Source organism: Gopherus evgoodei, chromosome 2, assembly GCF_007399415.2.
Source record: "Gopherus evgoodei ecotype Sinaloan lineage chromosome 2, rGopEvg1_v1.p, whole genome shotgun sequence".
Taxonomy (NCBI): domain Eukaryota; kingdom Metazoa; phylum Chordata; order Testudines; family Testudinidae; genus Gopherus; species Gopherus evgoodei.
This window is the reverse complement of record NC_044323.1, coordinates 81180660-81324838: the sequence shown is the minus strand read 5'-3', so window position 1 is coordinate 81324838 and position 144179 is coordinate 81180660. Positions and strand designations below refer to the sequence as shown.

The following is a 144179-nucleotide window of genomic DNA, read 5'->3' as shown; positions in this document are numbered from 1 at the left end:
CACCCACAGGCACTTGTGCCAAAAAGTCAATGGTTGGCTGCTGCTGCTGCAGGCCCAAATGGTGGAAGTGGGCGTGGTGAGCCAGGCGAGCAGCTCAGTCCCAGAGGCAGGAGTCCAAAGCAGAAGGAAAACAGCCAGCGGGGGTGGTGGAGGGGGCAACGATGGTGGTGGGGGCGAAGGGGGACACGGATGGACTGGGGACAGGCTCCACGCCACACCCCCGGTGCCCCAGCGGACACAGTCCAAACCCCCACCACAAGAGCACAGTTTGAAAAAGACTCAGTCCAGAAAAGCCCCCTCCACAGTGGTCTTCATACTGTCTCCAGCAGCGGGTGGTCCTCTTCTCCTTCCTCTCCTCCTCCGGGCACCAACAGCTCCCCAGCAACAGCCACAGTAGGCCCAGCAGCTCCAGGTGGTGGTGGTCTGGCGTCCAGGCAGGAGGGACCCCGCTCAGAGGGTGGTGGTCTCAGCAACAAGAGCTGGGGTCCCTTACTCCCCTCTTCTCTGGGAAGCAGGCCAGCAGCCCCCCCCCAAGGGGCTGTAGGTGGAATAACAGCAGTAACTGAGGTGGGGGGGGGAACCACCAGCCAGCCAGCAAACAGACAGCAGAGAGAGGGGTAGGTGGTGGTGTCTAGCCCAGCCAGGGAAGCAGCAGGAGCAGGAACAGCAGCAGAAACAGCAGCAGCGAGGGCCCAGCGTCCAGCAGGAACAGCAGCAGCAGCAGCAGCCCTCTCCCTCCTTCCTCTACAGCAGAGTGGTAGAAGAGAGATTTCTGGCCTATTGGCATCCAGTGGGGTGGGCGGGCAAAGCCCGCCCACTTCTAAAGGGCCTCCCCCTAGCCTAAGGGGAGGACCCACAGGTCTGGGACACCAAATAATTACGGGGGACAACTAATGAAAAAAACAGGATCGGGAGTGAGGTCATAGGGCTAAACGAAGGGAACCCGATGGGGACACCGAGCAGAGAACCCCGGACAACGCCCACTGCTCCTCGAAGGCGTCAAGGGAGCCAGTGGACGCCGCCCAGAGGAACTCTGCCCGGATGCGTGAGCAGACGGAGGAACGGAAATACGCCCCACAGTCGCAGGAAATCCCGTCGGCCAACCTCCTCTCCCTGGTGTTGTAAATGGCCAGTTTGGCCAGGGCCAAGAGGAGGTTGAGAAGGAGATCCCGCGACTTCGTGGGGCCACGGATGGGGAGCGTGTAGATAAAAAGGTGAGGGGAAAAGTGCAACCAAAAACGCAGGAAAATATTCAGGAGGAGCCGGAACAGGGGCTGCAACCTGGCGCACTCCAAATAAACGTGCGCCAAGGTCTCCTTCTCACCACAGAAAGGGCAGGTGCTAGGGACAGATGTGAACCGCGCCAGGTACACGCCCGTGCTCACGGCTCCGTGAAGGAGCCTCCAACTGATATCCCCGGCGGGCCTCGGGACCAGGGCAGAGTACAAGCTGGCCCACCGGGGCTCCTCACCCTCGAGAGGCGGCAGGAGGTCCCGCCATTTGGTATCGGGGCGGGATGCGAGGGTGAGGTAGTGAAGGGTATGGAGCACGAGCGAGTACAGATGTTTCCGTGGCGCGGTCTGGAACAAAACCGGCTGCAGATCATGCAGCCGGCTGGCAGTGAAAGGGTGAGGGGGCCGATCGGGTCCACGGGGCAGGGGCCCGATAAAAATGTCCACGGGGCCTGGGGTGGAGGGTGGGCGGGGCGTGCCCTCTCGCAGGACCCGGTCGAGGTAAGCCCGAGCAGCGGGCAGTAAAGCGGCCTTCACCTCCTGAAGTACGCGCTGGGGAGTACGAGGTCTGGAGAGCCCCATGCGCTGAGCGAGCGTCAGGGGATCCAGCCAGTCTCCCCGGTCGTAGTCCAGGAGGTCTCCGACCCTGGTGACTCCCGCCGAGACCAACCTCTGGCACACCGTGGGGGACTCCGCCACCTGCACACGAAGCTGGGGATTGTGTAGCAGGGGCTCCGCGAGGAGGTCGACCCCCACGGTGGCCGCCACGGACCTGGTCGTTGAAAAGAGCTTCCAGGTCCGGAGGAGGTCTTGGTAGAAGACCGGCAGCCCGGAGAGGTCTCGCGGAAGACCTCTCGGATGGAGGTAAAAGAGCTGCCGGTCGTATCGGAGCCCTCGAAAGCGGCGGAGGAAGGCGTGCGCCAATACGCTCCACGCCGGACTACCCGCACCAAACAGGAGCCGCTGCAGGGCCTGGAGGCGGAAGACGTGGACCTGAGCGCGTAAGCACTTCAGGCCCTGCCCCCCCTCCTCCAGGGGCAGGTGGAGGACCCCTGCAGAGACCCAGTGCGTCCCTGGCCAAAAGAACTCCAGAATCACAGTCCGGAGGTTGGCCAGGAAACCCGGGGCCGGGACCAGGGTGTTGAGTCGGTACCAGAGCATGGACAGGACCAGTTGATTAAGCACCAGTGCCCTCCCCCGAAGGGAGAGGCACCGGAGTAGTCCTGTCCATTTCCGGAGCCGCTCCGTCACCCTGCCCTGCAAATCCTGCCAGTTCTCCGGCGGAGACGGATGCGTGGCAGAAAGGTAAACGCCGAGATAGAGCAGCGGACCCGCGCTCCACCTGATGGCCTGAAGCGCAGGTGGGAGGGAGCTCGCCTGCCACCCGTCCCCGACCACCAGGCCAGAGCTCTTGACCCAGTTGACCCGGGCAGAGGAGGCCGCCGAGTACACAGCCTGGCAAGCCTCCACCCGCGCCAAGTCGCCCGGGTCCTGGACCACGAGGAGCACATCGTCGGCGTATGCCGACAGGACCAGCCGCAGCCCCAGCTCCCGAAGCACCAACCCCGTCAACCTCTTGCGGAGGAGACAGAGGAAGGGCTCGATCGCCAGAGCGTACAGCTGGCCCGAGAGGGGGCACCCCTGCCGCACTCCCCGCCCGAAGCTGACCGGCTCGGTCAGGGTCCAGTTGAGCCTGACCAGACACTCCGCGGAAGCGTACAGCACCTGCAGAAAACCCACAAACAGGGGTCCGAAGCCGAACGCTCGCAGAGTGCCCAGGAGATACCCGTGATCCATCCGGTCGAACGCCTTCTCCTGATCCAGGGACAGGAGGGCGAACGACAGACCATCCCTACACCCCAATTCCAGAAGGTCCCGGATTAGATACAAGTTATCAAAGATGGTGCGGCCCGGGACGGTGTAGGTCTGGTCTGGATGGACCACGTCCGCCAGCACGGACCCTAGCCGCATCGAGATGGCCTTCGCAACAATTTTGTAGTCCGTGCTGAGGAGCGAGACGGGACGCCAATTCCGTAAGTCGCGGAGGTCTCCCCTCTTCGGCAATAAGGCCAGCACGGCTCGCCTGCACGAGAGAGGGAGGACCCCGCTCTGCAAAGCCTCGGCCCAGACAGTGACCAGATCTGGGCCGAGGACGTCCCAGAACACGCGGTAGAACTCCACGGTCAGCCCGTCCAAGCCCGGAGATTTATTGGTGGGCATGCGACGGAGGGCCTCCGAGAACTCGGCCAGAGTGAGAGGCAGCTCTAGCCGGTCCCGGTCGCCCGTGCTGACCGTCGGGAGCCCGTCCCAGAGCACTCTGCAAGCGTTAGGATCGGTCGGATCCGGGGAGAAAAGAGTGGCGTAGAAGGCCCTGGCCCTCTGGCACATCTCCGCCGGATCCGTGAGGGGGGTGCCGTCCTCCGCCAGGAGGCAGGTGACGTGCTTCTCGGCCCCCCTCCTTTTCTCCAGGGCGTAGAAGAAGCGGGAGCCGCGATCCATCTTCCGAAGGAGGTGGATGCGGGATCGAACAAAAGCACCCCGGGCCCGATGGTCTTCGAGAGCCCGGAGCTCCTCCCGCTTCTCCCGGCACGCTCCGCAGAGGGATGGATCCTCGGGGCTGGCGGCCAGACGCCTCTCCAGCTCCAAGACCTCCCGCTCCAACTGCCCTATCGCCGCATCCCTCCGTCGGCTGGCACCCCGAGTGTAGTCACGGCAGAAGAGCCGGGCGCGCACCTTCCCCAGATCCCACCACCGCCGCGCCGAGGAAAAGGCGCGCCTCTGCCCTCGCCAGGCCAGCCAGAACTCCCGGAAGGACGCCACAAAGCCCACATCCTCCAGCAAACTATTATTAAAGTGCCAATAGGCCGGCCCCGGCCTCTCCGCGCAGAGAGAGGCCGTCACGGTGGCAAGATGGTGATCCGAAAAGGGGGCCGGCCGAACGCTGGAGGAGTGGGCCCGTGAAAGGTGGAAACGTGACAGGTAAATACGGTCCAGCCGGGAGTGGCACGACCGATGGGCCTCCACCCGGACGAAGGTGAACGTCGAGACGTCGTCTGGGTGGTGGTCGCGCCAGACGTCCACCAGGGAGTGGCGGTCGACAATCTCCCGGAGGACGTCCGCAGCTGCCGGGCACTGCTCGGTCCCCGAGCGGTCCCGTTCCTCGAGGGTGGTGTTAAAATCCCCTCCCAGGACCAGGCACTCACGAGGGTCCAGGGAGCCAAGGAAGGCGGATGCCTGCTGATAAAAACGTAGTCTCTCTGGGCCCGATGTCGGGGCGTAAACGTTGACGAGATGAACCACAAGCCCCTCCATGCGGACCCGGAGGTGCAGCAGGCGACCCGGCACAGCCTCGGCGACCCCTAGCACCTCGTGCCGTAGGTCGGGGGAGAACAGGGTCGCCACTCCAGCCGCGCAGACTGAGAAATGGCTAAAGTAGGCCCCATCCCCCCACTCCAGCCGCCAGCGAGCTTCAGCGGCCGGATCCGTATGGGTCTCCTGCAGGAAAACCACAGAGTACCCCCCCTCCCGGAGGAAGGAGAGCACCTGGCTCCTGCGGAGACCCATCCTACAGCCTCGGGTGTTCAAGGTGGCAAGGACGATCGGCGCCATGAGGAGGGCTGGGGGGGATCCTCGCTGGCAGACACGCCCACGGCTTCCGGCAGGCCGCGCAGCAATCCGTGACCAACCCCGAAGGTAAGCAAGGAGTCACGGAAGGCACGGACCCGCCGGTAGACCACGGCGGCCTGCTTCCCGGTCCTCCTACCCTCCCCCATGAGGGCCCTTGCGGCCCGGAGGACCTGATGGAAATCCCCCCACCGCTGGAGCGCAAGATGGACTTTGTTCCGGGAGCCACGGACGTCCTCAAGGAACTCCCGCAGCTCCTCCCTCAGCACATGGGGGGGTGGGGTCACTGATCGAGGACTGGCCCCCAGTGGGGCCCCCGTCACAGCCCCGTGGCCCACCAAGGCGGGCAGGCAGGGGGCAGATCCCCAACGTGGCAGCAGATGGACCGACGCCACACGACCCGCCCCGCTCTCAGAGTCAAGAAGGGGTGGTGGAAGGAGAACAGCAGCCCCTGGGGGGTCGGGACAGGAAAGAGCTAGTGAACCCGCTCCCTGGGAGGTACTGCCAGGGGCGGCACTGGCATCACAGGAAGCGGGGGGGACAAGGACAGGGCCGACAGGAGTAGGGCGGGGATCAGGGAGAGAATCCGGGAAGGAGGTAGAGGCAGGATCCGGAGCCTCCACAGGTGAGACGCCAGAAGGTGGCTCCTCCTGGCCAGGGTCAAGGATCTGGGAAGCTGGCAGGGGACCCCTAACGATGCCGGGCTCAGCCACTGTGGCACGTGCGGCAGCCTCGGCACCCAGAGAGAGATGGTGGTCAATGGGGTCCCCGCTGGGGAAGGAGGGCGGGTCCTCCACACCAAAGAGGGACACCGCCTGGGAAGCAGGTCTCGGCAGCGGGGCACTGGCCGTCGCCCCGAGGGGCTCGGCAGCTGCCAACAGAGTGCCACCCACAGCCGAGTCGAGGGAAGAGTCCAGGGGACCCTCAGAGGTGGGAGCAGAAACAGCGGGTAGGGGAAGGGAACCCAGGGACAGGGGGGATGTAGTGAGGTCACCCAGATCGAGGCCCGCCGGCAGAGGGTCGTCCTCCCCCTGCGTGACCGGGGTCAAACCCAGGGCCTCGATTTCTGCGTAGATGGGAGGGAGATCACAGTCCACCACCCCAGGGCCCTCCCTGCCAGCACCCGAGGCGATACCCACCGCGGCACTCTCAGAGGCGTCAAGTGAGAAGGGGGCGAGAGAGGCTCCCTCGGGGGCTTCCACGGGAAGGGACCCCGGAGGAGGGGCGGTGTCACCTTCCGGTGCTGCCACGGCATCCCCAGCCGGCACCACAAACTGGGAGTCATCAGGGGACAAGGCGGAAGACTCGACATCGGCGCCCCCCTTCCTGCTCTTCCGGGGGGCCTCCGAATCCGAAGCATGGAAAGAAACTCGAGCCTTCCGCTTGCCCCGCTTCCCCTCCACTAAGGACCAGCCCTCCATGGCATCATCCGGGGGCTGGCTAACAGGGGTCGGCTCGGGGGGCAAGGGCAATGGCTCGGGGACTCGAGGAGGCAGTGGTGGGACAGCAGAAACCGGGGAGGATTCCCCCTGGGACGAGCCCTCTCCCACGGCCGGCGATAGCCCCGCCACACCCTCCTCCACAGAGGTGGACCGAGAAGAAGGAGGAGGGGCAGCTTCGGGTGCTAGGCAGCCAGGGGCACCGGCGATGACAGGGCCGGCGCCTTGCCGGGGCTCGGGGGTCCCGGACGCTCCTCCGTGCTGGGCCAAGGGACAGTCCCTCCGGACGTGCCCCATCGCCCGGCAGAGGTAGCACCGGGCCTCCCCCGTCGAGTAATGCACCCGGTAGTGGGCTCCCTGGTAAGGGACCAGAAAGGACCCCTCGAGCGCCTCTCCGCCACGCGCCGCCGGCGGCAGTTGAAGCTGCACTTGCCGGCGGAACGAGAGAACATGACGGAGGGCGGGGTCCTTGCAGCCCAAGGGGAGAGGGCTGATGACAGAGATGGGGCGTCCCAGGGCAGAAAGGGCGGGCAGCAGGGCGGCATTGGGCAGGAAGGGAGGGACGGAGGTCAAGATCAAGCGGACCCCCAGGTCTTCTAACGGCTCCAGGGGGACGAACACGCCCCCCACCGCCAGGCCCGTCTCTACCGCCTCCTGGGCGGCAGCCTCCGATGCCAGGAAGAAGACCACCTTTCCGTACATTTTGGAGGCCGCCACGATGGCCGTGGGCCCCACTACCCTGGCCAACGCCCGCACGTAGGTCTCCACGTGGGGCGAGGCGGGCACCAGGAGGCAACGGACGCCGTGCTTCCTGGTCAAAGTGGGAAAGGGGCCCCGGCCGCTGTAGATGGTGGCAGAAGCAGCGGGCGGAGGAGCAGCGGCAGGCGGGGGGGCCGCCGCCACCTGGGCGTAAGCCCTGGGGGCCGGGGGAGGGACACCTGCAGAGCTGGTGGAGGGAACAGCGGGGAGGGACGCCGCAGCCGGTAGTGGGGCTGCGGCAACGGGGGCAGTCTCCGCCATGGAGGGCCTGGCCTTTCTAGCGGGGCCCTTACCCTTCTTCCCACCCCGACCCTTCCCACCGGCTGGGGGGGCTCCCCCCGAATCAGAAGGGGCGAGAGACGTGGCAGCAACGGAGGTCTCCCCAGTACTCGCCGCCGCCGGTGCCCCAGCAGGGGCGGTGGTAGGTGGATCGGCAGCGGCGGTCGAGGTAGAGGCTTGGGCAGTGGACACGGGGGCAGGTGGAGGAGGGGTAGTGGGAGCATCGCGAGGGGTCTCCCCCGCCGCGTCCCCCGCCATAACGAGAGCGGGGAGGGGGACAAACAGCGAGGGGAGGGGAAGGAGAGGAGGCGGCCACCCCTCCCCGCTAGGCTACAGGCAGGGGAGGAGGGCGCCAGAAGAGGAAGGCTAAAGGGGCGTAGGGAGCAAGCAAGGACTACGGGTGGGATTGGTGCAGGGCACCAACGCAGAGGGGGGTTTCTGGCTCCTCCAGTTGCACTAGGGGAGTGGGGGGGCAATGGCAGATGGGGGAGTGCAGTCAACAAGGGGAAACCAAATGGGGAAGGGCACAAGCGCCTGAGAGGGGGCGTGGGCGCATTGGGGGGAACCGATCAGGGCTGGGGGAGCACAGGGTGAGGGGAAAGGGCGAGCTGAGATTGGGGTAGAGGGAACACGGGGACAGCTACAGGGTCGGGGCAGAACTATCAGGCAGCAGAGGGAAATAGGTGGGGTGGACAAACGTGGCAGAGGGGAGGGGGTCAGTCAAGTATGAGGGGGGAGGTGGTACACCCACAGGCACTTGTGCCAAAAAGTCAATGGTTGGCTGCTGCTGCTGCAGGCCCAAATGGTGGAAGTGGGCGTGGTGAGCCAGGCGAGCAGCTCAGACCCAGAGGCAGGAGTCCAAAGCAGAAGGAAAACAGCCAGCGGGGGTGGTGGAGGGGGCAACGATGGTGGTGGGGGCGAAAGGGGATACGGATGGACCAGGGGCAGGCTCCACGCCACACCCCCAGTGCCCCAGCAGACACAGTCCAAACCCCCACCACAAGAGCACAGTTTGAAAAAGACTCAGTCCAGAAAAGCCCCCTCCACAGTGGTCTTCATACTGTCTCCAGCAGCGGGTGGTCCTCTTCTCCTTCCTCTCCTCCTCCGGGCACCAACAGCTCCCCAGCAACAGCCACAGTAGGCCCAGCAGCTCCAGGTGGTGGTGGTCTGGCGTCCAGGCAGGAGGGACCCCGCTCAGAGGGTGGTGGTCTCAGCAACAAGAGCTGGGGTCCCTTACTCCCCTCTTCTCTGGGAAGCAGGCCAGCAGCCCCCCCCCCCCAAGGGGCTGTAGGTGGAATAACAGCAGTAACTGAGGTGGGGGGGGAACCACCAGCCAGCCAGCAAACAGACAGCAGAGAGAGGGGTAGGTGGTGGTGTCTAGCCCAGCCAGGGAAGCAGCAGGAGCAGGAACAGCAGCAGAAACAGCAGCAGCGAGGGCCCAGCGCCCAGCAGGAACAGCAGCAGCAGCAGCAGCAGCCCTCTCTCTCCTTCCTCTACAGCAGAGTGGCAGAAGAGAGATTTCTGGCCTATTGGCATCCAGTGGGGTGGGCGGGCAAAGCCCGCCCACTTCTAAAGGGCCTCCCCCTAGCCTAAGGGGAGGACCCACAGGTCTGGGACACCAAATAATTACGGGGGACAACTAATGAAAAAAACAGGATCGGGAGTGAGGTCATAGGGCTAAACGAAGGGAACCCGATGGGGACACCGAGCAGAGAACCCCGGACAACGCCCACTGCTCCTCGAAGGCGTCAAGGGAGCCAGTGGACGCTGCCCAGAGGAACTCTGCCCGGATGCGTGAGCAGACGGAGGAACGGAAATACGCCCCACAGTCGCAGGAAATCCCGTCGGCCAACCTCCTCTCCCTGGTGTTGTAAATGGCTAGTTTGGCCAGGGCCAAGAGGAGGTTGAGAAGGAGATCCCGCGACTTCGTGGGGCCACGGATGGGGAGCGTGTAGATAAAAAGGTGAGGGGAAAAGTGCAACCAAAAACGCAGGAAAATATTCAGGAGGAGCCGGAACAGGGGCTGCAACCTGGCGCACTCCAAATAAACGTGCGCCAAGGTCTCCTTCTCACCACAGAAAGGGCAGGTGCTAGGGACAGATGTGAACCGCGCCAGGTACACGCCCGTGCTCACGGCTCCGTGAAGGAGCCTCCAACTGATATCCCCGGCGGGCCTCGGGACCAGGGCAGAGTACAAACTGGCCCACCGGGGCTCCTCACCCTCGAGAGGCGGCAGGAGGTTCCGCCATTTGGTATCGGGGCGGGATGCGAGGGTGAGGTAGTGAAGGGTATGGAGCACGAGCGAGTACAGATGTTTCCGTGGCGCGGTCTGGAACAAAACCGGCTGCAGATCATGCAGCCGGCTGGCAGTGAAAGGGTGAGGGGGCCGATTGGGTCCACGGGGCAGGGGCCCGATAAAAATGTCCACGGGGCCTGGGGTGGAGGGTGGGCGGGGCGTGCCCTCTCGCAGGACCCGGTCGAGGTAAGCCCGAGCAGCGGGCAGTAAAGCGGCCTTCACCTCCTGAAGTACGCGCTGGGGAGTACGAGGTCTGGAGAGCCCCATACGCTGAGCGAGCGTCAGGGGATCCAGCCAGTCTCCCCGGTCGTAGTCCAGGAGGTCTCCGACCCTGGTGACTCCCGCCGAGACCAACCTCTGGCACACCGTGGGGGACTCCGCCACCTGCACACGAAGCTGGGGATTGTGTAGCAGGGGCTCCGCGAGGAGGTCGACCCCCACGGTGGCCGCCACGGACCTGGTCGTTGAAAAGAGCTTCCAGGTCCGGAGGAGGTCTTGGTAGAAGACCGGCAGCCCGGAGAGGTCTCGCGGAAGACCTCTCGGATGGAGGTAAAAGAGCTGCCGGTCGTATCGGAGCCCTCGAAAGCGGCGGAGGAAGGCGTGCGCCAATACGCTCCACGCCGGACTACCCGCACCAAACAGGAGCCGCTGCAGGGCCTGGAGGCGGAAGACATGGACCTGAGCGCGTAAGCACTTCAGGCCCTGCCCCCCCTCCTCCAGGGGCAGGTGGAGGACCCCTGCAGAGACCCAGTGCGTCCCTGGCCAAAAGAACTCCAGAATCACAGTCCGGAGGTTGGCCAGGAAACCCGGGGCCGGGACCAGGGTGTTGAGTCGGTACCAGAGCATGGACAGGACCAGTTGATTAAGCACCAGTGCCCTCCCCCGAAGGGAGAGGCACCGGAGTAGTCCTGTCCATTTCCGGAGCCGCTCCGTCACCCTGCCCTGCAAATCCTGCCAGTTCTCCGGCGGAGACGGATGCGTGGCAGAAAGGTAAACGCCGAGATAGAGCAGCGGACCCGCGCTCCACCTGATGGCCTGAAGCGCAGGTGGGAGGGAGCTCGCCTGCCACCCGTCCCCGACCACCAGGCCAGAGCTCTTGACCCAGTTGACCCGGGCAGAGGAGGCCGCCGAGTACACAGCCTGGCAAGCCTCCACCCGCGCCAAGTCGCCCGGGTCCTGGACCACGAGGAGCACATCGTCGGCGTATGCCGACAGGACCAGCCGCAGCCCCAGCTCCCGAAGCACCAACCCCGTCAACCTCTTGCGGAGGAGACAGAGGAAGGGCTCGATCGCCAGAGCGTACAGCTGGCCCGAGAGGGGGCACCCCTGCCGCACTCCTCGCCCGAAGCTGACCGGCTCGGTCAGGGTCCAGTTGAGCCTGACCAGACACTCCGCGGAAGCGTACAGCACCTGCAGAAAACCCACAAACAGGGGTCCGAAGCCGAACGCTCGCAGAGTGCCCAGGAGATACCCGTGATCCATCCGGTCGAACGCCTTCTCCTGATCCAGGGACAGGAGGGCGAACGACAGACCATCCCTACACCCCAATTCCAGAAGGTCCCGGATTAGATACAAGTTATCAAAGATGGTGCGGCCCGGGACGGTGTAGGTCTGGTCTGGATGGACCACGTCCGCCAGCACGGACCCTAGCCGCATCGAGATGGCCTTCGCAACAATTTTGTAGTCCGTGCTGAGGAGCGAGACGGGACGCCAATTCCGTAAGTCGCGGAGGTCTCCCCTCTTCGGCAATAAGGCCAGCACGGCTCGCCTGCACGAGAGAGGGAGGACCCCGCTCTGCAAAGCCTCGGCCCAGACAGTGACCAGATCTGGGCCGAGGACGTCCCAGAACACGCGGTAGAACTCCACGGTCAGCCCGTCCAAGCCCGGAGATTTATTGGTGGGCATGCGACGGAGGGCCTCCGAGAACTCGGCCAGAGTGAGAGGCAGCTCTAGCCGGTCCCGGTCGCCCGTGCTGACCGTCGGGAGCCCGTCCCAGAGCACTCTGCAAGCGTTAGGATCGGTCGGATCCGGGGAGAAAAGAGTGGCGTAGAAGGCCCTGGCCCTCTGGCACATCTCCGCCGGATCCGTGAGGGGGGTGCCGTCCTCCGCCAGGAGGCAGGTGACGTGCTTCTCGGCCCCCCTCCTTTTCTCCAGGGCGTAGAAGAAGCGGGAGCCGCGATCCATCTTCCGAAGGAGGTGGATGCGGGATCGAACAAAAGCACCCCGGGCCCGATGGTCTTCGAGAGCCCGGAGCTCCTCCCGCTTCTCCCGGCACGCTCCGCAGAGGGATGGATCCTCGGGGCTGGCGGCCAGACGCCTCTCCAGCTCCAAGACCTCCCGCTCCAACTGCCCTATCGCCGCATCCCTCCGTCGGCTGGCACCCCGAGTGTAGTCACGGCAGAAGAGCCGGGCGCGCACCTTCCCCAGATCCCACCACCGCCGCGCCGAGGAAAAGGCGCGCCTCTGCCCTCGCCAGGCCAGCCAGAACTCCCGGAAGGACGCCACAAAGCCCACATCCTCCAGCAAACTATTATTAAAGTGCCAATAGGCCGGCCCCGGCCTTTCCGCGCAGAGAGAGGCCGTCACGGTGGCAAGATGGTGATCTGAAAAGGGGGCCGGCCGAACGCTGGAGGAGTGGGCCCGTGAAAGGTGGAAACGTGACAGGTAAATACGGTCCAGCCGGGAGTGGCACGACCGATGGGCCTCCACCCGGACGAAGGTGAACGTCGAGACGTCGTCTGGGTGGTGGTCGCGCCAGACGTCCACCAGGGAGTGGCGGTCGACAATCTCCCGGAGGACGTCCGCAGCTGCCGGGCACTGCTCGGTCCCCGAGCGGTCCCGTTCCTCGAGGGTGGTGTTAAAATCCCCTCCCAGGACCAGGCACTCACGAGGGTCCAGGGAGCCAAGGAAGGCGGATGCCTGCTGATAAAAACGTAGTCTCTCCGGGCCCGATGTCGGGGCGTAAACGTTGACGAGATGAACCACAAGCCCCTCCATGCGGACCCGGAGGTGCAGCAGGCGACCCGGCACAGCCTCGGCGACCCCTAGCACCTCGTGCCGTAGGTCGGGGGAGAACAGGGTCGCCACTCCAGCCGCGCAGACAGAGAAATGGCTAAAGTAGGCCCCATCCCCCCACTCCAGCCGCCAGCTAGCTTCAGCGGCCGGATCCGTATGGGTCTCCTGCAGGAAAACCACAGAGTACCCCCCCTCCCGGAGGAAGGAGAGCACCTGGCTCCTGCGGAGACCCATCCTACAGCCTCGGGTGTTCAAGGTGGCAAGGACGATCGGCGCCATGAGGAGGGCTGGGGGGGATCCTCGCTGGCAGACACGCCCACGGCTTCCGGCAGGCCGCGCAGCAATCCGTGACCAACCCCGAAGGTAAGCAAGGAGTCACGGAAGGCACGGACCCGCCGGTAGACCACGGCGGCCTGCTTCCCGGTCCTCCTACCCTCCCCCATGAGGGCCCTTGCGGCCCGGAGGACCTGATGGAAATCCCCCCACCGCTGGAGCGCAAGATGGACTTTGTTCCGGGAGCCACGGACGTCCTCAAGGAACTCCCGCAGCTCCTCCCTCAGCACATGGGGGGGTGGGGTCACTGATCGAGGACTGGCCCCCAGTGGGGCCCCCGTCACAGCCCCGTGGCCCACCAAGGCGGGCAGGCAGGGGGCAGATCCCCAACGTGGCAGCAGATGGACCGACGCCACATGACCCGCCCCGCTCTCAGAGTCAAGAAGGGGTGGTGGAAGGAGAACAGCAGCCCCTGGGGGGTCGGGACAGAAAAGAGCTAGTGAACCCGCTCCCTGGGAGGTACTGCCAGGGGCGGCACTGGCATCACAGGAAGCGGGGGGGACAAGGACAGGGCCGACAGGAGTAGGGCGGGGATCAGGGAGAGAATCCGGGAAGGAGGTAGAGGCAGGATCCGGAGCCTCCACAGGTGAGACGCCAGAAGGTGGCTCCTCCTGGCCAGGGTCAAGGATCTGGGAAGCTGGCAGGGGACCCCTAACGATGCCGGGCTCAGCCACTGTGGCACGCGCGGCAGCCTCGGCACCCAGAGAGAGATGGTGGTCAATGGGGTCCCCGCTGGGGAAGGAGGGCGGGTCCTCCACACCAAAGAGGGACACCCCCTGGGAAGCAGGTCTTGGCAGCGGGGCACTGGCCGTCGCCCCGAGGGGCTCGGCAGCTGCCAACAGAGTGCCACCCACAGCCGAGTCGAGGGAAGAGTCCAGGGGACCCTCAGAGGTGGGAGCAGAAACAGCGGGTAGGGGAAGGGAACCCAGGGACAGGGGGGATGTAGTGAGGTCACCCAGATCGAGGCCCGCCGGCAGAGGGTCGTCCTCCCCCTGCGTGACCGGGGTCAAACCCAGGGCCTCGATTTCTGCGTAGATGGGAGGGAGATCACAGTCCACCACCCCAGGGCCCTCCCTGCCAGCACCCGAGGCGATACCCACCGCGGCGCTCGCAGAGGCGCCAAGTGAGAAGGGGGCAAGAGAGGCTCCCTCGGGGGCTTCCACGGGAAGGGACCCCGGAGGAGGGGCGGTGTCACCTTCCGGTGCTGCCACGGCATCCCCAGCCGGCACCACAAACTGGGAGTCATCAGGGGACAAGGCGGAAGACTCGACATCGGCGCCCCCCTTCCTGCTCTTCCGGGGGGCCTCCGAATCCGAAGCATGGAAAGAAACTCGAGCCTTCCGCTTGCCCCGCTTCCCCTCCACTAAGGACCAGCCCTCCATGGCATCATCCGGGGGCTGGCTAACAGGGGTCGGCTCGGGGGGCAAGGGCAATGGCTCGGGGACTCGAGGAGGCAGTGGTGGGACAGCAGAAACCGGGGAGGATTCCCCCTGGGACGAGCCCTCTCCCACGGCCGGCGATAGCCCCGCCACACCCTCCTCCACAGAGGTGGACCGAGAAGAAGGAGGAGGGGCAGCTTCGGGTGCTAGGCAGCCAGGGGCACCGGCGATGACAGGGCCGGCGCCTCGCCGGGGCTCGGGGGTCCCGGACGCTCCTCCGTGCTGGGCCAAGGGACAGTCCCTCCGGACGTGCCCCATCGCCCGGCAGAGGTAGCACCGGGCCTCCCCCGTCGAGTAATGCACCCGGTAGTGGGCTCCCTGGTAAGGGACCAGAAAGGACCCCTCGAGCGCCTCTCCGCCACGCGCCGCCGGCGGCAGTTGAAGCTGCACTTGCCGGCGGAACGAGAGAACATGACGGAGGGCGGGGTCCTTGCAGCCCAAGGGGAGAGGGCTAATGACAGAGATGGGGCGTCCCAGGGCAGAAAGGGCGGGCAGCAGGGCGGCATTGGGCAGGAAGGGAGGGACGGAGGTCAAGATCAAGCGGACCCCCAGGTCTTCTAACGGCTCCAGGGGGACGAACACGCCCCCCACCGCCAGGCCCGTCTCTACCGCCTCCTGGGCGGCAGCCTCCGATGCCAGGAAGAAGACCACCTTCCCGTACATTTTGGAGGCCGCCACGATGGCCGTGGGCCCCACTACCCTGGCCAACGCCCGCACGTAGGTCTCCACGTGGGGCGAGGCGGGCACCAGGAGGCAACGGACGCCGTGCGTCCTGGTCAAAGTGGGAAAGGGGCCCCGGCCGCTGTAGATGGTGGCAGAAGCAGCGGGCAGAGGAGCAGCGGCAGGCGGGGGGGCCGCCGCCACCTGGGCGTAAGCCCTGGGGGCCGGGGGAGGGACACCTGCAGAGCTGGTGGAGGGAACAGCGGGGAGGGACGCCGCAGCCGGTAGTGGGGCTGCGGCAACGGGGGCAGTCTCCGCCATGGAGGGCCTGGCCTTTCTAGCGGGGCCCTTACCCTTCTTCCCACCCCGACCCTTCCCACCGGCTGGGGGGGCTCCCCCCGAATCAGAAGGGGCGAGAGACGTGGCAGCAACGGAGGTCTCCCCAGTACTCGCCGCCGCCGGTGCCCCAGCAGGGGCGGTGGTAGGTGGATCGGCAGCGGCGGTCGAGGTAGAGGCTTGGGCAGTGGACACGGGGGCAGGTGGAGGAGGGGTAGTGGGAGCATCACGAGGGGTCTCCCCCGCCGCGTCCCCCGCCATAACGAGAGCGGGGAGGGGGACAAACAGCGAGGGGAGGGGAAGGAGAGGAGGCGGCCACCCCTCCCCGCTAGGCTACAGGCAGGGGAGGAGGGCGCCAGAAGGGGAAGGCTAAAGGGGCGTAGGGAGCAAGCAAGGACTACGGGTGGGATCGGTGCAGGCACCAACGCAGAGGGGGGTTCCGGCTCCTCCAGTTGTACTAGGGGAGCGGGGGGGCAACGGCAGAGGGGGGAGTGCAGTCAACAAGGGGAAACCAAATGGGGAAGGGCACAAGCGCCTGAGGGGGGGCGTGGGCGCATTGGGGGGAACCGATCAGGGCTGGGGGAGCACAGGGTGAGGGGAAAGGGCGAGCTGAGATTGGGGTAGAGGGAACACGGGGACAGCTACAGGGCCGGGGCAGAACTATCAGGCAGCAGAGGGAAATAGGTGGGGTGGACAAACGTGGCAGAGGGGAGGGGGTCAGTCAAGTATGAGGGGGGAGGTGGTGCACCCACAGGCACTTGTGCCAAAAAGTCAATGGTTGGCTGCTGCTGCTGCAGGCCCAAATGGTGGAAGTGGGCGTGGTGAGCCAGGCGAGCAGCTCAGACCCAGAGGCAGGAGTCCAAAGCAGAAGGAAAACAGCCAGCGGGGGTTGTGGAGGGGGCAACGATGGTGGTGGGGGCGAAAGGGGACACGGATGGACCAGGGGCAGGCTCCACGCCACACCCCCAGTGCCCCAGCAGACACAGTCCAAACCCCCACCACAAGAGCACAGTTTGAAAAAGACTCAGTCCAGAAAAGCCCCCTCCACAGTGGTCTGCATACTGTCTCCAGCAGCGGGTGGTCCTCTTCTCCTTCCTCTCCTCCTCCGGGCACCAACAGCTCCCCAGCAACAGCCACAGTAGGCCCAGCAGCTCCAGGTGGTGGTGGTCTGGCGTCCAGGCAGGAGGGACCCCGCTCAGAGGGTGGTGGTCTCAGCAACAAGAGCTGGGGTCCCTTACTCCCCTCTTCTCTGGGAAGCAGGCCAGCAGCCCCCCCCCCCAAGGGGCTGTAGGTGGAATAACAGCAGTAACTGAGGTGGGGGGGGGGAACCACTAGCCAGCCAGCAAACAGACAGCAGAGAGAGGGGTAGGTGGTGGTGTCTAGCCCAGCCAGGGAAGCAGCAGGAGCAGGAACAGCAGCAGAAACAGCAGCAGCAAGGGCCCAGCGCCCAGCAGGAACAGCAGCAGCAGCCCTCTCTCTCCGTCCTCTACAGCAGAGTGGCAGAAGAGAGATTTCTGGCCACAGGAGAAGCAGGCTTCTGTTCTCTGAGGGACCAGAGCAGGGGCTGCACTAGAGTAATCGGGAACCTGCTAGAACCAATTAAGCAGACAGGCTGATTAGAACACCTGCAGCCAATCAAGGCAGGCTAATCAGGGCACCTGGGTTTAAAAAGGAGCTCACTTCAGTTTGTGTGTGTGTGTGTGAGAGAGAGAGGGAGGGAGGGAGAGACGGACGGACGGACGGACGGACGGACGGACGGACGGACTGACTGACTGACTGACTGACTGGGAGTAAGAAGCTGAGAGTGTGCTGATGGAAGACTGAGGAGTACAAGCATTATCAAACATCAGGAGGAAGGTCCTGTGGTAAGGATACAGAAGGTTTTTGGAGGAGGCTATGGGGAAGTAGCCCAGGGAGTTGCAGCTGTCATGCAGCTGTTACAGGAGGCACTATAGACAGCTGCTATCCACAGGGCCCTGGGCTGGAATCCGGAGTAGAGGGCAGGCCCAGGTTCACCCCAAACCTCCCAACTCCTGATCAGACACAGGAGCAGTTGACCCAGACTGTGAGTTCCACCAGAAGGGAAGATCTCTGAGGCAGGCAAATCCACCAATAAGCGCAGGACCCACCAAGGTAGGAGAGGAGCTTTGTCACACCTGTTACATCACTCTTACAAGATTCCTTTCAGGAAGTGGGAAAATCTCTAAGGAGCACCCCAGTTGTTTTCCATCCCATGTGTGGTCCTTCAATGATGCACTGCTATCTGTGGTGATGTTGTTCCTTCTCACCCACTTGAACAGAGACTTGTGCCATGCAAATTGATGTCCCCCCGCATCCCACGTACCATAGTCATCCCCTCCATTATTTCATTGTAGGATAAAGCCAAAATTTTCAAATGTGTGTGCCTAAAGTTAGGTTTCTACTTCCATATATGGGCATCTTCAGTGGAAGCTCCTGGTTGCTCAGCACTTTTTAAAATCAAGCCACTTAATATCGGTGCTAAAATGTGCATTTCTAGGTACATCTACAGAGCCACCAGCAGTGAGCCTCTAAGCCTGGGCCAACAGATCTGGGATCACCCTACAAATACTTGTGTAGCAGCACTTCGAAGTTGTGGCCTTCAGAATCAGTTGCAGACCAAACTGCCATGTTTACATAGCTATTGTTAGCAGAGTGGCATGAGCCCTGCAAGCACAAGTCTGTTGACCCAGGCACGGGCCAAATTCTGACCTCAATTACACCTAGGTGTTTTCCATTGACTCAGTTTGTCCAGGTGTCGATGAATACTGATCATGGCCCAGGGGCATTTAGTCTTCTCCTTGATATAACAAAGAACAGACCTCGCCCCCCATAACAATTTGCTCACTACAAATTTGACTTCTGGGTCCTTACTATATATACTCTGAATTAAATGCAACTCATTATGGGTTAAATTCACCTCTGTGCAAAGAACCAGCACAAAGTCTATGCACCATGTAAGCATTTGCAGAGGTGTGAAGTTCATCAGGTTACTTTATTGGCATGATACAAGCAAGCCTCAAGATTCTTCTTCAATTTTTTCTTGGTTAAAACCTCACTTGCGCCATATTTCAATTTCTCATCTTCAAGACAAAGCTATATATGTGAGCTAAAAAAACAAGGATGCTCACTCTAAATGATACATAATTTTATTTATTGAATTCCTGAGTAAAAATAAAAAGCATCAAGAAAGCCGTCTACATCCCCATAAATGTACAGACCTCAATATTCAAAAAAGCTTTATTCCTCTGTGAAAGTTAAGTTGAACTTGGTGCAAACCCATTGTGCAATTCTTTGGCAGTTATGACCAAAAGATATTTCTGAAGAAGTTACAGTAAATTTCACTGAGCAGTATTAAAATTATAGTGCAATTTCAATTTTAAAACAAAACCAAGGAAAGTCACGTATTGCACTTTTACAATTTCAGCATTTTACAAAGCTGTAAACTCTTTTTATGCAATACATGTCAGTAAGTTTTCATGAACCAATTTTCAGTAACACTTATAGAAATGTAAAGGAACACTGTCAAGCAATGAAAAAACAAAAAGAGAAAAAACAAGTAAATTCTACCCTATGCAGAGAAAACTCTAGTGGGAGAGAATCATTAGCCACATCCTCAGACTCCCAGGAAAAAACACCTGGCTGCACATTACTGTTACTGCTACTTAAATATGTGTAAATCCTTGAGCCCAGTAATGAGCATTGTGTTGTTGGGTAACTGGCTTCTGCTGTGCTATAATCTGTACTGTCTGTGTAACAAAAGTACCACTCACTTTTCATTTCATTTCATTACAGATTAAATTGTGTCTTTTGTCTTATTTCCATTGCTGCTGGTCACCAGTTCTTAAAAGACTAATTTCAGCAAAGCACATGAGCATGTGCTTTACTTTAAGTACACGAGCCATCCCCACAACTACAAAGTTAAGCATGTGCGTAAGTATTTTGTTGAATTGCGGCTTATGACCCTTGACTGATGGCTGTTTTTGTAACATTCTTCTGGACTATTTGTTTTCTGTTTGTTGTATAGTCCATTAGGGGCTGCTTTGCCTCCATTTATTAATGGACGAATGGAAAACCAGGTAGGTTAACAGGTTGTCACTATCCTCTTCACACAGCACCTTGGCCTGATATGTAGCAACACTCCAGACTTTTGGATTGCATGGTTGGATTCCGGTTCAGTTTAAACAGCACCATAAACTTTAATTAAGAATGTTTCATTGAACATTAACAGTATAAATCTCCTGTTTCCAAATATATTATTTGTAAAAACCCTCGTATTGGCTTGAAAATAGCATTTTTTTTTTTTGCCTCTGCAGAGCTCCAGAGATCAAAGGGCCTCCAAAGCCACCCTAGTGGAGCAGTTGGGGATTGCCCAGGTGGCTGTTGTGGAGCTGCCACCCCCTCCTAGCCACATCTCCATTTGATGTGTGGGGTGTGGCCAGAGCACAGGCCATACTCTGTTGCTCCCCAGTCAGCATAACAGCCCACTAGGATGAAGCTCTGGGATATTGGTGTTTTTCAACTTTTTCAATTGGAAAATGCTTGTTAAAAAAATACACTCCTGCATTTCAGATGATGTACAACTGCTACATTTCTTATCTCGTCTGTGTCTCAGCTTTGTTGATCATAACTGACAATCTTAGCACAGCTCTGATAAGAGAATTCTGTTAATAAACGTGTGCTTTTGATGCTGGATGGCTGTTTCTCAGTGTTGCCAACACTCACAGTTTTTAGTATTGTTCACTAAGCCCCAGCTGCTGAAGCCATGGTGTTGCAGGAGTATCTCAACGTTCCTTTTTCAATAAGTGAGTTTCTACCCCTGATGCTTGCAGAGAAAAGTGTGAAAATTTGATGCAAATGCACCCTAAAGACTCAAAAGCAAAAAAATAAATAAAAAGCCCAATATTAAAATAGCATGATCATCTTATAAATCTCTAGATTTTGGGGTGGCGGGGCAGATTCATGGTTTTGATATTTGAGGTTGTGATATTGTTTTTTGCAGAAGCAGAGCAACTCTGGGCCCTACATAAACAGCACATTTTAAAAAAATCTTTGCAACAGAGTGATAGATTTAAAAAAAAGACAGAAAAAGTAAATCCAGAGGCCACCCTTCACCAGATTATTTATAATATATATTAGATCACAGTTTGGCCTACCACTTGACAGTGTCCCTTTAACTTATGTTTGGCATTTTAAGAAAAATATCTTAGTGAAATTGGTATTCTAGCAAAACAGTAGCAAAATGTTTTTAAAATCACACCTAAAAGTTTAAGGAAAATTGCAGTAGACTTCAGTTAAACAGCCATTATATTGCATAGTGTATGGTACATAGTATTCCACTTTTAAACATTAAATAAACTCTCATTGTCTAAATAAGAATAAAACATAACCTCAGCACTAAAATAATATGCTAGTAAATAATGAAACTGCCAGTGCATAATTTGTTTATTGCTTATGTGTTATTCACTTTAATCTCATTTCCATCTTGACTAGAATCTTTTAAATTTAATCGTATTTTCAACAGTATAGAGCTCAGTTGTGATGGTCTCTGACCTCTCTGTTCCTACAAAGAAAAGGACCCTGCATCTTTCTTTGACACATCTTCCCATGGCAGTTTACATGTAGTATTGATATAATCAGAAAGACGAACTGGGTTGTCAACTCAATGGAATGTCTCGAGATGAGTCAGAATCCTGGCAGGTTAACATAGGGCCCAATCCAAAGTCTGTTGAAATCAATGAGAGGATTTACATTTATTTCAGTGGGCTTTGGATTGGGGGCATAGCGAGGGCATTTGTGGTCTAAAAATATGCTATACTGACCAATTAAAAAGTGCATCACCCATAAACAACATCCACCCCCTTTCACTGTCGTTTACAACAGCAATAATGACCTCAGCAACAGGGATTACTGGCCTTCAGATGTACCTTGGGACATGGATTCCTCTCCTTTCAGATGATCATTAATCCCCAGGAAATGTCTTGGGCTTTTATCATTAGTGGTTAAGTGACCAGAACCTTGGTGCTCACAATCAGCATGAACAATCTGTGCCATCACAGTAACAGTTCTATCCCCATCAAAGAGAATCCATTGGGGCTGAGTAACGGCACCAGAAAAATATACACACCCATTTGAACCTCAATCCTTCTCCTGAACTGAACCTTTGATAAAGAGCCCTCACATCCCCATCCAATGCTCTTTTGTACCCAAATTTGTCTCCCATTTCCAAGTTCTCTACAGTCAACCAGCCAGATCCTTCAGCCTAGACTTGGGCATCCACCAATTGCTGCATTGAAATCTCTGATGGTCACACAATCCCATGCTCCTTGGGTGAGGGATATCCAGTCCATTCTGAGATATCTCTCACCCACGAGGAGATCTGGTTGGAAAATGTCCATCCCCTGCTCAAAAAAAAAAAAAAAAAAAAGTTCAACTTTCTATTGATAAACTGAGAACTTTTCAACTGAAGCCCCAAAATCTTTTGTTTTTCTAGTTTTTATTAAAAACCCTCAAAAAAAGAAAGAACCCCTCAAATTTTGTGCAGAAAGCAGACACTTTCTATGGAGATTTTTGTTTAAAATAAAAAAAACAATTTTCCACCAGAACCAGTTTTGTTTGAAAACTTTGAACCAGCCTGGCCCACAAGTCCATAAGATTTGAATACAGGAGCCACCCTTGGCCCAGCAGAGACTGCAGATCACTGGTTTGTACTAGGGAGATAAATATGGGGGAGAGGATATGGAGAAAGTGAAGCATGAGGGCTGGGTGGACAATGGAGAATGGTAATAGGAGTCACCCGATTTAGCCAGAAAATGTGGAGGAAATCATTTGTACTTGGAAGGAAGAAACAGAGGAGCAGGTAGGCTGAGGTAGAGGAAGCAGGAATAAGGGGAAGGACAAAGGAAAGTGACCTGACTGAACTGGTAAGCAGGAGAGAGAAGGATAGGAGGACAGGGGAGAAGGACGAGGACCCTCGCTAGGTTTGGATATGCATCCAGTTTTGGGTGGATTTATCTAGATTGGATCAAACCCAATGAGGCTCACCGATTGCTACCTTCCACTCAATCTATAGAAAGGAATCATTCACGTCATCTATATCCTTAGAGGTTTTTATTTTTGTGTGATCACTGTGGTTTAAAAGAGCCAAAGCAGAAAAAAGAAACATGCCCCTTTCCCTTTCTTTAATGTCTCACACGAGAACTGCTGGTTTTTTCTGCCAATTATATACCAGATTCTGCCACTGTAAATTACTTAGAGAGATACATGACTCTGCAAGAGCTTCCATTGATTTCAGTGGATCTACTTATAGAGAAGAGCGATCAAGAGTGGAAGAAATAATCTTAATTTTAGAACTGTTGCAGCATTTTTTTTTGTCATAGACATTAAATGTCAGTGTTTTTTAAAACCCAGTTAGACATTTTAAACCAAAACTGAATATCTAAAAAGTATATTTCTTGCTTATATGTCTAAAAAAAGATAAGAATGATCCTTTAATAATACATAGCTGTAATGTCTAGAGTATTGCATAGTTGCGTTTTTTTATAATTATGAGCTGGTCAGAAAATGTTTTTTCCCCAACAGAAAACTTCAATTTTTTTACTTTTATTTTAATCAAAATTTTCCAATAAAAAATATAGGCTTTTCAAGAAAATAATGTTTTTCAGCCAACTATTTTTTTTGATAAAAACATCCAAAATTTTAATTTTGTCAAAAACCAAATTTTCATTGAAAAAAGGTTGAAGAACATTTTTTTGACCAATTCTACTGAACAACATGGCTTTTGAGCAATCTCTACACAGTAGTGAGCCATTAGTGTTCCTGTGAAGGGCTTTTCTTTTGTGTAAATACACTGTAAGTGCTTTATTTTGTAACTACTGCATAGCTTAAGGAGGTGTTCAAACAATGATATTTTTAGAGCTTACATACACATAAATAATAGTGTTTCTTAAAAATATAATTAAAAAAGGACACCATATATTCAAGGCTATGGAAAATCACTTCCATCATAGATCACAGGTTGTTCAACAGTCAAGTGATAAAATACTTTTTTCGAGATAAACCTGTACAAAACAAACAGAAGATTATGTTAGTCTAACTCAAGTAAAAGTAAGATCATAATAGCTGGTCAAACCCTGCAGTCTTTACTCAGGCAAATCATCCATTCGACTTCAAGAAGGTTTGCGTGAGTTAGGACTGCAGGACTGGATGCAGTAGGTGCACAAACTACAAGAAGACAATCCTGATTCTGAACTGGCTGAAAATAATCATGTGGTAAGTTCCTGTTATTTATTGTCTCAGCAATCAAGAGTATCAAAGGATGGAACAATGTTACAGAATCACAGGAAACTATTTTTAATAAAATCTGAAACTCAGGCCACTGAACCAATTTTTGACCTCTTTTTCTTAATCATTCTATTAAAGTCTACAAGTGATGAAACACTGCTTATTTCAATCTCTACATTGACTCAACCTACCTAGAGAAGGTGTTGTCAAATATTAGTATGTAGATACCACAGTTTCTCACTTTCACCTGCCCTCTGATAGTTTCCTTATGAGAGTTGCAGCGGGTCATAGGAATGAGTATCTGGAATTGAAAAATGAAAACAGAACTTGGTTTCAAATCTCCACCTTGACTCTAGGTTTGGAAGAGATATTTGGATTTATACCTTCTTAGGGGGCAACAAGAGGGCCTCCTTATGTGTATGTATTTCTCTTGGTTTGCATTATCTATTGTTGTGAGTGAATGTCAGGTCATATTTCAACTGTCTCCCTGTGACAACCTTCTTCTGACATCTACACGTGGAGGAATGCACACCAGTGACGGTGGTGGTGCGTAAGGTACATGTAGCTACACATTGTGGTGAAAAGCAGGCTGTCCACGCTGAAATGTACATACAGCAGTGAAAGAATCTGGGAATGGGGAGGCAGTGGGACATCTCACGGCTAAAAATAGTGTGTGTGCAGTGTAGACATACCCTGGGTGATAAGCTTTCACTGAATATTTAATATTTATAAAACATTTCAAAGATACATATGTGCTACTCATTAATATTTCTATCATTAAAAACAAAACACCTAAAAAGAACAGTCAAGCCACATAAACAGCTTTGGCCTGAGTCTCCTCTCCTATAGAACAGGTTTACACCAGTCTAGTCCCTTGACTTTCATGCTTCCAATCTGCACTGATTAGAGAGGAGAAACAGGTCCATTACATGTGTGGAGAGGGGTTAGACACTTATTCCCATTAAGCAAGACACAGCTAGGCCTGATCTGACCTGACGTCCCTCTACTCAATTCAAAGCTCCCATGTGTGGATTTGTGAAACCAACATTGTGCGGGTACTAAATTAGTTCCAATGGTGTCTAGTTTAATTTGGCCTTTTAAATTACTGCACATTTAATACAGCATCAAATGAATGTTTTATTCATATTTTATCCAAAAAATGCTCACTGTTTTTGCTCAGTGGAACACACGGAATTAAAAAAAAAAAAGGGCAAAAATCCCCCATCAAAATATTTTTAAAATGGAAGGTTTTCCTAAGAAAAGTTGGCATTTCTGAGCCTTTTGCTGGCAGTTGCCATGCTACTGAAAAGGGAGACCATTTCTGTAGGTGATACTATGGGAAGCCTAATATCTCAAACTAGTTACTGTCGTACTTCAATCAATCATCAGGAGAAATTTAACTCTTCAAGCAGGAAACTGCTGAGATATTCCATTTATCCCTCTCACCATGTAAAGGAAGATGGACTTGTACATATAACTGAATTGAAAAAATTCTGGTAACTTGGTGTGGAGGGAGCTCTCTCCCATCAGCATAGAGTGTCTTCACCAGATGTGCTGCAGCGGCACAGCTATATTGGTGCAGCTGCACTCCTGCAGTGCTGTACATATAGACATGGCCTTAATCAGTGTTAGCTGGTCATGGGAAACATTAGGTCTCCCCAGCATCATGGGTTAAAATTACAACTGCTTTGTTTTCACTACAATTTCCACACAGGTTAGTTAACATAAGTTAGCTTAACAAAGATTAACACCACCCTTTTTTTCCTATAAAAGTCACACGCAGTGTGAATCAGGAATGTAGTGTGGGGCTTTCTACACTGATTCTAAAAAAGGTTGAGCTCTTTGGGTACTATCCAGCAAAGCACTGAAATCTGTGAGTAGTCCCACTGACTACTTCATCTTTCAAGGGATGGCCTGTGTTTAAGAGTCCTGCCGGATCGAGCCCTATGCTATTTACAAATAATATTTATCTTTTGCATTAAATGTAAGAAAAAAACCTAAACACTACACAGATTTTTCAGGTGGAAGCTGAAGGAGCCGATTGTTTAGCTTAGTGATAGTGATTTAACTTTAAATACAAACACTGAATGCTCAAGTGCCAGTCAGTGCAATGTCACCCTATTTCCCCAGGCAACACTAAATAATGAAAGGGGTACTTCTTCCCACCGCAACAGTGCGATGGACTTTGGACAAGGAACACTTCTCCTGATGAGACATTTTGACACTTTCATATTTGTTACTACAGCGATGCAACTTCCAGTGACATTTGTTGGGGTCATGATAAGTAAGTTTGCTAGTTCCGCCAGACAAACTCATTCACCTCATGTGGTGAAATGCAATTCCTGAGGTAGCTCAGTGAGGAAAAAATCCCACTCTGAAATAACTGCCTTACTTTGCACTGATCCAGTGTTGCTTCTTCTGATTCTTGGTAGACAACGCTGAATGCTATGCTCTTTGGGTCTGATGAAAACACCCAGCTGATTGTAAGGCCAGTCTCTGTCACGGTGATAGGGATGATGCTGTAGGTGCTGGACTTAATGAACAGCTCCCTGTTGTCTTCCCCAAAATTTAAAATTTCTTCAACTGTAAGGGGTAATTTTATCCTGAAAGACAAACAACCATCAGAGAGGATCAAATTAGATTGTGAAGACATCTGAACAGTGGGCACTGATATTTTATTTTCCTTTGCCTGACCTACTTCCTGCAGGCTCCTCAGTGACTTTGGGGCATGTCTAGAAGATGCATCTATACAGCTTTGGATGAAAGCAAGGACCAGTTGATCACAGCCTAGTGCTTTCTATTGCTGCTGGCATTCAGCAACTTCACCCATTCAAGTATCAGAGGGGTAGCCACGTTAGTCTGGATCTGTAAAAGCAGCAGAGAGTCCTGTGGCACCTTGTAGACTAAGAGACGTATTGGAGCATGAGCTTTCGTGGGTGAATACCCACTTCGTCAGATGCACTCATTCATTTATTCCAGTGTAGTTAAAAAGAAGTAATATTGAGTGTGGTACAGATACGCGATTTCAGTCTCACTTAACACTGTTGTTTCTCTTGATCAGCAAGTATATGACTTAATGTTTGTAATAAAAGACGTCACGAAAAAGACTGCTGCCCTCTGCTGTCTCCGTTATATGTAAGCCAACGTCACTTACCATACTAACGTTGTTCATACCGAGAAATGGATGTTTAGGGAGATTTACAGAGCAAGTGAACATGAGCAGCCATTCTACTAAATGTCACATTGTGCTCTGTCCTGGGGCTTTTGGGGTAATTAACCCTGGAGCTCACACTGTCAGTGAACAAGCAAACTACCTAAGTACCAACTTTAGGAACCTAAGATTAAAACTGAATTCTCTTCAGGACCTTGGGAGGTTCAGCCCTTTAACGTTTTGTCAGACTGCCTCTCTATACTGATATATTTCACATCTATATAATTAGATCCTCAGCTCATGGTCTTCAATGACGCTTCACCAATTAACCAGCTGAGGAGGATCAAGCCCACAGTATCTCCATTGGAGCTGGTTTGATATATCATTATTTAGAATCAAGAGAAATCATCTAAGCAAAGAGCTAACCGTGATCTCTGGTATTATGACAATATATCACTGTAATACATTCATTGTCTGCCATCAAAAATCAGCACGTGCCAGCAGATACCCATAGTTATTTCCAACTCCAAGTATGGGGATCATTGTGGTATCTCAGCCATCCATTGGCAAATGCTGAGTTTTAATGATAACTACTGTTCCCAGGCCAAGGAGAAATGTTTAGCTTTATTCATAATGTTAGTTTTTACCTAAGGTGAAACAACTACTAAACTTAAGGGTTGCCTGACAGAGTTTAAGTAGCTCATGACATTTCTTTCCTCCACCCCTCAATTTGTTGCTTGAGTGTGTATTTTGTTACAGCTGCCATTGCTTGGGCTCTCAGAAAGACCACAACAAAATCCCAGCACAGACCAAATCACCTTTTGTAGTCAAAGTATAAACCTTTCTCACAGCTGAGCCAAATTTTCAAAAAGGGGCATCCACAGGCAGGGATAAGAATGTTGGGGTTTGTGCACTTCAATTCTATTAGCTATTGTGCAAGTGACACACTCTATTGCCTCTGCGCAGGGCCAGTGCAAGGAAGTTTTACGCCCTAGGCGAAACTTCCACCTTGCACCCCCCACCAGCTAACCCCGTCCCCCCCATGGCAGCTAACTCAGCCCCCCAGGTGGGGAGCCCCCCTCCCTCGCAGCAGCTACCGCCCCCCCCGCGACAGCTAACCCCTCTCCCTCCCGTCCCCCCATGGCAACTAACCCTACCTGGGGAGACTTCCCACCCCCCTCCCCCGACAGCTAACCCTGCCTCGGGAGACTTCCCCCCTTCCCCGGCAGCTAACCCTGCCTGGGGAGACCTCCTACGGAAACTAAGCCTGCCTGAGTAGCCCGCTCCAGCTCACCTCGGCTCCGCCTCCTCCACTGAGCACGTCAGCGCTGCTCTAATTCTCCTCCCTGCCCAGGCTTGCGGCGCTGATTGGAGGAGACTTAGAGCTGGGCTGTGTGCTCAGCGGAGGAGGCAGAGTGAAGGTAAGCTGGGGCGGGGAGCCCTCCCCGCGTGCCGCCCTCCCCGCGTGCCCTCCCACTCAGCTCACCTCCACTCCACCTCCTCGCCTGAGGGGCTTTTAGGCGCCCCCAACCACTAGGTGCCCTAGGCGGTCGCCTAGTTTGCCTAAATGGTTGCACTGGCCCTGCCTCTGCATGGAAATGTTAGCACTCGAGTCGTGGTGTGCAGGGGGTTGTGGGCACACAAGTGCAGGCTGGGTTGGGGCTCTTTTGAAGATTTACTCCTATTGCGGCATATACGTATTCATCAGGACAGAAGCCATAGACAGCAGTAGCTATGCCAGAATCATTTTGGGTAGAGATGGCTTATGGGAAATAAGCCACTCCCCCAAAGGCTACGAAACACAGAAGATTAATTGAGCATTGAGCAATGTCTTCCTCCAGGTATCGAAGTGCTAAAAGCCTCTCTCCAATTTCTGTTTACAGGTCTCAGTCCCCCCGAAGATTTTCCTGGCCCCAAACGGATGGGCAGGCAGGAGGGCAAGCTGATTCTCTCCTTATCACCCCCACACCCACTATTTAACTGACGTATATCCCCATGGTGCTGTTCTTAGGGCCAAGTCCTGCCCTCAGATGCATACGGACTGCTCCCACTGAGGTCAATGAGAGTTGACCAAGATGACATCCAAGATGCCGATTTGGCAGTTATTCTTTAAACCGGGCAGTAATGAAGCTGTTCTGCTTACATCAGTTCTCCTGACTTCAGCAAACATATCTCAGCATCTTGGGGCACTTGCAATTCTTCGGAGTCATCCAAGGTTGAAGAATTACACGTGCTGTTTCTGTGGCAAGAAGGAAAAAAACGTATTAAATATTCTCTGAAACAGCCCAACACAGAGACAAGTAATCACTGTAGTACCCCTTGCACACTTGCCTCCAGCAGTGGGCTCATTTCATTTACTGTGGGCCAAACTTGATTATCTTTGCTACTTTAACACAGCACCAAGACTGCAGCCCCATTGTGCTAGCTACTGTACATACATACAGTAAGGCACCGTTTCCTGCCTAAAGAGTAAATAGAGAAGATAGCAATTATTCCTTTCTCCTACCCTTTGCCTAGCTCCATTTTTAGGAATGGGAAACTGAGGCACAGACAGATTGAAGTGATTTGCCAGGAAGTCTGGACAAATCCAGGAGTTAAGATCAATCCTTGTCCCAAAACTATCCTTTATTTCCAAGGCCTGCTTCCCCTCAGTAAGAATGAGAAAATCCAGAATGAGGGGTAAAATGATGAACTATACTGAACAGGCCAGATTCTTCTCTCACTTATGGTAATGTGAACCAAGATATGATTTCACTGAAATCAATCAAGTTACAGTTGGGTGACAGTAGAATCCAGCCCATATTCTGCATATCTCTAAACAAGACTGAGCACAACAACAAAGCAGACAAGATCTCCAAGATACTTAGATATTTAGTGGAAGACATGGCATTTACCAGTATACACATTAGGGTGAGCAGGTGTCCGGTTTTCGACAGGAACACCCAGTTGAAAAGGGACCCTGCCAGCTCCAGTCAGCATTGCCAACTGGGCCATTAAAAGTTTGGTCAGTGGTGCTGTGGATTTCAGGAAGGCTAGTCCATACCTGTCCTGGCACTGTGCTGTGCCCCGGAAGCGACCAACAGGTACGGCTCCTAGACAGGGGGCCCACAGAGCTATGCGTGCTGCTCCTGTCCCAAGCACCAGCTCCACACTCCCATTGGCTAGTTTCCAGCCAATGGGAAATGGGGAGGCAGTGCCTGCAGGTGAGGTGCCGAACTTCCTGTCCATGCCCACCCCCCGCCTAGGACCCAGACCTGCTGTTTGCTTCCGGGGTGCAGGGTGTTGCCAGAACAGGCAGGGAGCCTGCATTAGCCCTGCTGTGCCACTAACGGGAGCCACCCAAGGTAAGCCCTTGCCCCAACCCCAAGCCCTTATCCCCCCATACCCGAAACCCCTCATCCCCGGACACAGTCCGGAGCCCGCACCCCCAGTCCAGAGCCCTCATCCCCTGCACTCCAACTCCCTGTCCCCAGCCCAGAGCCCCCTCGTGCACTCCGAATCCCTTGGCCCCAGCCTGAAGCCCCGTCCTGTACCCACAACCCCTCATCCCCAGCCCAGAACCAGCACCCCCAGCCCAGAGCCCTCACACCTCCTACACCCCAACCCCCTGCCTCAACCTACAGCTCCCTCCCACACTCCAAATCCCTCAGCCCCACCCGCCATCCTAGAGTCCCACCCTGCACCCCCAACCCCTCATCCCCAGCTCCACCCCAGAGCCCACACTCCCAGGCCAGAGCCTGTACCCCCTGCCTCAACCTACAGCCCCCTGCTTCAACCCACAGTCCCCTCTCACATTCTGAATCCCTCTGCCCCACACCCAGCCTGGAGACCCTCTCCTGCACCCCAAGTCCTTCATTCTCAACCTCACCACAGAGACTGAACCCTCAGCCGAAGCCCTCACCCCCTCCTGCACCCCAAATCCCTGCCCCCACTCGCACCCTGAAACTCTTGTTTCTGGACCCACTCCAGAGCCCCGAACCCCAGTTAAGAGCCCTCACCTGCTCCAACACCCCAACCCCCTGCCCCAGCCCAATGAAAGTGAGTAAGAGCAGGGGAGAGCGAACCACCAAGGGAGGGGGAATGTAGTGAACTGGAGCGGGGCCTCAGGGAAGGGGCAGGACTACGATGTTTGGTTTTGAGCTATTAGAAAGTTGGCAACCCTAATACACATAAGTCTAGGTGTACTGTGCTTTGAAGTGCAGGGTTAAATCCTGCTGAGGCCAGAAGTCAGCAAGTTTCCATGAAGAAAGCACGTGAGATACAAAGTTTGCAGAAGGGTGAGAACATTGTGGTGATGACAAACTCCCCAATTCAGGGGGCTGCACAACCTCAGAAGTGGTTGCCATTGTCCTGAGAGTAGGTGAGTCCAAGGCAGTCGGTGGAATACACAGATTCAATGGATTCCCTCCAGCAGCCTTTGTGCATGGGTTTCCCGCGGAGCTGCTGGCAGATTTCAGATCTGCCCTCTAATCCTGAACCCTTGATGGAGGGCAGACCACAGCAATGTGGTCTGATTCCCCTCTCCAGCACATGGGGCTAGCCTGGCACAGTGAGGTAAATTTATACTTGATCTAGCCCACAAAGTGTTCTATAAATGGTTCATTATTCTGATCATAGAATATCAGGGTTGGAAGGGACCTCAGGAGTTATCTAGTCCAACCCCCTGCTCAAAGTAGGACAAATCCCCAGACAGATTTTTGCCCCAGAGCCCTAAGTGGCCCCCCTCAAGGATTGAACTCACAACTCTGGGTTTAGCAGGCCAATGCTCAAACCACTGAGCTAGCCTGTCACTCAAAATACTGCTCCACCTTGGAATACTTTTACAGGAAATATCTTCATGATAAGAAGTTAAATCGTCTGCACCTATTGGAAATAATGGGTGAACCAGGAACAGGACTATATTGAACATCGAATTATCATAGAATCAACCCCCCATATGCTTCTCTCCATTACATGCTACAGTGAGTGGAGTGGAAGACTTCATAGTTTGTGCAAAAAGTGGTGCAGTAAGGGAAGTACAGCCTCTGCATCAATTTCACATACCAGAGTAGCCTGTGAAATACCGGGCTGGGGGCTGTAGAGAGGCAGAGGAAAAGGAGCCTGAAAGCAGCCTGTCTGCACCATGTTCCCCACTGAAAGTCATAGAACACACAGGGACAGTTCCATGTAAGTTAATGCTACTCTAAGCTGTACTAACTTTGCTTACATACTCCATTGCCCCCATCAGAGGTGTTACAGGAGCCAACAGTAACGTAATGGAGCCAGTTATGCTGCCATTTTTATGGGAAAGTCCTGCAGATTTTAATATCTAAGAAACTAACAGGGTATTATAGAAATTTCTGCAAAAACTTAAAAAATGTAATAGAGCGTGATCTCTCTTTATGGTTTTCTGAACCATCCTACAGAAGTGTATAGCAAGGATATCACTCCCTTAAACACTCTATAGGCCAGTTCCAAACAGCTACAGAAAAGTTCATTTTCTATGAAATTCTATAGTACTTTACGATAAGGGGGATGATGGGGTTAAGGCTCGCAGCAATGCAGAGAAAGCAGCTAAGTGCAACAAACCCCACCACAGGTCATCAGAGGGTATGAATGTGTCACCTTCACCAATGCACAGACATCCACCGCTGTAAAGAAGGAACTCCATTAGTGGGAAGAGGTAGTAGGCTTTTAGCTTCACTACGGATTAAACATTAGAGGGACAACACTGTCAGGAACTCATGTGACTCCTTGCACAGTCACCTAGAAACCCAATGAGCTTGGCTGGGCCCAATGAACCATCACTGAGTGACTTAACTCCCTGATTGGATAGAAGAGCCAATAGATTCCTATTTAAGCCTGATAGCAACAGCAACACAGTGTCTGCTCAATGCGTTCCATGCCTGCAGCTGTGCCAGATCTGCTTCTTGTACCAGCCCTGTCCCTGCCTTCCTCAGAACTACTGATTCCTGGAACTGATCACTGGCTTGTCCTCTGACCACACCTCTGGTTCTGCTTTCTGATTCTGCTCCAATCACTAGGCCAGACTCCTGTTCCAACCAGTAGGTCACACCGACACCCCAGTGCGTTACAAACAACATGCATTATACAAGCAAGTTACATTAACTCATAATGGCTTGTCATATGGTAGAACTATGATTCATCTTTTCCTGTAGTTCCTTGGCCTACTGCTGCTCCCTCTAAAGCTGTGGCTAAGTAAATTAGAGATGGAAAAGATCTATTAGGTCGGTTAGTCCAGCTCTCAGCCAATGTAACACTTTTCCCTACCGTATATTCTATAGTACTTTGTCCAGTCTAGTTTTAATGAGACCAAGGAATGTGGCTTCCACCACCTCTTTCTGGGCTATTTTCCATTTTACTCAGCCTAAGTTTTCCTTTACTCAGTCTCCTCCCGTTACTTCTAGTTTTACAGCAGAGACATCCTTAAACAATTTGCCACAGCAAAAATAATTCTTCTGGCTTTGCTATAAGTGGCTCAGACTCTGCTGTCAGGTTTTGTGGCATGGGATTAATGTTCCCTAATTATCCACTAATCCCACACTCTTTACTGGCCCCTTGGACTATAAATTAAACCATGGGGGCAACATGCGAAGGCATGTTCCATCACCTGACCAAACACACATTTTTTACTATTCCGTTGAGATCCTTGCTATTTGTGGCTGCTGGCCTTGTTCATTGTCTCACTTGGCCCTCTCCTCAACTTGCTATGCAATTTAACTGGTAAGTGCAACTAATTCTGCCCACCCACTGAGCATCAAGTCAGTGCCAGGTACACTATGCCATGTTTACTCATTTTCTGACAGCTTACACCTGACTTGACATCTTCCCCACTATATTTGTCACTCACTGGCCAACTTCTCACCTCATTTACTGTGATGCTACTCCACTGCAGAGAGTGGTCCAAATTCAACACTGGTAGCACTCCATTGAGAACACCAGAGTTATACCAGTGAAGAATGTGGCCTATAGAGGTCAGTGGTGTTCCATTAATTTACAGAACAGACTTCTGTATATTTATCTAACCTCACTAGGTGGCAGTCCATCGCTCATTGAGCAAGGTTGTTCCTACCGTTTTCATGATGCACATAACTCTTTCTCAGCCATATAAGAGTGTTCAGATTGTTTTGCTTTTCTTTCTTTTAAAAGCAGAATGGATCAATTAACATGGCTAATAAAAATAAAGAACTAAAGAACGGAAAATATTTTTCACAACCCCTCCTGAAATTAAACTAGAAATATTATGATAGCATTTTCAGTAAGGATTAGTGCCCCAGTTGAACAAAGTAGGAAACAACTGAGCTTTTGCTAATTTCACAAGCCAAAGTCGAATAAAACTTGCTTGTTTAATTCCCCCCCATCCATCATTTTCCATTTTCACAAGCATCTGAGCTTCCACCTGGAAGAAGAAATATTCACAGAACTCCTCACAGAATTTCTTGTCCAAAGAGAATTTATCTGACATGGTTATTATTAGTAAGGCCCTACTTGAATTGTGGTATGATCCTCAAATAACTGTGGCTGAGGTGTGGACAAGACATGGAAAATCATGGGAAACTAATAATGGACCTTTATTAATAGCGGTAATTTGGAAAAGCCAGAGTAGACCTATTTGTTTAAGAAAAAATTGCTGGCAGGGGCTGCGGAGCCATCCCAAAAGTGGGGGAGCAGGGTGTCCTGCCCCCTCCATGGCCCCTCACTTTCCTCTTCTCTTCCCCCAGAGGTCCCACCCCTGGCCAAGGCAGAAGCTGGAGCCAGGCTGGGGAGACACAAACCATCTACCTGCCCAAGGAGTGGGAGGGCCATGGCCCCCCCTTCTGGCGTCCCTGGCTGGAACAATATAAACACTCAAATATTAGGTTGTTTTTTTTTTGATAACCAGACATTTTGCTGCAACTATATTACATACATTTAAAAAACAAAACAAAACCTGACTAGTACAATATAAAATTCAGAAGACTAAATGTCTTAATACAACTGCTGTAGAAACCGAGTCCAGTCACTTAAGCTTTTTACATTTTATACGCTTTGAATGTTAGTGCAGTACTAATTGCATACTCAAAATACAGGCAAAATTGTGGCCTGTGCAAAGTAAGCTAACTAAAATCAAAATGTCAGTGGAAGCCTAATATTGTGGGATCCACAATTTTCGCAATGTCACGAACAAAGTGGGGCCTCAATTATTGATTAGTATTTGTATGTGGCAGAGCCTGGGAGCTCAAGCCTTGGACCAGGACACTACTGCGCTACGTGCTGCACAGACACAGAACCAAAAAATGGTTCCTGCCCCGAAGAGTTTACAATCAAAGTACAAGTCAAGAGACAACACATGGATACAGGCAGATGGGAAACACAAGGAAACAAAGACACAATATTAATCAGCATGATAGGCAGTAGTCTCAGCATATCAGCTCCGTAAACACTGCCAAGTTTTTTGTAGGCACTATGGCAAAGGAAAGTTTTAAGGAGGGATTTGAAGGAGGAACAAAACCTGTTCAAACTTCATTTCCAGCCAAAAACTGTGCACTGGAGGTCCAGAGAAGCAGTGAAGAGTTTCAAATAAGCAACTTTGGGGTTTTAGTCTGAACTCAGACTCTGAAATGTGCTTTGAAGGTGCAGGGTTAAATCCTGCTTAGGCCAGAAGTCAGTTTGTTCCCATGAATAAAGCTCTTGAGACAGAACGTCTGCTGTGGGAGGGCAGATTGTGCTGATGACAAACTTCCCACTTCAGGGAGACAGCACAGCCTAAAAAGCATTTGTCACAGGCCAGAGAATGGGTGAGGCCTGGGCAGCTGGTGAATACACAGATTCAGTACATCTCCTCAGCAGCCCTTGTGCGTGGGTTTCCTGCAGAGATGCTGGCAGATTTCAAAGCTGCTCTCTAACCCTGAAACCCTGATGGAGGGCAGGCAGTAGCAATGTGGGCTGAAGTCCCCCTCCAGCACATGGGGCTAGCTTGGCACAGGGAGGTGAAACTTATACTGGATCTGGCCCGGGAAGTGTTCTATAAATGCAAAGTATGGTTCCTTATTCTGATGATGGGCTGTAATGGAAAGTGGATTTTGTGGGGTAAAAGGCAGTGGTACAAAATGTAGGCTCCTAAGACAAGGGGCCTTGCAGATGGTTCAGGACATTTGTTTATTACAATCATTGTCTATGCAATGAGCAGTTAGGCCAAGGAGGACTCTTGCGTTTGATTGGGTCCACTGGAGAATGATTAGAGCTGTTAGCTTCAAGTAGCATTCAAACTTTAGCCTAGAGGTCATGAACCATTGCAGAGTGAAAAACTTGCAGGAGGGAGCAGCTGCCAGTGTGCCACTGTTGCTCAATACTGACAACATGGACAGCGGCTTAAAGCCACAATAGTTCAGTAAGTTGTTTGTTTGTTCATTGAACAAAGAGCACAGTTCCTAGCGTGAAGGTATTAATGACTGCAAGATTAAACACCCTCTGAATTGATCAATGCTACTGTAACAATACAATTAATGTTAATGTTTTTCTTACTGGGACAGCTTCATGGACACACATCTTATTTTCAATGGAGGTCTTGAGGTTCAGCAGCCATTCAGTCACACTTCAGTACCATACAGACAAACCGTACAGAGGGCAGTCACTAGAATATAGCAGATAACACTGAGCAGTCAGCAATTTCCATGCTTTATTTGCTGAGATGCTTCTTAGAATAGATGATCAAAGGTGATTTGAGGAAATGTGATTCACGAGTCAAAGGAGGAAACAGATTAGAATCGTGATTTAGCTAGAGTGGTGAATTGCCCTTTGTTCTTGATAGAACAGTAGATGTTTTGATATTGTTAATAGTGTGTTTTCCACGTGTAAAAGGATTTATCACAAGTCACACAGGAATGGGCTCCCTGAGGAATCCCAGAGGCATGGTGACTCATATATGAAATAGGGCCAACAGTGGTGTGGGTAAATATTTCCTCCCCGAGGAAGGACACCCCCACACATGCGATCTCAGGGAGCGAGATCTTTGGCTGTTAGACAGCAAGCAGGTTTCAGACATGGTTTGAACTGGGTTAATTGGCCTATTCACGTAGCTAAATTGATAAATTGGCTTGAACGATCTTTCCGCGGATGTCTCATTAAGCAGTTATTGTTTAAAAAATTTTGTTTTCTCCTTTTTTTGTTGTACCTTCAAATATATACACTGTTTTATCTAATCTGAATGAGATCTGACTGTTACACTTGGTATTAATGAAAAGAGTATTTGAGCTTCAAAATGCAACTATTTGTACCAGAAACCTGACTGTAAGATTTATGTGTATTCATCCATCTATTATTGCCCCTTTTTGTCTGAGTGTTAGTCAATATTTGGGGCCTTGTAAAACTGTTTCCATTAGGAGGAGAAATCAATGAAACAACTTGTGAAGAAGGTGAGAGATGTTGTCAGAGGTGTGTTGTCAGGTACTACCGGTGTGGTGCTCTGCTCTCTCCTTGTTGGTATCACTCGGCTACGTGCGTGTATTCCCTCTTGTGCTGCCCCAGCTCTGCGCAGATAGCTGACACAGCAGACCCAAAGAGAACCCCCAATGACCACAGAGTCTAGTAAGGTACGAAGGCACGTCAGCCAGGTTTATTGCCGTATGGACACAATGATAGTTCCCCTAGATTGTTACTCTAGTAAAAGGCATACTACTAATATGTGCCCATGGTCAATGGACTCGGCTCAGTCAGTGGCGGGACTTTCCATTGCCCCCTCGGCCGGACAAAGACACCGCCCCAGGGATGCATTCTTATACACATGTACAAACAAGTTACACATCACTCCTGACGTATTGAAGTGCAACTCCTCTACGTAGCAAAGTACAACCCCTCTACGTAGTAAGGTGCCGCCTCTCACCTTGTACATGTTGGTTCGAACAAAACAACTCTATCCATCATATTACCCTTTTGCCCCTGTCATTGGGATGGGTCAGTCTGTTCCTTGTTATCTGTGTGGAATGCGCAAGTATGTGAATGTTCTGATCTCTAGTGTTCAGTACCTTTTAGGTACGTATCTCCTTGCATTAGCCCTTTCCTTGCCAGCTTCTGTGAGCAGGGCCTGCCTCTGGCTCACAGCTTAACTTTGCTTTCTGTTAGCAAAGTCTTGACCATTACTTTAGCTCAGGCCTCAGGCCTCATACTGGGCCTTTATCAGAGGCTTCACTTACTACAAGAGATACCTGTATTATTTTTATGAATATTACATCAATCTGTTAGATGGTTAGGGTGTTGCTTGCCAAAGGTTAATGATGGGTTCAAACACTCTTAAGTGGTTTTTTCATATTTGTAGAACCAAAGTTAAGTGGTTTAGATAGCCTGATCACTGGTGCTCAACTGACAGTACAGTGGTCAAAGCCTTTGAAATCTGGTCTCTAGAAGAGCATAGCAATCTCTCAGTTTGTGAAAGGGAAAGAAAATCTTAAAGAACTTGAGAACTGTTAAAAGAGCATCCCCAGAAGCAAAGAAAGAGGGGCAGGGTCTGTACATAAGCAGATGGAACCTGAAGCAGGGGGGTATGTGGTGGGATAAGTGGGCCCTACCTACCTCGAGGGACATGCTAAGTTTTAGGAAAGAAGTTACTCACCTTGTGCAGTAATGATGGTTCATTGAGATATCTGTCCCTAAGGGTGCTCCACTATAAGTATCCCTATAGGTGCTCCACTGTAGGGGTGTGGGCGCCTCTGTTCTGTCAGAGAATTTCAATAGTAGTCCATCCCACCTGCACACGCACGGCTCCCCTCCAGCCAGGAGCCCAGCCGACATGCGCAGGCATTCCCTCCTCAGTTCCTTCTCTACGGCAGAGTCAATAATGGAACTCTGAAACAGAGGGGAGGTGGGGGGGTCATGGAGCATCCATAGGGACACACATCTTGAAGAACTATCAGTCCTGCACAGGGTGAGTAACTTCTTCAAATAGTGTCCCTGTGAGTGCTTCACTGTAGGGGTGACTCCCGAGGAGCACACACTGCTGGAGGCTGGAACTTCAGAGTTGTGTCTGATATAGATAACAGTACTGAGGCCCCGAATTGGGCATCCGAAGCCGAATCCCCCAGTATGACACAGTGATCTGCAAAGTTACGTGCAGATGCCCATGTAGCTTGGAAAAGGCAATCAACAAGGAAATGGACCTCATGGAATGCATGTGTATTGAGGATGGGGGGATTACCCCCTACAATTGATAGCAGAGTTTAATACAGCCAGAGGCCCACTGGGAGAGGCACTGAGCTGAGATCGCTGCACCCTTCGATCTATCCACAATGGAGAGGAAGTCTTGGAGATTTTCTAAAGAACTCTGTCTTGTCCAAATAAAAGGCTCTTCACACATCTAGCATTTGGAGGATGACCTCTCAATTATCCGTATGAGGTTTTGGATAAAATGTCGGGAGCTGAATAAGTTGATTCACATGAAATGTAGAAGTCATTTTTGGAGCGAACTTTGGATGTGGTCTGAGTTTGACCTTGCCAGGGAAGAACACAGTAAATGAGGGATGTGCCATCAAAGCCGCTATGTCCCCTATCCTTCTGGCAGAGGTAATGGCAATGAGCAATGCCATCTTGATGGAAAAGAGAATTAACAAACAAGTGGCCATGGGTTCAAATAGCGGTCTAGTTAGGCTCTTTAACACTAGGTTGAGGTCCCATTGCATAGTGGAAGCCCTGGGTTGTGGGAAGAGGTTTCCTTTAAGGACCCTCTTCATAGTTGGGTGGGAGAAGATTGAGTAGCCTTCCACCTGCTGGCGGAAGGTTATGACTGATGCCAAGTGAACCTTCAGCGAGCTAACAGAGATACCCAACTTCTTTAAGGATAACAGGTAGTCAAGGACCACCAGTAGGTTGGCTGAATCAGGGTGACACCCATGAGCTGGCACCATATCTGGAATCTCTTCCATTTCTGTAGTTATGTGCGATGAGTAGCATCCTTTCTACTGTGCAATAGTACTTCTTGTACCTTCTCAGAACAAGATGCTGCTATGTGCTGGAACACACGAAGAAGCCAGGCTTTGAGATGCAGAACCTGGAGACTTGGGTGGAGGTGTGATCCTCGTTCTGTGACAAGGCGTGATTGGCAGGGTCATCGGTGGACATAAAGCCATCTGTGACTGGGTACCACATCTGTCTGGGCCAAGTGGGGGCACGTCTGTCTAGGCCAGGTGGGGGCAATCAGAACAGTGCTTGCTTTTTCTCTTTTTCTCTTCAGCAGGACCTTCAGCAATAGAGAGAACAGGGAAAGGCGTAAGGAAAGCCCTTGTCCCAAGGAAGGAAGAGAACATCTCCCTTGGAGTGACGTATGATCCCTGCTCTGGAGCAGTACCGCAGACATTTCTTTTTCTGGTAAGTAACAAATAAGTCTATTACCCATGTCCTCCATTGCTGGAATATGCCATGTAGAGCCGTCGGCTCTATTTCCCATTTGTGGTTGAACGGGAATTTGTGGCTCAGACAGTCGGCCATGGTGTTGTGTACTCCTGGTAGGTAGGCTGCTGATATTAGGACATTGTGGGAGATGCACCAGTTCCATAATTTCCATGCTTTTGTGCACAGGAAATCAGATCTAGCACCTCCCTGCCAGTTTACATAGTACATGCAGGCCACATTGTCCATCATGACCTTCGTATGTGTGTCCTCGATCAGCAGGAGGAAGTGAGCGCACACATTTTCTACCACTCAGAGCTTCTTTTTATTGTCTGTTTGGTCTGTACACTGAACCAAATCACGCTTGGAAGCATCTCATGTGTAACCTGGCATAAGCAATGACTGAAGTGCCCATGGCCATGTGCCCCAGAAGTTGAAGGCAATAACTGGCCAAGATTTGAGGGCTGGATTGTACAGTCTCTATCAACAATGAGAGACTGAAAATCTGTAATATGGCAGGAGTGCCCTTGCCTGAATAGAGTTGAGGTTGGCTCCTAAGAACTCTAGCCTTTGAACCAGCGTTGAGGTCCATTTTTGTTCGTCGATCTGTAGGTTCAGACTCAAAAACAGGTGATGTGTGGCTTGAGTGTCTCGTTGGGCCTCCATGAAGGATCATTCCTTGAGAAGACAATTGTCCAGGTAAGGAAAAATCATGGTATCTTGAGAGCGTAAGTGGGCCACCACTACCAAAAGGACTTTAGCGAATACCTTGGGGGCCAATGAGATGCCAAAAGGGAGTATTCTTTACTGGTAGTAGTCCTGGCCCAGTGTGAATCTAAGGTAACACCTGTGCCTCGGTATGATGGAGATGTGAAAGCATCTTGCAGGTTGAAGGCTGAGAATCAGTCTTCTTCTTCTAAAGTCGGGATGATTGTTGATAGGGTGACCATCTTTAATTTCTGTGTCTTCACATATCTGTTGAGCTTTCTGAGATCCAGTATGGATCTCCAGTCTCCCCTTTTCTTTGGTATCAGGAAGTAACAAGAGTAAAAACCTTTGCCCCTGAACATGTATGGGCACAGGTTCTATAGCTCTTAAGAGGTGAACCATCTCCTCAGTGTAACGTAGTAGATTTTCATAAGAAGGGTTCCTGAAGAGGGATGGGGAAGTTTGTTTGGGAGGCGAAAGGGAGGAGAAGTGAATGGCATATCAACTCCGGATGATTTCCAGCACCCACTTGTTGGAGGTTATCTGTTCCCAGGTGCTGTGGAATGGAGAAAGGCAGTCTCTGAAAGGAGGAGTAGGCTTTCCCAGAATGTGGTGATGAGAAGAGTGTTCTACCGGCACCTCAACCAACCTATTAAAACTGTCACTTTGAAGCTGAGAGTTGAGATGAAAGACTGTTGTGGCACCGATTGTTTACGCTTAGCAAATTTGTATTTCTTTCTCTGCGGCTCGTATTATCTCTGCAATGGGTATTGAGATGTGTACTGTAATGACTGGGGCTTGAACTGTGGCTGAGGGCTATATTTCCTCTTGTAGGCCGGTGTGTATATCCCCAGGGACCGAAGAGTCACCCAAGAATCATTTAATGTGTGAAGAGGCACGTCTGTCTTCTCAGCGAACAACTTCATTCCCTCCAAAGGGGAGGTCCTCTACTGTAGTTTGGACCTCCTTAGGGAAGCTGGACAAATGGAGCCAAGAGGCCCTCCTACAACCCCAGCTGTGAAAACTGAGTGTGCTGCTGTGTCTAGTGTGTATTGGAGATTTTTTTGCTATCAGCTGGCCCTCATTAATTTTGGCCATGAACTGGTCCTTTTAAGAAGCTGGGAGTTGGTCAATAAAGGAATTTAACTTTGCATAGTTCTGATAGTCACATTTGGCCAACAAGGCCTGGTAATTTGCTACCTGGAACTGAAGGGTGGCTGAAGAATAGGCTTTCCTGCCAAACAGGTCCAAGCACTTCCCATCCTGGTCATAGGGGGTGGATTTAAGTTGGTACTGGTGATCCCTAGAATTAACCGTATCCACAATGATGGAATTTGGAGACAGGTGGAAAACAAAAATTCTGTGCCTTTTACTGGCACATAGTACTTTTTGTCCATCCATTTGCATGTTGGCAGGACAGAAGCAAGGGTCTATCATATGACCCGAGCAGGACCTAGGAATGCCTCGTTAACTGGGAGGGCCAATTTGATAGAGGTTGAAGAGTGGAGAATACCAACCAGTTCACAATGGGGTTCAGTTATTTCATGCAGCTGCACTTGCTGGGCTTCAGCCACTCTTTGGGCTAGGTCCTGGAATGACTTAAAGTCATCCTCCAAGGATGGCAGGGGCAGTGCGGAAGGAGCATCACCCCCTCGGTAGGTGATGAGCTAGAGAAACATCCCTTTTCTGCTTTTGTTTCCATTCCTTCCCCCAGTAGCTCAGGAGGGCCTGACACCTTTGAAGGTGCTGGTGAAGGAGGGTGCCTCCTTGCCTGCTGATATACCTCACTAGGGGGCTGTGAGGCTTGTTGCCACTGGGTTTTCCAGAGGTCCCAGTACAGCCACTGTGGGTATCGTGCTGGAAGCTGGAACTATGGCTGCCCAAACCACGGAGGTTGAGGGCCGGGCTGGTATGCTTGGTGTCCATGGTGAGATTGTGACCCGTATGGAGGGTGGAACAAGCAGTGAGAACCCAAGTCCTCTCGCTCACTGAGTCTGAAGAGGAGAGAGGCGGGGCATGACATAGGTATGCCATTGTGTCCACTACTCCCAGTGAGCTTGGTACTGGAGCCCTGGTAACGAGAAGGGGCGAGTCCGAAGCATCAGAGACTGAGAGATCTGATGCGCACCTCTAGTCTGTGGGTGCAGGTGGTACCAGTATCGGTGACGATAGCTGTCAGTGCCGAGGGGTCCACTGGTGCCAGGAACACTGAGGTTGGTGCCGGTGCCGACCACGCAGTCAATGTAGCCTTCCCTGGAGTGGAAAATCTATGTTTCTCATGCTCCCATTGTACTGGAATTCCTCGCCCATGAGCATTGGGTGTTTGGGCGGCTGACTGGCTTTGTTGGCTTGATAACATGCATGCGCTGGGTACCAACTCTCGATGGCTTTGGTGCCATCAGTACCAAAGATACTGAAGGAGCCACAGATTGTTTCTGGCTTGATCTGGGCTCGCTAGAGGACTCACAAACTTTTCTTAGAGGTCTTTAGTGAGTGGCTTATCTCTTTGGGATCACCTACTTTCAGCCCTAGGCAAAATTTCCACCTTGCGCCCCCCTCCGCCCCCCTTCCCTGACAACCTCTGAAAACTAGTAAACTTAGCATTATAAACAGCCTGTCAGAATGGGTAAGAGCTTTGTAATGTTTCTTTTTTACCTTTAATACGTTTCAATTGTTTTACAATTGTGCAAAGCTAAACAATTGAGCCTTGCATTGCATCACCAGCCAGGTTAGGCAGGGAGACAAATCCCCCTTACCCCAAAGGGCCATCATCCCCTGGCGACTAATTTCTACTCCAAGTCTATAAAGCAGACTTTTAAGGTAAATACATTATTCCTTCAATATTACCCATGCACACATCTCACAAAGGTTCTCACTTTTGACAAGTTACCAGACTTGTGCAGATCCCTTCCACATTCCTCTTTGTGGGTAAATGCCCTCTAAGAGACATGTGGGGTGCAGTGAGTTTGTCAGGCCTGCGGTGACAGCTGTTTGTGAAGATCAGGGGGCCCTTTGCCAAGGGGTGCTGGTGTCACAGTGAGCCTGGGGTAGCTGACACTATGGGGCAGGGCACTGAGGCTGGTGTGGCAGGTAACACTCACTGGGCTGGGGGGCAGGTGGTGCCGGGATGGGACAGATTCCTGTCAGTCTCCAACGCTCAGGCTGCGCCAGCAGCCTCTTCACCTCGAAGTCTCCCCCGCTTTCCCAGGGGCCACTCCTCCTCTCAAGCTCCCTGGCCGCTGCTGCCGCCCGGGAGAACGCCAGTGGGGGGCGCCACCGCGAAGGAGACGCAAGGGGCCAGGCTCAGCTGGGGCCCCGCACCTGCTGGCCGAGAGTAGCAGGAACCAGGCACCGCTTGGGGGCAGCCGGGTGGCCGGAGCCCAGGGTGGCAGCAGCCTCCGGAGCAGCAGGGGCAGGCAGGGAGCATTGTCCGCCATAGGTAGGAGAGGCCGCACTGCTGCTGCTGTTTCCCGCCTACAGCTGTCCTTCTCCTGCGCTGCGCGGCCGGGCTGGGAAACAGCAGCACGGCCTCTCCTGCTCCATGCCGGGTTATGCTCCCCGCCTGCCCCCACTGCTGCAGAGGCTGCTGCTGCCCTAGGCTTGGGCCACCCGGCTTCCCCTGAGCGGCGCCCGGTTCCTGCTGCTCTCGGCTGGCAGGTGTGGGCCCCAGCCGAGCCCGGCTCCTTGCGTCTCCTTCTCTTGAGCGGCCGTGGCCGGGGAGCCTGAGAGGAGGAGTGGCCCCTGGGCAAGTGGGGGAGACTCCAAGGTGAAGAGGCTGCTGGTGTGGCCCAAGAGCTGGAGACTGCACAATAGTGTAAAAAAAATTTGGGCACCACTTTTTGGTGCCCCCAAATCTTGGTGCCCTGGGCGGCTGCCTAGTTCGCCTAGTGGTTATACCGGCCCTGAATGTGCCCCAAGAGGCTCCACCGAGCTGCTTCCTCTCAGAGTCCTTCTCATATCTGATTCTCTCAGCCTTCTCCAAGAAAGATTGTAAACTCAAACTTCTAGTTCCTGTCTTTACAATTAGGGAAACTCCTTAGCCCACATGGCTTATGGCTGTCCTGCCACGTGCCTTGGGCAGCTCTTCCATTGTTTTCAGCTGTCTTTATTACATAAAGAAGGCTTAATGGTTCCTTTCACTGGGCCTGAAGGAGGGCTTGGCATACTCATTGACTAACAAGGTCTGTGCCTGTTTCAGGATCAAAGACTCATTTGATGTCATTAGCAACTTCCTGCATAATATTATTGTAGCATTTTCTATAGTGCCCATTAGAAATGGTCAAAAAATGGGATGAAATTATCACAGAATATTTAATTGAAAATTCTGTGTCTTCCCCTCTCCTTCCCCAGCTGAATTTTGATGAAAAATTGGAAAACATTTTTTAACCAGTTGTAGTGTACATCAACATGGTATCTAAATGTTCCAACTGAAGAACAAGAACACTCCTATGTGATCTGCATGTCCAATCAAAACTAACCAACACAGATGAAATTTGGAATATTGAGTACTTATGATTAACTGCCATGAACTATATACAGATGGTGGAAACTGGTAACTGGAAGAAATGGGAGAAACTGTCCTGCAAAAGATTAAAAAAAAATTCAATATGCAAGAATCCCTGATCTTCAGTGGAACTTGCATTTGTGACCTGGACAGTCAGATATTTTCACCATGTCTTTTTAGATGTACTGTATAGTCAACTTTAGGACATATCGTTTATCTGAGAAAGATCTACTTGGAGATAAAGATGTAATTTCAACACGAATGTCATAAACTGCTATTTTCGGTGTAAAAAAAAACAACACAAAAAAACCCAGAACACCAACAGGAAACATCACAGACGGATAAAACGAAAAATATGTAGAGTCACTGCCGTCTTCAGACTTCCTTTGAAACGTAGGTGACAACACTCTCCACCACCATACACCGTCTTCCAGTAAGTGACTATTTTCTCTTACTTCAAACTGGAAGAGGAACATATAAGAAGGGTAGAACAAAATATAGGCCATCTTAGGTCTCTTAATAACCCACTGGTTTGAAAGAGTCTATTACTTCTGGAGGCATCTCCTACCTCTAAAATGGGAATTCTATCAGAACAGGTAGGTTCTTTCAAACCTGTGTAAAATATTTCAACTTGTTATCCCTTTTAAATATATTTGAATGTTGTTTTTTTAAATAACACTTTGAATCAAACAAATGTTTTGGATACAGAAGTTTGATGGAGGCGTTTTTAATAACATCTTTCTAAACAATCTATCTTTTTCAGCTAGGGCTTGCTTAGAAACAAAAGAATGATGTAAAATAATTTCACCTTCATCTGATCATAATGACTACAGTAATAGTTCAGATCTCAAAAGTCTCTGGTAGTAAAGACTGTGCTTGAGAGAGAGATTTTAAAGCCACAGAAATAACAGGGTACTAGAAATAGCCTGTTGAGTCATTTTGGTCTTTATAATGGGGGCAAATAATCATGTTTGTTAGAAATATGTATTTAAACCTATCACATAACAGGTGGTGGATTTTTTGTTTGTTTGTATTGTTGGTTTTTTTTTCATGCTGAATGAGGCTCAATTTAGTCTCACTCTGCTGGGAACCCTGTAGTGATCAGCACATCCCAGGAAGTGGATGAGAATGACCAACCAGACTGTGTGGCCAAGGCAGCCAGAAAATATGCCGATGCAGTGATTCACCCCTCAGTTTAACGCTGCCCTGCCCTAGAATCACAGGGATGGGGGTCAGACCACAGAGGGTATATACTTTAAGGATACAGCTAATCCATCACTGGTATCAGTGGGTGAAAATTACATCCCTATATGCCAAAGGGTCAACTGAGCTCAGAGTATTCCTGACCAGAAAAATCATTGAACATTTTCTGTTTCAGGGTAAGAACTATTTAAATAGCTGGACGGTGTTATTGTTCCTGGATCCCTGCTAGCGAGGAACTGAGCAACTGGCCAGGTGTATTATGGTTCCCTCCACCCCACTTCTTTTGCTGAGGCAGGATAGCAGACTAGAAAAATAGAAGTTAGAGATCAAAAGATCTATTAGACTTCCCCATTCATGGATCTTCAGATGGTGGTGGGAAGTGGAGGTAATGGAAATGACTTACCCTGTTTTCTTGATAGGAGAGGTGAGATCCATGCACAGAAGGTCTGTTCCATGCACAGAACAGAGTGATATGATCTGGCCCTGCATTTTTGCCTCCCTTTTCCATTTCATTAATATGTTCCAGATCCCTCCATTGCTCCCAAGGACCACACTGCCACTCATCACTACATAAAGCTTACAGTATTTCAATCACTTTCAGTCCATATCATTTGTTCCTATCCAAGCCAATTTGAATTCAAGTTTTAAGTAAGCTTCCAGACTTTTAAAATCCAAATATATCACATCTGCTTCATGCAGTACTTCTATAAATCTGTCCCAAAAAACAATTGCATTCATTTATAAACCTACGGTGCTCCTCAAGATTTTCAATAACTCCCCACTGCCCCCTTAATATTTCTTTCATTATTTCACTAAGAATAGAGGTTACACTTGCCGGGATGGTTACTGCCAGGACCACAATTCTTTTTTTTTTTTTAAATTGGTACAGCTGGATCGATGGTCTGATGAAAGGTAGCAGTTCCAATATTTGAGTTTTAGTGGGTTGAATGGGCCAGATCCTCAGTTGGTATTAAACACGATAGCTTTTCTGACTTCATAGGAGCTACACCAATTTATACCAGTCGAGGATCTGGCCCAGTATTTTTCATTTCAACAACAGCAAGTCTTCATGGTTTATATATACTTCGATCACTTTTTCAACAGATAGGTTGGAAATATTTTGAAATATTTCAGGAATTGTTCTCTTCTGTAATGATAATTAAGTATTAACTTTTAAAACATCCACCTTTAATAACTTAATATTACATCACCAGCAGGTGGGAAACAGATTAGTTAAGATTATGAAGTGGGTTTCTTTTTTTCACCTCCCTTTTTCAGTAGCTCATAAGTTCCTCGGAAAAAGTGATTTGGGCCTGAAATTTTCCATGCTTGATCTCAGTCCCAAGGTGAATGTTTGGTTTTGTCCGATCAGCGTATTCTCAGGCATGTGGGCTCTTTTTTGTGGTTGCCAGAGTTACTCTGGGTTCTCTCTGGGTAAAAATAAGAAGAAAAGAGTCTTTTTTCTTTCAGAGAACAAGAACCAGAAAAGGGGTGGGCGGGGAGGGAAACTTTTGGATCTCCTTTCGACATTACAAAAGTCAAAATCACCAATTTTTAAAAAATTATTTAAAGGTCACCATTGATGACCTCAGCTAATCCTTTCTTATCTGATTGATTATGTTAATTATCCAATTTATATGCAGAATCATGACTCAAATTCCTCAGTAAAACTAACTAAGAAATGCATGAACTTATGGTCCTTCAAAGGCCAAATGCAATTCTCAGATCTTCTTAAAATCTTTTCTCCAATATTCTGTTCTCCCTACATGTGCAGATTACATATGTCAATGGGGATCCAGCACATGGAGGGAAGCAAGAATAATTTGAGCCAAGGGTATATGAGAAATTATGCCTAATTCATATTTTTATTATATTAAGACCAGATCTTGAAACACGTACGCGTGTGTGTGTGTGTGTGTGTGTGTGTGTTTTTCAAAATTTGGTGCAACTCTTCCTCCTCGGAAATCACTAGTAAAACTCTCATTGACTTAGATGGGAGCAGAACTGGGCCAGTGCTGAGCACTTGACTATCCTATCCAAAAAACACAAAGTGATCAGAAATTAGAAAAACACAGCTTAATTGCAGAAAAGAGTTTTTAGACATTAAATATTTTTAGGCTATAAAGAGGATCAACATTCTATCTTGTGGCATGTATAGAAAGAAATTCTTTAACTTAAAAATGATGCTCTGAGCCTTCAAAAGCAGAGACAGTTCAGTTGAAAAATACCTTTCAAATGAGACACTTTCCTTAGCTACATTAGGGTAATGTAATATTTTTAATGTGGCTACCTACAATATGTTATGTTGTCACATTATATCACTGAATTTGCTATTTATTATTTTGCTTCAGCTCACAGGAAAAAAAAATCTTTCTTCCCTGAGAGGGTATTGAAACATCAACCGGAACACCAATTGTGCCTGAAACAGTACGTAAAATAAGGCTTATCAGTTTGTTTCAATATATATTTGCAATGGTTTTCTTGGCTATGATTTTATTTTGCTGATTATCATCCCCCTCTCCCTTGTCCCAATATATCTGGATATGTAACAACTCTTTTATGAGGGGGGTTATTATTAAATTTTAAAAATGCATGATTTGAAAGGATAACAGAAACCATTGTATAAAAAGCCAATAACTCTTCAAGAAGTCACACAAGGATTTGCCACACTTCTCTGATGGCCGAAGGCCTTTTTGACTTTGCTTTCTGGCCTCAACACACATCCAAAGCGTATGGGTAGCACCAGTTAATCATATGCTTTGTGTGTTATTATTTAAATAATAGATGCTGCTGAACCAATCCAGAAGATCAAATCATTCCAAGATGAATTCTGCTAATCTTATGTTAACTTATATTTAGAAATACTTTGCTGCATGAGTATTCTCACTGAAATCTACCATTTGAGTTTCAAGAGGGCATCTGACAATAGCTTTACAATTGACTTGAAAAAGTTTTAGTCATCCACTCAGGAAGAAGAAACAGTGTCAAGTGACCAATCACATGGCAGGAATAATTGACCTGAACTGTTTACAAACAGCATAGGCTGCAAATTGTTTGGCCAAAACGTTCTAGTGTGAATAATGAATACGTTTGCAGAAAATCAGTCACAAATGTTTCATGAACAGAGAAGAGAGCTAAATTCACACTGAATATTACTCTCAGTGGGGGCCAGATTATTCTATTCTTTCATGTGGAGTAGGATCTCACTTTGTGAATAGTTCTACTGTTTGTGGTGTGTGATGGGTCACCAAAACTAGATGCTATTGTTTCTGCTTTCTAAATGGACGCCTAAAACTTTTGAGCAGGGGAAAAACAAATGGCAAATAATGAATAATGCAGTTCTGGGGTGAAAAAATATTCATGTTAAAACCTCTTAAACTGTCAGAATTTGCAAACATCTGAATATTCGCAAATTAATAATATCATCCCATAAAAACTGCAGCAGAGTTTATTTGGGAATCTGTTGGGAGTTATTTGTTATTATTATTTGTGTCCTGGTTGCGGCCACAGCATGCCATGTCCACACACATAGCAAGACAGGCTGCCTGCCTTGTAGAGCTCACAATCTAACCAGCTCTGGAAGAAGTGATAACCAAAGCCCTGCGCAGATACAATATTGTATCCACATCTGACCTACCATCTACAAAAATCATCTGCAGATATCCGCATCTGCGCATGCAGATACCCATTGATATAAAGTAAATATTCACGGATTTGCAGGGCTCCAGTGATACCTACAGCATGGATGTGGCTGGGATTTGATGGACAAGTGGCCATTTATGTGAAAATAGCGGATATGGTTGAAAACTACACATTAAAATCAGGATAAGGAAGAGAGGTAACCCATCAAAGCTCAAATGGTAGATGAAAGGGGTTTTCTTTCCCTGAATTCAAGAAGGTACAGTCCATTGTCACAATCAGTGTTGGAGAGGAAGGGGGATCAGAGTGACATTTCTAACAGGGGTTGACATTCTTGTGCTAAGGTATGTCATGATCAAACTCAATAGGACTCAAACCCTAATTTTAGAGAAGGGCCTACACCAGAGTCCTGATCCAAACTACTCTGAAATTTGAGGCATTTGAAATATTAAATGTCTCAGTCCCAGTCAGTGTAAATCTGTGCTAAAAATGATGCATATACTTTCAGGACATGCAGGTTCAACAGCTGTTCTGTCTGGAACAAACAGTGTTCAGATTATACCACACCACAAAGATAATGTGATTTCTATCACACAAATAAATATATGTTGGTTTTCACCACAACAATTCTTTCGCTGCTTTTAGAAAACAGCTTAGTAACATTCTGCCTGTCCTCTAGATATGTTATAATAATTGTTTTACTTGTTGAGAAAATAATTTTGGATGTGTGTGATTACAGACAGCCTTTAAAAAGAAGACTACATGGAGTTTTCAGAATGTTATTACCCAGACCTTAACCTCACCTGCAACGATTACAGTGAGAATGAACATTTTCTCAAGGCCAGCAAAATCTTTCTGCCGTGTATGTATGCATTAGCTTTTGCCTTTGGGCTGATAGGAAATTCTTTGGTCCTTATCATATACATTTTCTGTGAGAAACTGAAGACACTGACAGACGTATTTTTAGTGAGCTTGGCTTCAGCAGACTTGCTTTTCCTTTCCACCTTGCCATTCTGGGCATATTCTGCTGCACACGAGTGGATTTTTGGCTCCTTAATGTGTAAAATTATACGGGGCCTGTACACTTTGAATCTGTACACTTCAATGTTAACGCTCACTTGTATAACTATTGACAGGTTTATTGCTATTGCCCAAGCCACAAAAGCCCACATGTGTCAAGCCAAAAGAATGGTTTGGGGGAAAGTCATCTGCATTTTAGTTTGGGTGGTTTCACTAGCATTTGCAATACCACAATTTAAATACAGTACACAACTGAATTACGATAAGTCAGTCTGTCATGCAATATACCCTTCACATCTCATAGAATTGGCTTTTAAAGTATTCCAAATGACCCTTGGATTCTTTATTCCCATGATAACCATGATTATCTGCTACTCAATAATTATCAAAACTTTACTTCATGCCAGGAGTTTCCAAAAGCACAAATCCTTAAAAATCATATTTTCCATAGTAGTGGTGTTCATTCTTACTCAGTTACCCTACAATTTACTGATACTCATACGCAATATACATGTGGAATTCAACCTGGACTACAATTTCGACTCTGCAGTGGTCATAACAGAAGCAATTGCTTATCTCCATGGCTGTCTCAACCCCGTTCTGTATTTCTTTATTGGGGTGAAGTTCAGGAAGAACTTCCAGAAAATCATTAAGAACATCACATGTGTTAAGCGTCAAGGTATTGTGAAGCAATGGCAAACCACTGAAGAGGAGGGCTCGAAAACTTATACCGCCTCACCCAATGTAGAAGCAACAAGCATGTATCCATTATAAAAGCCGCATAGAGGGTCACAGCTTTGTTAAGTTTAAAAAGTACTCATAGTCATGAAAGGGCTTATGTAACAGCCACATTAGACTGATATAGTACAAGCAAGCTACGTGTAAGCTTCCCAACACATTTAATGCATCTCAGTCCTGACATTGTAGCACTCCTGCTATTCCTGAGCAAAGACTGGTAACTGGGTGAAACACTGCAGTAGTTTTATGATGGGCATACATAAAGGTTTAAGGATGAGATCATCAAACTCTTTAATGTGTGATTTAAGGCTGGGTTTGAACTCAGGGTTGCAGCGACGGAAAGCTAGTGTATCAGCCCTCTGGACAAGTTAGTCTCCCAGGAAGGATGTTTGTAAGCAGAAAAGACATTTAAGAGCTTTGTTTTAAAGAGTCTAAGAGAAAAGTTGCAGTTTGTTATGACTTTTAACTTGACTTTTTATATTAAAAATGTAGTTTGTTTAAATGCTCAATCTTCCCATTATAGTTTCATGTGATTCTTTTTTTGTTTTTGTCTGTTTTCCCTTTCTTTGATCCTTCCAAGTCTCTGTCTGCCTTCAAAGGCAGAGTGAGATTTCTGTGGTCACAGCATAAAATTAATCTGTCTTCAAACAAATATCAAGTCTCTCTAACAAAAAAACTCCGAGCATAAAACCCCTGATTCTGTCACACACAACAGTACATATCACCCCATAACAGTGCTGGTGTAGCCAGTTTGGTTGGTCTCACTTCCTACATAAAAATATTGGACTCCACAGACTGGATCAGACTTATGATCCATTTAGTTGAGTATCCTGTCTCCAACAGCGGCGGGGTTCCAGAGGATGGCCCAATAAACCCTACAGTAGGCAGATGTGGGATAATCTGTCCCTATGAAGGTCTCCTCCTAATATACACCCTGAAGCATGAGGTTTTAAACCCTTCCAGTACTCTTTTAGCATTAACTGTTGTAACTCTAGACAGTCTTGCGATCCATATAAACATCCGGTCCTTCCTCCTAATTCTCTGTGCATCACAGAATGCACTTCCCTACCATGCTACCAATGCTCTACTTTGTGCATGTACCTAAGGCGTTCTGTTCCCTATGAGACAGCTGCTCAGATTTTCCCAAACTGCAGTGAGAAAACAGCAATACAAACTAAGCTAGGGAGCGTGGAGGATGCTGATATATGGTTGTGTTTTGAATAAAGCAGCTGTGCGGGCACAAGTCAGTCATGGTTGTTGTAATCAGGTGAGGAAAAACTGTCATGAATTGGTTAAAAAAAGTTATAATGGTAGGGAAGACATGGCTTTACAATGATCGCTGTCTTAACCACAAATGCCAGTGTCAAGAAGGTGTTAACAAACAAACAGGTTTCTATGTTTCACAGTCAGTTTCTCAGCCACTTTTACAGGATGTTTGTTATTTACCTCTTCAGCCCTACCAACAACTTTTCTATACAAAAAGAAAATGTTTAAAGTAGAAAAATAAAACCATGAATAAAGATGCACGACAAATTGTTAAATTATAACATATGCCTGGAGTGCTTAAAAAAATATAATCCCTAACTTTTACTTGGCTACACACTCTCTAAACAGAACAATCAACAGTTTATCTTATTATTAATAGCTTATAATGTTTTCTCAAACAAAACAACATCTGAAGATACAGGGCCTTACTCTGTTCCCACTTATCCCAGCTTTACATTGATTTAATTTCTGATTCATACCAAGAACAAAATCAGGTCTTTCAAAAGCGTGACTACAGTTTTGTCAGCAATGAAGTCGTCTGCTCTCCTTTTTAATTGAATTACAAACAGACATTTGCTGAAGGTAATATTGGGAAAAAATGCCTACATGCCTTTGATTATGCTATGAAAATTCATAAGCAATTTTTTGCAGTGGTGTAGTTTCTCAGATGCTACCAATGTGAGATGGTGACAGAACATTTTTAACCACTACATCACCTAACCCTACCTGATCCTATCACTGCAGTACTTTACTTATTCCATATGTATGATATCTACCGTACGCTAAAGGGAAAATCAAAATTAACACAAGATGTGTACCCAGTTGACTCGGATATAGTGCTGAACCCCAGCCCAGCCTTCACTGTAGACACACTCTACAAACTGTCACATATCAAAAATTTTAAAAGTTAGAAAAGAAAACAAAGAAAAACAAATAAACAGAAAGAAAATACAAATGAACAAAACCTGAGCTGGCTAGGAGCAGATAGAACATTAAGTTTATGATGATTTCTCACTTCAGATTTCAATGGAGTTATTCCAGATTCACAAAGAGAGCAGAATATGACACCGAGAGAGTGGTCCTCATTCCTAATTACAACTAGGGAGTTGAATCCTGTTTGCATCAGGCTGTTATGGCACAACAGGTGGTTTACCCTTTGAAATAATTCTGGAAATCATTACCAAGCACCATTAGTATTAGGTGCTGAATGTGACCTGAACCAACAGGCACAGAGAGAAAGGAGGACTCTCAGTATTATGAAATGACACTGACACTCATTACACATCATTTCAAGGAAAGAGCTGCAGAGGCAGGATGAATGTGACTATGAGGGAGAGTGGAAAACAAATAGAAGGCAGGTAGGCAGGCAGAGAAAATAAAGAGGGGCAGACAAAAACAAGTAGCCACAATTCTTGCTCTGTACTGCTGCAAGAGGCAACAGGCTAGATTCGCCTCTCTGGGTACAACTTGCATGTCCAGCACTGAGCAGGGCAGTTACACCGGGGGAGGGGCGGATTCACACTCAGGGTAGGCTGTGGCAGTATCACCACCTTCCCCATCCCTAGGGTGCTCTGCTGGAGTAAGGCAGCTTTAAAATCTAGCCTGGTTTGCACACAGCATTGTCTGCAGAGAGTGCCTAGGAAAGATGCTGAATCAGCATCTCTCATAGCCAACCGGCTTCCCCTCCCCCTACAGCTGCACTGGCTAGTTCCAGGTCACTGGCAGAACAGAGGTGACGGATGGTGTGGACTGTTTCCAGGAGGAACCTAGGGCATGATTCTGACCCAATGTTGTATTTATTTGGATGTGACTATTGGACCAAAAACCCAAACATGAAGACAAATAAAAACAGTCCTTAACATTCTGCCTGTCCTTGTGGGGATTTCCTTTGTTGCAGGATGAATTCTAGTGATACTTAGCACATAATTCATCATCATCATCATAATCATGATAATAATGTATTTGTTTTGCAGTGACACCTAAAGACCTCGTTCAGAGATCAAGCCCCACTGCTCAAGGCACTATGCACACATGTAATTAAAAGACAGGCCCTGCCTGAGAATGATTACAATCTAACGGCCTGATTCTGCAACTAGATGCATGTGAGTGGACCCCTGCCCTCTGCAGAACTCCCCTGACTCTGCAAGGGTCTGTCTGCAGTTAGGATTGAGACCTGAATAACTGTCTTTCACATGACAAGGGAGATTTTCAGGCATCCATTCATTGTACAGGAGAAAGCTGTCACTCAAGTACAGACATCTTGCATAATAGCAAAAGGAAATACATAAAGCTACTGGTTGAGCAAATTATTTCTCATCTACAGGCTTTGGTATTTCCAGTGTGAAAATTCATTTCTAAAGCTACTTGCAACGCTGCCCAACTCTGTCAGGTCCAATACAGCACTACAGAAGAGGCATATACCCATCAGGCCAGTAAAATACTGAGGGTCTGTTTTTCCACTGTTACACTGGTTTTACATCACTGTGATTCTCCAGAGGAAAGTGACGTCACACCAGTGTAACACTGTGTAATGAAGTGGCGAATCAGGCCCTTATTTGTCTTTCTATTTTACACTAAATACCTTAGAAGTGAATCCAGCCCTGAGGTGGACTGTTGCTAGTTTCTCTAGGGATGAATCTGGCCTTTGTTTTCTTTGGGTGAAATAGTGTGCTCATCTTTTAGGACCTTGCAAACACTTAGGGTTTGCCTGCACTAGGGTTTTAACCTCAAGATAACTGATTGCCCATAAAGACTAGGGAGCTAAAGGCTAGTGTGGACCCTCCACAAAGAAATGCTTTTATAGCAACATAAGATCCTGTGGTCCATTTTAGGCTGAGCTCAGTTCTGGATCAAATATTTGGGGAAAGTCCACACCTGCTTTTACAAGCCAGTTAACTAAAGGTATAAACTCTGCTGAGCTGGAATTGTCTTTATTCTTTATATTGTACAGCACAGTATGAAACAAATAACAAAAGTTGCCACTAAACAAATAATAAATAAAAAATAATGGGGATTGTTCATCTTTATGCATTTGAGGAACAGAGTTTTTAAATGAAGATAAAATAATATATAGGTGATATCAGAACTAATTATTTTAGGGGACTGCAACTGAATCTCAGCATAATGAGACAGTGTTTGCAATATATGTACGTTTCCAAGACACTGTATGGGACAGTATTTCATTATCTACAGTTTCAATCCATTTTGAAATGCCATTAATGTTTGACCTCCTTGTCACAGTTCTTTTTTATGGTTACCCCAGTGATATAAAATGTTGTTAGTGGTTAAAAATGAAAATCTTTAGTATATTATTTCTGCTCTTTCCTATCTGATAGTCTGCTGACAAACAGGTTGGGCCAGATTCCCAGCTGGTATAAATCAACACAGCACTACTGAAGTCAATGAAGCAGTACAAATTTACAACAGCTAAAGATTTGGTCTTTCCTGTCTCAAAATTTATTGCTCTGTGGGTTTATGTTTGCTGAGCTGTGCTGCAAAGGCCTGACTGTGACACCTATATTTCTGGTGCACATATCTGACTCACCACAGAGGCAGCTCTGAAATCTCTAGCGCTGTAAAAGGCAGTGCTGCCTGTTTATGTTCTAATATCTTTTCAGAGCACAAAACCACAAAATAATTTAAAAATTCACATATGACCAACAGGTGGCAAAATGCATTATATCTAACTAACATTTAGTACCCATAGTTGCATGCAATACATAGGTGGAGCTGATCAGTAGATCTTATATATATATATATATATAATTCAGGGGAAGGTAACCTATGGCACACGTGCCGAAGGCGGCATGTGAGCTGATTTTCAGTGGCACTCACACTGCCTCGGTCCTGGCCACCAGTCCAAGGGGCTCTGCATTTTAACTTAATTTAATTTAAATGAAGCTTCTTAAACATTTTAACAACTTTATTTACTTTGCATACAACAATAGGTTAGTTATATATTATAGACTTATAGAAAGAGACCTTCTAAAAATGTTAAAATGTGTTACTGGCACACAAAACCTTAAATGAGAGTGAATAAATGAAGACTCAGAACACCACTTCTGAAAGGCTGCCGATCCCTGATATAATTAGAGCTAGTCCTGGGTACCTACAGAACCCACAGCCAAGAAGGACCTCCAGTTTGTAAGAGAACCTCAAATTTCACATGGGATTATGTGGTCTATAAATACCTCAATGTGCTGATCTGTGCTAAAAGCAGGTTGAAGTTCAGCTTGTTTTCTGCTGGTTTACACTGGAAGAAGGTCTATTCGCCAGGCTCTTTCTCAATACCCAAATGAAGGAAAGGGACAAAGAGGAGATCTCTGTCTCCCTCTCTATCCCAGTTATAGGTAGGAGGGGAGAGCTACCATCCTTATCTGTTGACCTCATAAGAGATGACTAAGCAGAGGTAAGGGGCTAGAGTAAACAGAGAGAGGAGAGACTGAAATAGCCCTGAGCCCAAAGGATAACCACCCTGCGGCCCTTTAAGATCATGATACTAAAGAATCAAGGGCAGTGCATCAATGGTTCTGACTAGCCTATGGAAAGTGGTAAAGAAGAAGACTATTTTCCAGTTTTCTTATCTATAGACTGTGAACGATGGGAATAGAATAACAACACTGCCACAGGGTAATGTAGAATTCTAATGATACATCCAGATGCCTTCAATAATGGTCTTACAGTTTTGGTGGCTTCCTCAGCAAGAGGCTGACAGCAAGATGACCAGCGAGCCCAGTCCTAACTTCATAGCTCATGTGCTCTCTCTCACTGTTGTGTTCCCAAGGGCTCACATTTTGCATCGCTGGCCCTCCTCGGCCAACAGGAGTGAAAGCTCCTGGGTTCCTAATTCAAGATGTCTTACAATCCTATTTTGCTGAATCATGATGAAGGTCATCATATGACTTTGGGAAAACTTGCATCACTTTTCCCATCTGTAAAACGATGACAACGCCAACATACAGGTGAATTGCAAGGCTTAATTCACACGAATCTGTAAATGCTTCAAGGTCCTTTGAGACATTGCAGGCACACAGATGCTATGGTGGTGGGTAATTAAATAGCATAGTATATTAGCAAAATACACCTCTACCCCGCTATAACGCAGTCGTAGGGAGCCAAAAAATCCCTACCACATTATAGCTGAAACCCCATTATATCGGGGTAGGGGCGGCAGGGCTCTGGCAGTGATTTTAAAAGCTCCGGGCTCCAGCTGCTTTGGGGAGCCCCAGGCCCTTTAAACTGCCGGTGAAGCCCCGCTGCCACAGCCCTGGGGTAGGGGCGGCAGGGCTCCAGCAGTGATTTAAAGGACCCTGCACTCCCCGCAGCAGCCAGAGCCCTGGGCCCTTTAAATTACCGGCAAGCCCCACTGCCGCCAGCCTCGAGGTAGAGGCAGCGGGGCTCCAGCAGTGATTTAAAGGGCTCTGGGCTCCCCGCAGCAGCCGGAGCCCCGGACCTTTTAAAACGCCGCCAGAGCCCCACTGCTACTGTGCTATATGCGAACCCGTGTTATATCGGGTTGTGTTATAGCGGGGTAGAGGTGTAGCATAGTATACTAGCTGAGAAACAAAAGTCAGAATTTAAACATATTTTGTTCCAGATAAGCAAGCATGTCTAGTCTACCTTAGACACACATAGCAAGGAAATGTGGTTTACAGAGGGACTAATCATACAATAGGGGGCAAAACAATCTAGCTCTGTTTTTTGAACCACAGACTTCTTACTTTGGGGCTGCTTTTAACCTGGCATTGAGAACATTTGTCACTACAATTTTTCTTCCCTGATACTAAGGAACAACATGTGGGTAGAGAGTTACAGTAATAAACATTTTTTTCTGTTGAAATATATAAAAATAAAAATTAGACTTCAAAATTTTGTCAGGAAGAAATATTAGCGAACATACAGCCTGTACCATTGTATACATTTATTTTGGGGTAAAATATATTTTACTTTGGATATTGTTCTTAATATTCAAATGACTGAAACAAAATGAAACTTTTAATTAATATAGAAATAGGCATAAAATATATTAATGCAACATTAAGTTTGCAAATTAAAAGAGACAGTCTATCAATTCCTCTCTACTGCTGATTTATGCAGGAGTAGACGGAACATGTGACTGAAATCTACACTATGAAGTGTGTCCTTCCACTTTCTCTTGGGGAAAAAATAAGGTGTGGGGGATTTAGCTATATAACTGTTGTTCCTTTGTTTTCTGGGTATTGTATCTTTATAACTCTACAGACCCTGCTCTCTGCAGGGACAGGCAGCCATTTTATGTTCAGTTCAATAAAGCTTGTCATAAGAGGAACACTGGACTTTGTTATGGGTTTTCCCCTGTGTTGTTCTCTTAATCTAAAATGAAGTTCAATATGACTAAGAGTGTCTGTTTTCTCTTTATGAACAGGAAAAACGTAAAATGAGGCTCCAGTTTTAAATTAAACAGTGTTTTACTCACAGATCTGTGTCACTCTGGTCCAGATACTCTACTTCAGCCTGACTTTCGTTATGGACAGAGTCAGATTCCTGCACTTGGCACAGTTCCTCATCTGTGATTATATCAAACACTGCATCATCTGGTGGTTTGGAGGTTTCATTTGTAACTGTGCCATAAAAGTACATCAAAAGAAAAGCAGTCATAACATAACAGGCAGCATTAGTGTTTTTATTTTTTAAACAGAGCTTATGTGCCCAGACTATTATTCTGCCTATACAGTAGTTTTCACATACTGCAAGTGCTAGAGGGACTCTCCAGGGTGACTCACGTGCATTAAAATATAAATGGGTATTTGTATCAATCTATCAATATAAAGATATACTAACAAGCTCCACCACTACTCTGGGACAAGTTCCGCCTCGACTTACATCCCATTAACCTCACTGGGGTTGCACAAAGTGTAAATTGAGCAAGATCTGGCCACATAAGCCCTGGCAGGAAGCCCAATAATCTCATTTATCTCACATTTGCACATGAAAAGAACTAACCTGTACCTTCCTGGGTCGGAGACACTGCTGAATTTAGCAGAGCTGGTGGTTCTTCTTGGCTCGCACGGGATCCAGAGTCATCCGTGTAATCCACGATCACCCTAGGTTTATTGAAGCAAGCTCTACAGCATCGCTCCTTCTTGCCACTGTGTTTGGTCATCATGTAGTTGTTACAGCAGTAATAGCAGAAAATGCGACCACACAGTCTAGAAATTAAAAAGAACAAATGCAAAGGTATGAGAATGTTACCCCTATGGCTTAAAAAGAGAAGTAGGTAAGGTGTGCATTGACAGTGCTTGGGGTTTTGGTCATAAAGGTCATGTACCCTGGGAAAGCATGAAGTTTTTTGTAGGTTACATGGCAAAAATCACAACCCAGACAATTCTGTCTTTTAAAGTTCAGATAAACTTACCGGATTGTGAATGTTCAGAGGGGCACATTTTTCCTTTATAGTCTCAATACAAATAAATTACACAGGAACAGAAGTTTCCAGAGGGTAAAAACAACTAAAAATACAATTTACAAACAAGACAACAAGTAAAGAACACAAATTTAGTGATTTTCGATGGGCCTGATCTTGTTCCTATTGAAGTCAATGGCAAAATACCCATTGATTTTAATGGGAGTAAAAACAGGCCACGTATCGATACTCACTCAGACCATCCCTAACCTAAATCCTTCACTGCATAAGCTGCACAGTGTCCAAAAAAAGGAAGAAGCAGCAATATAAAATATTGATTTATGTGAGTCAGAAAGAGAGCTACACAAGGATATTTGGTCATTATAAGAATCAAATAGTTTTAAAATTGATTTGTTAACAGTTTGTTGATTAAAAGACCCCAGTTCTCTTTGCTTCTATTCATTAGGTTTTAATACTAGCTGTTTTTTGTAAGTATTCAGACAGCTACTGGGTATTGGTGAAAATGTTTGCAAGTTTCACAAACATTAGTAGAAAACATTCTTCATCTGAAAAATCATACTAGAAGTAAGTTATTAGCTACCAATTAATGACCACACGATATTCACTGTCATATTAAAAATGTCATTGATTAAGTGACTAATCACACATCATGAATAAAGAGTGAACAGTCATATGCCACCCCACTGCCTGAAATTTGTTCATCCAAACTTTGTGAATATATCTGGAGAAATCACAAACATGTAACTATTAATTCACAAATAGAAAAGGGTTAAAATTTGCAGCAAGTAATTCAATCAACTGTCAGATTTTCTGAACAGGCCACATCAAAATCAAATCTTGCTATTTAGAGTCATTGTTTCTCAACGTATCTTTTAGTAGTGAAAGTTATGTCTGTATAGAACCTAATTCAATGTGGCATCAATCCTGATTGGGTCAGTACTGTAATAAAATAATAATAGTACCATCGTACTGAATAATTTTTAAAAGCATATATACCAAGTGCAGACAGCATATAATATGCATATTATAACAATGTATGTCTGGGAACAGTGTAAAATATTGAAACACTAGATATTTTACATGGAATCTATCATATTTATTTCCACGTTTTTAATAATGTGTTATGGGTCAAGAAACTGACCTGCAGTGGTGTCGGCGCATCATCCAAGTAAACTCTCGCTGACAGCTCAGGCAATGATTTACTTCCGTGTCACCAAGCCATCTTTGCTCTGCACAGAGCTTCTGCTGAAATTCCAGAGCATCTGATTTCTGCCAAAGTGCATCCTTATCCCTATGGAGACATGTGTAAAGAAGAGCAATACATTTTAGAAATATCACTCTTTGTTTTTAAGTAATCTCAGCGCTGCCCCTGGAAGAAAACTCTACAACATAAAGTGCTGTTATTTAACTCATAAGTACACAAATCTGAAATAGCCCACTCCCTGTGCTTTTAATTAAGTTACACCGTGATTTACAAATGTAAATACACTACCGAAAGGCGTGATTGGCCTTTGCAGACAGAACCTCAGAATATAAGAATTGCCATACTAGATCAGTACCATGGCCCCAGTTCAGGAAAGCACTTAAGTGTGCACTTAATTTTAAGTTGCACTCAATGAGCAACGCCTAAAGGGCTTCAGTTGAAGGCACATTATTCTCCTTACTGCAGCGAGTTCTATCAAAGATATCCCAGAAGCACATTTGGATCAGACTGTAGCTGTAAGCCATGGTTTGCTCTGTGGGAGAGTGAAGCAAGCTGCCCTGCAGCTGACCCACCCAGAATTCCACCTGGGGATCAGGTTGGGGGGGGTGGGGTGCATGTTACTTCAAGTGTTCTGTCATCCTTTGAAAGGATGTGGTCGAGATTCCCTCTCACATTAGTCCACCCTCAAAGGTCAGGGTACAATTGGGTGGAATTTAGGCTCTCTGACTTGGAGGTGCATCAACAGCAAAAAAAAGTTGTGCATCATTTGAGGTAAACTGTCAAGTGAAACCTCAAACCACAAAGGCTAATAACACAGCGCTAACCATCTCACAACACCCATCACTACCTGACATCTTAGCTCAACTTTTTGCAGCTGGGCATAAAAGCAGAATCTTACACCCTAGTTAGAAGGGAGGCTGCACTGTATATTTGCCAAAGGGAAGGACTAGGAGTTAGGAGTTATAGTCTCAGCTCTGGCACTAACTTGCTCTGAGGTCTTGGTCATGTCATTTAATCTCTGTTTCTCAGTTTACCAATCTGTAGAATAAATATGGTAATACTTAAATACCTCACAGGGTCTATGAGGATCGATTAGTTAATGGTTAGACACTCTTTGAAAATGTTAAGTGATATCAAGGGCTAAGTATGTGAGCCAAACTTTGCTCTCGATTACATCTTCTTCCGGCTCCTCAGTATATAAGTTACACCAATTTAGACTCTCTTACACACCTGTAAATAGCTGTAATGAGATCGAAGGGATTCTAAATTAGCATAAGGGAGTCTTCATTATGCATCACCTGTGAATCTGACCTCTGGAAAGAATCAAGAAGTGAGAAAGAAATGCTACCTATCTTGACCCTACTATATTTTAGTCACCAACACCATCAGATGCAGGAAAGGTAATAAAGAAAGGACTTCATTTTTTTCAGTGACTTCACAGGTTTATGTCTTCTTGCACTTTAAAAACAGATGTCAGCTGAGATCATAACTCCCTGGAAAGGCCAAGAAAACAGATATGAATAAGAAAACCCACATTCTCTTGTCTGATTGAACAATACACCAAAAGCTTCTGTGAGTCCTGATCAGAAGAATGTGGTAATGCCCTGGCTGTGTACTATGAGCTAATAAACTTTTGAAAGTTGTGACAGTATTTGGAAGAGAAATATCTGCTATAGGTTTCTCAGATTAAAAGGAGGCAAGAACTTCAGTATTAGCTCCTGCTCCTGAACCAGATTCAGGTAGATAGACTGGCTCAGGAAAGGAATAACACAGTTAAAGGAACTTCTTTGTAGAAGGAGCCTCTGATGAACAGTTAATGTCTAAAGTGGCACCAGGTTTTCACTCTTCATCTAGTAAAGGTGGAGAGGTTTCTGCAGCACGCAGAAGCTTTTGCGAGAAGACAAGAATACACAGACCAGAGGTGAGAAACCACAGTTAGTACTTGGTTTTTATTTAATACTTGGTTTGTGTTTTGTAATGGCAATTTAACACCATTAACTGAAGTAGCTGCACGTCTGCAAATTATGTCTGCACGTCTGCAGCACTTGGCTTGCTGATAGATAAAACCCTCCATTTTTTTAACATAAACCACAATCTGTATTTGTCTTGTTCAGTCCAGAATTGTTATGATAAGACATAAGGAGCCTACAGGAGTCTTCCTTCAAAAGGAAAGCTGGTCTGTAGTTAAGACACAGGACTGGGACTCAGGAAAGCTGGGTTCAGTTTACAGCTCTGCACCAGATCACGTGTGTGACCTTGGGCAAGCCACTTGGGGCCAGATTTTCAAAGATGCTAAGCTTTCCTTTAGTAGTTAAATAAGGGCTAGATTTTCATCCAGCAGCTCCTGTTGTGACACTTGTCAGCACCCATTAACTTTCCAATGAATCTGCACCAGTTTAAACCAGTGGAGCGGCTGCCTGTTGAGTTTGCTATTTAAAGGCTTATCACACTGGGCTCAGTCGTAGGCCAGGCTATGGGCCAGGACAGAGGATTAAGGAGGTGAGATGACTCCTTGCTTCCCTGCGTGGGCTACCCACATTATGGATCAGAATGTAGGTGGGATGGCAGCTGCTGCTGAGCCGCAAGTGAATGGGACATGGGGGGCATGGGTGAGCAATGGATGGAGCCTCTCTCATATTTTTTACCTTCCATTTCCCCACAATTTACCAGTCAGCATCGTTCTCTGAATAACAATTTGGTCCCAGCCCAGTCCCTTATCCAGGACAGACTGCAAGGTGCTCTCTGTAAGTGATGGATACTAGAGATAAATATTTGCTAGAAAAACATATTGAAACATTTTTGGCGAGGGAGGGGGAAGAACATATGCTATATAGAGAATAACATGGATTTTGCAAAACAGATACAAAAGAGCTAGATCACATTTTGTCTATTTTACTTCTCTTAATGTGCCCTAGCCATTGAATATCACTGCCAATGTTGTGTCACAGAATTTGGCCATTACATTTATTTTCTGTTCAGGAATAAAAGATTAATCCCTCCACACAGCACCATTTAAAATCCTCCACAATAGAACCTATTATTTTTTAAATACCAACCTGAGAAGTTCAATCAAACGTTCTTCAAGGAATTGCTTTGTTCTAGTTAGATCGTCTAGCTCTGCCAACAACTTCTGATCACTGCTGTCTCTGTCTGCTGTCGCCTTGTTGAGTTTGTCACCATACTCTTTGACTTGCTCACTCGCTTTGTCAACTTCTTTTTGGGTCCTGTTTAAATGCAAATTAATTGTTCTTAAAGAAGTCCCGTCTGCCATTTATCTTGACGAACTCTGTAGTTTTAGTGAAGTCTTTCTCAGTGTGAACACAATATTGTATAGAACAATGTGCTTTAGTTTTTTGACACTTTTGAAGCTGTCCATAGATACATTACCTGTGGGTACCTTTGACAATCAGTAACTTCTGGGGATGAGGGTCCTATTTTCTGCTCCCTTTTCATAGCTGTGTTTGTGATGGCTGTCCTCTTGGCTGCACACCAGGGATTGAATCAGGTAGCATGAACTGCTACAGCTTAAGCTAAGAGCCAAGGGTGAGTCTCTGGGTGAGTCTGTAAAGACCCATATCCCCAACAGACTGGGCACAGAGGACAATCCAGAGCACAAACATATCAGTGGTTTACATGTTCACGAAAGGTATACTAAGTATGCTATTAATTTGCTATACCACAAAACAAAAACATTTACAAAGGAGCTAAAAACCCTTTACCCCTGACTGAGTACAAGAAATACTGACAAGCTCTGCTAATATGACTTCACTTGAGAGTCTCATCCAGACAAATTTGCCTCTGATTTCAAGTGGATAGAGTGAAAGACTTAATGATTTGATTTCTAGTGTATTTAATTTCAGTCAGTAGAGCAACTTAAACTAGAGAATTACTCACAGTCTCAGTGGCAGGGGTGGCTCCAGGCACCAGCATGCCAGGCGCGTGCTTGGGGTGGCAAGCCACTGGGGGCGCTCTGCCGGTCACTGTGAGGGCGGCAGGCACGCTGCCTGCCATGCTTGGGGCGGCAAAATGCCTAGAGCCGCCCCTGCTCAGTGGTAAACTTGACAGACTACAGTCTACTTAGCTTAATCAATAGACTCCCAGTTGGCATAAGAGATGAACTCACCAGATCAGATACTCAGTTTTGAAATCAGTGGACACTGATTTATACATGGAGCTACTTCAGTTGACACCAGATGAGCATCTGGTGCACAAAAAAGAAACTAGTGTACACTTAGTTGTAAGAAACTAGAGTGGATATAAACAGAAATCTGAAAAAGGAATTAAGGGCCCCGATTCTGAAGTCCTCATTCAGGCCCATATCCCAGCTCTCTTTTACGTGGGAGCAAGATAAGCATTAGCTCCTTACTTCCAGGTAACAGCTCTGCACAAGGTCAGGCCCAGTGAAGATCTGCTCCATGACCAGAGCTGAGGGGCAGAGTCTCCATGTAAATGACGTCTCATCTATAGAGCACGCAGAAATCCAAGGCAGCACATCTCAGAGCCCAGGTCTAAAGACTCGGGTTTATGGGGCTCACACTACAGCTCTCAGAATGGCCATGTAGACATATGGGCTTTGGTTCTGAAACCCACCCCACTCCCCAGGCTTCAGAGCCCAAGCTCCAGTCCAACCCCCAAACATCTACACAACTATTTTTAGTGCCGCAGTGAGAGCCCGAGACTGCAGATCCCAGCTCTGAGACTTGCTGTTTCTATTGCCCCAATGGAATAACACTGATTGATACCAGCTGAGCATATGGCCCAATATCTGTACTTTTGTTGGGGTGTGAAGCATCCCGGGGAGTACTGTGTCCTCCCACCCCTACCTGCAGTCTCCATGGCGAGAACTGCCCTGATGGACACTGTGCACTTTCCAGCTGACAGCTCCATTCCGTAGCTGACTATCCTCTGGAGTGTTCCAGTTCTCTTTTAAACAGCAGTTAACATTGCTGTACTTTGAATGCTGCATTTAACCCATGCTACAAAGCTTAGCAGCACGTAGAATAGTTTCATAAAGGAAACAAGAAATGCGATGACTAAAGAACAACAGCTAAGTGAAAAAGGGAAGCTGTATTCTGTGTAATTTCCATGTTTTCTATTTGAAAGGTCACTCAACGCTTCCTACTCAATATTTATGTATTCTCTCCCCTGCCTCATATACTGTACACAACAATATGGTATACATACGATGGTGACTTATCTCCTGCTTGGCGTCTTACAAACAGTACAAGTGAAATAACCAAAATGCTAACCTCTCCAAGTGTTTTTTCAGCAACATCACCTCTTCATCTTTTTTTAACCTGATGGATTCATATTCAGTCAATTGCTTTGTTGCATACTCCAATCTGCTAGACAGATCCGTGTTTACAGCCTAGCAAAATAATAAAATATTTCTATTTAACGTATCAAAACATCACTGTATCAACTATAACTTAGTTATTATGTCACCTAAACAATGCTTTGATAGGGGAGTTTAAGAAGTCCAACCATTAATTAAAACATTACTATTGAATAATCAGACACTAATTAGTTGTGTACTGGGGATTGATTACTTATGTCACATTGAATAAGGGATCAATTGTAAAGTATTAAACCATGCCAGTAATTCTTATTAGCCACAGCAGAAGGGCTTTGAGTGGCTTTTGTCTCTTTATCAAAGAATAATGTCCCAAATACAATGATGAAAAAATAAACCACATCAGTATTTAAAACTATTTCACAGTCTGAAATAAGTGCTTCAATAGGAAAACAAAAAGTTTAAAAGAAACTAAATTATCATGAGGGGGAAAATGTCAAATTTATGGCTTCTTCATTAAAACAGAGTTAAATATGAAAGGAAGTGAAAAAGCACCTTGTATATCTGAACTTTAGAGATAACATTTTCAGACTTGGGTACACCTCTATATCTATATTTAGGCACCTAAGTAAAAGTCAGCTTGTTTGGGGGGTGAGAACCTCAGTATTTAACTGCTATTCGTGCCTTTGAAAATCTCCCCCTAGTTTGAGAATTTTGACCTGCATGTTTTATTATTTGTTCAAGTGCATTCTCAGGCTCCCAGCCAGCTGCCAGACAAGTCCTCTGCCTTATAAATGCTAAAACAAGTGACTATTGATGCAAATACTTTAGCACATTTCTTTATTGTAATCAGATTAAGCACCTACGTGAAGCTCTGCAATCTCTTCCTCTGCAGCACACAGCTGTCGTTTCTGCTCCTCAAGCTGCTCTTTTACTTTCTTGTATTCTTCACTGACAGCCTAGTGTAGTCAATAAAGCACAGAGTTCACATAAAAGTCATCACCCAGTTTTAAAGTTTCCTGCTGATGCAGCATGGACAATTAAAATATACTGGGCCAAATTAATCCATTAATTATAATGGAGTTAAAACAGGGATAAATTTGGCCCTCTGCGCGGCTGATGGCAGATTAATTTAAATGGGCATCCCAGGAAACTTAGGGCCTAATTCATGGGAAAAGTCCCCCGTTTTGGTAGTCAGATGATGTTTTTCCAGCAATTATTATGGGCCATAACAAAAATGGCCCAACTTGCTAAACATGTAAATGTTGTGTTGAAAGTACAAAGGGAGCACAAGTAATGCTGGGAATTAGGAGATGCTCTGTGGGCAAAGAAAGTAGAAAGTAAGCGCACACTACTTTTCGACGTTAGAAGAATCTCAGCATACACAGACTTGTGTGTACATCTGATCAACTGGCAGCTTCAGAGCTGCAGTAACAGACACACAGTTCTTTATCTTTCTGGAATTTCTCCCCACATGATCCAGAGTTCAATCGGGGTGGCTCATTACTGCTTCCTGAAACTAGACTTTTATTTCGGTGGCTGTATCTTGCACAGTAAAATTACCACTCAGGCTGGGATCTCTAACTTTGATCTCACTGAAATCAACATTGATTGCAATAGGAGCGGAGCCAGGCCCACACTCAGACTTCTGAAAATCCCACCATGGGGCTCTAGCCCTTATGTTCAAAGAGATAAACTTCCAGGTGCGAACTCAGTGTAACCTGTGCTGTGCTATATGTCAGAGTCTGCAGACTGCCTGAAACAGTGCCTCTAACAGAGGGGTGAGTTGGCCTTATTCATATCAACAGATGTTGACACTAAAGCCTAATGACAATGTAAATATTACAAATATTAACTATTTCACTGCTGATCATTGCACACAAGGATAGAGAAGAAAGGGTTCATGTGATCAGAGCTGCAAAATCTACTGGGAGCATCTTATTCTGGTTTCATGAGTGGGCGGATGTTGGGTTGTAACTGGATTTTGGGAGAGTACCAGTATGGGTGTTACTGTTATCAGGGAATCGATGGGAACTGAGAGCACTTAGCCCGGTGCAGGAGGTATGCAGCATCTTGCAGTATTGGGCCCATTGTATTACAGGTATTTTTAAATAACGGCAAATCGTAAGCTGAAATATTCATAGTGTTTTGATGAGTAATATTCATGAAAGTCGATAACCATTGGGTCTGAAAACCACCTTTTCAATATTCTGCAAAGAAAGGAGGTTCACACATCCATAGCCTTGTTCTGCTAATCCAGTGTAGTAAAGAGGATGTAACTGGTTCAGTGTTAAACATCAAGGGGAATCAAAGTTGCTTAGCATATTGCAGAGCAAGGCTCAGTGGGTGTTAGGGACTAATTCCCCCTAAATTCATATGTGCATAGATTAAAGCCAAAAGGAACTGTTGTAATTATCCGACCTCCATAACAGGCCATTTCACTTCGTAATTCCTGCAGAGGAGGGAATTACTTCTCCTTACCATGTCAGTGAACACTGTCAAGCATGTAGAATGTAGAATAGCATGTAGAGTATTATATTAATTACCTTGAATTTTGTCTGATAATTTATAATCTCTGTGCTCATTTGAAATTTTATTGCAGACAGCTCTTCTTTGCTGGTCCCTTGGAAGCTTTGGGCCTGTTTCTCTGCCACCTCCAGCTGTGTTTGCAGGCTAGAAACAGCTACAACGCGTACTTGATAATCCTTTAGTTTCTCTGTCAGGCCTTGGTTCTCCTGCCTGAGCATGGATATGTCAAGTTGCAGCCTCTCCTGCTCCTTTGCTGCTTGCTCATCCAATTCCCTGAGCTTCTCAGTGACCCGGGCCAGCTTCTCTTCTGCATCCCCCTTCTCAGAGGTCAAGGTACAGATCTGAATACCAAGTTCAGCCATGTCAGTGTTGGTTCTGTGGAGCAAGTCATTGGTTTCTACATTTTCCATTTTAACAGTCTCCAAATACTGATTAACCTTGGATAGCTCTTCCCTAAGACTCAGCACATTCTTCTCCAGCTCAGCCTTTTGAGGGGCTTCTTGTTCCCGCTCTTTTTTCAGAGTTTCTTCTCTTTCTTTACACTGCACCAGCTCTTGCACATGGTTTCTGTTGAGTGACTCACTCTGCTCTTTCAGCTGCTGGACCAGTGTCTTTTGTTCCCCCAGAACCGCCTCCGTGACATCCAGCTTGCCTTGCATCCTCTCTCTCTCATCAGCTGTCTCCTTAAGCTTGGCTCGAAGGTCAATCACTTCTGCCTGCAACCTTGACACTTCACTCTGGTTGATGTGCAGCTGCTTTTCAGACACAGCTAGCCTGGAAGCCAACTCTTGTGTCTTTTTCTCCTGACATGCTGCCTGCTCCAGTTGGGCCTTCTCCACTGAATCCTTCTCTCCAGTAAGAGATTCAATTAATTTTATTTGATGAAGGCATGTTTTTTCCATATTTAGCTTTTCCACCTCAAGGGACTCTGCTTTTTTCTGGTACATCTCAATCTCTGCCTGTAACTGCTTGCATTGGTTCTCTATGCCTTGCAGTGTCACATCTTTCTCTGTAACTTGTGACCTAAGAGACTCTTCACACTCCTTCAAGGAAAACAGAATCTTTTCCACCTGTAAACCATGCTGTTTGGCACTCTTGTGCTCTGTTTTCAATTCAGCTAAAGACTCCTTGATGGTATCTTCTCTTTGCCTCAGTTCTTGGTATTCAGAATGCAGAGACTGTAGCCTCTCTTCCAGGATCTGATTTTGCCTTGTGACATTCTGCAAGTCTTCGTGCAACTGTTTGTTCTGCTCTCGGAGCTTTTTCTCTTTTTCATCCACCGACACCATGGCATCATCAATCTGACTCTGGAGCTGTTTCTCCGATGCCTTCAGCCTGGCCAACTCAGCTTCCAAAGAGGCTTTAGATGCCTCCAGGTTTTTCTGCTTCTCTTTCATCTTCTCCTTGGTTTGGTGCAGATTTGCATTCTCAGATTTCAGTTTCTTGCTTTCTTCACCAATTTCGTTCAGTGCCAAGCTCTGTTGTCCTGTGAGCTCCTCCATGTCCTTTACCTTCTGGAGGAGATGATCATTGCTTGAGAGGAGTTTTTGGTTTTGCTCCTCTAGGCTGTGCACCTTCTGACTCAGCTTTGATAAATGATCCTCCTGCAGCTCGAGTTGCTCTGCCAAGGTTCTGGCTTCCTGCTTCAGTGCACCTTCCCTGCACCTGCAGTCTTCCTGAAGGTTCTCTTTTGCTCGTCTGGTCTCTTCAAGATTTTTTTCCAGTGACCCCACACGAGCCAGAGAGCCCTTCAGCTGGATCTGGAGTTCAGCCACCTCCTTTCCTTTCACAGTCAGCGCCTCCTGCACTGTATCCATTTCTTTTGCCATCATTTCCAGGCTCATGAGCAGTTTTTCACTGTCTTTTTTGGAGTCTGTGGTGAGGCAACTAAATCTGGATTCCAGTTCTTTTTGTGCCCCCTCTTTCAGCTGCAGTTCCTCTCTCGCTGTCTTTACCTGAGACAGAAGTTTGTTATTTAGTTTCTGGATGTCAGCCTTTTCCTTTTCTGCCTGGTGAAGTTTCTCCAGCAATTCTTGGATCTTTAGGGTAGTCTCATACTGGGTAGAGGTTTGTTGTCCTTTTTCATCCAAGACGGCATCAACTTTTGCAATGAGCTCTAGATTCTTCTGCTCTGTTGAACTTAGCTTGGTCTGGAGCTCACTGATGCAGAGATCCTTCATGCTGACCAAAGCCCTGGTGGTTTCCAGCTCCTGATTCAAGAGCTGCAGTTCTGAGGCATAGTCCTTCTTACTTGACTCCATTTGCTCAAGCCTTGTGTGGTATTCCTTTTGCTGCTTGGCTGCATTCACTTCTAACGCCTGCACACATTTTTGTAGGTCATGAACAGTGCTCTGAGTGGAGTGGGAAACCTCACACTGTTTCTGTAACTCCGCTATCGTCTTTGTCAGTCTGGAGTTCTCCTCGTTGAAGTTGCTGCTCTTTTCCTTTTCCACTTGCACTTGTTCTTTTTGAAGGCTGACAGCTGCCTGTAGCTCCTGGTTTTTCTTCTGTAGCTGATTAATCCGGTCCTGCAGCTCCCTCTGCCTCAGCTCTCCCTGGTCAAGTTCCACACGCATCTCTTCAAATCCCTCCAAGTGTTCAGCATTTAGTGAGTTATTTGTATCAGGGCTACCTGGAAACTCTTGTGTCTAAGAGGGCGGGAAGGAAAGAACAGAAAAGTTAAATTGGAAACAGTGTATTTTTATACATGAAAGCTTATGAATGTTCCAGGACTTAGTGATAGCTTAACTGTTTTTGTTGATTAATACTTGGTGGTGGTGGTAATAAAATGAATACTTAAGGGATGCTGTCAAGATCAAAATTAATACTAAAAAAATCCTAATCCATGCTACTGTTAGTCTCCTTGATTATTAATTACTTTTATTCATTTATAACATTTCTGTAGGGCTCAGAACTCCAGCGTCTGACATCTCAGAACAAAATTAAGTTCTGTTTATTATTTATTTACTCTTTGTATATTATGCATCTTAGCCAGTGATGTTACACCAGTTTGTATTGTGGCCCTGATTCAGCAATGCATTTAAGCACATGCTTGCATCCCATTGACTTTAATATATAGTTAAAGTGCTTTACTGAGCTGGGGGGTCTTGGATGCTACCACAGTGCTGTTGTGATTGGAATCACAAAACTGCGAAAGGAAAGCTTAAAGGAAAGAAGGCTATTTTCATTGATACTAATGAAAACCTTTCTAGTCATGAGATTTTATAAGCTTTGGGGGGTTTTTTGTTTGTTTTTTTTTGTTTTGTTTTTTGAAGACAACTTAAATGTTAGGTTTAATCAACTTATAAAAAGAGTCCTCTTAGGTTTTTCTCCCAAGTGATGGGAGACCCTGGCCACACCCACTGGCTTAAACACAGGCCCCCGTTTCCTACTCCTTGCAAAGAGGGGACCCCATCCTTTGCAGGCCTTCTTAAATCTCTTCTGATGGAGGACATAAAAGGAAAATTAAATGTCTCAGCACACCAAGAATAACTTCTTCCTTGATCCAACTGAAAGGGACAAAGGCAAACAGTACCTTCTTGCTTCAGTGCTATCAGTGTAGCAGTTTTTATGGAGACCTGCTGCCTGGGCTACTGAATCAGGGTCACTCTGTCAGGCCTATACTGGGAGTTTGGTGCACTCTCCACAGGGTTGGGGGTGGAGATCTCCTTCATGGAAGCTCCCCTTGTGGTGTCAAGAGTCACTCCAGCAATTTCCTGCTCAGGGTGATCTCTCCTGCCAGCTGCCTGCAGTTTCCTCCTTTTTAAAGGCTTCCTTCCTGCCGCCCCGACTGACAGGGACAGAGGGGTGGGTACACAGGGCCTCTCTGGCACCTTCCTTTTCAGTGTGCGGTCTATCCATCCCATCATACAGCTATGAGACAATTCTCCTTTATTGTAGTTTTTTTGTAGTTTCCCACTAAAGTCACAAGGTGTTATACAGCTCCCAGGTCTAAAGATCTTTGACGTTAAGGAAATGTGGCCTACATTGCATGCACTTCTTTGTCATTCAATTACCTGCAGATAGTTGCTCACTAAACTACTTATGCTTGAACTGCGACTTGGAGGCTTCCACAAATATGCTGAAGAGCCATGTGAGGACAATGTCCTCCTGTAGACCGCAAGAAAAAACAAAAAAGAAATCTTTTAACAATGGCTAAACGCACGCACACACATAATTGTCTGCTCTGACGTTATGGATTCTTTTAGTTATAAAAGACGGTTACTCACCTTTGTAAATGTTGTTCTTCGAGATGTGTTGCTCATATCCATTCCAGTTAGGTGTGCACGCCGCGCGTGCACGCTCGTCAGAAGATTTTTACCCTAGCAACTCCAGTGGGTCGGCAGGTTGCCCCCTGGAGTGGCGCCGCTATGGCGCTGGATATATACCCCTGCCGACCCGACCGCTCCTCAGTTCCTTCTTGCTGGCTACTCCGACAGTGGGGAAGAAGGGCGGGTGTGGAATGGATATGAGCAACACATCTCGAAGAACAACAGTTACAAAGGTGAGTAACCGTCTTTTCTTCTTCGAGTGATTGCTCATATCCATTCCAGTTAGGTGATTCCCAAGCCTTACCTAGGCAGTGGGGTCGGAGTGAGATGTCGCAGAGTGTAACACGGCGGAGCTGAAGGCTGCGTCATCCCTAGACTGCTGAACCAGGGTGTAGTGGGAGGCAAAGGTGTGGACCGAGGACCAGGTCACTGCACGACAGATTTCATGAATGGGAACGTGAGTGAGGAAAGCAGCCAATGAGGCCTGAGCCCTGGTGGAGTGCGCAGTCACATGGCCCGAGGGAACGTGAGCCAAGTCGTAACAGGCGCGTATGCAGGACGTTACCCAGAAGGAAATCCGCTGCGAGGAGACGGGTAGCCCCTTGATACGCTCAGCCACTGCAACAAAGAGTTGGGGGGTTCTGCGGAATGGCTTAGTTCGCTCGATATAAAAAGCGAGTGCTCTATGGATGTCTAGTGAGTGTAGTTGCTGCTCCCTGCGAGACAAATGTGGTTTTGGGAAGAAGACAGGTAGGAAGATCTCCTGGTTAACATGGAAGGCCGATACCACTTTGGGGAGAAAGGCCAGATGCAGTCGCAACTGCACCTTGTCCCTGTGGAACACAGTATATGGGGGATCTACCGTGAGGGCCCGAAGCGCCGAAACCCGTCTCGCGGATGTGATGGCCCCCAGGAAAGCGGTTTTCCAGGAGAGATAGAGAAGGGAGCAAGTTGCTAACGGTTCGAATGGAGGGGACATGAGTCTGGCAAGAACCAGGTTAAGGTCCCATATAGGGGCAGGGCGGCGTACTTGGGGGTAGAGGTGCTCCAGGCCTTTAAGGAATCTAGACACCATCGGGTGAGAGAACACCGAGTGGCCATCCTCCCCTGGGTGGAAGGTAGAGATGGCCGCCAAATGGACCCTCAGAGATGATACCGCCAGGCCCTGTTGTTTGAGGGACCAGAGGTAATCCAAGATGTTGGAAATGGAGACCTCGGTGGGAAGGAAGTTTCGCTCCGCGCACCAGCACGCGAAATGCTTCCACTTGGCCAAATACGTTGCTTTAGTGGAAGGCTTCCTGCTACCCAGGAGCACCTGTTGCACTGGGGTAGAGCAACGCAGCTCAGATTGGGTCAGCCACACAGGAGTCATGCCGTGAAGTTGAGCGACTGAAGGTCCGGGTGACGGAGCCTGCCGTGGTCCTGGGTGATCAGGTCCAGGTGAAGAGGCAGGGGGACAGAGTCGGCTATGGAAAGGTCTAGCAACATGGTGTACTAGTGTTGCCGAGGTCACGCTGGAGATATCATGATCAAGTGGGCTTTGTCCCTGCGTACTTTCAGTAGGACCTTGTGGACGAGCGGAAATGGTGGAAAGGCATAGAGCAGGTGCGTCGTCCACAGTACAAGGAAGGCGTCCGCCACTGAACCCGGTGAGAGGCCTTGAAAGGAGCAGAACATCTGGCATTTCCTGTTCCCGCGAGATGCAAAGAGGTCCATCCAGGGAAACCTCCACCTCTGGAAGAGCGAAAGAGCAACGTCCGGGCGAAAGGACCATTCGTGGGAAAGGAAGGATCTGCTGAGGTGATCCACCAGCGTGTTCCGAACCCCCGAGAGAAAGGACGCGATGAGGTGTATAGAATGGGCTATGCAGAAGTCCCAGAGTCGTAAGGTCTCTTGACACAGGGGTGAAGACCTCGTGCCGCCCTACTTGTTTATATAGTGCATGGCCGTTGTGTTGTCAGTGAATACTGACACATAACGGCCCTGTGAGTGCTGTCGCAATGTCTGACAAGCGAGGCGGATCACTCTCAGCTCCCGGACATTGATATGAAGGGCCAGCTCATGAGATGACCAAAGGCCTTGGGTGCGTAGGTGCCTGAGGTGAGCCCCCCAACCCAGGGATGATGCATCCATTGTCAGGGACGCCAAGGGCTGGGGCAGATGGAACGGGAGCCCCACACACACCATGGAGGGATCCAGCCACCACTCGAAGGAGTCTAGGACGGCTGGGGGAATGCTGACGACCATGTCCATAGGATCCCTGGCCGGACGGTATTGTGAGTTGAGCCAGGACTGGAGGGGCTGTAGGCGGAGTCTTGCGTAGTTTGTTACAAACGTGCAGGCTGCCATGTGGCCCAAGAGAGCAAGGCAAGTGCGTACCGAAGTCAACGGTGCCACTTGCAGCCTCCGGATGATGTCCGCCATAGTCTGGAACCGTGACAGTGGTAGACAGGCTTTGGCAAGAGTGGAGTCCAGGGTGGTGCCAATAAACTCTATCCTCTGAGTGGGGATTAGAGTCGATTTTTCCACATTGATCATTAAACCTAGATGTAGAAAAAGGTTCTTGACAATGCGGACGTGACTGAAGACTTGCGTCTCGGAGGTCCCGCGGATGAGCCAGTCGTCTAGATACGGAAACACGTGTATCTGACTGCGGCGAAGGTGGGTGGCGACTACAGCCATACATTTGGTGAATACTCTTGGGGCTGTAGAGAGGCTGAACGGGAGGACCGTGAACTGGAAGTGTTGGCGGTTGACCACGAATCGGAGGAACCTCCTGTGAGGTGGGAAGATGGCTATGTGGAAGTAGGCATCTTGCATGTCGAAGGCGGCACACCAATCTCCAGGATCCAGGGATGGGATAATGGTCCCCAGGGATACCATACGGAACTTCAACTTTATCATGTATCTGTTGAGCTCCCGCAGATCAAGGATAGGTCTGAGACCTCCCTTCGCCTTGGGGATTAGGAAGTAGCAGGAATAAAACCCCTTGCCCCGCTCCTGCTCCGGTACCTCCTCTATGGCTCCTTTGGCGAGGAGCGTTTGCACCTTCTGTATGAGGAGTTGCTAGTGAGAGGGGTCCCTGAAGAGGGATGAGGGAGGGGGCTGGAAGGGGGGGTTTGAAATAAACTGGAGGTGGTATCCAAGTTCCAACGTGCATAAGACCCAACGATCTGATGTCAGCTGGGACCACGCAGGGAGGAAAAAGGAAAGACGGTTGGAAAAAGGAGGGGACAGATCCTTTAAAGAAACTAGTAAAATGCTCTCGGGCGCACCTTCAAAAGAAAGGTTTTGGCACGGAGGGAAGCTTGGAGGAGCTCTGGTTCTGGCCCCCTTGGTTGCCTGATTGCCTTCGGCGACCGTTTCTGCCTCGCCATCTGGCGAAGTCTTGTCTCTGCCGGGGTTGAGGGTAAGGGCGGTGCTGTCGGGGTCGGAAGGGTCTGCGCTGAGTTACCGGCGTGTGCATCCCTAATGAGCGCATAATGACCCTGTTGTCTTTTAGGATCTGTAGCCTAGGGTCAGTTTTATCCGAAAACAGTCCTTGGCCCTCAAATGGAAGGTCCTGAATGGTGTGTTGGAGCTCCGGGGGGAGGCCGGAGACCTGCAGCCACGAGACACGGTGCATAGTCATGCCAGAGGCCAGAGTTCTGGCGGCTGAGTCCGCCGTGTACAGGGAAGCCTGGAGGGAAGTTCTCGCGACCTTTTTTCCTTCATCAAGGATCGCCGAGAACTCCTGTCGTGCGTCCTGTGGAAGCAACTCCTTAAATTTGTCCGCCGCCGCCCAGGTGTTGTAGCTATAGTGGCTAAGGAGGGCTTGCTGATTGGACACGCGAAGTTGAAGGGCCCCCGCAGGGTAGACTTTTCGCCCGAGCAAGTTCATGCGCCTCGCGTCATTCGATTTAGGGGCCGGGGCCTGCTGGCCATGGCGCTCTCTCTCGTTAACCGACTGGATGACGAGGGAGCAAGGAGGAGGGTGGACATACAGATATTCATAACCCTTGGAGGGCACCATGTATTTGCGCTCTACCCCTCATGCAGCGGGCAGAACAGAAGCCGGAGACTGCCAGATTGTATTGGCATTGGCTTGTATGGTCTTAATGAATGGAAGGGCCACTCTAGTGGGGGCATCTGATGACAATATGTCCACCACTGGGTCTTGTACCTCCGGGACCTCCTTGGCCTGCAAGTTCATGTTCTGTGCAACACACCTGAGGGGTCCTGGTGGGCCCTGAGGTCAATTGGAGGAGGGCTGGCAGATGGGGTTCCTGCTACAGCCTCGTCAGGGGAGGATGAAGAGGAGAGACCTGGCACAAGCGGGTCTGATGAGGGCTCTGCCTGGTGAACCGTGTCTGTCTTCCCGGGGAGCTCAGAGTCCTGAGGCTGGGTCAACCCTTCCTCCATAGGAGGAGGAGGAGGATGGGTAATCGTGGCCTCCGGCACCCTGTGTTCTGAGGCGTTCAAGTGTGAGGGATCTGGGTGAGGGCCTTGGGCCTGATGGTATGCCCAAGGTGTCCAGAATCCCCACTGCTGTGGTCCATGATCTTGAGGCTGGGGCTCATGGAACAAGGCAGCAGGCACGTCGGTGTCTGGGGCGTATGCACTATCTGCCCGAGAAGACATGGACGGGTGATGGGACGGCCATGGGGGAGCTGAACGAGGCTGGTATGACTCCCTCGCTCCCGTCGCTGGAGATCTTCTCAGTGTCGGGGATCGGTACCAGGAATCATATCGGTGCCGAGATAGAGATCGGGACCTGCAACCAGCGCGGTGCCGGGAGGTCGACCGGGATCTGGAATGTCTGCAGCGGGACCGGCTGTGAGAGTCTTGGTGCCGGGAGCGGTGCCTAGAGCCAGAGCGGTACCGAGAGTACCGGGCGGGACGTGAGGTGGATCTGTGCTGCGAGAACGACCGGTACCGCTGCGGTGAGCGGTGCCGGGACTGCGAGCGGCGTTGAGACCGGGACCAGCCATGAGACCTTGAGCGGTGCCGGGACCTGGATCGAGATCGGTGCTGGCTCGTCAATTCCAGCGAAGGAGGCCTCATGGCAGCAGGCTTGCCTCTAGAATGCAGAACCCGCACCGGCGGAGCCGAGGGTTGAGGCAGGGTAGACTCAGTCATTGCAATAAGGTCCCTGGCCGAGGAGAATGTCTCCAGCGTAGAGGGGACCGTCAGCTTGACCATGGGTCTCACCGGGGAGCTCTCCAGGACCGGACTCAACGGCCCTCTCGGGACCGGAGTCGACGGTACCACAGTCGTTGGTGCCGCAGTAGGAGTAGGTGCCAGGCAATCCGAATGAGTCTGCGTCGAAGGTGGGGAGGAGGCTGAGGGCCTTCGGTCAGGTCCCTGTGCCGGATAAGGCCGGTGCCGAGGTGTCTTGGCGGAGCCGACACGATCCAGTGTCGGAGGAGCGCTGTCAGCGCTCGGTGCCGAGGACGGAGGGTTAAGGGCTGCCTCCATAAGGAGAGTCTTTAAGCGAAAGTCCCTCTCCTTTTTAGTCCGTGGCTTAAAGGCCTTGCAAATGCGGCACTTGTCGGAGATGTGCGATTCCCCGAGGCACTTTAGGCAAGAGTTGTGGGGATCGCTCGTGGGCATCGGCTTTTTGCAGGCCGAGCATGGTTTAAACCCTGGTGAACCGGGCCTGGGCCCAGACACTGGGTGCGGGGAAGGGCTAAAGCCCAAATCCCGCTAAACTATATACAGTAACTAACTAACAACTATAAAACTAATTACACTATAGACTAATGTCAACTATATACAACAAGAGATCAAATGAACAAAGAGAAGCTAGGGGAGTGGAGGACAGCTAAGCCACGCTTCACTGTTCCAACGACCGACATGGGCGGTAATAAGGAACTGAGGAGTGGTCGGGTTGGCAGGGGTATATATCCAGTGCCATGGCGGCGCCATTCCAGGGGGTGACCTGCCGACCCACCGGAGTTGCTAGGGTAAAAATCTTCTGACGAGTGTGCACGCACGGCGCGCACACCTAACTGGAATGGATATGAGCAATCACTCGAAGAAGAACCACTGGATATGACAATATCCTCCTGGCTAGCGTGCACAGGGCCTGATCCAACATTCATTGATATCAATGGGAAGACTCCTACAGACCTCAGTGGAGCTGGATCAACCCCTACATGGAGGATTACCCTCTTTCAAGCAGAAGCAGGCCTACTGAAACAGGTGTGTATCATGAGTTCTCTTACTGCTCAAATGAAAAAGATTCATGGTTAGTTCAGCTGGTACGGGACACAGCTTCTGGACAAGAGGGCCCCAAGTTAATTTCTCATCATCACTGTGAAGATGTAAGCAGACCCTGGGGAGTCTGAGCTGATGCCTGCTGAAGTCAGTGGAAGGACTCTCAGACTTGAATAAGCATCAGATTGACCCCTGGCATTCAGCCCAGTAATGACCATGAAGTCCAGGTTGGCTGCAGAGATGTTACAAGGTGAAGGCTTATGCCTCCTTTTATGTTAAACAGAAAAGTTGCAGAAGTTTTTGCAAGTCACAGACGGTGTGTTATAGCTCTAACTGTATTGAAAACAGTTACATTTTACTACATTACCTGGCAAATGTTGGCCAAGCAGCATCTAAGTCATGCCCTCTTGATGCCAAGTCAAACCGAACCTCAGTTAACTCATAGAGTTGACCCACAATGTCAGAACTCATTTTAGACTTCAGAAATGGACTTCTTGCATAGTACCAGTCACTAAAAGAAGAATCAAATGACAAGGAGTAATAAATAAAAGAGAAGCGCCTGCAACTTTCTCAAGAAAATGAAACATTATTTGTTAAACTTCCCAGAAAAATTAGCAGGATCCACTGCAAATGCAATAGACATCAATCAGATCCACTTCTCCTCCCCCCCACACACATACAACCTCTTTGTTGGGAGTGAGGGCAGCTCCCGGTGGCAGTAAGACCTAATGAAGCTTATGGATTCCTCCTGTGAAGAAACCCTGCACAAAACATTTTTACTCTGGGCTCAGGCAGGCAACTGGAGAAGGAGAAGGATTTACCGTATAATGGATACTCACATGGTACTCTGTAAGCTCACCTTTATGTTTTGAATGTGTGTAAACTGAATGCTCATAACAACACGTGACTGGTAGCAGCAGTCAGAATTAGATACAATGAAAAGGAAGATAAAAACTGAAAGTTTTTCTGTGAAAGCTCTATGCATATCCATCCTGACTTGTTAAACTCTTGCTATTCCAGTCTTTGGTTTTTCTTGACCAGAAAGACAACCGGTTACATTGTACCACACTGTGTGATGCTTAGTGATATACAGTTATCATTGTCATAACCTAGTCCCAGATTTGGACTTTAGCGTCCAAAATATGGGGGTTAGCATGAAAACCTCCAAGCTTAGTTACCAGCTTGGACCTGGTAAAGCTGCCACCACCCAAAAAATTAGAGTGTTTTGGGGCACTCTGGTCCCCCCAAAAACCTTCCCTGGGGACCCCAAGACCCAAATCCCTTGAGTCTCACAACAAAGGGAAGTAAACCTTTTCCCTTCCCCCCCCTCCAGGTGCTCCTGGAGAGATACACAGAAGCAAGCTCCGTGAATCTAAACAGAGGGATTCCACCCTCTCTATTTCCAGTCCTGGAAACAGAAGTACTTCCCTCTTCACCCAGAGGGCATGCAAAGTCAGGCTAGTAAATCTAACACACACAGATTTCCCCCCGACTTCTTCCTCCCACCAATTCCCTGGTGAGCACAGACTCAATTCCCTGGAGTTCCCTACTAAAGAAAAAACTCCAACAGGTCTTAAAAAGAAAGCTTTATATAAAAAAGAAAGAAAAATACATACAAATGGTCTCTCTGTATTAAGGTGACAAATACAGGGTCAATTGCTTAAAAGAAATATGAATAAACAGCCTTATTCAAAAAGAATACAATTTAAAACATTCCAGCAACTACACACATGTAAATACAAAAAAAAAATAAATCCCTATCTGATCTTTTGTACCTGCAACTGGGAAACAGAAGATTAGAAAGCAGGAAATAGAAAAATCCTTCCCATAGCCGAGAGGGACAGATACAAGACAAAGAACTCAGACACAAACTTCCCTCCACCCAGATTTGAAAAAGTCTTGTTTCCTGATTGGTCCTCTGGTCAGGTGTTTCAGGTTACTTCTTTCCAGGTGAAAGAGACATTAACCCTTAGCTATCTGTTTATGACACGCCCCCCCAAATTGCGGACAGTGGGGAAGCTCACTGGCGGCGATTTCCTCCTAGAACTTTAAAATAAACAGATTAATACAACACATGCACCTTTACATATACCACTAAGTATATAACTAACAGACTTCTACATTTTAAGAACACTTTTTAACTACTGGATTCTGGGAAACTCTCACGGGAGAGTGCATCCGCTACTTTGTTAGAAGCTTCTGAGATGTGCTGAATTTCAAAATCAAAATCTTGGAGAGCTAAACTCCAACGAAGAAGTTTCTTGTTGTTCCCCTTGGCAGTATGAAGCCACTTTAGCACAGCATGGTCAGTTTGTAGCTGTCCCCAAACATATGGGCATAGCTTTTCCAGGGCGTACACAATGGCATAGCATTCCTTTTCACTGACTGACCAGTGACTTTCCCTCTCAGACAGTTTCTTGCTGAGAAACACGACAGGATGGAAGTTGTGATCTGTTGCTTCCTGCATGAGAACTGCTCCTATACCACGCTCAGATGCATCCGTGGTTACTAGGAATGGCTTGTCAAAGTCCGGGGCCCTGAGCACAGGGTCAGACATGAGCATTGCCTTAAGTTGGGTAAAGGCCTTTTGACACTCATCAGTCCACTTAACTGCATTAGGCTGGGTCTTTTTGGTCAGGTTGGTCAGTGGGGCAGCGATTTAGCTGTAGTGTGGTACAAATCGCCTGTACTACCCGGCCAATCCTAAGAAGGATTGGACCTGTTTCTTTGACCTTGGGACAGGCCACTTTTGGATAGCATCCACCTTGGCCTGTAAAGGGTTTATGGTTCCTCGACTCACCTGGTGCCCCAGGTAAGTCACTCTGTTTTGGCCTATTTGACACTTTTTGGCCTTAACAGTTAGTCCGGCCTGCCTGATGCGCTCAAAGACCTTTTCCAGGTGTAGTAGGTGTTCGGGCCAGGAGTCTGAAAAAATGGCCACATCATCGAGGTAGGCAACTGCATATTCTCCCAGTCCTGCTAGTAGACCATCTACCAGCCTGTGGAAGGTGGCAGGTGCATTTAGAAGCTCGAAAGGAAGGACATTGAATTCATACACCCCCGCATGGGTGACGAATGCTGACCTTTCCTTGGCAGCTTCATCTAGCGGTACTTGCCAGTACCCCTTGGTTAAGTCTATTGTAGAGATGAACTGGGCACGCCCCAACTTCTCCAATAGCTCATCGGTGCATGGCATTGGATAGTTGTCCGGAGGAGTTACCGCATTTAGCTTACGGTAGTCCACGCAAAAGCGTATTTCCCCATCTGGTTTGGGTACCAGAACCACTGGAGATGCCCATGCACTGGTTGATGAGCGGATTATACCCATCTGTAGCATGTTCTGGATCTCCCATTCTATAGCAGCTTGGGCATGAGGAGACACCCGGTAGGGTGGGTTTCTGATTGGGTGAGCATTACCTGTGTCAATGGAGTGGTATGCCCGTTCAGTCCGTCCTGGGGTGGCTGAGAACAATGGGGCGAAGCTAGTGCACAGCTCCTTGATTTGTCGCCGCTGCAGACGTTCCAGGGTGGTTGAGAGGTTCACCTCTTCCATGCTACAGTCTTTTTTCCCGTCGTAGTAGACACCATCAGGCCACTCAGCATCATCTCCCTGGACTGTAAACTGACAAATCTGTAAGTCTCTGGAATAGAAAGGCTTGAGAGAATTAACATGGTACACTCTGGGCTTTAGTGAGGAATTGGGAAATGCTATGAGGTAGTTCTCAGTTCCCAGGCGCTCTTGGACCGTGAATGGCCCTTCCCATGATGCTTCCATCTTATGGGCCTGTTGCGCCTTCAAGACCATAACCTGGTCTCCTACTTTGAAGGAACATTCTCTGGTATGTCTGTCATACCAGACCTTTTGCTCTTCCTGAGCATCCTTTAGGTTTTCTTTAGCAAGGGCTAAAGAGTGTCGGAGTGTGCTTTGTAGGTTGCTTACAAAGTCCAGAATGTTAGTTCCTGGAGAAGGCATAAACCCCTCCCATTGCTGCTTCACCAACTGTAATGGCCCCTTAACCTCATGACCATACACAAGTTCAAACGGTGAAAACCCTAAACTGGGATGTTGTACAGCCCTGTAGGCAAACAGCAACTGCTGCAACACTAGGTCCGAATTATTGGAGTGTTCATTGACAAATTTACGTATCATGGCCCCCAAAGTTCCATTAAACCTTTCCACCAGGCCATTCGTTTGATGGTGGTACGGGGTGGCAACCAAGTGGTTCACCCCATGAGTTTCCCACAGTTTTTGCATGGTCCCTGCCAGGAAATTAGATCCTGAATCTGTAAGGATGTCGGAGGGCCAACCTACCCTGGCAAAAATGTCTGTTAGTGCCAGGCACACAGTGTTAGCCCTGGTGATGCCTAGAGCTACTGCTTCCGGCCATCGAGTAGCAAAGTCCACGAAAGTCAGTACGTACTGCTTTCCTCTGGGTGTCTTTTTTGGGAAAGGACCCAGAATATCCACAGCTACTCGCTGAAATGGGACCTCAATTATGGGGAGTGGCTGGAGAGGGGCCTTGACCTGGTCTTGGGGTTTTCCCATTCTTTGGCATACCTCACAAGACCGGACATACTTGGCAACATCCTTGCCCATCCCCTCCCAGTGGAAGGACTTCCCCACTGGTCCTTGGTTCTGTTCACCCCAGCATGGCCACTGGGATGATCATGGGCTAAGCTTAAGAGCTTCCCCCGGTACTTAGTTGGAACCACCAACTGTTTTTGCGGCTGCCATTCTTCCCGGTGTCCACCAGAAAGAATCTCCTTGTATAAAAGTCCTTGGTCTATAACAAACCGGGATCGATTAGAAGAGCTGAGAGGCGGTGGGGTGCTCCGTGCCGCCGCCCAAGCTTTCTGAAGGCTGTCATCTGCTTTCTGTTCAGTCTGGAACTGTTCCCTTGAGGCTGGGGTCACCAGTTTTTCCTCAGACTGTGGACTTGGGCTTGGTCCCTCTGGAAGCGATGTAGGTGATGGGGTTGTTTCCTTTGCTGGTGAACCGCTCTCCGCTGGTGCACCTGAGGGTATTTCAGGCTCTGGCTGAGCCTTTTGGGTATGGCTGTTTGTTGCTTCTGCCAGTTGTGGCTCACTGGCGCCCACTGGCGTTGAGTTTGAAGATGTGGTTGCAATTGCTGGTGCTGGTTGCTGTTCCAGTTCCAGGCCTGGGACTGGAGGCACTGTGGCTGTTTCAGTGGTTGGCATGGAATCTGGGTCCACTACCTCTGTCTGGGTCTCTGGTAACACAGACGGGGCGTCTGTGGACGGCTCAGGATCAGGAATGGGTCTGGAAGCTTGCCTGGTTTGGCTACATGTAACCATTCCCACTCTCTTGGCCCACTTCACCTGGTTGGCCAAGTCTTCCCCCAGTAGCATGGGGATGGGATAGTTGTCATAGACTGCAAAAGTCCACATTCCTGACCAGCCTTTGTACTGGACAGGCAGTTTAGCTGTAGGCAAGTCTACAGCTTGTGACATGAAGGGGTAAATTGTCGCTTGGGCCTTTGGGTTGATGAATTTGGGGTCTACGAAGGATTGGTGGATAGCTGACACTTGTGCCCCCGTGTCTCTCCACGCAGTAACCTTCTTTCTGCCCACTCTCAAATTTTCCCTTCGCTCCAAGGGTATTTGAGAGGCATCTGGGCCTGGGGATCTTTTGGGTGATGGTGGTGTAATGAACTGCACTCGGTTGGCGGTCTTTGGGCAGTTGGCCTTGATATGTCCCAGTTCATTACACTTAAAGCATCTTCCATCTGACTGGTCACTGGGTCGAGGTGAGTTACTGGAGACTGGTGAGGTGGAAGAATAGGGCGTCTGTGGCTTTACTTGGGTTGTATGTGGGGTCTTTGGCTGTCCTCGGCTGTAGGGTTTATGGTCGGTGTGCCCTCTGGGGTATTCGGTCCCCTTGACAGTAGCTTTCTTGCTTTTTGCCACTTCCATCCATCTGGCTGCAATCTCCCCCGCCTTGGTGAGATTTTTGGGTTTTCCATCTTGTATGTACCGTGTTATGTCCTCAGGAACACCATCCAAGAACTGTTCCATTTGTATGAGGAGGTGCAGTTCTTCCAAGGATTTAACATTGTGTCTTGATATCCAGGCCTCATAATTTTTCCCAACGTAGTAGGCGTGTTTGGGAAATGACACATCTGGTTTCCACTTTTGGGTTCTGAAACGCCGACGGGCATGATCCGGGGTTATCCCCATTGTGTATCTGGCCTTGGTTTGAAAAAGTTTATAGTCATTCATGTTCTCCTTAGGCATTTCAGCTGCCACTTCTGCTAAAGGTCCACTGAGCTGTGGCCTCAATTCTACCATGTACTGGTCTTCAGAGATGCGGTACCCAAGACAGGCTCTTTCAAAATTTTCCAAGAAGGCCTCAGTGTCATCACTTGCCTTGTAGGTGGGAAATTTCCTGTGATGTGGAACCATAATTGGAGAAGGGTTGTTAGGATCGGCTGGCGCATGCAGCCCAGCTTGTGCTAAGTCCAGTTCATGTTTTCTCTCTTTTTCCTTCTCTTCACTTTCTTTTTGTTGTTTTTCCATTTCTCGGCGGTGGGCCACCTCTTCTTCTGCTTGTTTCATTTTGTGGGCCACCTCTTCTTCTTGTAGTTTTCTGTGGTGGGCTGCATTTTTGGCTTCTTGTTCTCTTTTATGGGCTGCCTGTTTGATCTGTTCTTCTCTTTCTTTCATCTCCATCTCTTTTTGTTTTATTCCTAGTTCCTGTTTTTTTTTCCATCTCTCGCCTGTGCTCGGCATCTTTGATTTGTTCTTCGGCCTCCATTTTTGTCTTGGTAGGTATGGTTCCTGTTTTCTTATGTTGGGGTGCCCTCCGGTGTTTATCTTCTGAACTGCAGGTTCTTTTTTGCCTCCTGGGGTCTGCCTAGCAACAGTGCCTTTTTCCCTTTCTTCCTCTAGCTAATCTTTTCAATGTAAAGTAAACCAGAAAAACCACTTTATTTGCATGTGTATTGTGCTGGTAATTGCCCCCTAATGGGAGTGCTATTGTCTGACAAAAGACCCGAAATAGCTCCCTAATGGTTCCTTGCTTAATATGCAAGCCACAACTGTCAGAGAGAGCAGAAAAAAAATTCTCTCTGGTTCCCTTTAAAAACAAACTGTTCTCTCTGCTTAAAAGTCCCTAGCAGAGAAAAGAAAAATATAATATTCCTACTGGCTTGTGGATTCTATCTTTCCCACAAACGCTGCCACCATGTCATAACCTAGTCCCAGATTTGGACCTTAGCATCCAAAATATGTGGGTTAGCATGAAAACCTCCAAGCTTAGTTACCAGCTTGGACCTGGTAAAGCTGCCACCACCCAAAAAATTAGAGTGTTTTGGGGCACTCTGGTCCCCCCCAAAACCTTCCCTGGGGATCCCAAGACCCAAATCCCTTGAGTCTCACAACAAAGGGAAATAAACCTTTCCCCTTTCCCCCCCACCTCCAGGTGTTCCTGGAGAGATACACAGAAGCAAGCTCCATGAATCTAAACAGAGGGATTCCACCCTCTCTATTTCCAGTCCTGGAAACAGAAGTACTTCCCTCTTCACCCAGAGGGCATGCAAAGTCAGGCTAGTAAATCTAACACACACAGATTTCCCCCTGACTTCTTCCTCCCACCAATTCCCTGGTGAGCACAGACTCAATTCCCTGGAGTTCCCCACTAAAGAAAAAACTCCAACAGGTCTTAAAAAGAAAGCTTTATATAAAAAGAAAGAAAAAGTACATAAAAATGGTCTCTCTGTATTAAGGTGACAAATACAGGGTCAATTGCTTAAAAGAAATATGAATAAACAGCCTTATTCAAAAAGAATACAATTTAAAACATTCCAGCAACTACACACATGTAAATACAAAAAAACATATAAATCCCTACCTGATCTTTTGTACTTACAACTGGGAAACAGAAGATTAGAAAGCAGGAAACAGAAAAATCCTTCCCATAGCCAAGAGGGACAGATACAAGACAAAGGACTCAGACACAAACTTCCCTCCACCCAGATTTGAAAAAGTCTTGTTTCCTGATTGGTCCTCTGGTCAGGTGTTTCAGGTTACTTCTTCCCAGGTGAAAGAGACATTAACCCTTAGCTATCTGTTTATGACAATCATTTGAGGCTCTGTGCACTACCTCCAAATTCATTTCCACATATGAATTTAGCCATATCTGAACCCAGATGTTCAGCACTTGTAAAGATTGAAAAATGTAAGGTGTGTAAGTAACATGCACAAATGTTCCAGGCACAAAGCACTCTGCTTTATAATGAACTTGAGGTTCAAAAACCCCTTTGTAGGGTCCCCCAAGTTAGAGTACTAAAAAAGGTGCAGACTAGGACCAGTTGTAATGGCAGTTTGCAATACTGACCCTAGTCTAAGAGGAACTGGACTTGGACCAGTAACTCATTTCATATAGGCCACTGAACAACTGTCAATATTTACTGACCTAAGATGGGTGTGAAACAGTGACCTAGTTTATGCAGGCTTTATACCAAGTGTGGGCAAACTTTTTTGGCCCAAGGGCCACATTCGGGTTGCAAAACTGTATGGAGGGCCAGGTAGGGAAGGCTGTATCTCCCCAAACAGCCTGGTCTCTGCCCCCTATTCAACCCCTCCCACTTCCCGCCCCCTGACTGTACTTCTCAGAACCCCCGACCCATCCAACCCTCCCGCTCCTTGTCCTTTGACCGCCCCTTCCCGGGACCCCCCCACCCCTAACCGCCCCCGGAACCCAACCCCTTATCCAACCCCCCCTGCTCCCAGTCCCCTGACTGGTCTGACCCCTATCCACACCCTCGCCCCCTGACAGGCCCCCCAGGACTCCCACGCTTATCCAACCCCTCCCCCGTCCCCTAGAACAGCTGCCCCATCCAACCAGCTCCTGCTCCCTGTCCACTGACTGCCCCCTAAGGCAACCCTGCCCCTTATCCAACGCCCCCACTCCCCGCCCGCTTACCATGCCGCTCAGAGCAGCAAGTATGGCAGCCACACCACCTGGCCAGAGCCAGACATGCTGCCACACTGCTCGGCAGGAGTGTGCAACCCTGCTGCCCAGAGCACTGCCCACGCGGCAGCATGACTGTGGAGGAGGGGCTGGGGCTAGCCTCCCCGGCAGGGAGCTCAAGGGCCAGGAAGGACGGTCCCGCGGGCCAGTTGTGGCCCACGGGCTGTAGTTTGCCTACCTCTGCTTTATACCCTATTATCAGTCCTCTGAGCCAACTGTATGGAAGGTTTTCCATTTATTTCACATGGCACTGAATCAGTCCCATGTTTCACTGTTTGTTCATCTCCAGATATCTTCCATGCATCACAACAGTACCTTTGCATTTACCTTGTTACTTTGGTATTCATAAAACATTGTTGCAAAGTGTCTGCCAGTCTTTGGTGTACTAAGGAGTAACGTATAAATGCTCTTCCTTTACCAAGAGATGTTCTGAGCTGGGAAAAACAAGCCACAGGAAGATAACCTTTAAGCACCAATTATAAACATATATAAATCACACATTGACAAGCCAGCTATTAATATTTCTATGCACATATGCCAAGAACATCTATAGCAATTGGACTCCGGGAAATGATACTGGGGTGACCCTGAGGGACAACCTCCTGGAATATCTTAATAGTGGAGTTCGTTCCTCTGACTTCTGCAGTTTCATTTCAAGAACACAATCTGACAAACGTGTTACCTGAAACAGCTGACTGATTCTTTCAAAAATCATAAACCGCAAGTAAACAAAATGATTCTAAGAAATCATTCCACCTGCAAATTTCTATGGCTCCATAGAAGGTGAAACAGGAAATTTCTGACACATCCAAACCATAACAACTACATGAAGCTGCGTTTATTATGAAATTAAAGAATATAAAACATATTTTTGAATGCTGAAATTTAAGGACAACTGTGATGCTCTGTATCTTGGGGGAACACCCTACACACCCCCATGTTCATCTTTATAAAATGATTGTGTGGTATCCAATGCAAAGTTTGTCACGTTGGGTGTCTTCGGAAGGCTCACGATGCACTAAGCATGGTTGTTACTGTAATGTTATAGTAACAGTGCACATTATAATTTCATGTATATAGATAAGAGGCTGAAAATGTATCCTCATGGCTTAAAATAAGCCCAGGGAAAAATTCTCCAAGAACAGAGAGGCAGTTCACACCTCATCAGGGCATGTATGGGACAAACCCAGCCCAGCCTCACAGGAACAAAGGACACTGGCCTAGGCAGCAACAAAAGAATCTGTTAGACTCTCGAGGGAGTCACCCCCCTTCCTTTGGCCAGTTTGGGACTGCGATGAGGTAATGCTCACCTGACTCTAAAGGTGGGGGCAAAGCCAAGAGGGAAGAAAGGACATGATAAAATGGAGCGACATTAGCCATTCTCTCTCTCTCTCTCCAACCTACACCTATAGACACCACACCAAGTGACTGAAGTGCTGATCAAAGGGGAGAGCCTGGTTGAAGAGCAACCAGCCAGTCTGTAGTGAGAAGCATCTAAGTTTGTAAGGACATTGAAAGTGTTAAGATCAGTTAGAATGTGTTTTGCTTTTATTTCATTTGACCAAATCTGACTTTTTATGCTTTGACTTATAATCACTTAAAATCTATCTTTATAGTTAATAAATCTGTTTGTTTATTCTATCTGAAGCAGTGTGTTTGGTTTGACGTGTGACAGAGACTCTTCTTGGGATAACAAGCCTTGTACATATCAATTTCTTTGTTAAATTGACAAACTCATATCAGCTTGCAGTGTCCAGCGGCCATAACTGGACACTGCAAGACAGAGGTTCCTAGGGTTGTGTCTGGGACCAGAGATATTGGCTAGTGTCATTCGGTTGCAAGTAGCTGGAAGCATCTTATATGCCAGAGGCTGTGCGTGAACAGCCCAGGAGTGGGAGTTCTCACAGCAGAGCAGGGTAAGGCTGGCTCACAGAGTCAAGGATTGGAGTGACCTAGCAGATCACTGGTCAAGATAACACCAGAGGGAAACATCACAACATCTTTCATAGTTTTTGAAAAAGGACAGAAATCTTAAGGCAGACAAGGAAGATTTTGGTATCCAGTGGATAGAGAGGAGACAGAATTTATAACTAGTTATGTCTCTGCTGTCAAACAAAAATTCAAGTACAACTACCACAGGGATGGAAAAAGCAATGTATCAAATGAGCTCCTTGGAGGAAGCTCCTGCCAGCCTGTACAAGTGGAAGTGGAAGGTTTCTGGTGTCTCTGCCCCTCCAAACATGTGCAGCCAAACAAGATGCATCAGAATCTGGTGTTCATATAGCTATACAACATAAATGCACTGGAATTTTCATTTAAAGAACAAAGAGAAGAAGATGGATTTGGAGCTGAAAGAGGTGATTGGAGAAAGAGGAGATGGGGAAATGTTTCATACTCCAAAGCCAAGACAGAAAGCTGGGTGGGGAGAGGGGGTTCCTCTGAAACCAAATGGAAGACTGAAGAAAGGGGATGAGGAGAAAGAAGTGGGATGGGGAACATAGGGGCTGTCTGTGCTAGGGGCAGCCATGCTAGCCTCATGGCTGGTTCTCTGATCATCCAGAGAAGAAGTTGCATGATGACAGCAGTCAAGGCTGCTGTCAGGAAGTTCTGACAGAATAGATGAAAACTTCTTTATCAACAAGTGCAGCCTGGGAATAAAATTGCCTAGGACATCAAAACCAGGTATCAGGACAACAATCAGCAGAGCCAACAACATTGCTTCACTTATCCATGGGGAAAGTCCTTATTCGAGTGATTTAAATTTACTCTAATGACCCAGAAAGGATCAACATTAAAACTTCTTGCAGTGTTTAGCTCATTGACTAATAGATGTAGAGATTAAGGTTTGCTATTCTGTTAATATTGGATTTAGGTTTTATTACTGTGTTACATACTAACATGTACTTTGCTTAGCCCAATAAGAACCATTTCACTTTGAGTCCTTTCATGTCAGCTCACCTAGAGCGATGACAATAATCTTAATCCACAAGAGTCACATGGTATTTTATATCTCCAACACACTGTTCAAGCATTAAGTGAGTATAGACATAAGACCAAATTCTCTACTCAGTGACTCCCAATCAACCATACTGATCAACAGGAAAGTCACAAGAATGGCAAAACTCTACTACTTTTTCCTCTTGCATTCGATAAAATCCTGCCCTCGGGAAACCTGTGCACATGAGGGCAGGAACTGCCTCCTTGATTTATTTCTGCTGTATCCCCATTGTTAAATCGTAGGCATTAACCCTAAACAGAGACCTTGCCCACCATTCATCAAATGTTTTCTTTTTCTAGTGTAACTGAAAACACATAAGAATGGCCCTACTGGGTCAGACCAAAGGTCCATCTAGCCCAATATCCTGTCTTCCGACAGTAGCCAATGCCAGGTGCCCCAGAGGGAATGAACAGAACAGGTAATCATCAAGTGATCCATCCTCTGTCACTCATTCCCAGCTTCTGGCAAACAAAGGCTAGGGACACCATTCCTGTACAATGTAATTTAAAATAATTCAGGACTTGACTGAGGTCAATGGGACTACACTTGCAAGGAAGAGCACACCGACGTGCATAAGGACCGTGCAATCTAGCCCTAAGAAATCTGATGAACAATAGGCGTCAGTTATCTTTTGCTTTTATATTTTGCAAAGACAGAAAAAAAGTCCCATTCCTTCTCCTACCTTTCTTTTGAGTTCTGTAGCATTCTCAATGGACATGCAGAAATATGAACTGCCTATTGTGATGATTAAGCAGTCTGCTTTCCTTACCTCTGAAATTGACTTAACAAAGCGGATCCCATCATTAGCTCCTTTGACTTTAGCCAGGCAGTCACAGAAGTAATCCCAGTAGTCTTTTCTGTTCCCCAGCAGGGTGGTCTTTTCTTTCTGGTCAAACTTCAAAAGGAATAAAGACTTAGAAAAATTTAAGACACTGAAACACAGAGTTATTCTATGTTTCTCTCCCATTGATATTCACATTCAAAGCTATTAATTTTTTAATTAATAGGAGATGCGTGTGCACCTCAATAAAGGGAATAGACATCATTCTATATCAATACAATTTGATGGATTTAAATGCTGCTCTATGGTTCAAAATACAAATTTAAATTAAGGCTCTCAAATCACGAAAAAAAATTAATCACAAGATACAAAAATAACCGTGATTAATTGCAGTTATAATCATACTGTTAAACAATAATAGAATACCATTTATTTAAATATTTTTCGATAGTCTCTACATTTTCAAATATACTGATTTCAATTACAACATGGAATATACAGTCTACAGTTCTCTGGAATGGTAGTCAAAGCATGAAGGGGCATATGAACGATTAGCATATCTGGCAAGTAAATACCTTGCAATGCCAGCTAGAAAAATGCCATGCAAATACCTGTTCTCACTTTTAGGTGACATTGTAAATAAGAAGTGGGCAGCACTTTCTCCTGTAAATATAGACAAACTTGTTTGTCTTAGCAATTGGCTGAACAAGAAGTAGGACTGCATGGACTTGTAGGCTCTAAAGGTTTTCATTGTTTTGTTTTTGAGTGCATTTATGTAACAAAACAAATCTACGTTTGTAAATTGCACTTTCATGATAAAGAGATTACATACAGTACTTGTATGAAGTGAATTGAAAAATACTTTTTTTTGTTTCTTTTTTACAGTGCAAATATTTGCAATAAAAATAATAATATAAAGTTAGCACAATACACTTTGTATTCTGTGCCATAATTGAAATCAATATATATGAAAACGTAGAAAAACATCAAAAAATATGTATAATACATATCTACTGGTATTCTATTATTTTTAACAGTGTAATTAAAACTGCAATTAATTGCAATTAATTTTTTTAATCAAGTTAATTTGTTTTGAGTTAATTGCTAGTTAACTGCGATTGACAACCCTAATTTAAATAATCAGCTTAATTAAATAATAGCCATTCAAATCTATTCAGAAGTCGTAAACTGATCACTGGGATTTAGAGCGTTTCCAATACTAATAAAATGCACAAATGTAGGTCAATACACTGAAGATAAGGTACTGAAAAATAGGTACATAAATCCACACAGCTTACAATGAACTCAACACAGATCACAAAAATGCTTTACAAAAAGTGGGTATCCCCATTTTACCAGCCTGAGGAACAGACTGGTTCAGTGACTTTCCTGAAGACAGAGTGAGCCATTTACAGAATCATGAAATGAATCCAGATCTCATGGAGTGGAGAACTATGAGCCTATGATTCACAAAATGACTAAGCAGACTGGAGTATACTTGTAGCTGTGTCGATAGGGTGATCAGATGTCCTGATTTTATAGGGACAGTCCTGATTGTGGGGGCTTTTTCTTATATAAGCACCTATTACCCTCCATCCCCGTCCTGATTTTTTACACTTGCTATCTGGTCATCCTATGTGTCGATGCCAGAATATTAGAGACAGAAGGTGGGTGAGGTAATATCTTTTATTGGACCAAATTCTGTTGTTGAGAGAAGCTTTCAAGCCACACAGAGCTCTTCAGCATGTCTCTCTCCAACAGAAATTGGTCCAATAAGGGCTGGTCTACACTGGGGGGGGTATCGATCTAAGATACGCAACTTCAGCTACATGAATAGCATAGCTGAAGTTGAAGAATCTTAGATCGATTTACCTCGGGTCCTCACGGCGCGGGATCGACGTCTGCGGTTCCCTGTGTCAACTGCGCTACCACCGCTCGCTCTGGTGGAGTTCCGGAGTCGACGGGAGCACGTTCGGGGGGAAAGATAGCTCAGTGGTTTGAGCATTAGCCTGCTAAACCCAGAGCTGTGAGTTCAGTCCTTGAGGGGGCCATTTGGGGAACTGGGGTAAAACTCTGGGGACTGGTCCTGCTTTGAGCAGGAGGTTGGACTAGATGACCTCTTGAGGTCCCTTTCAACCCTATGATTCTATGATATATCGCGTCTAGATGAGAAGCGATATATTGATCCTCGAAAAATCGATCGCTACTTGCCGATAGGGCAGGTAGTCTGGATGTACCCTAAGAGATATTACCTCACCCATCCTGTCTCTCTAACTAGACTGAAAGTATTCACAGCAAAGTAGCTTTTCCTTTTTACTTGGTTTTTGATCAAGGATGAAAAAAAACCAGACATTTCCATTAAAAAAGCTTACTCCTTGTATTATATTTTTGATGTTATAAAACTATTTTTCATAGCAAAGTCATGTTTTTGCTGGCAAAATCCTATATTTTATACAGGTAATTATATTTATGAAATATTTTTTCCCCTTAAAACATGTCATCATTCCTATTACCAAAGAGTTTCTATGATAATGTAAAATGGCATGTTTCAAAGTCAAGTTATAAAAGCTCCCCATACAATGCAAAATTCCTTGTGTTCTCAAAAGCTTTTTCATACATGCATATTTACTTTCTATTGTAATAGGTGGAATAAGTATTGACACATGGGAGCCCAATAACTAAAAGGAAAGAGGTCTGTACTGTACTTAGTTCTAATACATTCTGATTTTTTTTATTAATAGCTAGATTCAATACTGAACCTTAAATATAAAAGAACAAAACAGATGAAGGAAAGTCCAGTTCTCCCATATGATTAGCGCTCTATTAAATTCATGGCCATGAAAAAGAGGTCACAGACCAGGAAATCTGGTCTTTTGTTTACTTTTACCCATACTATACAGATTTCACAAGGGACACCAACATTTCTCAAACTGGAGGTCCCAACCCAAAAAAGGACCACAAGAAGGGGGGTCTGCAAGGTTATTATAGGGGGGTTGCAGTATTGCCACCATTACTTCTGCGCTACCTTTAGAGCTGGGGGGCCAGAGAGCAGTGACTGCTAGCTGGGCACCCAGCTCTGAAGGTTGCACCTCGCCAGCAGCAGTGCAGAAATAAGGGTGGCAATACCATACCATGCCACCCTTACTTCTGCTCCACTGCTGCTGGCAGCGGCGCTACCTTCAGAGCTGGGCTTCTAGCCAGCAGTTGACGCTCTGCCGCCAATCAGCTCTGAAGGCAGCGCCACCACCAGCAGCAGCACAGAAGTAAGAGTGGCAATACCACAACCCCCCTATAATAATCTACAACCCATTTGGGTCAGGACCCCTACTGTTACAACATCGGGAAATTTCAGATCTAAATATCTGAAATAAACATACGATTTTTAAAATCCTATGATGGTGAAATTAACCAAAATGGACCATGAATTTCCTAGGGCCCTACATGTGATTGTGTCACTTACCTGTAAAAGGTACTCAAGCTTGTAGGAAAACTTTTGCAAGTTGATGCTGTCATCGGTGATTGGTTCCCCTCCTTCTTTAAATTCTTTGCTTAGCTCTGTCACAGCATCTTTAAAACAAGACACTAGAATAAGTGAGTAAAGATAGATGATGTTTGAGGTTGAATGCACAAACATTTTGAAATAAATAAATGGGCTGTCTCTCTTTACACTGTATGTGTGTATTCACTTTTTCAGTCAGAGTGTTTTAGGGGATGTCTTACACTACAAACTGAAGTCAACCTATGTTCGGTCACTTACAGCCTGCAGTGGCTGATGTCCACACTACCCTCCTTTGATTGGTAGTGTGTATCCTCACCAACTGAAGAGGGGCACTGTGGGGGACTGAAAGCTCTTAGCTCTGCACAGCTCCCCACTGGGAGAGCACCTGCTCCCCTAGGCTTCTCACCTCCCCGCCAGGAGCAAGGGATCACCAGCTGCTTTTCTCACCTCCCTGCTTTCTGCCAGGAGCAGGGGGCAGACACCCAGGCTTCTTGCATCCCTGAGCAGGGATCTCCTTCCTTCAGCATATTTACCTCCTGGAAGTTTCAGAGTGCAAATGAAAATAAATAGACTAATCCTGTAATAATTAAGTATGGAACTCTGCTGTCTCCAAGTGGACTCTGCCATCTCAAAGGGCTAACCTTCTGAGTAGCACCATAAATGGCTGATTTTACAGGTTTCTGTATTCCCTTCTCAGTGCGTAACTGGGCTTTCAGTCTCCAGCAATAGTAATGAAGGAGGGCTGACCAAATACTCGATTTCTTGGTTTGGGGGCCAAACCAAACCAATAATTAAAAAAATTACATTTGTTTTGAACCAAAACTGGTATTTTTGAGATTTTCTTCACCAAAAGTAAAACCAAGAAATAAAAAGTTTTAGATAAAAATTCCTTGAAATGAAAAACTAGAATGAAACAACATTTTTGTTTTGTTTTGTTCCATTTCATTTTTGGGGTGTTTTTTGATCCAAAATTTAATTTAGTCAGTTTTTTGTTTTGGGAGTTTTTATCCTTTTTTATTGTCTTTTAGATTTTTAAAAAATAAAGATAGCTAAATTTCAAAATGTAATGTTTCAAAATGAAAAGTTAAAATGTTTCTTTTCAAAATGGATTTTCTTTTTGGGAAAAAAATATTCATTTTTTTTCTGCTGAAACTATTTGCCAAATTCATAGTTTGTGAATAGTTTCAGTGCCCGGAAAAAAATCATTTTTTGGTAAATTTACTATTCACTGAGAAGTTTTTTGCCCAGCTTTATTCATTACTCCATGAAATCTAAGGAGGGAACAAAAGCCCTTCTTATTGGAACTCAAGTGGGGTTTCTATACTGTGTCAGAGAGAGTCAGAGTCCCAGCTCATGGCTTTGTCTTTTCTTTCATGAGGCATGAACCAAAAGCCTGGACCATTTGTGGTCATTAAAAATCCCTCACACTTTTCTCAAGTGGAAAGGTCTTAATCATAGAATCATAGAAATGTAGGGCTGGAAAGGACCCCGAGAAGTCATCAAGTCCAACCCTCTTTACTGAGGCAAGACCAAATAAATCTAGATCGTCCCCAACAGGTGTTTGTCCAATCTGTTCTTAAAAACCTCCAGTGATGAGGATTCCACAACCTCCATTGGAACCCTATTACAGAGCTTAACTTCCTTTATCATTAGAAAGTTTTTCCTAATATCTAACTTAAATTTTTCTTGCTACAGATTAAGCCCATTACTTCTTGTCCTACTGTCACAATATAACTGCCCCCCACCCCCATGGAGACCCCTGGGTAAGCAGTTTAGCATTGTATGTTGCTAGCGCTTGTATATGTACTGAAGTATACTGTGGGAAGGGTTGAAAGTGAAAGTGTGGAGAAGAAGGTTTCTTTACAGGTTACAAGAGGCCATAGAGGGAGGAAGGGAGAAGGAAACAGGTTAACTCGATGTTCCATCTAGGTCCGAAGATAAGATGCTAACTCCAGCCCAAGGCCACGGCACACAACTAACTCTCAGCTGCCAGCCAAGACAGACAGAGGCCTGGATTCCAACCCCAACCAGCCGTAAAAAAAAAGAATTCAGCTAAACAGAACTGCAGGGGCTGCGAAAACTAGTGAGACAGTAAAGACCAAAGAGGGGGAAAACAAGTTTCATGTCCCTAAAGCTGGGGTGTTTTGGAAAAGCTAAGCCACAAAAGGCTGGTTTGAACTGGTACAAAAAGCACGGGTGACAGAGGTCCCTAAACAAAATGCCCCCAAAAAACCCCAGGACTTAAAACCCTCCTAAAAGCTAAAGCAAATCAGAGATCAACAGCGGACCCTGGATGGCCTGTGCACAGGACAAAACTCTTGACCACCCTTCCCCCTCTTCTTCCTGCATTACACCCAGGCTTGGCCAGCCTTGGGTTGTGCATGTGTAAGTATGAAAGTGGGTTAGGGCGCAGACGCTAACGCTTTCTTTCTTCCTCTAAGTAATGTGGGAAGCACCCAGCACTCACCACTGTTATTTTATTAATAAAGCTTTAAAACTTAGTCATTTGGTATGTGCCTTCATCTTCTCCCCTAACAATCCTGCAGCATCAGCCTAATCACCTAAAGCTTCAGGCAGATTGGTAACATAAAGCTGTCACACTACCTTCAGTGAACACAGAGAACAATCAATTGATCACCATCCTTATTATAACAGCCTTTAACATATTTGAAGACTGGTATTAGGCTCCCCGTACGCTTCTTTTCTCAAGACTAAACATGCCCAGTTTTTTAACCTTTCCTCTTATGGCAGGTTTTCTAAACCTTCTATCATTTTTGTTGCTCTCCTCTAGATTCTCTCCAATTTGTCCACATCTTTTCTAAAATGTGGTATCCAGAGCTGGACACTCCAGTACTCCAGCTGAGGTCTCATCAGTGCCAAGTAGAACAGGACAATTATTTCCTGTGTCTTACATACAACATGCCTGTTAATACACTCCAGAATGATATTAGGCATTTTTGCAGCTGTATCACATTGTTGACTCATTCAATTTGTAATCCCCTATAACCTCCAGATCCTTTTCAGCAGAACTACCATCCAACCAGGTATTCCTCATTTTGTAGTTGTACATTTGATTTTTCCTTCTTAAGTGAAGTACTTTGCATTTATCTTCATTGAATTTCATCATGTTGAATTCAGACCAAAATTTGTCAAGGTCATTTTGAATACTAACCATGTCCTCCAAAGTGCTTGCAGTCTCTCAAGATTTGGTGCTCATCTGCAGATTTTAGCAGCATACCCTCCACTCCATTAACCAAGTCATTAATGAAAACATTGACTACTACTGGACCCAGGACTGACCCCTGCAGGACCCCACTAGATACATCCTCCCAGTTTGACAGTGAACCATTGATAACTACTCTCTGAGTAAGGTCTTTCAACCAGTTGTGCACCCACCATACAGTAATTTCCTTCAGACCACATTTCCCTAGTTTGTTTATAAGAATGATGTGGGATTGTGCCAAAAGCCTTACTAAAATCAAGATATATGACATCTACTGCTTCCTCCCTATCCACTAGGCCAGTAACCCTGTCCAAGAAGGAAATTAGGTTGATTTGGAATGTTGGCTACTCCTTATAACCCTATTATCCTCCAAGTGCTTACAAATTGATTGTTTAATAATTTGTTCCAGTATTTTTCCAAGGTATTCAAGTTACACTGACTGGTCTATAATTCCCTGGGTCCTCTGTTTCCCTGTTTAATGATCGATACTGTGGTTGCCATTCTCCACTCTTCTGGGAACTTTACTAGTCCTCCAGGATTTCTTGAAGATAATGGTTAACAGTTCCAACATTGCATCAGCTAGTTCCTTAAGTACCCTAGGATGAATGTCATCAGGCCCTGCCAACTTGAATATATTTAACTTATCTAAACATTCTTTAATCTGTTCTTCCCCTATTTTGCCTTGCATTCCTTCCCCCTTGTTAATATGAATTGTATTTAGTATCTGGACATCATTAACCTTTCTAGTGAAGGCTGAAGGAAAATAGGCCTTATACACTTCAGCTTTCTTGATGTCATCAGTTAGTGGCTCTCCTTCCATACTAAGTAGAGGATCTAAACTTGCTTTTGTCTTTCTCTTGCTCCCAATATATTTATAGAACCTCATCTTATTGCCTTTTCTGTCCTTTGTTAGGGGTAAATCATTTTGCGCCTTAGCCTTTCTGATTTTGTTCCTACATAAGCGCTGCTCTTTTGTACTCCTCCTTAGCAACTGGTTCATGTTTCCATTTTTTGTAGGATTCCATTTTGATTTTCAGGTCATCAAAGACCTCCTGATGGAGCTATATTGGCCTCTTACCATTCTTCCTATCTTTCCTTCACATCAGGATAGTTTTCAGTTGTTCCTTGAATATTGTCTCCTTGAGAAATTACAAGCTCATTTGAACTTCTTTTTCTCTTAGATTTTCTTCCCATAGGACCCTACCTATTAGTTCTCTCCATTTGTTAAAGTCTGCTTTTTTGAACTCCACTGTTTTTATTCTGCTGTTCTCGCGCATTCTTTTGCTAAGAATCATGAAATCAATCATTTCATGATTACTTTCACCCAAATTGCCTTCCACCTTCAGATTCGCTACCAATTCCTCCCAGTAGGTGAGAATCAATTTAAAATGGCTGCTCCCCGGGTTACTTCCTTCACTTTGTGGAATAAAAAGTTGTCTCCAATACGTTTCAAGAACTCTAATCTCCAGATTGCATAATGCCATCTTCCCTACCTAAATCTCCTCCTGTAGTTTATTAAATCTGTGAAAAGACTTTGCCTTTCCCCCCTCACCAATTTATATTTTTAATCTGAAAAAGAAAGGGGGAGGGAAAAAGGATTATTTGGAGAAGGAAGCAATGACAGGTGTAAGGCACAGCTCTAATATATCATGTTCTATTCCCCTTGAGTTGTCAAAAACAACAGTGGTTGAAGATTCTCATCTTAATTATATAAATAAATCAAAGATTAAATTTCATCTCCATTGCAGCTGTTGACCATTTGAACAGTCACATACAGAGAAAAAGCAACACAGTTCTTTGCCCTTATATCGCACTTTATGTTTTAGGAGCCAATCTACTAGATCTGGGGTTCACAAACTGTGGGTCAGGACCCTACAGGGGGTCGTGACCTCATTTTAATGGAGTCGCCAAGGCTGGTATTAGATTTGCTGGAGCCCAGGGCCAAAGCTCAATGGGATCAGCTCTGGGTGGCAGGGCTCAGGTTACAGGCCCCCCTCTGGGGGCTGAAGCCCTTGGGCTATGGCTGTGGCCCTCCCATCCAGGGCGATGGTGCTCAGGCTTCGGCTTTGGCTCTCTCTGCCAAGGCAGCAGGGCTTGGATTTTGGCCTCTCCCAGCCCGGGGCAGTGGGTCTCAGGTGGGCTCAGGCTTTGGTCCCCTCTTCTGGGGTATGTAGTAATTTTTGTTGTCAAAACGGGGTCGTGGTGCAATGAAGTTTGAGAACCCCTGTGCTAGATGAACATTAATGAATTAAGGCTTGACAACATCTGCGAGCTACGTGACTGTCCTCATTTTTCAGATGACGAAACTGAGGCACAGGAATACTGGCCACTGATTTAAGGTGCTTCAGTTTCTGAAAGCCAAACTTGGGCTTGTTGTGGGTCCTTGGTACTTACGAAAAATAGGCCTAGAGGTGGGCATCCAAAACCATTGATCAGTTTTGAACATTTTGGCCTACGTGCCTTCCTCAAGGCTACACAGGAAATCTGTGGCAAAACTGGAAAAAGAACAACAGTCTCCTAACTAATCTGTGCCTTAACCATAAGACCATCCTTCCTGGATCTTCTTCCTCGTGCCCATATTTGATTACTGAGTAAAAATCCTCACTCATCATCCTTCCCATTCTTCCCCTCCCATGGAGGCGTGTCATCACTGTTTGCAGCACGGTATTGTGAACAAGGTATTTGTCTTAGTGAACAATGAATGACCCATTGTGTGCATTAAAAAAAAAAGGGAAAAAGAAATCAGAGCTGATCCTCCCCACTCTCACACTGAGCTTATTTACAACCGTTTAGTTCTGTTGACTTCAGCGGCATTTCTCCTGACTTGTGAGTGAGAGAAGAATCCAACGCACTGTTTACAGAAAGAGTAGATCCTAACCAGAGAGAATTTTTTCTTTGTTGTAAAACAGACATAATTTAAGATCCTACAAAAAGGCTTAGTAAACTTTATGTAACATTTGAAATCAGAGTCACATCTATACAGAACGGTACAATTTTCTGTTACAGTACTATACACAAATATCAGACAAACACTCCCCACCTTCAATTAAAACATGAGGAATGCAGCCCAGCCTACAGAATTAATCTGAAACAGGCACCATACCTTGCAAATCTCTGATAATCCTCTGTAGCTGGCTTTCTCCACTAGTTGCTGCCATCACGAAAACCAAAGGAGGTGCAAGCCCAGGCTGTTAAACTTTTCACACAGCTAGAAAAAAAGAGCAGAGTTCACACCCTTGACGACCATTCAGGTAGTGGAGATTAGGTTCCTTTGTGGCATCTGCAATTCTGAAAGAAGAAAATCTGTTTATATATAATCTGGTACAAACAGCACATGCACACACGCACACTAACTTAACTGTGGTGCTTTGGATTTTTAAATCACATTTAATCATATTTCCATAGTGAGTTTTTTTCCTAGTTACCCTGTACTACTATTTTCCTTTTTAATTTAACTTTCCCTGTCTCCCCTTTTCAAATTTTGACAAATTTTCATTCTCTCATTGGAGCTATGACATAAGCTAGTTTTACTGTCCAGTTCAAGCTAGGATTCTATATAGCTGATCCTTTGATCCTGTCTGAAGTTCTGATAACATGAGAGAGTCTCTACAGGATCTCTATGCCGTACCTTTTCTATATGGGACATAGAACATCGTTACAAGCACATTTCCTTCACTCCAGAAAGCAGCAACCTTACTAGCCAGAGTACCAAGAATGAACCTTAGTGTCCTAGAATGAGCATGGTCTGATTGTCTCCTCTGGGATCAGCGGATATTCCCATTCTGATATGGTCAATTCACTGTTTTACTTGAGTCATAAACTTCCAGATTATTTTCAAAACAGCCTGGTCTCCCTCCCTCTTCTTACTACTCAGTTTCCAGTACCACATTATTTTAAGGTATGTTACAGCATCCCTGGCTAGTACACTATAGTTAGGGCCTTTTAGGGGGTTCCTATTCAGTTTTCTGCTTCAGTCACAATGGCAAGTTAATTCACAATAAATAATAATAATTGACAACCTTTGAGTAGCACTTCTCATCCACAGATTTCAAAATATTTTACAAAGATGGATAAACATTCAGAGTCAAATTTTCAAGTACTCGGTGCTCACAATTGGGGGTAAATTTTCAACAGAGCTCAGCTCCCACTGAGATACCTAATAAGGGGCAGATTTTCAAAAGCTCTGCGCACCCAGCAGCTCCTGTTGTGACACTTCTGGTCAGATTTTGAAAAGAGGTCAACACCCAAAATGTTGAGTCTGTTGAAAAACTGGCCCCACTTGTATATGTTTTAATGCATATATAACTGTTGGGTTATTTTATGTAACTGCAATCAATGATCACAGTCTTTTTAAGCACTGGTGTGAGAAGATTAAATAGCTGCATACATCTCTTCCATTCTGTATATAACTATATAGACATACTCCAATGGGTTTTTGGGAGAGACCAGATAAGTCTAGGATGACCAGATGTCCCGATATTTGGGTGTTTGTCCCGTGTCCCGACTGATCTTTGGTCGGGACGCAATTTGTCCCGGTATTTCGCTTCGCTGGCAGCACTGGGAGGTTTTTTTGTTTTTTGTTTTTTTAACTCCGCCGGCAGACCCCTCTCCCCCTGCCCAATGTGTCCCGATATTTTCATCATCTCATCTGGTCACCCTAGATAAGTCATAGAGGTGCCTTTAAATCTTATGTGCCCATGTGCTGCTTGGCTGTGTACCTGTCACAACCAAGTCCTTGGCCTTTTTGACGCAAGATAAAGGTATTTAAAATAAACCTTAGCAAAGAGACTGACAGACAAATAAATAAAAGGCTAAAATTGTTCTCTCAAGTGCCCTACTCCTAACGTCCAAATTTAGTCAATGTGCTGTCAATGTCCACTGCCACGCTTTGATGTCTATTGGTTGTGTTATTAGGCTGGGATAGATCTCCCTGTTCTATGGAGCACACTTGCTCCTGTGAAGTCCTCAGCATGCACATGCTCCTATACAAAAATTCAATAATAATAATATACCTTTGCAATTTAAAAGCAGCCTTTGTTCTCAAGGCAACATGCTGGATGCAATGCCAAAAATCAAAAAATGGAGCCAGCTCTTCAGCGGGTGTGAATTGGAACAGTTGAACTGATGGAGCTATATCAATTGATACCCGTTGAGGTTCTGGAATACTGGGTCTAATTCTGATGTCACATTGGTGATAACCAGTAAAAGTCAATGCAAGATGGATCAGAACCAACCCCCCCACTTTCTTCTGATACTCTTATCTTTAGCTCATGACATAATGATTCCTACCCTAGTTCTGGCTAGGGGGTGCATACAATAACATCTCCATGTTTTTTTGGTCACTGGTTGAGTTTGGTTATGGTCAACAAGATGATAAAGCATCCTGCATTAGAGAAGTTATCTCATATCATATAACAAACACAGGGACTTCCCCCCTTCATCAGGCCACTTTACAGTTGTGGTGCTGGGGCAGAAAGTGCTGGTGTGGGTGGTCAGTGTGACCCTTCAGCAGGGTAGTTTAGGGCACCCATTGAATTGGGAGGCTACATCCAGCCTTGGCACTGAGCACCCTTACCGATTTCCCAGGACAGCCATCGCATGAAAAGGGATGATCCTGGGAAAACCTGGACAGGTGGCAACCCTGGTACCCTCTTCTGCCCCTATGCAGGGGCCAGGCATAATCACAATTTCTAAGCTCGAGAAGCACAAAGTCCGCACGAGACCATCATCTACAGCAGCACAAATCTCTCCAAAAAAGGTGCAGAGCGGAGGGTTTACATCAGGGGTGGGCAAACTATGGCCTGTGGGCCATATCCGGCCCACAAGCCATTTTAAGCCGGCCCACGAGCTCCTACTGGGGAGTGGGGTCTAGGGCTTGCCCCACTCCAGTGCTCCAGCCGGGGCGCTGAGTCAGGGGTTGCACCACGTGGCTCCTGAAGCAGTCGCATGGCCCCGCTCCAGCGCTAGCAGGTCTGGTGCCAGCATAGCCCCACTCCAGCACTAGCAGGAACCAGAGAAGGGAAATGCCACTGCTTCTGGGAGCCACTTGAGGTAAGCGCCGTTCAGAGCCTGCACCCCGAGCCTCTCCCCACACTCCAACCTCCTGCCCCAGCCCTGATCCTCCTCCTGCTCTCCAAACCCCTCAATCCCAGCCCGAAGCACCGTCCTGCACCCTAAACTCCTCACCCCCAGCCCCACCCCAGAGCCCTTACCCCCAGCCAGAACCTGCCCCAGCCCTGATCTCCTCCTGCCCTCTGAACCCATCGGTCCCAGCTCAGAGCACCCTCCTACACTCCAAACTCCTCAACCCCAGCCCACCCCAGAGCCCTCACCCCCAACCAGAGCCCTCACCCGCTCCAGCATCCCAATCCCAATTTAGTGAGCATTCATGGCCCGCCATACAATTTCTATTCCCTGATGTGGCCCTCAGGACAAAAAGTTTGCTCACCCCTGGTTTACATTATGACCCAGCACCCTTAACTGTGTAACAGCCCAGCAGGGGGCAGCATACAGTGCAATCTTTAATAGCATAGCACTGTGGCTGCATTCAGTTGGGTTGGGGGGAGCTCCAGGAGGAATTGTACCTGTCATACTCCTGGCTCATCAGCTCTCGGAGTCTGATCTGCACAGAGAGGCCTCTGGGGGTTGGCGGAAGATATTGTGGAGATATGTCTGGGTTCTGGGTCTCTGCTGCTCACAGAAGCAGAGGGGATGATTCAACCCTGGCAGATTTTGCAAGGAAAGATTGTACTTAAATTCCTTCTGCTTCAGTCTGCATCTATAACATGCGGATAAATAGCATTTCCCTACCGCAAGGGGGTGTTGTGAGAATAAATACACTAAAAATTGATGGCCCCATGGGTGCTTCACAAAACATCTATGAGAGATTTAAAGGCCAGAAGGGCCTTTCTAATCGTCTAGACTGGTCTTCTGCATTACACAGGCTATAGTATTTCATCCAGATTCTCACACCCTATTGTTTAGGATACAACCCACCCCACCGCTGTCTTGTTGCAGAAGTGTAAAATTATCTGAAATGGGCAGCAATTGTGGGATCAGTGAAATATTAATCGATCATAATTTAAGTATATAACAGACCCACACAACCTGCTTTGGTCATGTCAGCATTTACGCAAAACTCTGAGCTAGCTCCTCTCTAATGACACTGATGTTAATAGAAATCAATGGAATGACACCCATTTACACCAGCTGGAAATCTGGCACGTGATTTCAAAGAGGGAGGTAAAGAACCTCATTGCTCTCTCCATACTCTCACGTGGCAGTGCCCAGTGAGTCTGGGAGGAGGTCGCATTTCTTGTCATCCCTTTTTAAATACCAGTGTGTGGGTGATTAAATCTGCTTTGTAGAGGAGAAGAGCTGTGAGATTAAACTGGGAAACAGATGAGCATCAGCCCAGACTCATCCACTAGAGAGAAGAAAGATTTACCCCAAAGGGGAATTAAACAAAACAACAAAGAAGAAAAATGATTATAGGTCACTTAGAGTTTAGTCGCACAGTAGTTATGGAAATTCACAGTATGTTCTTTATGGAAAAACCACACTCTGAAGACAGATCCTTTATTCTCCTTCTCCCCAAATACCTTCCGCAAAAGATCAATGACACGATAGATAGCTACATAAATTATACACAATGGACTGCTTTCATTACATAATACTGTTAAATCCCTTGGACAAAATTTATTGCTAGAGTATCCATTGAAGTATCTTAACCTAATGTTATTACATAGTCTATGCTTTTGCCATAGAGCAGCATAGGAGCAGGTATCTCACCACACATTCTTTGCCAATTTATACGACCTTTAAGTATTCAACATCTGGTTATGATAGCATCCTGTATGGAAATAACGGGTAACTGAAGATACTCCAGGGCCCAATCCTACTCCCCTTACCAGGACCGGCGCTAGGAGTTTTAGCGCCCCAGGCGCACGGCAATTTCGCCGCCCTGCGCGCTGGTCCCGCGGCTCCGGTGGAGCTGCCGCAGTCGTGGCTGCGGGAGGTCCACCGGAGCCGCGCGAGCAGCCGACCATCCGCAGCCACGACTGTGGCAGCTCCACCAGAGCCGCGGGAGCAGCTGATCATCCGCAGCCACGACTGCGGCAGCTTCACTGGAGCCGCGGGACCAGCGCGAGGGGCGGCGAAACTGCCATGCGCCTAGGGCGCTAAAACCCCTAGCGCCGGTCCTGCATGCCATCCCCTGCCACTCTGTCAGTAGTGTAACTTCAACACTTATTCATCCACTTCTCAAACTTCTCTAACACCTTTTTCTACACCGCTCCCTTTGCATGGAAGCCTTCCAGAGCGGCTGTGCAAGGCCATTTCCTTCTCCTCATCCCTCCTTCAGACCTACCTCTACCATGACGCCTACAAAAAAATTGAATGATTTTTTCTTTATACTTCCGTGATGAGCGCAAACCTTTGCTGAGTAACTATGCAATCCCATTGCTGGAAAACCTGCTCTTCCTCTCTTTTCTCCCTGCCTGTGTTCTGATATCTCCTTCATTGAGTCATGTCTGAAATTAGCTTGCAAGCTCCCAAAGGGTGTCCAATTCCCAGGACAAGTGGATGTGCACATGCTAGTTCTGCATGAGCTAGCACCTAAAAATAGCATTGTGGCCACAGGAACACAGATGAAGGCTCGGGCTAGTCACTCAAGTATATATCCAGAGGGCGAAGCAGGCAGCCCGAGCCACTGCCTATGCTACTGCAGCCACATGGCTATTTTTAGCACACTAGCTTGAGCAGAGCTAGCATATGTCTATCTGCCCATGCTGGGAATCACACGTCCCAGCTGCTGTGTAGATATACCCCAAGGCAGGACCCACGTCCCTGGAGCTATTCTAGTGACAGAGGCCATCAAGATACCTAGCTAGAAAGACAAAATATATGGCCTACATTTTTAAAGTGCCTAGTGATTTCTGGTGCCCAAACTGAAACATATTAAAGAGGACTGATTTCCAGAGGGCAAGTCCTCAACTCTTCTGAAAAATCAAGCCCCTTTCAGGTGCGTAAAGTTGGGCTTCAAAAAACGGGAGGCACCCAAAATCATTAGTCACTTTTGAGATTTTGGGTCTAGTCCCTTGTGTGAGGAACCTCACATACTTTTGGATACTTTAATACAACATAATAGGTACTAATAAATATTAATAACCATTGCCTCTATTTAGGAGAGCTGTCCTTATTATGATTTTTACCCAAATATTTCCTCTTTCCTCATGCTGTCCCTCTGAAAATCTCTTGTGATCCAGTGAATTTCAGTGGTGCTAAAAGGGGTGGGGGTATCCCTATTTATAGTTTTCAAATACTGGCAGATGGGCACGCAGCCTTACATCACCTGTACCACCAGGATGATGGCAGTGGGCTGGACATTATGGGCCTTCACCTTTATTCCTTATGCTATACAGAACTCCCAATGGAATCAGTACCGAATGATAGTGAAAAGATTAGGTTTGGGCCCTGCATGTGGAAACCATTGCAGAGTATGAGTGGGGCAGGTAGAAGGCAGTTGAATTAAATCAAGAACGGACAGATACGCAGAGAAAACCTGAACTGTTCCCACTGAGTTAGTCATGCCATCACAAGGGCTAGGGGATGACACCCCTCAGGTTCTACTTTCACCTCTCCACAGCTCCATCGGTTTGTGGCAATGCCCCAGAAGTACTGACCGAGTGCTCCCATGGTACCATTTTACAGTACAGATCCTGTTCTGGCCCTCTAATTTGTTCGTTTAGGTTGCAAAATGAAGAACTTTAAGAAGTAATTTGGCTATGGTATATCTACAAGCACGAACCTTTTTGAACAGACAGACACATAGATACCAGAAGCCTGTATTAAGCCAGCCTGATCATGTTGTTCAATGTGATACCAATCCACTTCATCAGCTGTCAAAAGGGAGGTTGCTTTTGGTAAACTAAGCAGGCTTGGTTGCTGCCGCTGCAGCATGACATTGCATATCCCTTGCACTTTGCAGCAATAAGTGATGTTACCCTGGGGCTTATACACTGCGGTGACTGGCATTCTATAAGTACCTTAGATTAGACAGATAGATGACAACCACAGCATATAGCAATGGCTGAAAAAGATTAAATCAAAGAATAGAAGACGCAAGACAAGATTGTGGGTGTAACAAAAGTTTGCAAACACTGTTGCAGCTGAACAAATCATATTAGAGATCCTCATTTAGCAACCAATTTTTAGATTGTGTAAACACCTCCTCCGCCCTGCCCTCAGTTTTGTGATTCCTTTTTTTTATTTGTTATATTTTGGAAAAAAATTGTCATTTAAATTATTCATCTGCAGGTTTTGCAGCCTAAAAACAGCTGAGTTAGTGCACGAGATCCTAAAAATAAAACTGACTAGTAACAAAAGTAGAATTGCAAGAATTAGTCTATTTTCATTGACCAAGAAAGGAGAAATGTAAAAAGTAAATAATAGTGAAAATTACATTGGATTTGAAAAATTCTCTCCATTTTAATCAATTAAGCAGTATTAGTTGATAAAGACTAGGAGGTTCATAAAATTTTACCCAACCATGTCCCTTTAAAAGGATGCTGTCAGCTTAAAAATCTAATAATAAAATTACTCGAGTTAAAAGTAGTTTTAAGTACTACCTTGCCTTGGAGTCCACCTAGCAAATTCTGTAGTTTTACAATCACATTTGCTTGCATTTTTAACGGACTGCTCTCCTGAGTTTCTGTGTTTGGCCCCGATCCTGGAAATACTTCTGTATGCAAGTAAGACTTTACACTATGGGCCAGATTCTCATTTACATTAAGGCCCCTTTCTACACCTCTGAGGCAATATAAATGTATTACACCCACTTTAAGGTCACTTTACACTGTCAGAATGGTATATAAAGGGGCTTCTGTAAAAATAAGATTCAAGTTTCATGGCTAACTGACTAGAGGAAAATGTGAAATCAACTATACACTCAGTGCTGTCAAATGCATAAAGTAAACAAACAAACATTTGAAAATATATTTTTCTCTAATCTTTTTTCAGACATAGTAATCTTACTTTTTAAAAACAGTAAGCAATTTTTTTTCATACCAGAACTATGATTTTTTTAAGTGAAGGTGCCCCTTTAAGGATCTCTGGAAAACTGCAAGAAGGACATCTTGTACACAGTAGTATATTTGTCTAATTAAACATTGTTCTTAAATTTGTTAAAATATACATGCCCCCTTCAAGGGGCATGTATCTTCTCTACTGCATATTCCATTTATGTAGATTCAGAATTAAAGAACACCCCTACAGTCAGGGCTGGCTCCAGGCCCCAGCATGCCAAGCGCGTGCTTGGGGCGGCATGCCGCAGAGGGCACTCTGCCGGTTGCCAGGAGGGTGGCAGGCGGCTCCGGTGGACCTCCCACAGGCATCCCTGTGGAGGGTCCGCTAGTCCTGCGGCTCCGATGGAGCATCTGCAGTCACGCCTGCGGGAGGTCCACCGGAGCCATGGGACCAGTGGACCCTCCGCAGGGACACCTGCGGGAGGTCCACAGGAGCCACGGGACCAGCAAGTGGCAGGGCGCCCCCCGCGGCATGCCACCGTGCTTGGGGTGGCGAAATGGCTAGAGCCGGCCCTGCCTACAGTAGAAACAACAAGGAGTCCTTGTAGCACTTAGAGACTAACAAATGTATTTGGGCATAAGCTTTTGTGGGCTAGAACCCACTTCATCAGATGTATGAAGTGAAAAATACAGGAGCAGGTAAAATACATGAAAGAATGGGGGTTGCTTTACCAAGTGTGAGGTCAGTGTAACAAGATAAATCGCCTACAGTAGAATTCACCAGGACCTGTGATGTTATACGGACAACATAAATTCAATTTTTGTGCACTGAAAGTTAATCACAATCTGTGGTGGTGAAGTGACGGGTGGGATCAGAGTTGAAGAACTCAAGTATCCACTCTTTGTGCTCTAGAATCAGAAATGTAGGGCCTGATACTTCAAATTTATACCAGTACAAAAGGAATAACTCCAAGATAGTCAATAAAGTTACATAGCTGTTAAAACAGTGTGAGAGGAGAATCAGGCAATAAATTCCATATATGTTATTAAAAGTGCAATGAATTCACCAGCCTTTTCTCATATGCTGCATAACTCCACCACATGCCGGCTGGCCAGAACAGGGTCTCTCTAGTCGAGAAGAATGCAAAGTGCATGCCAATAAAAACAGATCATAATTACATAAAGCTATCACTTTTTTTTTTAATACCTGTCTAACAGGTATGTGCAACAGGGTAAACAATAGCAGGAGTGCTGCAGCTAAACCCTCAGACGTTCTGGAGTGAGACCAGGTTGGCTTTGTGCAGACAAAATCCTCGCTGTCATCAGTAAATATGCCTACACAAGAACTGCACTGAACATTTACATGTCAGCATTTCATAAGTCTGGGGGAGGGGCGGGGGTAGAGAGAGATTGGTGTGCACATTTTCTACAAAATGTCCAAACAAGTTGCGCCTCCAGAAAATTTGCCACACACTCCTCTAATGATTAAATTATGAACAATGAAAGACAAGTTTACACTTTGGAGAAACACAGAACTTTTCACAATTCTATTTGGGAGAAAGCTAGACATCCTTATTATTTCTGATGTCTACAGCATTTCACAGGCATGTAAAAACACTTCCCTGCCGTAAAGATCTTCCAATCCAAATACCGGTTATAGAACTGAACTACTACAGAGAGCACCTCACACAGGGACAGAAAGAGTGCAAGACTCCTCCGTGTGAACAAGGGACCCAGAGGGAGGCAGAAGCGGCAGCAAAGGAGAGTTGGAAGTGACAGAAGAATGATGAGGGAGGGAGGAAGGCAGGGGAAAGTAGGAGAGCTTTGACGTAGCATCCCGCATATTGCTTGCTAATGGACTGGGTGACACATCTTCATGTCGTTTATTCTGCTTCCTGACAAGGTTTAAACCAGGCATGAAAAACGACTGTCAGCTGCTCCGTCAGAAGCTGTTTAATGTTAGCTGGCGATGAGAAGAAAAAAATCTGCCTGTTACACAACACGCCGTAAACTTGCTGGGAAAGAGTATCACACCCCTGCCCACTTGTGAGTCTCACAAATAGGGACGGGGGTGGGGAGAAAAAGCAGGGCGCTGAAGTAAGCGCTGAAACTGACAGTCCCGGGAGATCCACAGTTTGGGCAGCTGCAGATTGGGTGGCAGAGGGGCAAAGTTTTGCGGAATTGAAGGCTTGCCCGCCACACACGGGGCTCAGGCATGTGCAGTGTGTGTGTGTGTACACACACACACACACACAACAGCAACACCCCCCCCCCCAGCACGTCGGCAAGAAACCAGCAGCAGCCAAGTGACAAACTCAAAACAAAACTAAGTGACTTCTCCTGTCCCACAGAACTGAGCCTGCCTGGCCCTGCCAGCCCCTGCCTCGCGCCCCTCAGCCAGGCCACGACTCGGGGGCGGAGCGGGGCGGGCACTGTATTTACACGGGGGGAAATAAGTATATTCCACCGAGGGGAGAAAAGTACGTTACCTCCGCCTAGGCAGCCATTACATAGGAATACATTGAGGAGGTTTTACTACAACTCCCATGATTCCCCTGGCCTACATCTCCCATGAGTCCCTGGTCCGGCCTATCTTTAACCCCTTAGTTGCAGAGAGTAACTGATCACACCTATAAAAGCAGCAAAGAATCCTGTGGCACCTTATAGACTAACAGACGTTTTGGAGCATGAGCTTTCGTGGGTGACAACCCACTTCGTCAGATCACACCTAAAAAGAACAGGAGTACTTATGGCACCTGTTCTTTTTGCGGATACAGACTAACACGGCTGCTACTCTGAAAACTGATCATGCCTAGTTCTTACCGAATACTTTTTATCTGCAGCTCTCGAAGCGCTTTGCTAAGTTGAGTGAACACCATTCCTCCTGCCTCCCCCACCCTTTTTGCAGAGGGGGAATCTCAGGCATAAAGAGGTGAAGTGACTTGTCACACAGCAGGTCCTACAATAAAGGCAATACTGATGTTGAATTTGTTACTTCAGAATCGTTGTCAGAATAGATGGTGAATAGAGCTGGTCGAAAAATGATTGTTAAAATTTTTTTGGTGGAAAATGACACTTAGATGATGTAGACATTTGTGCAGAAAAATACATCATCCCTCTGGTTTTAAAACTAAAGTTTTTAAATTAAAAAAAATTAAATGAAAACACCTAGCTAGCAAGGGCACAGGGAAACTTTCCAGTGGCCCCAGCATGGGAGTGAGCATTTCGAAAGGGGCATTTTTCCTCTGTAGATGTATATGGCATTTGCCTTAAGACCTGCCTTCACCTAATTTCACATACAACCAATGATGATCCTTTTCACCCTTATGCTACTCTCCAGATTGCTTGAGTATCAGTGGCAGAATTCTCAAGTATCACTACATCCATGTGAGCCACTGCTCACACAAACAAATGAATGGAGGGGAATGGAAGTGTGTTTCCAAGGTCTTTGGCCCTGCCCATTATTTGAAAGAGTTTTCCTTTTACTTTTCTGATGTATAAACTACTGGAGAACACTAATAATGTAATTTAACCAGTTATATGCAAAATTACCAAAGGAAATACAGCTGCAGTACTCACATCACTCAAACCTAGAGTCAGAAGTGCATACCTTTGCTCAGATAGGTAGCCCTTTGGTCTACCCAGAATTCATACTTCCCTATAGTGGCTTATAGTCCATATTCTTGTTTTGGATAATACATTTATGTATAGAAAGACAGTGTAGCCTAGTAGATGGAGTAGTGGACTGGGACTCAGGACAGCTGAGTTCTAATCCTGGGTTTACCATTAACCCATGGGTGACCTTAGGCAAATCACTATTCTTCTCTGTACCTTGGTTTTTCCATCTGTAAAATAGGGATAATAAGATTAACCTCCTCATAAAGCACTTTGAGATCTGTAGGTGTAAAAACTGTTATATAAGAGCTAGATATTTTATATTATAGTAGCATCTGAGAACCCCAGTTACAGACCAGGGCCCCAGTGAGGTAGGCACTGTGCAGACAAATAAGCTCACAGTCACATAAACTGCAAATATTTCAGGTACAGTTTTAATAGGAATTAATCAAAGACAGAAAATACAAAATGTTACATGTTATTCTGCATTAGTAAAATTCAATTTTCTATTTTTTCAGAAATACAGATATCCTAACCAAATCACACACAAGTTAAAAATCAAGCACATTTAACTAAACTGTTTAAAGCTAAAAAACAAAAACTAAAAACCAAACCGAAAAACAATCCACATGGTTAATCTTATTCCTTTATTATATTGTCCAGCCTTATATAGGGTATGAAATAAAACCAAAACAAGAATTATAAAGGGTGCCTCATAGCATCTGTCATAGTTAAGTTTTCAGAATCTTTCGAATGATGCAGATACACAAGGATTTATTTTACTCTTGTTTACACTGGTGTAGCTTTGTTGAAGTCAATGGAACTATTTCTAGAGGTACTCCTGAATCAGACCCATTTTCCTTTGGGTAGTCCATCTGTATAGCTGAAGGCATTTTTGCCCTGATTTAAAGTCTGTTGAAGTCAGTGGAAAGAATCTCCTTGATTTCAGTGGTCTTTTGATGAGTTCCTTTGGCTGGAAGCCTCCACCGCAAGCCAAGATACCTCAGCTAAAGACAGTGGAAAGGCTTATCATCCCAAAAGTGTTAGCTGTACTGAAAGGGTAAACTCACATGTTTAATGAGATGGATGGATTTCCCCACAGTAACTCAAATGCATGGTGGACTGATTGAGAATTTAGTTGTGGTAGCTGAATTCAGGCACAGACTAAAGAAGTACAGTGAAACATTTCTTCAAACAACCACCCCAGAATCTGTTGCCTACTAAAGGTCAACTTTAACTACAGATCAGATTAAACTGTAGTTGGAACCACATGGGAATGCTGTAAAGTGGTTGCTTAGGAAAGGGGGTTACCAAATGGAATCAAGAACTAGTTCAGGGTTCATTGCAAAGAACTAAATAAATTCAATGTTATGTTTCAGATTCTACACCAAGGTTAAGAAATCGCAAGCACTGGTTTCCAGAGCATCAGTAATGTGAGTAGGCAACAAACGTAACACTCATGGCTTGGAGGGAAAATACAGAGTTTAGGGTTAGGGTTAGGGTTAATCTGAAAATCTTCAGTTAATACTTCTTGACTTATGTGTTTAGCACCTCAATAATCCCATTGCAATAATATATAGTTTTGTATTGAAAATACATAAAAAACCCAAGTCAATTGAATTAACAATTTAAAAATACATTTGCTTTTAAAAATGATTGTTACAGGAGGTCAGACTAGACCAGGGGTCTCAAACTCAAATGACCATGAGGGCCACATGAGGACTAGTACATTGGCCCGAGGACTGCATTTACTGACACCTCCCTTCCGCCTCCATTGGCCCTGCCCCCACTCCAAACCCTTCCATGAGGCCCTGCCCCTACCCCGCCTCTTCCCATCCCTTCCCTGCCCCCATTCCAACCCCTTCCCTGAAATCCCCACCCCAACTCGCCCCCTTCCTGCCCCAAGGGGGTGCAGGAGCAGTGTGGGGTGTGGCAGGGGCTCAGGACAGGGAGTTGGGGTGCAGGATGGGTGAGGAGTGTGGGAGGGGGTTAGGGTATGCAGGGTGCGGCAAGGGGCTCAGGGCAGGAGGTTGGGATACAGGAGGGGTGCAGGGTGCAGCAGGGGGTCAGGGTGCAAGAAGAGTGCGGGGCATGGCAGGGGGCTCAGGGCAGGGGGTTTGGCTGCAGGAGGGGCTCAGGAAGCAGGCTCCGGCCTGACGCGCACTGGGAGCAGGGCGGGCTCCCTGCCTGCCTGCCCTGCCCCTGCGGCACTCTGGGAAGCTGATGGAACCTGCAGAAGGAGGGATGCAGGGGTGTGTGTGGCTGTTGCTTCAGGCACTGCCCCCAGCAGCTCCCATTAGCCGCGGTTTCCCATTCCCAGCCAAGGGGCTGGGGGAAGTGCCTGAAAGGTTTGTGCTTTGGGCACAAAGCTGTGTGCATGCAAGTGTTTGCACATGCCTAAATGCTGCATATAAATATCAAAAATCTCACACACCAATCGGGTATTTGCACACAAAGGTAGGTGCCTAACTTGGCTAGACAAAGATGCAAATACCCGAGTTGCATAGGCACATCTCGTATTTGTATGCATAAGCTGGTATACTCAAACATGTGTGACAGGTTTCAGAGTGGTAGCCATGTTAGTTTGTATCAGCAAAAAGAATGAGGAGTACTTGTGGCACCTTAGAGACTAACAAATTTATTTGGGCATAAGCTTTCATGGGTTAAAACTCACTTCATTGGATGCATGCAGTGGAAAATAGAGTAGGAAGATATATATACACAGAGAACGTGTATATACGTGTGTAGATACTTTTTTTGTTGGGCTTGTCCTATGTAACAGATTGCCACTACCCATCACCTTCAGCCCCCAATTAAAACCTCTCCAGCGTATAATCAAGGATCTACAACCTATCCTGAAGGATGATCCCTCACTCGCACAGATCTTGGGAATACAGACTAGTCCTCGCTTACAGACAGCCCCCCAACTTGAAGGAAATATTTACCAGCAACCACACACCAAACAAAAAAAACTAACCCAGGAACCCATCCTTGCAACAAAACCTGTTGCCAACTCTGTCCACATATCTGTTCAGGTGACACCAGTCACCTGAATCACATCAGTCACACTATCAAACGCTCGTTCATCTGCACATCTACCAGTGTGATATATGCCATCATGTACCAACAATGCCCCTCTGCCATGTACTTGGCCAAACTGGACAGTCTCTACGCAAAAGAATAAATGGACAGAAATCAGACTTAAAGAATTATAACATTCAAAAACCAGTCAGAGAACACTCAAAGTCCTCAAAGTAGCAATATTCCAAAACAAAAACAACTTCAGAAACAGACTCCAACAAGAAACTGCAGAATTGGAATTAATTTGCAAACTGAACACCATTAAATTAGGCTTGAATAAAGACTGGGTGCGGATGGGTCATTACAAAAAATAAATACTATTTCCCCATACTAATTTTTCCCCCTACTATTACTTACACCTTCTTGTCAACTGTTGAAAATGGGCCACCCTGATTATCACTACAAAAGTTTTTTTTTCCTTCCTGCTGATGATCGCCCACCTTAATTGATTACTCTTGTTACAGTTGGTATGGCAACACCCATTTTTTCATATTCTCTGAGTATATATATCTTCCTACTGTATTTTCCACTGCATACATTCAATGAAGTGGAAAAGCTTATGCTCAAATAAATTTGTTCATCTCTGAGGTGCCACAAGTACTCCTAGCTCTTTTTTCAAAGATATGTGCATGACTAACTTTGACTGGGCCTGCTTTTCAGGGATTCAAACACCTGTGTACATAGATGAAGCATTTTAGAAACCAGCTGGAACTGCAAAACAAGTATTTACATTAAGACCTACTATTCTAGCTTTCTAAAGGAAAAATTTTACAAATAAAGGAAAATATCTATTGACATATCACTATCAAAACAAGAAATGAAGCAGACTGATTCTTCACTCTATACTATGACTTTACAAGAATTAAGAAAGTATTAACACAATCATTAACTTAATTCCTTCTACCACGCATCAACCACCAAAACTTCCTATTGAGGATCAGAAAATGGGTTTGTGTTAAGCTTACAATATTAATAGCTTTATACACAGCAACCGTGAAAAGTTTACCTTGAAAACATCAGGTATTCTGACTTATGAAGCTACTGCCAAACTAATAAGACCTGGCTTAATCCCAAGTAGAGACAGTGGATGAGTTTTGGTCTCATTTACTCTGCTTCAAAGGTATTGGATATGATGGAATTGCAGGAATGTAAGTGATAGCAGAAATTGGTCCCTTAACTAGAAAAGCCTAGAGATGATATCTGCAAATAAAATAGATGTTACCCCCTCCTCATAGAAATACATTTTCTATTATTTCTCCACAGCTCAAATATTCACAAAGAATAAATTTGTGTCTTTCAGGTGAATGCCTCTAAAATCAACTGTTTTTCAGATTTTAAAGCCATTAACATTTCACTCATGCTTAGCACTGCAGAGCAGCCTTCAGTAAATGGAAGCATCTTCATAGTGGAATTTGCCATGAGAATAAATCCTGGGGCTGGAGATTTTCCCATTATTGCATGGCCAGAGGTAATTGCATAGGTGCATCAAATGTCTTCTGAATTTGACTCCAACAAATACATAGAGCACAGGGTTGAGGCAGCAGTGGGAAAAGGCAATTTTGCGGCTGATGTAGAAGGCATATGCAATGTTTTTTTGAATCTCACAGTTCAGAAAGATGTAATGAGCTGGCAAAGTTTGCAGGAAACAGAATATATTATAAGGTGCCCAACTCAGGAAAAAAGCTACCACAATGGTAAAGATGAGTCTCACAGTTCTGTGCTTCCTATGAGATCTTGTTCTGAGCAGAATTTTCAGTATCTTGACGTAACAAAATACAATAACAGTAAAGGAAAAGAGAAAGAAGACATTTCGCTGATAAATTTCTACCCTTTTCCAATGTAAGTCAGTGTAATCGCAGGTACTGAAACCATCCAGATCAGTTTGCACTTGGGTGAAAATCATCTCAGGAACCACAACTAATATGCTAGCAGTCCAAATGGCCAAGCTCACCTGAATGCCACACTGGCGTGTCTGAGTACTCAAGGTTGACAAAGGGTTCACAACTGCCATATGCCGGAGAATAGTCATTATGGTCAAAAAGACAATACCACTGTAGTAGCTGATGGAGAAAACAGTATTCACAGCCTTGCAGAGGAAATCACCAAAAATCCATCCATGCAAATGATACACAATCCAGAAGGGCAGCATGCAAGAGAAGACCAGGTCGGAGATGCAAAGGTTCATGATGAAGATGTTTGTTAAAGACACAAGGCTTTCATACTTCATCAGGATCCATAACACCAAACTATTTCCCAGCAGGCTAAGAACAAACGCAAGAGAGTACAGGATGGTGGTGAGATGGGCACCAAATGCGTGGAGGTCATCCATTTCACACACATTACCAGAGCCAGTATAATTAGTCAAGTTCCCATACTCCTCATAGTAGTCTGGAAATGAGTTTAAGTCAAAGCTGGATTCATCCATTTGGATGTATGAACCTAAATGACACAAATGGAACTGTCAAGAAGACCCTACTGGTCACAGAAAAATTATAAAAATCTCGTTGCTTTGTGGGGGTTGGAACTCTTGTAGCTTGCAATGAAACAAAAATAGAGCAGTGAAAGTGTAGGGGTGGTAACTTTATGTATTTACTTTGAGGAACTGGAATATGATCATAAATGGAATTTTACATTAATAGAATATTAAGCACAGACTTTAATTCTTGCATTTTTTAATTAGTTAAAATTCAAAGTCTCAAAAGCAAGTTAATCAGTTTGCACATTATAGCTGCCAACAATTGAATATTTTACCTGGGATAATTTCAGCTAGAATTGTGTGCACATTGACGTTTTTATATTAAAGAACAGTTATCAGGACTTCAGAACCCATCCAGCTTTTATACTGTTCTGAAAAGATATTTAAATTCCATTTAAAATTCTCTGAATTCTACACTCTTTACCCAACATGTGATCCTGTTTCAAGATTCAATTCTGCAGAAACTTATAAAACCAAGCACATTTCCAATGCCAGTATAGAATCAGATAACAAATACAAATAGATTAACATTAGTAATGAGAGGATTTTCAAACTGGTATTCTAAAACAGAACAACTTGCAGCAACTGCAAACACTTTCGCATGATATTGAGTTGGAAGTGAACATGTTGAAGACAACGTAAATGAAGAATGAGCATTGTGCAGAAGGAATCATCACTGTAAATGGGAAAGAAATTGAGGAGGTTGACAAATATATTTATCTGGGTCAGCAGCTGAGAAGAGATAACTCGTTCAAAGGGAAATGCAGAAGGAGGAGAAAGGTGGAGTGGGCAAGTTTCAACAATATAATGAAGTCTTTAATGAATGGTGAACTGCCCATGAAGAAAAGGAAAGAACTGTTTAACTCCACTGTTCTGCCAGCAATGATATACAGAGCAGAAAGCTGGTCAACAATGAAAGCAGAGAAAGAAAAATTTGCTGTCACCCAGAAAGCAATGGAAAGGCAAATGTGTAAGATTTCACTCCGTGATCACATGAAGAGATCTGAAGGTGTACAGAGGTGAATGATGTAGTGCAGGCGATGTACGAGGCAAAGCAAAGATGGGCGGCTCATGTAGTCTGCAGGCAAGACAATAGGTGGACAATCCACATCAGTGACTGGATCCCCAGATACCACAAGCGATCACTGGGCAGACCAAAAATGCACTGGGCCAATCCCATGACAAAACTCTTTGGCTAGAAATGGAAAGAACGTGCTCACAACAAAATAGAATGGTGTGGCGTCAACTTGTGTTCGTGGAGGGACGGACGAGGACAAGCCAGACAAAGGTGATTCTAAAAGATCCAATGGTGTTGATCCAATGGTGTTGAAGTAAACAGAAATTTAGTCACTGATTTCAATAGGAACAGAAGCAGACTCATGATGTTGCTGCATTTCCCTCTTCTCTACCTTCCTTTCCTGAACTTTTCTCCTTGAGTCCTTCCTTGTGTTGTTCCCTTTGACTCACTATCTGTGACTTTTACAGTAATGCAAATCTGAAGGAAAAAATCTCATAGATCATTTACGGGCTTTCCTTATTTACGTGAGTAGTTCTATTTGTTGCAGGAGTGCTCTATGGCTGTGTATATGTAAAAAGTTAATAGACAAAGTGCTAGTGGATGGCGCTCAGGAACATGGAGCATAGTTCCTAGGTTCTGTAGGACCAGTAAAACTTGTGCACTGCCAATGACTTCCTCTGTGCCAATGTTTAAAAGAAGCTCTTATGACCATTGACTTCAGAAGGCAACCTATAGGAACTGGCCCAGAGTTTATCACTTTAAGACCAACTTCTCAAAAGTGGCCTCTGATTTTGTATGCTTCAGTTCTGGTGAGCCCAACTTAGGATACGTATAGCCGGATTCTTCCAGAAGTGTTAAATTCCCAGAGCCTTAGTTGAGTCAACGGGAACAGAAGGTGATCAGCACTTCTGAATATCAAGTCTATGACATTTCAAGTGGGACATCCAAAAATTGAGACATCTGTTATAAATGACCATTTTTACTACTGATAGCTTCTGTGAGTGATGCCACCATTCCCTTTTCTGCTACACATTGATTTATAGGAAGGGCAAGGTGATTTTTTTAAAATGATTATGAACCTGGGATCTTTTACTGGTATCATTCAAATGAAATGGAAGTCAATAAATACATGACAGATGAATGTTTGAACCTGACAACTCCAGATTTTGATTAAGACCTAAAATTAAAGGGCAAAATTCTTCCCTGATGCGCACCTCAGACACTGACCTATTTGCTGGTGTTGGGAGGTCACAATTCTGAGAGGAATTTGTACCAGTAACTCTCAGGGTATGCCCTAAACAATAATACCATCAGTCATTGGCATATTCCCTGTTAGCAGCAGTGGCCTCCTCACTCGGGGCCCATGGCTCAGTAACCCATTGTAAGAACCTGCAGGACTAGAAGTGGGAGTCCTAGGGGATGTTAGCCCACTGACCCTCCACATCACCCCAGGAAGGTTATGCTAGACTCTTGCCAGAGGACCTTGTGAAGCTGGGACTAGCAGGAAGAACCGCACAGCAGGACCTGAGTAGCAGCTCCTCCCAGCCCACTGATTGGCTGACAGTAGTACTTAAGCCAGGAAGCCATGACAGGGAGTTGTATGAGCAACAATTCAGACTGCCCTTGCTTCAGATCCTGAGTGTGGGAGATCCCAGAATCCAGCTTCCGAGCCTGCTGCCTTGCCCAAACCTGACTCTTGATTTACCCTCTGGCCTATCTTGGACTCTGACGTCCCAGTACCTGGCCCTGCCTGCCTGCTGATACCTGACTCCTGGTTTGCCCTCTTGCCTGTCTCAGACTCTGATCTTCTGGTACCGACTCAGCTTGACTCCCACTCTGATCACTAGATCTGATTGACCACCCAAGACCTGGTCGTGACACCACTGGGTTATGGTAGCCACTCACTCAAATTTGATCAGACAGGCCTCTGTACTTAGACAGGGTGGAGCTGGAACTGCTGCTTGAAGTAGCCAGCTTGTCCATGGTGATGTGCCCGTGAAATAATAGCTTCTGAAACTGCTCTTGCTGTTGTTGTGCTGTTATCTGGGCCTGCCAAAACTGCTGTTGGCCTGTTTTCTGGGCCTGCTGCTGACATACTAGCCATTTCAGAAGAGCCTGAAACTCAAATTGACACAAAGTTGGCAACAGTCTCTAGTCATTCTCCTGCTATGCTGTTTTACAAGCAAACTAAAATATACAAACCCCCAAAGTATCAGCTCTCTAGAGTAGCTCTTAAGTTTCCTCAGAGCTCCCTACCTTGGATTCTGGTTAGCAGTTCTGGAGAAGAGAACTGCTTCACCCTCATTAACCCTCCTCAGGATATCAGCAAGGCTTCTAGGTTCCCTCCAAGAGACACCTAAAGACGTGTGCAACCCCAGCATAAACAGAAATAGAAATTGGAAAATAACTAGGTGATGACTGGGCTGGGCCTGTGGACTTCAGAGAGAAGACATACATGCAGGGTCATTGTAAAAACATTTTAAAATAGCCTTACAGCAAGTCATAACCCTATGATCAAATAATTCACAAGAAATAGTGCTTGATGAAAACTAACTTGTTCCTGTTCTATCCTCACAAACATCAAGCAAGGAGCATTGAAAACCCAAGACATCACAAACCAGGCAATCTTTGGTTAAAGGCACAGGTATTTGCTACTTAATAAAATGGTAGGTAGGCACTTCTGAAAATCCCACAAAGCGCCTATCTGCAGGCTTAGGCACCTAAATACCTGTAAGGGCCAGATTGTCAGTCCTCCTTGCTTTATATTCAATGTGAGACTCCCAGGATCAAACCCCAAGTCTTCCTTCACTTTGCTCTTTCTTCATGAGAACACACTACTGTACATGGGGGTATCAATTAAAATGCATATGGGGCAGGCAAACACACATGATTAACACGCATTCAGCCCTGATGTTTCAGTTACCAGCTAAATGCAGATAACACCACTATTGGAAGTGAAATTACTCAGGATTTATACTCATATAACCAAACTGAGTTTGGCTCTGAAGGTAGAAATTTCCCTAATTTTTGCCATAGGACATATATGAAGAGAACAAAATACACTGTTCTAGTTAGAATAATTCCTACCATTGTTGCACATTTAGGAATATTGTTTTAATTGTACACAGGCAGTAACATTAGCTTCAGCTATTAATTAAAAACAAAAACAAAAACACTTTTTTTCCTACATTTGCTGTTCTCAGTGGTTACATTGTTTTGTTCCAAACTTCTTTTTTTTCCCCGTCAACACACCTTCTGTGGTAATGTCACAAATGAGGAAATATGACTTTCACTAATATAGGAAGATGTTTTAAAATAAACCTCACATTTTCTTCTAGCAGTTTCATTCATAATTTCAAAACTACATGAACTATGTGTTAAAAATGGTGATTAATTTAAGCTTAAAGATTTGCAGTACAATTATTTATAATAATAATGTGGTTGTATAATAAGCACCATCCACTTACAAGACACAATTATAGGCATTTTTAGGCTTTAAACAGCCTTTACACTGCCTGCTGTGTAGGTTTTTGTTTGTTTTAAAACCTTTAGGAGCAAATGGGCAGCTGCTGTAAGCTCATTTAAGCCAGTGGAGTTACAAGGATATGCAGGGACACACATTAGTTTGCCAACTCAATCCTAAATAAACATGAACAGGGACTGAAAGTGAACACTTATGTGGCTAAAAAGTTTCGTCAAAACCCAAATTTAGTTTTTGATTATGTTAAATTTTCACAGAAAGTGTCTGCTTTCCTTTTAAACTTTTCATTTGGGGATCCAGGGGGAGGAGACAGGACTTTTCAGTTTTTTTGGCTGAAAACCAGAAAGAAGCTTCTTAAACATTTACTTTACATACAACAATAGTTATATATTATAGACTTATCGAAAGAGACCTTCTAAAAATGTTAAAATGTGTTACTGGCATGCGCAACCTTAAATTAGAGTGAGTAAATGAAGACTTGGCATACCACTTCTGAAAGGTTGTCAACCTTTGATCTAGTACAAGAGATGCATACAATGTAGTCTAGTGGTAGCTTTTCATACTTTTAATTTGATTGTTTATCTTTATCAACCTGTAGCTGCTCTTGCAGTTTGATGACTGTTTCAATCTCTTTTCATCCACAGAATATTAGAGTTAGAAGGGACCTCAGGAGGTCATCTAGTCCAACCCCCAAAGCAGGACCAATTCCCAGATAGATCCCTAAATGGCCCTCTCAAGAATTGAACGCACAATGCTGGACTTAGTAGGCCAATGCACAAACTACTGAGCTAGCCCTACTCCCATATTACCTTACCATAGATAGATGGTCTAGACTGGAGGCAACATGCGCCATAAATCATCTACACATAAAATTGCACTAATTTAAAAGTGGTGGTGGGTTTGTTTGTTTTTTAAATGATTTGGTTATAGCAGTACAAGTTTGGATGTTGACAAGGCAGAAGAAAATTCATATTCAGATCTCCAAGAGGTAGGCCAAGTCTGTACACAGATTTTGTATCAGTATAGCTATATTGGGTAGGGTGTTATTTTTTTTAACCCAAAAGAGTTATACCAGTACAACCCACTGGTGTGAACACAATTATATTGGTATAAGGATTCCTTCCAGATGTATAGCTGCTTATACATCAAGGGGGCCGTGCTTCTTTCACTATACAGGAATAGCTAAAATGGTACAACTTATGTCTTTAGACAAGCCCTTAGCATCAGCCACTCATTCGGCTGAGAGAGCTGTGCATAGGGGACACTTCAAATGCAATGCTTAGAATTTTTTTCATGAGAGTAATTCTACCTAGTTAAAAGAATGAAGAATAATTCTAACTGCGCACATACTGTTTTGCATGCCTTAGTTCAGCATGCAACTGAAGGATAACATCTTCTGAAAAAAAATGAACTCCAAAAATAAAGTTGTGGGCCTAATTCTCTTCTTGACTACACTACTGTAAATCAGGAGTCACGCCCTTGAGGTCAATGGAGTTATTTGCGTGGTAAAGATGGTATGAGATCAACTTGAGTACTCAGATGTGTGCTCCGGTCTTTATTTTAAGATTATGCATTAGAACCTTAGCCTCTCAGCAGAAACATACATATGTATTAGACAGCATTATCTTAGGTTAGGAAGAGAATAAATATAAAACTTCATGTAATTAAATTCCAAGGAAGCCTATGTCTTTGGGCAAACCAAACCAAGGCACTTTGACCTAGCAATCTAGGGGTACAGAGACAAGGGCCAATGCCAGGCACAGGGGAAGGAGCTGCAGAAGGCATCCAAAAGACTGAGAACAGCCTCAAGGCTGATGCTGCTCCCACGACCATCCCCATGACAAACAGCTCTATGGCATACTGAGACAGAACCATAACTTCCTGACAAGCACAGTGGGCATTCCCACTTGAAATGGCAACTGAGGAGGAAATGGCAACTGAGGAGGAGATGACTGATAGCAGGGACACAGACTCTTCCAGACTGACTAACAGACCCACAGATCCTGCCAGACAGAACGAATGGACCCACAGAGCCAATTCATCACTAAGGAAGGGGATTCAGATAGATGTGACTTAGTAGGACTGGCCCGTTAGTGCAGGCTATTTTGTTTGTTTACCCTAGGGCCCCTGAAACATCACCTACTTCTCAAAATGGCAGTCGACTGCTTCTAGAGACTAGCCCTTTTATTTTAATAGCATCAAACGGCAGTACCCCAGAAAGTCAGAAACCAGCTAAGAAGCATTCCTAAATACATAGTTCTGCGAAACAGAAGCTAAGCACTTGAATGGATTCCAACCAGCATTGCCAATATGTTCTTCTACAGCACATGTGTTGTGAATGATTTCATGCAGCTTTTTGAGACTCAAGGAGTAAGAATACATTACATGCAAACTGGGGTTAGAGTCAGGAAAGAAGAAGCCATATGCGGTAGACTCATGACTCAGCTCACATCCCTAACTGTTAGATATCAAAACTCTTAGCTGCCTGCAGAGAAGGCCTTAGCATGCACAGCTTTGCACTCCTGTGGCACCATTTCACAAGCCTTTCCCAGCAACTGGCATTTAATCTTTGCCCAAACATTTCTAGGCAGAGCTGCCTTGTTTTTCCCCACCACAATAGGGCAACTTCCCAAGCCACCTTGTACAAACTGATTGGTGGATCATCTCTGTTAAGAATCTGGCAGTGTAGGGCTCTGGTTGACCACCCACTCTTTCCAGCAGGACTCTGCAGTAGCCCTTTGAGACCATCAAAAAGGGATGTATCCTCAAAGATCATGGCTGCCTGGAATTTAACAATCTCTACTATATCACCTTGAAAGTTACCCCTGCCGTCCACTCCCAACCCCCACCCTTATGGCTAAAAGGGTTAAACATACATTGTATACTCACCATGCTGCATCATGAAACAATAGTCACTGTGAGCCTTTAAAACAAACAAAAAAAGACCAAGATGGGAAAACAGAATTATAGCAGTTATTCCCCACACAAACACCTAACAATGACTCTGTCTATCCTTGATCTTGGTTGGAGTATCCTGGAAGCACATCCCTTCTACACGGTCTGACCAACTCGTTATGGTAAGGAGGAAACTGACAAGGGAAGACGTGTTTTCTAAACTGGTCCAGACTGTTCACCCAGAGCCCACAAGACTCAGGAATGGCAGGAATCAGTGCTGTCCCTAAGTGGGTGTGGGGCCTGGGACAAATCAGCCAGGATGGGGCCCCTGGGGAGGAAGGGCAATGGATGGGGTCAGCCTGGCACTGGAGTGTTCCAACGGTGCTAGGACTCTGGCAGCTGGGGAAGCAGCAGGCAAGCAAGAAAAAGAAGCAACGTGAGCTTCCTGCCGGTGAATGCAGGCCTGACCCCCACTGCCGATGCCACCCCCCTCGCTCACCCCCAGGCCGGCCTGGCCCCCCAAAACCCTTACCCCACCTCCCAGGCTGGCCTGGACCCCCAGACACCTCTAACCTCACCTTCCTGGGCCGGCCTAGTGCCCCCTGCATGACATATGCACACTGATGCTCGAGCCCCCCTAAAGCATGGTGCCCAGAGCGGACACCTCAATTCTCCATGCCAAAGGGACAGCTCTGGCAGGAGTGTATGCATGAGGAGAGAAAGAAAAGAAAATTAGGTTGACTTAACTGTTTCAGGCTGGGGTGTGAAAAATCTCAGCCAATCTAAGTCCCCATATAGACAGCACTAGGTTGACTGGAGAATTCTTCCACTGATCCAGCCTCTCAGGGAGGTGGATTACCTATGCTGATAGGAGAATCCCTCCTGTTGGCGTAGATGGTGTCTACACTGAAGCAGTACAGTGCCTACTTAACCTCACTGTAGCATTTCTCCGTCACAGAGATTGAGCTTGTCATTAGAAATCTCCACACGCCTTCAGTCTTCCAAATGCACACTCCTCAACTATCCTGCATCTGCTCAGGCAATAGTTAAATCTTTCCTCATTTCTGTCCAGGTGCCAGGAATGTGGCTTCATTAGCAGGGAAAGCAAAGGGCAGACTGGGTCCCTGGGGAAGGGGAAAAAAAGAAAAATCACAATTAGCATTGCAACCCCATTTGCAACCCCATTAATGTCAATAGGGCACCTCAGGAAAATGTCCTTACTTTCAACTTACCAAAAAGTCCTGTATTCCTGCATATACAAGCATCATGGAGCTTCCCTGGCTGGCCAACAATAGTGTCAGTAAGTTATCCACCAAACACAGGTATAACCATGGAGAAGTACCCCTTTCTTTTTACATATTCAGAAACAAGGCAGAAGGAAGGAAGGGCCAGAATTAAGATGTGTGTCCCATTTATCACCCCATCACAATTAGGAGCCCTTGTCACCAAATCCATCTATTTCATGGACATTGCCCAGCATGACTAGCCTGTGCAGGAGAATATGCTTATTTGTCTTGCACACCTGGATGATGACCGCCGCTCATGTAGATTTTCCAACCCCAAATTGATTGGCCACTGATTGACATAAATGGGAGTTAGGCACCTAGGCCCTTTAAAAAAAAATCCACTAGGTGCCTGTCTGCATCTTCAGGTGTCTAAATACCTTTGAAAGTATCTGAGTTATCATGTGCAGGTAACAACTTCTCCATGTCTCAATACCTCCCACTTCCCATGCATAAAATAAGGTTAACACTTACCTACTTCAGAGACTTACCCACAGCCTTTAATACTTGTCAAGTGTTTTGCCCTTTTTTGTTTGTTGGATGACTGTTGAATTGAAAAACTCAAAGTTTAGAGGAGAACAAAGGTTTAGTCTCCACTCAGAAGAGCATCTGGAAAGCACATCAATTTAATAAAAACATCATGATTAAAAAAAAAAAATCTATGACTAGGCTGAAGTTCTGTCTGCACCAAGAGACTGAGGTAATATATTTTACTGGACCAACATCGGTCAGTGAGAGAGACAAGCTTTCAAGCTACACAGAGCTCTTCTTGAGATCTAGGAAGCACACTCAGATTGTCACAGCTAACTACAAGATAGTGTTTAGCATCAGGTTTTAAGACTAAATAATTGCACAATATGCCTCAATAATAATGATGTGGGAGAAACGAGACAATCATTGCACTCTCAAATGAACTTACATAGAAAAATGATAAGACAAACACGCCATATGCCTCATGATCACTCTGTATCTGACCCCTCGGTCCTTGTCCTCAAAGGAAACCTGCACAACATCTTCAAGAGATGAGCCTGGGAGCTTAAATTCATAACTTTGCTAGATGCTAAAGATCATGGCCTGAATAAAGACACTGGAATTATGGCTTATTACAACCATCTATCACCCACTAACCCTCCTTTGTCCTATGACTACGGAGTTGTTAACTGCCCACTTAACCTTGAATGGTCTCTTGCAACATGTTAATTCCTTAGACTAAACAATCTGTTCCCCCTTGTGTTTAGCTGTGATGCTCTGAGAATCTTTTCCAGACCCAAAGACGAGCTCTGTGTAAGTTAGTGCTTGGCTACACTGGAGAGTTGCAGCGCTGGTGATGGGGTTGCAGCGCTGCAACTCACTCTGTGTCCACACTTGCAAAGCACAGCCAGCTGGCTGTACACCTGGTCTGCTTGTGGTGTAGCGATTCCAGCGCTGGTGATGCAGCGCTGCTCATCAAGTGTGGCCACCAAAAGCGCTGTTATTGGCCTCCAGGGTATTAGGAGGTATCCCAGAATTCCTGTCCACAACAAACCAGAAGAATGGCTGAACTCCGATCTCCTCGTAGCTACATCAAGAAAACTGGTCTCTCTCACCAACAGAAGTTGGTCCAATTAAAGACACTACCTCACCCACCTTGTTTCTCTGGGAGTGGACCAATATATAAATATAAATATAATACAATGTTCTGGGACCAACATAGGTACAACACTGCAAATAGTCAGTACAAAGCCTCTTAAAGGAATTGGGTAGAGATAAAAACCACCAATGAAGATGTGAAAGCATACAGAGGACAATATAGTTTCAGATCTGCAAGCTGTCATCTGCATTGCTCAAGAAACAGCTCTTTATATTAAAAAGATTTTGTACATAATAGCAGAATCTGAGTGCAGGTAAAATTTTCAAAAAAGGCCATCATTCAAGAGCCATAGTCGCATAGAAAGTTAGTTGGACTTCAGCTCCCTCTAATCAACATTTCACAGATTTAAGAACCACAAGTGCCTCTTAAAGCAAAATCTGCTGTTGAATGGGGTTCGTTTGTGAACACATCATGTCGGTCAGTATGTCACCAGTTAAGTGTAGGAGCTTAGTTGTGTTCTGTTGCTTTGCCAACTCTATGGCTTACCACCAACCAGAATTGGGCTAGTAACTGATTTTTCAGATCACTGGCAGTTCCAAAAAAACAAACAAAAATTGTTTCATGTCACCAACGTTTTTCAAAATTTCTGGTAAATGATAAAAAATTAAATGTAGGGCATGTCTACACAGAGACATACTGTGTGGCAAGCCAGGGTGTGAATGTACAGCAGCACATTTGCCTGCTGACCAGCAGCTTGCCACGTGGCTAGGCTAGTGCGCTGTTCATTCACAACCTGGCTTGCCACGCAGTAAGTCTCCAAGTAGACCAGCCCTTCTAATCGAATGAAACATTTTTGGGAAAAGGGCTAGATTCACATGGCGCCATCGGTGTCATTCATAAAGCAAAGCAAAACAGCTTCAACAGGAGAGATTCACAGACACCCCCATCCAGAACAGCCAATAATTTGGTGGTTAGGTCACCAACAGGGATACAGGTGATGACCTTGGCTCAAGTCCCTCCTCCTAGGTCTCCCATATGCCAGGTGAGTGCTGTAATCATTGGGCTGTAGGCCATAAAGGGGCATCCCCACCACCTCAGTGGAGGCTTGTGAATGGTGCCTAAATATTGGCAGTAGGTACCTAGGTCACTTTGTGAATGTAGCCTGATGAATTCAAATGTTTGTTTCAAAGATGTCAAAGTGAACCATTTTGACAGCTTCGACTCCCCCCTACCAAAACAGTTTGCTGAAATCATCACAAATTGTTTGGCTTGACCTAAAAAATGCTAGTTCAGGTAAACAAAATTTTGGCTGAAAAATTCTGCCCAGCTCTACTGTTAGCCCTGTAGCAATTCAGCTGTAGGGAGGTACGAGTGGAAATGGTGGCACTGTAAGACATCCCATGAAAATCAAAGGGGAGAGGGTCACACACTTCCAGTGTGTAGAGCTAAGCACTTTGTCACAGGGCTCCCCCAGCTGGAGTGGCTCTGCCAGCAGGTTACAGCACGACTGGTGCACCTGCCTTGATTTCCCCTTCATCAGAGTCCCCAGTAAAGTCCAAACAGTCTCTGAATATAAATGTAGCCCTCACAGAGTTAATGTATTATGATAAGTCCCATGCAACCAGTTCCCACAAGCATAGTCCCACCAGTACATCACCATGGTCCAGCTCTCCAGGGCCATCTCAGTGACCCTCACCGCATCTTTCTCCCAGCCTTCAGCCCTTTCTGGCCCCCCAGCTGCAGCTCTCTGGCTCTGAGAGCAAGCAGGCATCTCCCTCCGCTGTGCTCAGTCTTCAGCCCTCTCTTACCTTCTCTGGCCATGACTTGCTGGCTCAGGAAGGTCAGCAGGCCAGCCCATCTACTGCCTTCCTGCTAATCCCTCCCTCTCTTTCCAGGGAGAGCCTACAGAGAACTCTGTGCTCCTTACAGCCTTCACTGGATACCTCCTCCAGATATCTGCTCTCTGAGGGTATGTCTACACTGCAATTAAGCACCCACAGCTAGTGTATGACAGCTGACTCAGACTTGCAGGGATCAGGCACAAGGACTATTTAACTATTGTGTAGACATTCTGACTCAGGCTCGAGCCTGAGTTCAGGAACCTTCCCACATTGCAGGGTGAGGGTGCTACAGTCCAGGCTCCAGCCCAACCCTGAACATTTACACCACCATTAAATGCCCTTTAGCCCAAGCCCTGTAAGCCCAAGGGTTTTAATTGCAACGTAGACATACCCTGGGAGCTCTGACTCAAGAAGTCCCTTTGTCACCAGGCAAGCAGAGAAAGTTCCATGTCTGCTGCCCCTTGCCCAAATCATCCAGGCTTCCTTTCATCAAGTCTCTCTCACCTCTAGGTACAGATGCCCTTCTTTAAAGCAATCTGGAGGCAGCTAACAAGGCACAGGTGTACTGGCCCTACTCCCTCTTAAAAGGCCAGTGTCACCCTGTGACACATTCTTAGATCTTTGCAGGATAAGGTCTTTTAGAATGAATAACTTTTCAGTTATAGCTACAGTGCTGTCATCAGAATGTTTCCATAGCAGCCATTCAGTACAACAGGTTTGTTAACAAAGATATTGAAAGGGCAAAATTAGGGATAAAATGACTTTTGCTGTAATGAGGAACAAGATTTGGTATGGTGTTTTCCCCATCCCTGGCTTCTTTTTTCTGAAAGTTAAAAAGACTACAGGGTGTTTTGGTCCTGTTTCATAACAGCTTCCCCTTTCTGGACTTAAAAATTAAATCCAGAATTTAGTTTTTTCTGTGACTATCATATTTATTGTTCTCCTCCACATACCTTTACTTCTGGGTACAAAGAGCAGCATGGAACTAATGACATCATAAAGCATTCCCACGTCACGTCCAGTCTACCATCACACAGCTCGCCTTGCCTAGGCTCCTTCTCTAGAATCAGCAGAAGGAGTTGTGCAGTAAACTGCATATGGTTATGTACCTGTTTACCTGCTACTGACTAATGCTATAGTCAGCTTTTAAGGCTGGTAGAGAATACTGCACATTTTGATGAGATCATGGTAGTTGATACTGTTATGTTTTAAAGGTGTTGATGGCTACCTTCAGATGAGTATTTGCTCCAAAGACAATCACGAACCTCATTAAAGTCAAGGAGCACAGCAAGCACTCTTTCAGACTCCGTGGTAGGAGCAATTGAGGGTATGTCTACACTACGGAATTATTCTGATTTTACATAAACCGGTTTTGTAAAACAGATTGTATAAAGTAGAGTGCATGTGGCCACACTAAGCACATTAATTTGGCGGTGTGCGTCCATGTACCGAGGCAAATGTCAATTTCCAGAGCATTGCACTGTGGGTAGCTATCCCGTAGCTATCCCATAGTTCCCACAGTCTCCCCCACCCTTTGGAATTCTGGGTTGAGATCCCAGTGCCTGATGGGGCAAAAAACATTGTCGCGGGTGGTTCTGGGTACAGCCTCACTCCTTCCTCCGTGAAAGCAGCAGACAACTGTTTCGTGTCTTTTTTCTTGGGTGAACTGTGCAAACGCCATAGCACAGCAAGCATGGACCCTGCTCAGATCAAGACCACAATCATGGATGTTGTAAACACCTCACACATTCTCGTGCAGTCTATGCTGAACCAGGACCTGCAAAGCCAGGTGAGGAGGAGGCGGCTACGGCAGAGCGGCCACGAGAGTGATGAGGACATGGACACAGAATTCTCTCAAACCGCGGGCCCCTGCACTTTGGAGATCCTGCAAGTAATGGGGCAGGTTCTAGCCATTGAATGCCGATTTTGGGCCCGGGAAACAAGCACAGACTGGTGGAACCGCATAATTTTGCAGGTTTGGGATGATTCCCAGTGGCTGCGAAACTTTTGCATGCATAAGGGCACTTTCATGGAACTTTGTGACTTGCTTTCCCCTGCCCTGAAATGCCATAATACCAAGATGAGAGCAGCCCTTGCAGTTGAGAAGCGAGTGGCAGTAGCCCTCTGGAAGCTTGCAAAGCCAGACAGCTACCGGTCAGTCGGGAATCAATTTGGAGTGGGAAAATCTACTGTGGGGGCTGCTGCTACGAAAGGTTGTGACTCTGGGAAATGTGCAGGTCATAGTGGCTGGCTTTGCTGCAATGGGATTCCCTAACTGTGGGGCGGGGCGATAGATGGAACCCATATCCCTATCTTGGCACCAGAGTACCAGGGCACCCAGTACGTAAACCGCAAGGGGTACTTTTCAATGGTGCTGCAAGCACTGGTGGATCACAAGGGACGTTTCACCAACATCCACGTGGGATGGCCAGGAAGGGTTCATGATGCTCGCGTCTTCAGGAACACTACTCTGTTTAAACAGCTGCAGCAAGGGAATTACTTCCCAGACCAGGAAATAACAGTTGGGGATGTTGAAATGCCTGTAGTTATCCTGAGGGACCCAGCCTACCCCTTGATGCCATGGCTCATGAAGCCATACACAGGCAGCCTGGACAGTAGTCAGGAGCTGTTCAACTACAGGCTGAGCAAGTGCAGAATGGTGGTAGAATGTGCATTTGGCTGTTTAAAGGCGCGCTAGCGCACATTACTGACTTGCTCAGATCTCAGCCAAACCAATGTCCCCATTGTTATTGCTGCTTGCTGTGTGCTCCACAATCTCTGTGAGAGTAAGGGGGAGACCTTTATGGCGGGGTGGAATGCTGAGGCAAATCACCTGGCTGCTGATTACCCGCAGCCAGACACCAGGGCGATTAGAAGAGCACACCACAGAGCAGTGAGCATCAGAGAAGCTTTGAAAACGAGTTTCATCACGGGCCAGGGTACAGTGTGACTGTTGTGTTTGTTTCCCCTTGATGAACCCCCACCTTGATTGACTCATTCCCTGTAAGCAACCCACACTCCCCTTTTGATTACAGCTCGCTTAAGGAAATAAAGTCACTATAGTTTAAAAATCATGTATTCTTTATTAAAAAATCATTATAAAAAGAGGGAGAGAACTGACAAGGGATCCCAGGTGTGGTTTGGGAGGAGGATAGGAGGGAAGGAAAAGGCCACTAAAAATATTTCAAAGTAATGACAGCCTTTTGGTTGAGCTGTCCACGGGGATGGAGTGGGCAGGTGCACGAAGCCTTCCCCCCCGTGTTCTTACACGTCTGGGTGAGGAAGATATGGAACATGGTGATTGGTGAGGGTGGTTACACAGGGGCTGCAGCAGCACTCTGTGACCCTGCTGCTGTTCCTGAAGCTCCACCAGATGTCGGAGGATGTCAGTTTTGATCACGCAGCAGCTCTGGCGTTGCATCCTGCCACCGCATATCTTCCTGCCTACACGTCTGATCTTCCTACCGCCATCTCTCATCTTGAGCGTCCCTCCTGTCCTCACGTTCACTGGCATCTTTCCTGTAATTTGATACCACGTCCTTCCACTCATTCAGATGAGCTGTTTCATTGCGGGTTACTTCCATGATTTCCGAGAACATTTCGTCTCACGTCTTTTTTTTCCTCTGCTTTATCTGAGATAGCCTTCGGGATGGAGTGGGGAGGCTTGAAAAATTTGCAGCTGCATGAGGGGGGTAAAAAAGGGAGAGAAGTATTTAAAAAGATACATTTTACAGAACAATGGTTATACTCTTTCACTGTGAACAATACTATTCACCTTACATAGCACATGTGATTTCACTACAAGGTTGCATTTTGCATCTTAATATTGAGTGCCTGCAGCTCTGGTGTTAGAGATCTCACAGATGCAGTTCTGGGCAGCAGAATTCAGCTTGCATGCGTCCATGGTAAGCCATTGTCTTCCGGCTTCTGCAGCCTTCATATACACAGTGCCCTCCTTTCCCAAATACCAAGCAAATCCCGTTCAGTGCTGCTTCTTTCCTGTTAACATGCAGCAGCAGAAACCACCCCCCCCCTCCAATTCTCTGGGATGATCACTTTACCCCTCCCCCCACCGTGTGGCTGGTATCATGGAAGATCACTGCTAATCACCCCCTTTCCCCGCCCACCGTGTGGCTGGTAGCAGGGAAGATCCCTGATAGCCAAACGCGAAAAAGCTCAGCTCCATTCCCCGCCCCCCCTGCTTGGCTACCTGCAAGGAAGGATTTATTTTAAGCCACAGGCAAACAGCCCAGTAGGAATGGCCATCTCAGGGCTGGTCCACACTACGAGGGGAAATCGATCTTAGATACGCAACTTCAGCTATGTGAATAATGTAGCTGAAGTCGAATATCTAAGATCGGATTACTCACCCGTCCTCACCGCGCGGGATCGATGTTCGCGGCTCTCCCTGTCGATTCCGCAACTCCGTTGGGGTTGATGGAGTTCCGGAATCGATATAAGCACGCTCGGGGATCGATATATCGCGTCTAGATGAGACGCGATATATCGATCCCCGAGGAATCGATTTTAACCCGCCGATACGGCGGGTAGTCTGGACGTAGCCTCTGTCCCCTTAATTAAATTCCTGAATTTCAACCAGGTTACCATGAACGATTTCACTCTCCTGAGGATAACACAGCGAGATAAAAAACAGATGTTACTTGAATGCCAGCAATCACTGGGACCATACTCAGCTAGGCTTTGTCATGCAATGATACCAGATTACTTGCTACATGCATGGCGTGGTCAAGTGTCCTACCATGGTGGACGGAATAAGGCTGCCTTGCCCAGAAACCTTCTGCAAAGGCTTTTGGAGTGCCTCCAGGAGAGCTTCATGGAGATGTCCCTGGAGGATTTCCACTCCATCCCCAGACATGTTAACAAACTTTTCCAATAACTGTACTGGCCGTGAATGCATCCCAAGTCCTCAGGGCAAATCAATCATTAAAAAATGCTTGCTTTTAAACCATGTTTTTTATTTACAAAGGTACACTCACCAGAGGTCGCTTCCATGGCTTCATTGTCTGGGCTACCGGCTTGTGAGGGCTGGGAGTGTAATTCCATCTGGGTGAGAAAAAGCTCCTGGCTGTTGGGGAGAACAGAGTGCTGTGTGCTTTCTGCAAGCTCGTCCTCCTCTTCCTCCTCCTCATCTTCCCCATCCGCAGAATCCTCAGCCATGGCTGAAATTACCACCCCCATCTTGGAATCCACGGACAGGGGTTGGGTAGTGGTGGTGAACCCCCCTAGAATTGCATGCAGCTCAGCGTAGAAGCGGCATGTTTTCAGCCCTGCCCCAGACCTTCTGTTTGCTTCTTTGGTTTTCTGGTAGGCTTGTCTGAGCTCCTTAACTTTCACTCTGCACTGCACTGAGTCCCTGGTGTGGCCTTTCTCCACCATAGCCTTGGACATTTTTTCAAATGTTTTTTCATTTCGTCTTTTGGAAAGGAGTTCTGTTAGCACAGAATCCTCTTCCCATATAGCGATCAGATCCAGTACCTCCCGTGCGGTCCATGCTGAAGCTCTTTTTCGATTCTCAGGAGACTGCATTGTTACCTGTGATGATGAGCTCTGCGTGGTCACCTGTGCTGGTGAGCTCTGTGTGGTCACCTGTGCTGGTGAGCTCTCCACGCTGGCCAAACAGGAAATGAAATTCAAAAGTTCGCGGGGCTTTTCCTGTCTACCTGGCCAGTGCATCCGAGTTCAGATTGCTGCCCGGAGTGGTCACAGTGGTGCACTGTGGGATACTGCCCGGAGGCCGATATCGTCTATTTGCGGCCACACTAACCCTAATCCGATATGGTAATACCGATTTCAGCACTACTCCTCTCGTCGGGGAGAAGTACAGAAACCGGTTTAAGGAGCCCTTTATATCGATATAAAGGGCCTTGTTGTGTGGACGGGTGCAGGGTTAAATCGGTTTAACTCTGCTAAAATCAGTATAAACACATAGTGTAGACCGGGCCTGAGACTCTTTTTGTAACTGACTCTATGTCTACACTTCAGCTGGAAGCAAGACTCACAGCCTAGAGGAGAGATTTGTGTTAGCAGGGCTTAGAACCCCAAAACTGTATTTTCATTAATACAACTCTAAAGGGAGCATCTAGATTTGAACCAGGGACCACTTAAACTGCAGTCAAATACTCTACCACTGAGCTATGCTCTCATGTGCCTACTAGCCCCTTGGTGTGAGTTCAGGTGGCTAACCCGAGGTGCTGCCAGTGCCACAGTACCCACACAGTTATTTTTAGATTGCTAGCATAAGTCTCTCTACCCCAGTTGGGAGGCTTGTTCCTAGCTGCAGTGTGGACATTCCCCCAGAGTGCTACAAGACACATGGTAGCTCAGAGCTAAGCTGTGTGGGCTAAGGGTAAAAGCAGGTGCTAGTACAGTGACTGTGCAGCACATATGCTTTAGTGGAAAAAGTTGCAAGGAGAGGTTGTGAATGTGATCCTGAGATGAAGCAGAAGGACAGTGTGTCCTGAGCATAAAGTTCACCAGTGTGGCAGATGTGGGGAATTTCTGAGTAAGGAAACTGCCTGTTTGTTTCTGCTGGGTTCAGAGAAACAGGACTAGGTACATTTTTATAAACAAACAAGAATGTGACTCTCATTGATTTTTCATAATGGAAAAAACCCAGCAAGGCCCTGAGCAGTAGCTGATTGCTTGGGCCAAAGGGGCAGCAATACTATGTATCCTCAACTGCCCATTGTCTTTAAAGGGAACATAAATGCTGTGCTATTAAACCATAAAAGGAACAATTTTAGTTATTAACTGTTGGTTTTTTGGCAACATGAACTGAACAAATCAACTTCTTTGTTTTATTTTTAAACACAGAAAACCTGCAGACCAGTTAACTATAGTGCCAATATACTTTCAGCAGAAATGAAATATAGGTACCTTGCAAAATATTGCAAGATCGGACTCTTTCTCAGAGGGCTCACCAGTACTTTACACAGTCAATCTTCACTATCCCTAGAAGTTATACAAACCTTCCATTAAATAAGTCAATTTGTAAGGTAAGCTCATTTTTGTGCTCTTTCGCACATTCTTAACGCCATTAAATGAGAATGATCAAGACACATTTTTTTTTAACCTTTAAAGAAAGGTAATTGAGAACTCTCCCCCATTTTAAGTTTAATGAAATTCAGGCTTATCAGTAAAGTTTATACAACCACAAGATACCTGTTGAGCATCAAAAGTTTTTGGTCTTGAAAAGAACATCAAGAAGAAGATGCCGCTGGTAGTGCATTTCAACAGAACTCCATGAACACCCATGAATTTAAGCAACGAGAAACCATGTGATAGCTTTCTAGAGGAACCAAGGAGACAATATGGTAGAAGTGCTAGCATGGACTAGCTGTCAGGGTTTTTAACCACAGTATCCCATGGACTTTCTCTGAGCTGGTTTAGATGATATGGTAGTAGAGACACATGAGCCATGGCTACGCTAGGATTACCACAGTTGCTACTTCATGTGTTATATTGCAAAAGAGGTAGACTACCTGAAAATGATGAGCTGATGCAGCCAGTGAGTCAAGGGCAACAAAACCCAATAGCATGTCTGAAGTTACGCACTGGAGTAGTGTCTCCAGATTGCTGCCCAGGTAGTGGTCTTTGAGGAGGAAGGGGAGGCAGTGGCAGGAAAAAGTTAGAAATAAAGCTCTTCCTGAAGATAGAGGACAAATGCTGCAAAGGGCAGTTATGAACTGCATCACTGAAAATAGAATATTTTGATCACTTAAGTTTTCCCAACCAATAGCAGTGCAGTTCCTACATAGCCATCTGTGTGGGTTTATATCAGTTTCTCTCCTCTTTTTTTCAAATAAGTGGCACATAGGTAATTGTGACTAATTAAAATTTGGTCCTCTCCCTTTATTAACAAATGCTGATGCTCTGTCCTAGGAAACTAGGAAGGCTGCAACCTTAAAAAGGAGGAAGCACAAGTAGGTGAAATCCATCAGCTTAGCTGTGCCATGTTTACAACAAATAAATAGTTGAATGTAGAGCTAGTGGAAGGAAGGAAAAGATGTAGGAAAAAAGCAAAAATACATTTAAAATGTTTCCTTCTAATCTCTGTGTCATTTTAGTTTCCCTTTGCATTTTCTCTCTGTTTACAATGTCTCAAAAGAGTAAGAGAGTCAGGACTGTGCACTCTCCTTACATTGTAGCTACTTTACATTCTATTCTGTAATACTTTAAGGACAGTAGACTCAGTTATTCGCACACCTAGTTGATAGCACTGCAACTCCCTGGAGTGATTCCTGATTTACATTCTTTGTACTCTACTAATGCCTAAGGTCCCAACCAAGACTAGGTGCCATTGCACTGAGTGCCATATAAATACTTAAACAATGGCTGCTGCTCTGAAGAGCTTGCAATCAAAGTAGATGAGGCAAAGGAAACATTAACCCCATTTTACAGATGGGGAACCGAGGGAGAAAGATAAAGTGATTTGTCCAAGGCCACAGAGAACTCTTTGGGTCTTGATCTGAACGGAGATCTTCCAAGTCATAGTCACAGTCCGGTGCCTTAATATGAGATCATCCCTCCTGGTGCCAGGGGAAGAAGAATCAAGTTCAGTATCAGATGGAGATGGATGCTTATATTTCTTTACGTTGCACTTCTCAGACTACAGGCAATATACACAAAGTTTATCCAGAATTTGATTAGCCCCTTTAGATACTACAGTATGCCCCGCCCCCCCCTTGAGGCCAGAAAATGAACTGTGGTATCACTGAGGCCAGTGTGTGGCAACTGTTGACTTTTAAGGTGGGCCTCTGCAAATCATGGTCCCCATTTATGCTATGCCATGTTGTGCACACAGGGCTTTACAGGTGCTGCTCTAGAGAGCTTGCCATCTGCCATCTTTCATTTAATTTTTGGGACCACTAAGAGGATCCACACACTCAATAACTAACAATAAATATAGTGGAAAAGCTCCTGTTAGCAAACCAAATATAAAAAAAAATACAAACAAAAAGACACCCGCAACCACCACAACTCACACACCTCCTTCCAGTCTGGTAGACACCCACAGACCTATGCCCTACACCAACTAGAGGCCAAGATTCCCAATGGCTTTCAGACTATACAAAGTATTGCCTTCCTTCTCCAGCTATTGAAAATAATTTTGAATTTGAAGAGGAGGGAGAAAAACAGAATGGTAATCAGAATGACCTGATTTTAGGATCCAGTAAGTGGATGAAACCCTTCAAACTAGTTGGTTTATAACCAGAGGACGTTTCAAATGAGAATCTAGAAATGCAGTTATACACTAATGTATTAAGATTCTATATTTCAAATTGAAGGCAGAATTGAAGAGTTTGTTTTGCCTTGGACTTTTCCAGAACTAAGGACTTCTTTTTCAACTGCCTACTATTCAAGGCCTTGTTTGCATTAGTAACATGGTTAGTAATTTATATCAGAAAATTCTATCATTGCTGTAGAACAAGAACACTTACTCTCTTTGTTGTACTGTCTCAACCACCACTTCCTCAACAATAAGAAGTTCCTTATAAAATGATGGGATTGGTAACCACAGTCTCTTATAAGGAGATCATAAGATATTTTACATTAGTACTTCCACATGATTGTGGAACTATGATTTCAGAATGTCAGATTTCTCCTAGCCCTTTATCCTGCAATAAGGCTTGTACAGGTCTGTGACATTATACAGCTCCGTGACATTATACAGCTCCAATGATTCCACTTGGGCTCCATCCAAGCATATAGGCCCACAGATGCAGAGCTCATGATAGAATTGTTGCTTTACTCACCAGTAGGCACCCAGTGCTCTGTTGACAGTGGTTCAGTAAAGCCCTTACAGCAGACTCTTCAAAGAGGAAATCCTTCCCAATGAAGCCACAATACTTTGCAAAAACAACTGTAATTATACAACAAGCTTTAGATCCACATAAAAAAAACCTGGCAGATTAAATTAATTTCCTGGCAATTAGCAAATCCACTAAAAAAAAAACAACAAAAACCAGCCAGTCTGGTCAAATACTGGCCAGGTGGTAACTCTAGGTCCATGGCCCATGAGGCTATGGGGGCTCAACCAGCAGATGCTGCTCTACCATTGTAGTTACACCACAATCTACCTATAGCCAGCCAGGATCAGAAAATGGCCCTCTGCCGGGCTTCAGGGTAACCACTCTCTCTCTGGCATGGGTAAGATCACAGCCACCACCGAGGCACTGAGTGGCTTGAGGCTGCTCCTGGCGGCACTGCCAGGCTTTGGCCACAAGCACAGCAATCTGCATGGCTACATGTTGGTGCCCAGCCTGCACCTGCTGCTTTGCACCAAGTTCCCATGGGCCCTGCTACCCAGGCAGCCCCAAGCCACTGTCCTGGATGCCACCTTGGACTCACACTGGGGCTGCTGCTTCAACAGCGAGGAGCTCATTCAGAAAGGGGGTGGACTGGAAGGTGAAGAGATTGCTGGGGGGCCAGGTAGAGGGTATGGGCTGGGATGAGTTAGAGAAGCAAAATGTGGGGGCCTGGTGGGAGTGCCTAAGTCCTGTTGTGGTTGAGCTAAGTGGCTCCAGGGGAAGGGTTGAGGGGGTCTCTAGCCCCAGGAGGTGGAGGCTGAGGAGGCCGGGGAAGGATGCAGGGGGTAGAGAGGGTTGATGGGGAGTGGGTCCCTGGACCTGGTGGAGGGAGCTGGGAGAGGCTTTCAGAGGGCAGGTGGGCGGAATGAATCTCTTTTTACTCTGTTAGAAAGTGTTTCTCCTAAGTAGGCTAGATTCACGGGTGCACTCTAGCTCTTATGCAACATTTTGCGATGGAAAACCATTGTTGACCTGGTCTGATCAGTCAGTTAAACAGAGTTATTGAAGTAGCTTTTGATCTAGGTCAGGTAACTTCTATGATATGGAAGTAGGCATACCATAAGGGCCTGACTTACATAGCAATGTAAAAAGGACTCTGTATCATGATCTTTAAATAGCGCTGAGGAGATATTTGTTTTAATAGTTTTTTTGTTTTGTGTTTTAATTGCATGACCATATGGATCCTTGTATTCTTTGTGCCAGAGACCACATATTCAAGAGTGGACTATATATTTGTGACATTTGTTTGTATTTGGTGCCCAGTTACATGACTGGTGAATGCAAAGCAAATCCTGTTTGTGATCAGATTACAAGTTTTTCCATGGGCAAAATTGTGGGTTCAAATATAAAGATCTGGGGCTTGACTCCCCATTGCATTACTCCCTTTTTACAACAGTCTAACCCCATTCACTGAATTCCAGTAGAATTGCATCAACTTGAAACTGGATTAAGACAATGGTGACTCAAGCACTTGGGCTTTTTGACTAATTACATGTGTGTTTTGGATTTGCTTTGCTACTTAGTTTATGAATCGACATATAAATGCTGTATTTGTTTGTACTGCTAGAAATTTATGCTCTGTTTAAAAATGTCTAAACAACAGAGTGGAGCTGCTATGCGCAAGAAACTCAAAGGAGACTAACAAACAAATTGCAGAACTGCCAAAAACTGATGGTTTTCTTAATGCTACCACAACAGCATATATGCCCAAAACATCTTCAGCTACCAGAGACAAAGTCATGGAAAAGTTTGGCAGTGACTGTGTTGAAATGTTTTTAATCTCGAGAGCCCCAAGATATTTAAACTTGATGGTGCTCAAGAAGAAGCAGACTGCTCAGAATAAAAATATTAATACCTCTGCAGCAACCCAGGATATCTTAATGACCGATTTCACTGAAGTTCAGACTGAGAGTTTTTTTAAGAGAAAATTCACACTGAGAAGTCAAAATTTAGTTCAGAAACTAAGTTCAAATCAGAAACATTTTATTGTAAAACACAGCCCTTGTCAACTTGAGGGACCATTCCCATGTGACTCTTCTTATTAAACAGTGAATGAAGAAAGTAATAAGGTTATCAAGACTAGCAGTTCTTTCAATTACTCCTGGAGGAATCCTGCGCTACTGTGCATGTGCAGAATTTATGTCCCCCACAGATTTCTTTGCTTCACTGCAGAAATATGACTTTCTGATGTGGAAACAAAGGGAAGCCACAAGAGTGACTCTCCCCAGCTGTATCATTCGGATGCCCAGGGCAGCTGGCAGAAAGGTAAATCACTGTGGGGAAGGAGGCAGGACTGGGGAAGACGTGGCTGGTGGCCCTTTCCCTTGTGCTGGACTCAGCTGCTAGGCCCTGCTGGGCTAGGGAGGACTTCCTCTTC

General features: G+C 46.5%; 3 protein-coding genes across 12 annotated transcripts; 1 reads left to right on the top strand and 2 right to left on the bottom strand.

The window, feature by feature from the left end:
- Nucleotides 1-23110: 23110 nt before the first annotated feature.
- On the bottom strand, nt 23111-113251 carry FYCO1 (FYVE and coiled-coil domain containing 1). Of its 9 annotated transcripts, none has more exons than XM_030551145.1 (18): nt 113202-113251; nt 102792-102976; nt 96427-96548; nt 92955-93080; nt 89515-89621; nt 80563-80706; nt 73743-73836; nt 69744-72374; nt 68064-68156; nt 67154-67272; nt 64961-65128; nt 61842-61991; nt 60280-60485; nt 59753-59897; nt 29008-29103; nt 26106-26316; nt 23905-24014; nt 23111-23490 (listed from the first exon to the last, which is right to left on the bottom strand). In XM_030551145.1, exons 2-18 carry the CDS (start codon nt 102844-102846, stop codon nt 23415-23417), a joined length of 4653 nt encoding a protein of 1550 aa, XP_030407005.1. In that variant the 5' UTR covers nt 102847-102976; nt 113202-113251; the 3' UTR covers nt 23111-23414. The 9 variants fall into 9 exon arrangements, with proteins under 9 accessions (XP_030407005.1, XP_030407009.1, XP_030407006.1 ...); XM_030551149.1 differs by having other exon boundaries at nt 59753-59843; XM_030551146.1 differs by having other exon boundaries at nt 60286-60485.
- CXCR6 (C-X-C motif chemokine receptor 6) lies at nt 45304-53087 on the top strand. Of its 2 annotated transcripts, none has more exons than XM_030551156.1 (3): nt 45304-45865; nt 48987-49062; nt 51014-53087. In XM_030551156.1, exon 3 carries the CDS (start codon nt 51037-51039, stop codon nt 52066-52068), a length of 1032 nt encoding a protein of 343 aa, XP_030407016.1. In that variant the 5' UTR covers nt 45304-45865; nt 48987-49062; nt 51014-51036; the 3' UTR covers nt 52069-53087. The 2 variants fall into 2 exon arrangements, with proteins under 2 accessions (XP_030407016.1, XP_030407017.1); XM_030551157.1 differs by lacking the exon at nt 45304-45865 and adding an exon at nt 45872-46028.
- Nucleotides 113252-118789: 5538 nt separating the features above from the next.
- On the bottom strand, nt 118790-119833 carry XCR1 (X-C motif chemokine receptor 1). Its single transcript, XM_030549339.1, has one exon. The coding sequence runs from the start codon at nt 119831-119833 to the stop codon at nt 118790-118792; it is 1044 nt and encodes a 347-aa protein (XP_030405199.1).
- Between the last annotated feature and the right edge of the window lie 24346 nt (nt 119834-144179).

What these genes read in the sequence shown, in the direction of transcription:
- CXCR6 (XM_030551156.1), top strand. Translation starts at nt 51,037, where the DNA reads ATGGAGTTTTCAGAATGTTATTACCCAGACCTTAACCTCACCTGCAAC.
- FYCO1 (XM_030551145.1), bottom strand. Translation starts at nt 102,846, where the DNA reads ATGGCAGCAACTAGTGGAGAAAGCCAGCTACAGAGGATTATCAGAGAT. An exon ending in ATGAATACCAAAGTAACAAG is followed by an intron (nt 80,707 to 89,514) that starts GTAAATGCAAAG and finishes TTCTTCTTTTAG; the next exon opens with TGACTGGTACTATGCAAGAA. An exon ending in TAGTGAGCAACTATCTGCAG is followed by an intron (nt 72,375 to 73,742) that starts GTAATTGAATGA and finishes CCGCCCTCTTAG; the next exon opens with ACACAAGAGTTTCCAGGTAG.
- XCR1 (XM_030549339.1), bottom strand. Translation starts at nt 119,833, where the DNA reads ATGGATGAATCCAGCTTTGACTTAAACTCATTTCCAGACTACTATGAG.